The sequence below is a fragment of the Spea bombifrons genome, chromosome 2, assembly GCF_027358695.1.
Source record: "Spea bombifrons isolate aSpeBom1 chromosome 2, aSpeBom1.2.pri, whole genome shotgun sequence".
NCBI lineage: Eukaryota > Metazoa > Chordata > Amphibia > Anura > Pelobatidae > Spea > Spea bombifrons.
In genome coordinates, this window is record NC_071088.1 from 76426171 (window position 1) to 76558123 (window position 131953).

The 131953-nt window shown below is 41.2% G+C and overlaps 2 protein-coding genes and 1 non-coding gene across 3 annotated transcripts in view; all 3 read left to right on the forward strand.

Annotated features, from left to right (window-relative positions):
* Window positions 1-2116: 2116 nt before the first annotated feature.
* On the forward strand, window positions 2117-59578 carry LOC128473705 (multidrug and toxin extrusion protein 2-like). The gene is made up of 17 exons (XM_053455958.1): window positions 2117-2273; window positions 5254-5355; window positions 7900-7968; window positions 9088-9236; window positions 12015-12057; window positions 23016-23060; window positions 28106-28203; window positions 31079-31176; window positions 33310-33423; window positions 34388-34455; window positions 34831-34939; window positions 40041-40116; window positions 44644-44713; window positions 44792-44924; window positions 45382-45476; window positions 58966-59059; window positions 59335-59578. Exons 1-17 carry the CDS (start codon window positions 2121-2123, stop codon window positions 59574-59576), a joined length of 1758 nt encoding a protein of 585 aa, XP_053311933.1. The 5' UTR covers window positions 2117-2120; the 3' UTR covers window positions 59577-59578.
* Window positions 59579-80120: 20542 nt separating this feature from the next.
* LOC128481139 (small nucleolar RNA U3) lies at window positions 80121-80337 on the forward strand. Its single transcript, XR_008350897.1, has one exon. It is a non-coding gene; the product is annotated as a small nucleolar RNA U3 (small nucleolar RNA).
* A 5563-nt stretch (window positions 80338-85900) lies between these two features.
* VPS53 (VPS53 subunit of GARP complex) overlaps window positions 85901-131953 on the forward strand; it is a 79499-nt gene continuing 33446 nt past the window's right edge. Inside the window, exons 1-13 of the mRNA XM_053454860.1 lie at window positions 85901-86035; window positions 89609-89689; window positions 90641-90690; window positions 93291-93357; window positions 115387-115473; window positions 117003-117118; window positions 117255-117374; window positions 122925-123003; window positions 123447-123590; window positions 123905-124047; window positions 127187-127328; window positions 130988-131089; window positions 131318-131412. Of these exons, the coding sequence (XP_053310835.1) occupies window positions 85952-86035; window positions 89609-89689; window positions 90641-90690; window positions 93291-93357; window positions 115387-115473; window positions 117003-117118; window positions 117255-117374; window positions 122925-123003; window positions 123447-123590; window positions 123905-124047; window positions 127187-127328; window positions 130988-131089; window positions 131318-131412 (1310 nt within the window). The 5' untranslated portion in view covers window positions 85901-85951. The remainder of the gene's footprint in view (window positions 86036-89608; window positions 89690-90640; window positions 90691-93290; window positions 93358-115386; window positions 115474-117002; window positions 117119-117254; window positions 117375-122924; window positions 123004-123446; window positions 123591-123904; window positions 124048-127186; window positions 127329-130987; window positions 131090-131317; window positions 131413-131953) is intronic.

Here is a 131953-nt window from a genome sequence, read left to right on the forward strand (position 1 = left end):
CGGTATCGGAGGTCTTTAACAGACCACCGACTCCCTTGAGTGATTTTAAGCCGGTTCAAGGATTTCCCTTGAACCCGGTTTAAAATCACTCAAGGGAGCCGGAGGTCTGTTAAAGACCTCCGATACCACTCCCTTGCGATCCGCGCGGCAACAGCTGTTGTGCGCCGGGGTTTGTTGTCAGATCCCGACGCACAACACTGAAGCCACGCCCACCGCTGTCCGTGCCCTCTGACCCGGAAGAAGACAGAGAAGACAGAAGAACTGAAGAAGAAGAGGAGCGAAGAGCAGGAAAAGGAGCTGTAAGGAGAAAATAGGAAAGGTAGGAAAGCATTCAGTGAGAGTGGATTGGTGTATGTGTGTGGATTGGTGTATGTGTGTGGATTGGTGTATGTGTGTTGAGTGGTATGTGTGTGGATTGGTATGTGTGTAGATTGGTATGTGTGTGGATTGGTATGTATGTGGATTGGTATGTGTGGGGATTGGTATATGTGTGGATTGGTGTATGTGTGTGGATTGGTGTATGTGTGTGGATTGGTGTATGTGTGTTGAGTGGTATGTGTGTGGATTGGTATGTGTGTGGATTGGTATGTGTGTGGATTGGTATATGTGTGGATTGGTATGTGTGTGGATTGGTGTATATGTGTGGATTGGTGTATGTGTGTGGATTGGCATGTGTGTGAATTAGTATATGTGTGGATTGGTATGTGTGTGGATTGGTATGTGTGTGGATTGGTGTATGTGTGTGGATTGGTATATGTGGATTGGTATGTGTGTGGATTGGTGTATATGTGTGGATTGGTATGTGTGTGGATTGGTATGTGTGTGTGGATTGGTATGTGTGTGTGTGGATTGGTATGTGTGTGGATTGGTATGTGTGTGGATTAGTGTGTGGATTGGTGTATGTGTGTGGATTGGTATGTGTGTGGATTGGTAAGTGTGTGGATTGGTATGTGTTTGTGGATTGGTGTGCGTGTGGATTGGTATGTGTGTGGATTGGTATGCGTGTGGATTGGTATACGTGTGGATTGGTATATGTGTGGATTGGTATATGTGTGGATTGGTAAGTGTGGATTGGTAAGTGTGTGAGAGTGATGGGTGTTATGCTGTACCATTTCCAATGTATTTTTCATTATGCTCTAAAGTACATCATAACTCCCATCACTCTATACTGTTCCATACAGTCGCAGAGCTGGGAGACAGAGGCCCTGCACCCCCACCGCAGGACTCCTGAAAGGTAAGTGAACTTCAAAGAGGGAGAGGGTAGATAGTTAGGAAGGGTAGATAGGGAGAAGGGAGTGAGAAGGGGTAGATAGGGCAGAAGGGAGCGAGAAGGGGTAGATAGGGCAATCATACTCCTATCATGCCAAGTCTGCGAGTGCTTCCTGGAATCTGGGTATGCCTGGGCATGATAGGAATGTGATTGCTGTTAACAATTATATATATATATATATATATATATATTGTTATTTAATTGTTTTGTCCTATTTTGGTGTGTTACTTACTCGAAATAAAAGTGTTAGATTTTTTTATGGTGTGTGTGGGGGGTCATATTCAGTTTCGGCCAGGTAGTTTTAAAGTGTGTGTGTGGGGGGGTGCCACATACAGGATCCGCCCCGGGTGCCAAATACTCTAGGTACGCCCCTGCGTCCCGGTACGTCTATACCCTGTCTACCCATTGTACAGCAATGCAAAATATCACAGTGCTCTATAAAGCAATAAATAATATAAAGTAACAGACCACTAAAGAACTTCTTTGCTCCTGCACCGATCTGTGGCAAAAAAATTCAATCAAAAATATTGGAAGTAATAAACACATATGGAAGCAGGAGTGATTCTGGAAAATACCCCTCTGATTTTAATGTTCAGCAAATGTGCATTTATTTATTTAATAGTTATAGTATGTTGTGCTGGCAATTGGAATCAACTCAGTTCAAATCCGTCTCATAAGCTTTACTGTACTTAGCTAGATGTGTTACGCATAAATACCGTGACCCCCTTTGAAGACCCCCGCCCCTTAATGCTTGCGGCATCTTCCATTCCTCTAGTTTCAATGCAGTGGGCGGTGCTTCAGAGCAGATGTAACAGACGCTAACAGTACTGTGACTTCTCCCTGGGAGAAAATGAACGGACGAGAGAACAGCGGAGCGGAGCGGCCAGCGGAGGGCTTACCGTTCAACGGTAAGTCCAACTGGCTTCCTCGCGGTCTCCGCCGGCTGCTGCCTGCTGGCTTCATGAGTGAAGTGAAAGAACAGTGTGTGCTGGCCGGACCGCTGGTAAGAGGGACTTGCGACCTATAAATGTTAACGGGAATTATTTTATTCTCTGAGTTTTTTGTAAGTCTTCCCCTCCCTGGTGTTCATATAGTGGGTATAGAACAGTATTTATTCAGTGCATCATAATGATAAACCAGATACGTACACTTACTGATGAGTGAAGGTGATATATATATATATATATCACAAAAGTTCTACTCTTGGTATGAAAGGGAGTTAACAACTGCACAACAGTTGCTTTTTTTGCAAGTTATAGGGCAATTTGTACAAGTAGCGTTTTGTTGTTTCAAAACCATTTTTTCCATATCTGGTCATTCTGCCTCCATGTGCTATTTCAGGTATCTAAAGCTGGTCAATGCAATTTTTCCAATCAAACCATATATGTTTGAAGACTAGACACCAATGTTCCATCTAATTTTTCTTAGGTGGCGTGCACAGAAAATTTCTCTTGTGCAAAAATTTTCCCAGAGCCAAAATTTTGTGCGCACAATATCCGCGCCGCATAAAGTATAAAAAAAATAATATATTTTTTTTTTATTGGGAAAAACTGTTGTGCGCACAATTTTTGGACATGTGCGCTCTCTAAAAATGCTATGTGCGCGCACACGAGCGCACAGCTTAGAGGGAACACTGCTAGACACCCCAGGGTATTTCAAATGCTAATATATACCACCCATGCATGAGTTTCACTGGCTGTTTGAGGGCAAAGGGGACACATTTGGGGCATGCGCATTTTTCAGTGTTGAACTTTGACATTTTGTGAACCACAATCACACTCCTATCATGCTAAGTCAGCCAGTACATGCTGGAATCTGGGTATGCCTGGGCATGATAGTAGTATGACTGCTGTTAACAATAATATATATATATTACCGTATTTGCTCGATTATAAGATGACCCTGAATATAAGATGACCCCCCAAAATTTGAATATTAATTTAGGAAAAAAAGAAAAAGCCTGAATATAAGACTGCCCTATAAGAAAGTTTTACTAGTAAATATTACTTCACATGTAAACTATTCTTTCTTATATAATAAAAACTATGATTGATAATTTTTTTTTGTTTTTATTTCCTTGTTTTTATTCCCTTTTATTGTTATTTTTCAGAGCATTTGCTCTGAAAAAAGCCTTGTCTTATAATCGAGCAAATACAGTAATATTGCTATTGGTTTTTTTTTTTGTCAAATTTTGGTGTTACTTATGTTTAATAAAAGTGTGGTTTTTTTGTTGTTTTTTTTTAAAGGTGTGTGTGTGTGGGGGGTCATTTTCAGTTTCGGCCAAGTGAATCCTAAATTTTCAGTTTCGGTCCAGAATTTTAATTTCGGTACATCCCTATTGTAGGTACGTGTCTGTTGACACGTACCTGATTGTCACTTAAAGAGTCAAGCCCAGAAGATAAAGGGTTTCTATTCTCACAGATACTACCGTTGAGCTTAGCCTGGAGGACCGGTAGCTAATTGTGCAGTTAAGGCATTTAAATGGAAAATTTACATATATATATTTCAACAGTTTAATTTCAATTTAATTGAGTTGTTCTAAGGTTCCTAGACAGGACAGAGTGACACAGGGGTTTGGATCCCAAAAAGGAACTGTCCCTCTATCTGCTAGAGATGACAATATTTAGCAGATATTCTCCACAAATTATATTTAACCCATAAAACATGGAATTTACAGTAAATTTGGTGCACAGGGCTTGCAGACAATGCATACATTCATCATCTACCCATACCCCCCCAATGTAGTTTTGCAGCCAACCTTCATAGTTTTATGCACTTGGTACCAGTTACAACTGACACACTTATTGATTTCAAAGAGGAAGCCAGTGATGGTCAATGCTCATCATCTTATTTGCTTAGGACTGTCAGGTCTTAATGGGGTATATCTGCTAAACTGCAAATATAGATTAGATGAGATGAGAGGAAATACATTATTCTACACCATTTCCTCTGCATTATGGAGGGCTAATGCCAACAACCTTCTCCTATAGGAATGGATTAGTTGATCCTTTATTGTTCAGAAGGAACCTAAACAAATACATAGGGATTAATACTGAATGCGAATTGATCTGCTTTCTTTAGGATAATATGGAAAGCTACCTTCTTTTTAGCCATATACCGTATTGGCTCGAATATAGGCCGCACTTTTTTCCCCCACTTTAAGTTTTTAAAGTGGGGGTGCGGCCTATATTCGGGGTCTAGCGCCCGACGCCCGGGACATGCAGTCCCGGGCGCCGGGCAGGCAGCGGGGTTAAGATACAGATCCCCCGCAGCGGTGCAGGGGACCTGCATCCTTCTCCCCGATACGCTCAGACAGCCTCCCCTGCCAGCACATCCCACGGGGGGGGGTGCCGGCACGGGAGGTTATCTAAGCGTTTTACCTCTGCCCACCCCCGACGGGGCCGGCGAGGGACATCTACGCAATACGCGTATGCAACTTCCGGTACCGGTACCGGAAGTTGCATGCGCGTATTGCGTAGATGTCTCCCGCCGGCCCCGCAAGACACCCGGGAGTCTGCTCCGGTAAGTCGAGGAGGGGGGGCAGAGGAGGACAGCGGCAGCGTATCGCGGGGAGGGAGGACAGCGGCAGCGTATCGCGGGGAGGGAGGACAGCGGCAGCGTATCGCGGGGAGGGAGGACAGCGGCAGCGTATCGCGGGGAGGGAGGACAGCGGCAGCGTATCGCGGGCAGGGAGGACAGCGGCAGCGTATCGCGGGCAGGGAGGACAGCGGCAGCGTATCGCGGGCAGGGAGGACAGCGGCAGCGTATCTCGGGGAGGGAGGACAGCGGCAGCATATCTCGGGGGGGGGGACAGAGTGGCAGCATGTTTTTTTTGGTGCTTTTTTAAAGAAAAAAAACTTTTTCTTTAAAAAAGCACCAAACTTTTAGGGTGCGGCCTATATACGGGGGCGGCCTATATCCGAGCCAATACGGTATATGCATTGAAAATATACTAAACATTTTCTCCTGCTTTTGTTTTTCAGTTCCTGTCCCAGATTATGGTGTTCCTTTTGAATATTGTAAGCTCTGTTTTCTGTGGACATTTGGGAAAGATTGAGTTGGACTCTGTGGTACTTGCTATTGTTGTAGGTGTTATTCCATCCTTGTTTTCTTGCACTGTTTCTGTTTCAGAATTTATAGTTTTCGTTTGATAATGTGCTGTATGTAGCCCAATGTGTATGTAAAACTTTATATTAACATAACAGGACCCTGTCTGCACTATTTTGAATGTAAGATGCATTGTAGGAAATCTGGTGTATTTAATGATGCATTTTATAAACTGTGTGTCATGCGTTTCATATATTGGGATGTGCCTTGGGAGAAAGTAAAGGCCAGATTAACTACCGTAGTTGCTCGATTATAAAATGACCCTGATTAAAAGACGACCCCCCCAAAATCTGAATATTAATTTATGAAAAGAAGAAAAAGCCTGAATATAAGACGACCCTATAGGAAAAAAGTTTTACCAGTAAATGTAAATTCATGTAAACTATGTGAACATTTTTTTTTAATAAAAGCTATGATTGAGAAAAATATTTAGTTTTTATTTCCATCGCTTCGGGGGATCTGGATCTTAGTCTCATAGTCAGACCTAGTTGAGGTCTGATTATAAGATGACCCCGATTATAAGGCGAGGGGTATTTTTCTGGAAAAAACCTCGTCTTATAATCGAGCAAATACGGTAATATGAGATAAATTATGAGGCCTCCAACTTTGGTAGATAGGAGTGATGTATGATTTAGTCAAGGATTTCTTATATGGTATCAGTAATTTATTACTAGATTTCAGCAATAACGTGCTGTGTTTTTTTATCATTATAGGGATGGTTACTGTAGCTGAGTTACATAAGACATAAGGGTTAGAATAGTTTTAAATAGTTTTAAACTATTCTTTCTTATATAATAAAAACTATGATTGATAATTTTTTTTTGTTTTTATTTCCTTGTTTTTATTCCCTTTTATTGTTATTTTTCAGAGCATTTGCTCTGAAAAAAGCCTTGTCTTATAATCGAGCAAATACAGTAATATTGCTATTGGTTTTTTTTTTTGTCAAATTTTGGTGTTACTTATGTTTAATAAAAGTGTGGTTTTTTTGTTGTTTTTTTTTAAAGGTGTGTGTGGGGGGGGGGTCATTTTCAGTTTCGGCCAAGTGAATCCTAAATTTTCAGTTTCGGTCCAGAATTTTAATTTCGGTACATCCCTATTGTAGGTACGTGTCTGTTGACACGTACCTGATTGTCACTTAAAGAGTCAAGCCCAGAAGATAAAGGGTTTCTATTCTCACAGATACTACCGTTGAGCTTAGCCTGGAGGACCGGTAGCTAATTGTGCAGTTAAGGCATTTAAATGGAAAATTTACATATATATTTCAACAGTTTAATTTCAATTTAATTGAGTTGTTCTAAGGTTCCTAGACAGGACAGAGTGACACAGGGGTTTGGATCCCAAAAAGGAACTGTCCCTCTATCTGCTAGAGATGACAATATTTAGCAGATATTCTCCACAAATTATATTTAACCCATAAAACATGGAATTTACAGTAAATTTGGTGCACAGGGCTTGCAGACAATGCATACATTCATCATCTACCCATACCCCCCCAATGTAGTTTTGCAGCCAACCTTCATAGTTTTATGCACTTGGTACCAGTTACAACTGACACACTTATTGATTTCAAAGAGGAAGCCAGTGATGGTCAATGCTCATCATCTTATTTGCTTAGGACTGTCAGGTCTTAATGGGGTATATCTGCTAAACTGAAAAAGATTGAGTTGGACTCTGTGGTACTTGCTATTGTTGTAGGTGTTATTCCATCCTTGTTTTCTTGCACTGTTTCTGTTTCAGAATTTATAGTTTTCGTTTGATAATGTGCTGTATGTAGCCCAATGTGTATGTAAAACTTTATATTAACATAACAGGACCCTGTCTGCACTATTTTGAATGTAAGATGCATTGTAGGAAATCTGGTGTATTTAATGATGCATTTTATAAACTGTGTGTCATGCGTTTCATATATTGGGATGTGCCTTGGGAGAAAGTAAAGGCCAGATTAACTACCGTAGTTGCTCGATTATAAAATGACCCTGATTAAAAGACGACCCCCCCAAAATCTGAATATTAATTTATGAAAAGAAGAAAAAGCCTGAATATAAGACGACCCTATAGGAAAAAAGTTTTACCAGTAAATGTAAATTCATGTAAACTATGTGAACATTTTTTTTTAATAAAAGCTATGATTGAGAAAAATATTTAGTTTTTATTTCCATCGCTTCGGGGGATCTGGATCTTAGTCTCATAGTCAGACCTAGTTGAGGTCTGATTATAAGATGACCCCGATTATAAGGCGAGGGGTATTTTTCTGGAAAAAACCTCGTCTTATAATCGAGCAAATACGGTAATATGAGATAAATTATGAGGCCTCCAACTTTGGTAGATAGGAGTGATGTATGATTTAGTCAAGGATTTCTTATATGGTATCAGTAATTTATTACTAGATTTCAGCAATAACGTGCAGATAACGCTGTGTTTTTTTATCATTATAGGGATGGTTACTGTAGCTGAGTTACATAAGACATAAGGGTTAGAATAGTTTTAAATGTTTCATTTGTAATATGCCATTTGTTTTTTAGGTCATCAATGTTTCAGGAATATCTATTGGTTCAGGCTTGTCGAATGCATGCGACACCCTCATTTCTCAGGTAGAGTTACAGCAAAATCAAATCAAGATCGCTTTCTCCTCCCAAATGGAGGAGAATGTATGGCGGCTGTTGGCGCCCCGGGGAGGGGCCAGACAAGGCCCCCGATGCCGATCTCGGCGTTACTGAATGCCTCGACATCGAGGCATTACAGTAACGCCGTTTAAGCGAAGAAAGTGATCGTTGATCACTTTCTAAGCTTATTTAATTTTTTGACGGTTCAGGACCGTCAAAGGTCATTTAGTGACCTTCTTGTCATGACGGTCCTGAACCGGCAAAGGTCGCGAAGGGGTTAAAAGAAGTTTTGGAGGACATCAACAATAACCCACCTCAGGACGCACTGTGACTGCTCTGGAGATGTGATCACAAGTGCGTGAGATATTTTTCCTAAAAAATAAATAAGTTCTCTAGGGTGTCTCTCAAGACACTTGTGAGAACCCTAAGGTACTGCATTCAACCATGCGGGTCAGTGGAGCCCAGCTTACTAATCACAATGTGATTATTAAAATATATTAAAAAATGAATTAAGAATAGTTAACAGGGACAGCCTCTCTTCCTGTTCCTTTGCCCGACCCTATTGTGAAAGCGCTCCAGGAGTAAAAACTGAAAAAGCGGAATACTCTTAGCTTTCTAGTAATGTTTCTGTTAATTATATTTTCTTTAAATTAACATTAAACTTTAGGGTTGCGGCCTATAATCAGCCGCGGCCTATATTTTGGACAATTTTGTGCGTGGTGCCGTTATTCCTCCTCCGCCGTCCAGTGATGATCTGCCAGTGCCAGGTCTGCCTCCTCCGCTCCTGTTGCACTGCCGCGGCCGCGCTATGGTAGGGTGATCCCAGGCAGATTACACTCTCATAGAGTTCTCTGCCTGGTGTGGTGTTACCCCCTGTAAGGTGTCACCCGGGTGCGGTCCGCACCCCCCGCACCCGGGTTGTGATGCCACTGCCGGTGGGGACCTCTTTTTGCTGATACACTGGACATCAGGTTTTCTTCCGGCAGCATGGAGTCTCCTCTGTCAGGTATATGATGTGTCAAACACATGTTGCATATATGTAAATAAAAAAACAGATTGAATTGTTACTAAGTTGTAATTTTTCCTCTATTATTTACTTTCTTATAGACGTATGGTGGTAAAAATATGAAACGCATTGGAATAATCTTACAGAGGGGGATTCTGATCCTGTTACTGTTCTGCTTCCCTTGCTGGGGCATCTTCATTAACACTGAATACATCCTGCTGCTCTTCAGACAGAATCCGGATGTTGCCAGGTTAATATTACACGTAATATCTGACAAACACAAATGATAGCTGCTAATCTCTGTATAACAGCTGATCAAAGTACGAATAATGCATAGTTAAAAAGCAAGCTATAAGACACTTTTCAGTTATTATTACATTATTGTCATTATCAATCAGTTTATACCGAAAAGGTACTGGAAAATAGATACGTAAAACCAAGTTGGCCTATGTACAGTAGTCTTCTCCTTCCTGATGCTAAGACTCAGACCATAATCAGTCTCCGGTCTTATATTATATTCAGAATAGCAATATCGATTTGGTGATGTCTTGCTTTTTAACTAACGTACCATTTTATCCAGTAGGTAAAAACTGAAAAAAAATACATTAAAAGTTTTAATAAAAGCTGCATATTAGCCATTGGATGTTTTCTAAGCTCTGTTAACTTAGCCCATTTTACAGTGAAGGAAAACATAATTTGATTCCTGGCTGGTTTTGTATGTTTGCCCACTGACAAAGACATTATCAGTCTATAATTTTAATGGTAGGTTTATTTGAACAGTAAGAGACAGAATAACAATGCATTTCAAATAAATTATAAATTGATTTGCATTTTATTCAGTGAAATAAGTATTTGATCCCCTATCAATTAGCAAGATGTCTGTCTCCCAGGTGTCTTTTATACAGAGTGCTCCTAATCTCAGCTTGTTACCTGTATAAAAGACACCTGTCCACAGAAGCAATCAATCAGATTCCAAACTCTCCACCTTGGCCAGGAACAAAAAGCTGTCCAAAGATGTCAGGGACAAGATTGTAGACCTACACTGGAATGGGCTACAAGACCATCGCCAAGCAGCTTGGTGAGAAGGTGACAAAAGTTGGTGTGATTATTTGCAAATGGAAGAAACACAAAATAACTGTCAATCTCCCTCGGTCTGGGTCTCCATGCAAGATGTCACCTCCTGGTGTTTCAATGATCATGAGAACTGTGAGAAATCAGCCCAGAACTACACGGGACACGGGAGGACCTTGTCAATGATCTCAAGGCAGCTGGGACCATAGTCACCAGCAAAAAAAAGAAAACAATTGGTACACTACGCCGTGAAGGACTGAAATCCTGCCGCGCCCGCAAGGACCCCCTGCTCAAAAAGGCACATGTACAGGCCCATCTGAAGCCAATGAACATATGAATGATTCAGAGGAGAACTGAGTGAAAGTGTTGTGGTCAGACGAGGCCAAAATTGAGCTATTTGGCTTCAGCTCAACTCGGCGTGTTTGGAGGAGGAGGAATGCTGCCTATGACCCCAAGAACACCGTCCCAATTGTCAAACATGGAGGTGGAAACATTATGCTTTGGGGGTGTTTTTCAGCTAAGGCGACACAACAACTTCACTGCATCAAAGGGACCATGGATGGGGCCATGTACCGTCAAATCTTGGGTGAGAACCTCCTTCCTTCAGCTAGGGCATTGAAAATGGGTCGTGGATGGGTATTCCAGCATGACATTGACAAACAGATGGCCAAGGCAACAAAGGAATGGCTCAAAAAGAAGCACATTAACGTCCTGGAGTGGCTTAGCCAGTCTCCAGACCTTAATCCCATAGACAATCTGTGGAGGAATCTGCAGGTTCGAGTGTCAAAACGTCAGCCTCAAAACCTTAATGACTTGGAGAGGATCTGCAAAGAGGAGTGGGACAAAATCCTTCCTGATATGTGTGCAAACTTGGTGGCCAACTACAAGAAACGTCTGACCTCTGTGATTGCCAACAAGTACATGTTTTGCAAAGGGGTCAAATACTTACTTTACTGAGTAAAATGCAAATCAATTTATAACTTATTTGATATGTGTTATTCTGGATTTTTTGCTGTTTTCTGTCTCTCATTATTCTAATAAACCTACCATTAAAATTATAGACTGATCATGTCAGTGGGCAAACGTACAAAATCAGCAGGGAATCAAATAATTTTTTCGTTTACTGTGTAGGCAAACATCCTGACCCTTTATATAATTAAACGCTACATCAATTGTTGGCTCTATATAAATAAAAGATAATAATAATACTAATAATAATTATACTGTCTGTGGTAAACAATACAGTGGACCAACTGGACACTATAACTAATGAAGATCAAGAGAGAAATGGAGTCCATTAGCATTGTCATAAATAATCAGAATCAGCCCAGTGTTGTGGTTGAGCAGAGAAACTCTCCAAAAACATCATATGACTGACAGCAATGGTAGCCTCCAGGTCTGCAGATAATGCCTAAATGAACAAACTTAGATTTCCATCAGTACTAACATACATTAGTCTATACAACACTATATTGTATGCTCAAAGAGGAACATCGTTTTTTCTATGGCACTTAAGTTTCATCTTGTGACTCAAAAATAAAATCTGCATACTCTCAAATCTTTTTTCCAGTTGTATAGCTGTGACATCAGCTATTTGTAGTCCACTCCAATAAAATACTAAATGTTTGTATGCATTGAGGATCATTATTATTATATTTAGTTAATTTGGACTGACATATACTGTTTGACCCATTTTACTCACAGCATTCACTGAAATGGTTTTAGCACTTGGTTTGTGAATGTATTTAAATGATCAATTTGTTATACAATGCTTCATCAAAAATGGAGTATTTAAATGATCAATTTGTTATACGATGCTTCAGCAAAAAGGAGTTGAGTAAACTGTGTAAAGTATAACATCCATTACTGACAACATTCATGTAATCTGTAAAAGTAGATTGAACTGTGCATAATGCATGTTTTTGTTATGAAAAGTGACCAATTCTTTTTGTTTAAGGTTGGCACAGACATATGTGATGATTTTTATCCCAGCTGTGCCAGTAAGTTTCTTTTTTACATTTGTGACATTACCCTCTTTGGTCTACATATATGGTTTCTTGGTTAGAGAAAAGTAATGACATGTTCCTAAGAAGCATTGCTCCAGAAACATTGAACAGGTCTGTGTGGGACAAGGTAGTAAAGAAACATGGGATATCTACCAACAGAATTGGGATAATTTAAACATAACATTTTAATCATCCACTACTTAAGTGAGTCACTGATTACAAGGAAAACTAATCTTTAACAAACAAAAATTAGGGGGTAAAGAATTATGTAGATATATTCGGAAGATACAAGCAATTTTAAAAGTCATAAAGTGCAATACTCCATAGTCATCCATAGTTTGGTAGCACTACCATGTGTAATACATAGAATACAAAAAGGTACATATCATGATATGAAAGGCACGGGTTAAAATGTATATTGCATTCTGCCCTAGCGCAATGGTAGCAAGTGTATAATGTGGAGTAAGAAGGACCGTGAGTACAGCACTTGTAGGATGCCCAGCATGATGAAGCAATTTTAAAATAAGACTTATACGACAAAACTATTAACTATAACTAATAGGGCTAAAATGAGGTCTGTATCGGCTAGGAATGTTTTGTCTCTTCCCAACATTCCTTGTCATTGCAACCCTCCTATGACTGTATAAGATGCTTCACTTGTAGAGTCTTAGTATGTGGAAATGTACAAATGATCTGAGTACGGACATTAATATCCAATGTATTGATAAAGGTTTGCCATGTATTAATAACATGTTTTATTCTTAACTCCTTTTGGGTCACTGAGTTTGTCCAATCCATTTGAAACAAAATGTATATTTTTTTCTAAATAAAGATAGAAGATGAAAAATCTGGCCTCATGAAGGTATTCATATTACATTACATTTATTAATAAAGTGCCAGCAGATTCCGCAGCTCAGTCAGTAGAACAATTTAGAATCACACACAATAACAAACTGGTACAAAGGAGAAGAGGGCCCTGCTTTTGCGAGCTTACAATCTAGTTGGTGGTTGATGGGGAAGTGAGACAATAGGAGAGGACTGCTTGGATGGGGATGAGTTGACCTGGGTCCGATGATATGTGGAAGCTGTTAATTATTCAGATGGCTTGATTATGATGATGGTTGAGAGTACTGGGAAGGAATGCTGTACGCTTCCTTGAACAGGTGGGTTTCCAGAGAGGTTTTGAAAATTGTGTACAAGGTAAAAAGTCTGATGGAACGGGGAAGGGAACGCGGTGGCGCAGGTGAAATCCAGAATACCGGAGTGGAAGTGTAGAAGATAGCCGCAGGTCGTGAGAGGCGTGAAGAAGGCGGGTAGGGGTGTATTTGGATAGGAGGATAGAGATGTAAGGGGGTGCCGAGTTGTTGGGGACTCTATAGGTCAGGGTCGGAAGTTTAAATTTGATTCTGAAGGGTATGGGATGCCAATGAAGTGATTGGCATAGTGGAGCAGCCGCTGAGGAACGGCAGCATAGAAAAATTAATCTAGCTGCAATGTTGAGGATGGATTGAAGCAGGGGAAAAGCGGGACAGAGGGAGACCGGTTAGTAGGGAGTTGCAATAATCCATGTGGGATATCACAAGGGAATGGATCAGTAACTTGGCTGTGTCTTGTGTGAAGAATGGGCGGATTTGGGAGATGTTTTTCAGGTGAAGGTGTCAGGATATGGTGAGGGACTGGATGTGAGGGATGAAGGAGAGAGTAGAGTCAAGGGTGACACCAAGGCAACAAACCTGGTCTGTTGGTTGGATAGTGGAGTTTTCAACAGTAGTAGAGATGTCAGGAAAAGGGGACAGAGCAGATGGCAAGATTACCATGAGTTTGGTCTTAGAGATGTTAAACTTTAGATAATGGGAGGACATCCATGATGCAATTCCTGATAGACAGGTGAGGCGAGTAAGAAGAGAGGGGGAAAGGTCAGGAGCAGAAATATAGATTAGGGTATCATCTGCATATAGGTGGTACTGGAAGCCAAAGGAAGAAGTTTAGATGGAGAATAGCAGAGGCCCAATAAATGAGCCTTGAGGAACACCAATAGATAGCGGTAGGGGAGAGGAGCAAGCAGTGAATGAGACACTAAAAGTACAGTCAGAAAGGTAGGATTTAAGCCATGAAAGAGCCGTGTCACGAATGCCATGAGCATGGAGGGTTTGTAGGAGGAGGGGGTGGTCAACTGTGTCAAAGGCTGCGGAGAGGTCCAAGAGAATAATCGGTGAGAATTGGCCTTTTGTTTAAGATGCGAGGAGGTCATTAGTAATTTTAGTGAGTGCAGTCTCTGTTGAATGCTGTGGATGGAAACTGGATTGTAGAGGGTCAAGTAGAGAGTTTGAAGTTTGTTAGTTGATTGTAAGTTGATCGTTCCAGCAGTTTGAAAGCTAGTGGGAGAAGTGAAACTGGACGATAGCTTGATGGGGATGTGGGATCAAGGGAAGGTTTCTTTAGGATGGGGAGATGATGGCATGTTTGAAAGAGAAGAGATTAAAGATGTGGGTTAGGTTTGGGGCAAGGACACTAGAGAGGTGGTGACCTCCGGTCATTACCAAAGCCCATGCATAACATCAGCCCCTGGTTGTAAACAATTAGGGTAGTTGTCATCCTCTCAGACCCATTTTATACAGTTTGGCTGGAGAAATGTAAACATCGTGGGTATGTTTATAAACCATTTCTGCACAGAAGGGCAACAGGAGGAGTTGCTTCAGTCTAAAAAAATGCCTCCTGTAAGAAATGAGGGAATTTGAAGGCCCAGTAATTAATCTCTGATGTAAAAATAAACTGGGATGACAAGTTTTGATGAATCTGATATAATCAACGATAACGCTATCTAGGTCTTTAGCCCATTCATTGCATGTGTAATTAACCCTTAAGGACCAGGCAGTTTTGGGTTTTTTTGTAGCCAAGACTGTTAATTTTCTCTCTTTTTTAGTGTACCAACACAAGTAATATTTTGTTTTTTTCAGAATAAGAAGGGTTTTGTTTAGATACAATTTTTGATCATATCATCTAATTTCCTTCCGCCTCCATGTCCTATTTTGGACATCTTTGAAGCCGGCCAATTCAATTTCCCCCACCAAACCATATATTTTTGAAAAGTAGACAATGCTTGTATTTTAACTCTATGAACTAATTCAACCACAGCCTTTGTCAAAGTTTGGGGCAGTAATTATGTGTGTGTTCTTTGTACACATATTATACTTTAGGTTTGCATTTACAGCTCTTGGTATATGTCACTGACAAACCACACCAGTTTTGGGGCTAAAAAAAAACATATTTTGCAAGATACACATTTTTTTTCATTTTGACATCTGGTCAGTCTGCACCCATGTCCTATTTGACATAGTTAAACCTGGCCCATTTTACCCCATCAAACCATACATTTTTTTTTAAAACTTAGTCAATAACTTTGTATTGGATCATTAATGTTATCAGAAGGTAAGATGGGACCCTGGTTGGGTCCTTACTGGGGTTAGGTATCAGGACGGTCCTAGATGTACTTAAGATTTGATGTTCAAGGGTAGTATTAAAAAGATCTGCTAGCATAGGAGGCACATCTTCTTTTTAGCAGGTAGACCATCTGGGGTGAGATAGTCATTTAGGGTCTCTGGTTATTCGTAAGCATAAGGGGATTAGACTTTTGCTATAATTATCTAGCGTCCCCATAATAAGAGTGGCTGGTCCATGTGTCCTATGTTGTCATCCATGTAGTTTGCTCACACTGTTATCAAGTGTTGTTGAAAATTGTCTTAATCATAGAGATAAGATCGGAATTTCCAATGTCTGTGCAGTAAAGTTTTGTCTGAGAATGTACCTATGAGTGAAATTGGGGCATGGTGAGAGATAAGTATATTTTCAATGTTCTTTTGCAAGATCCTGTCTAGTAGGTGCGCAGAAACTATAGTTTGATCTATAAGTGAGAGGGAGGAGTGTGCTTTGGAAAGGTGAATATGATCTCTTTTACCTAGATTAGATATATGCCAAGGATCAACCAATAGAAGCTGGTGGATCAGCTGATGAAAACCGTTAAACTGGGGGCGTGAAGTGGCCGCATGTCAGGTAAGGGGGTGCGGAGCGTGGCGCAGGCACCACTATACAGAGTCCAGGAGCGAGGTACAAAAGAGGGGCAAATCCAGGAGAATAGTCGGGGTCACGGTCCAAAGGTCAAGGCAGGCAGCAGACAGCATAAACGGAATACGAAAGGTCAGGTCAGGATACCAAGGATACGAATACTCTAGAGAGGTACAAGCAACACTTGGAGCTTAACAAAGAAGCACTGGTGTAGAGGCTGGGGGAGTTTATATAGGGGCAGGTAATTAGGCTTCCACCCCCTATCACCTGTACTCCTGCCACCCACAGTGCCTGTCTCCCTCCCCTTGATACACCTGAGTGGAGGGAGACAGAGCTGAGTCTATCTCCTCCCCCTCCCTCTGGTGGCTGTTGGAGAGGGAGTTTGTATCAACGGGGTTAAGCCCCGCCCCCCTCCTCTCCGGGTGCGCGGCGCGTGCTCGGCACTTCGTGCCCGCAGACCGGGAGTCCGGGAGCGCGGTCTGCCACGGAGTAGACCTCCTGCCCGACGGTTCCCGCGACGCCGGACCCGATACTCTGCGTGGCGCACGGTTCGGGGACCATGCGGCCACGTCGCGAGGAGGTCTGCCGGTGGGGATCGCGCTCCGAGGCGACGGCCCCCGCAGCGAGGTAGGTGTTCCCGGCCGGGCCTGACATACCCCCCCTCGTACACAGGATGGGAGCGATGGAAGGATCGGATCTTAGCAGGGGCGTGAACGTTGGCCAGGGGTTCCCATGACCGTTCCTCCGGGCCGAATCCCTTCCACAAAACTAGGTACTCAAAACGGCCCCTGCGGATGCGGGAGTCAAGGATGCTCTCCACCTCGTATTCTTGGTCGTTGTCCACCAGAACCGGAGGAGGAGGAATGTTGCTTCCCCCAGTGTCCAAAGAAGGGACCCATTTCTTCACCAAGGATACGTGGAACGTTGGATGAAGACCCCAGGAGTCAGGGAGCTTGAGCTTGACGGCAGCCGGACCAACCAAATCAGTGACGAGAAAGGGTCCTAGATAGATAACTTCTTGGAGGGTGTCCGAGTGGGTATGTATTTGGAGGAGAGCCACACCTTGTCGCCCACTTGAAGAGGGGCATGCGGCCGATGGTGTTTGTCGAATTGTTTCTTGTGGTGTGCTTGGGCTTTCTGCAGTGCGGCTGTGAGGACCGGGACGGTTTGTTGTAGTAGTTGGATATGATCCCGGGCCGGAGGGACACCTTCGGTGGAGGGAAGGTCGAAGAGGAAGGACGGGTTGTACCCGTAAACTGCTTGGAAGGGAGACATCCCTATAGACCGTTGTAGGTGGTTGTTGTACGAGAACTCCGCCAATGGTAGCAAGGTGAACCAATCGTCTTGAAGATGCGAGACGTAGCAGCGCAAGTATTGTTCCAGTATTTGGTTCACCCGTTCTGTTTGGCCATTGGTACGGGGATGATAGGCGGAGGACAAACAGCGACGGACTCCCAACCCCTTACAGAACGCTTTCCAGAATCGGGACGTGAACTGGGTCCCTCGGTCCGACAATACTGTGTGGGGTGTCCCATGTAGTCTGTATATGGCTTGCAAAAACAGGTCGGCCGTCTTGGCCGCCGTGGGTAATGCAGTGGTGGGGACGAAATGAGCCATCTTTGTGAGACGATCAACCACCACCATGACTGTGTTGTGGCTTCGTGAGGGTGGTAGGTCCACGATGAAATCAACGGTGATGTCTGTCCATGGTCGCTCGGGGATGGCGAGGGGTTGTAGGAGGCCTGCTGTTTTGATGGTGGATTTCTTGGATCGGGCGCACACTGAACATGATTGGACGTACTGCTCGATGTCTTTTGACATAGTCAGCCACCAAAAATATCGTCGGGCGAGGTCTCGGGTCTGACGGTGTCCTCCATGACCGGAAGAGGGAAGGTCATGGACCGCGCGGATAACTGCGGGTCTCGCTAGGAGGGGTACATACACCACCCCGTCTTTCAGGAATAGGCCCTGAGAGGCCTTGCAAGACACTGTCTCTGGTTCGGAGTGGAGGGTTCGGCTGTGTTTACGGAGGTCATCCATGAGGGACGTCTGTATGCCCAAGAAGTGGGCTGACTGTAGGATCCCGTCTTGTGACGAGACTGGTTCTTCCACCGGGTCGTACAATCTGGATGTTCTTTGTCCCGGGTCTGTAGGTGATATGGAGTTGAAAGCGCGTGAAAAACAGAGCCCATCGGGCTTGCCGAGGGCAGAGTCTTTTGGCTGTACGAAGATATTCCAAGTTGCGATGATCGGTGAACACGGTGATGGTGTATTGTGCTCCCTCCAACAGGTGCCGCCACTCCTCCAAGGCCATCTTGATGGCGAGGAGTTCCCGGTCCCCCACGTTGTAGTTGCTCTCAGCCGGGGAGAGTCGTTTGGAGAAATAGGAGACCGGATGGAGAAGGTCTTGGGCTCCGTGGCGCTGTGAGAGAACGGCACCCACAGCGGACTCCAATGCATCCACTTCCAACCAGTAGGCCTTCAGAGGATTTGGGAGCACGAGGATGGGGGCTGTGGTGAACTGTTGTTTCAGCATGTCGAACGCCTTTTGTGCTGGTGGTGTCCACCGAAACTTGGTATGTTTCTTGGTGAGACTGGTGATGGGGAGGACCAGGCGAAAGAACCCCTTGATAAACCGCCTGTAGAAGTTGGCGAAAACGATGAATCTTTGGACGGCCTTGACCGAGTTCGGGACAGGCCATTGCTGGATCGCCATCACCTTCCTGGGGTCCATCTCTATCTTCCCAGGGGTGATTATGAACTCCAGGAACTCCACCCTGGTGGTTTCGAAGGTGCATTTGGACAGCTTGGCATATAGGTGGTTCTGGTGGAGCCGAGTCAGCACCAGGGCCATGTGCTTTCGGTGTTCTGCTAGTGAGGATGAGTAGACGAGGATGTCGTCCAAGTAGACCACAACACATGAGTCCAGCACGTCCCTGAACAAGTCGTTGAGGAAACGCTGAAACGTGGCTGGTGAATTGGAGAGACCAAACGGCATGACTCGGTACTTGTAATGTCCGTATCTGGTACGAAAGGCTGTCTTCCATTCGTCCCCCTTCCGGATGCGAACCAGGTTATAGGTGCCCAGTAGATCCAGCTTGGAGTACACTTGCGCCCCCCGTAGGCGGTCCATGAGTTCGGGAATCAGAGGCAGGGGATACTTGTTTTTGATGGTGATGTGGTTCAATTCTCTGTAGTCGACGCAAGGTCGGAGTCCTCCATCTTTCTTTCCTACGAAGAAGATCCCGGCACCGGCCGGGGAAGTGGAAGGTCGGATGAAGCCTCTCCCCAGGTTGTCCTCGATGTACTCCTTGAGGATCTTGAGTTCGGGTTCCGAGAGGGGAAAGATACGACCGAACGGTATGGGAGCCCCCGGGAGGAGATCGATAGGACAGTCGTATGGTCTGTGTGGTGGAAGACGTTCAGCTTCCTTAGGGTCAAAAACGGAGGCAAAACCACGGTATGGGGCGGGTAACATAGAATCCCCAGCTGAAGGAGTCGACGAAAGCTCGAGAAGGGAGAGCGCAGCCCCCGCAATACAATGTTGCATACAAAAGGTCGAACAAAAAGTGACTTTTCCTGAAGACCACTTTATTGCTGGATCGTGTTTACAGAGCCAGGGAAGACCCAGGATGAGAGGGTACGTGGGGGTGTGGACAAGGTTGAGGACCACTGTCTCTTGTTGTGACGTTCCGACGGTAAGGCGGAGAGGGAGAGTCTCGGAGGTAACCGGCCCTGATGATATCGGTCTCCCGTCCACCAGCCGGACTTCGAGAGGTGGGTCCCGGAGACGTGTGGGGGTGTGAAGGCGGTGGGCTAGGTCAGTGTCCAGAAAGTTCTCGCTGGCCCCGGAATCCAGGATGGCGTGTAGGGGTACGGACTTACCGCCCCACTGCAACAACACAGGAACGGAGAGATGAGAGGCAGCCCCGTTGAGACATAAAGAGGTACGTACGTGGCCTTACCTCGAGGCGGTGCTAGTGGACATACACGGACCAAGTGCCCCGGCTTCTCGCAATACATACAGAGGTTCTCGTTCCCCCGTTTGGTTCTTTCGGCTGTCGACAGGGGTCCTCTTGCCACCCCGATTTGCATGGGTTCCACAGCATCATCAGAGGAAGGACTCGGAGTCGCAGTCGGAGGACGGTTGGGGAAGCCTGAACGAGAGAGAGGAGGAGGACCCCGCTCTAGGCGACGTTCCCGGAGACGGCGGTCCAATTGGGTGACCGCGTGAATCATGGCATCCAGGGTGGCCGGAGGATCCATCCTGGCTAGTTCATCTTTCAGGGACTCCGCCAACCCGAGGCGGAACTGGTGGAGCAGAGCAGGTTCGTTCCACCGGGTCTCTGTGGCCAGGCTCCGGAACTCCGAGATGTAGTCCTCCACCGGCTTGCGACCTTGCCGGAGGTTGTGGAGGAGGTTCTCAGCAGTCCCCCTTCTGTGGGGGTCAGCATATAAACCGTCCATGGCCTGGCGGAACAGTACCCAGGTCTCTAATGCAGGGTGTTGCGTGAGCAATAGGTGATGGGCCCAGATCATGGGGCCATTGGACAGGAGGGAGATAGCTGAACGCACCTTGACATAGTCCGTGGCAGAAGTGCGAGGCTTTAACGCGAACAACAACTCACACGATGACACGAACGCCCGGTACTTGGTGCGTTCTCCGTCAAAGACAGCAGGCAACCGAACAGGGGGTTCAGGGTGGGCCCCAGCCCCTTCCACCACTGGTTCCCCAATGGGTACGGGGAGAACATCGGGGGGTGGTTGGGGTATGGCCCCTTGGACAACTTGTAACTGTTGGCGGAGCAGGAGTTGATTCTCCTGTAGGTCCATCAGGTTTTGGGCCATAGCCGTAATCTGTTGGGTCAAGGTGTGGAGCGCATCAGCAGCGCCTGCAGGCTCCATAAGGGCTTCTTTGTTTTGTCAGGTAAGGGGGTGCGGAGCGTGGCGCTGGCACCACTATACAGAGTCCAGGAGCGAGGTACAAAAGAGGGGCAAATCCAGGAGAATAGTCGGGGTCACGGTCCAAAGGTCAAGGCAGGCAGCAGACAGCATAAACGGAATACGAAAGGTCAGGTCAGGATACCAAGGATACGAATACTCTAGAGAGGTACAAGCAACACTTGGAGCTTAACAAAGAAGCACTGGTGTAGAGGCTGGGGGAGTTTATATAGGGGCAGGTAATTAGGCTTCCACCCCCTATCACCTGTACTCCTCCCACCCACAGTGCCTGTCTCCCTCCCCTTGATACACCTGAGTGGAGGGAGACAGAGCTGAGTCTATCTCCTCCCCCTCCCTCTGGTGGCTGTTGGAGAGGGAGTTTGTATCAACGGGGTTAAGCCCCGCCCCCCTCCTCTCCGGGTGCGCGGCGCATGCTCGGCACTTCGTGCCCGCAGACCGGGAGTCCGGGAGCGCGGCCTGCCACGAGGTAGTGCCGCGCCGTGATCAGGAGGTCCGATCGCGACGCCGGACCCGATACTCTGCGTGGCGCACGGTTCGGGGACCGTGCGGCCACGTCGTGAGGAGGTCTGCCGGTGGGGATCGCGCTCTGAGGCGACGGCCCCCGCAGCGAGGTAGGTGTTCCCGGCCGGGCTTGACACCGCAGCTCCACTCCTATCCAAGGAGGAATTATCAATACTATTGAAGTCACCCCCTATACGTAAAGAAGTTAAGTTAAGCAGTTGGACTAAGTAAGGAAACAAAAAAAAGGGGGGTTAGGGTAGTTCAGAGTGTAGACATTAACGAGAAGCATCCTGAGTTTATAGTTATGTCTAAAATAAATGTATCTACCATTGGGGTCACAAGAGGCCAAATATGCTGAAAAGCCAACATAGGGTATTAATAAAGAGAGGGCATCATGTGTGCACAATTTTCTTTGGTTTCCCACACTCCACATGGGCAGGTAATAGAAGACATTGCTTGGTTAAAGACTCCAGCACATAGCTTTGCTGATGTGATTAAAAAAAGCAAATTATATACAAAAGGGGAGCACGACAAATCAAACACATATAGAGTAAGATAATTCCAGCAAAAGACTACAGGCAGTGTTCTTTAACAGCAAATATAGCCTCCAGGCAGTAACAGCCACTCTGAGAACAATATGGCATTGAGCTGTCCCTTGCGCGCCAATACTGTCCCTTGTTTTCCTGCGGTGTGGAGAGATGTCAAAGTACAACTAGCCTGATATGCCCCACACAAGATCTTGTACTGTAGTGCCTAGGACCCGAATTGGGATTGTGTAGTTTCCAAACTTGAAATGTAGTTGGGAGGAAACCAACAGGCTGTGCAACATGTAAAGCTCAGGAGGATCAGATCTGGAGAGGCGAGTATCACCTAACATGCAATAAGCCACAACCTGGTTGTCTGTATTGGGCCCTCTGCCACCAGGTGGAGATGCGTGATTTACACCTCAGCTCCTCTGGAGTGAAGGTATTTCGTCATACCGTCATTATAAATGACATCTGCTGCACTAGACCCGTTTTGAGTGCTCTACTTGTAGATGGGTATTTTCAGGCAGAATAAATTATGGTATGTTAGTAATTCTGGCTTGGTTGGATTCAGATTGCCCTTGGGAAGATGGAGCTATTTCTCTATACGTTTGCCTCAGTTGGCTGCGGTCCTTGGATAACCATAAAGATTTTTAAAGATTTAGGTTGTGAAATATATCAACGGTGTATAATTGCTAGTTAACAGTTCAACTACTAAATTTGTTTACTGCCACCTGTTCTTGATTTTCTCTAAAATACAATTCTCCAGAGCATTTAAGAGAAATAAATTATCTTCCTACGGAAATAAGGAATAAACTATGAACTGTATTATGTTAATGTAACTGCATCCTATTTTATGTTGGTGTCTTTTGGTATTCAATAGTCTTTTCATTGTTATTTTAGGCTGTATTTCTTTACCAGTTGCAGACGCGGTACTTACAAAATCAGGTATGCATCAACATTGTCACATGCACATTGTTCTTATTAAGATAGGTATTAGAGCGTATACATTTTGATTGCGTATCTGATCAATGAATGCTCCGAGTCACTGCCAATGTCACTGTCAAAAACAAGCCGTGTCAGTAACAGAAGGACACAGTCGACAAGCCAAATTAGGTATCCAGGAGAATGGTCACAACCAAGCCAGATCAGAACCAAATGATCGATCAGTAGGAAACTGCTAGGAGAAATACAGGACCAGGATACAAAGCCACAGCAGAAGGCTACTTACACTACAATGTAAAGGCAGTAACTGAGGTGATGAGCAGCTATTTATGGAAAAAGGGTAAACACCAAGGGAAGCCAGTGCAGCTGGTCAGATGATATGATTCCCAGGTTCCACATACCGAAGAGTGGCCTCTGGCGTTTGCAAGGCATGCAAATAATCATCACAAAGTACAGGGTGGCAGGGTGGAACCCTGACAGCCAGTGTGGGATGTATGTGACATACTAACCTGCCTAAATACAAAAATAACACCATAGCGCTAGTCACATTGCAACCGCTCGGCGCCCCCCATTCTCCTCCGCGAGACCTCTACTTTCATGCTGAGTGCCGGAATATGACCTCATATTTTGGTGCTCAGCAGTGAAGCAGCGGGCACGGCAGCAGAGCAGGAAGACTGAAGCCTTGTGCTCCCATCGCTGGACCTAAAGGTAAGAGAACTACAAAGGGGGGAGAGGGGGTAGAAAGTGATAAGGGAGGGAGAAGGGGTAGATAGAAAGGGGGAGAGAGGGTAGAAAGTAATAAGGGAGGGAGAGGGGGTAGATAGTGAGGAAGAGGGTAGTAAGAATATTGCAATAAGTAAAGAGTGTGAATTAATGTGTGGATGCATTGTGTGAATGAGGGAGAGCATGCGTTAATATGTGGATGAATTGTGTGAATGAGGGAGAGCATGAGTTAATATGTGGATGAATTGTGTGAATGAGGGAGAGCATGAGTTAATATGTGGATGAATGGTGTGAATGAGGGAGAGCATGAGTTAATATGTGGATGAGTTGTCTGAATGAGGGAGAGCATGAGTTCATATGAAATGTCTGAATGAGGGAGAGCATGAGTTGTCTGTATGAGGGAGAGCATGAGTTAATATGTGAATGAATTGTCTGAATGAGGGAGAGCATGAGTTAATATGCGGATGTATTGTCTGAATGAGGGAGAGCATTAGTTAATATGTGGATGAGTTGTCTGAATGAGGGAGAGCATGAGTTAATATGTGGATGAAATGTCTGAATTAGGGAGAACATGAGTTAATATGTGGATGAATTGTCTGAATGAAAGTGTGAATTAGTGGGTGACTGTAAAAGTGTTTGTGTGTATCATAGATTTATAATTGTGGAAGGGCAAAAAGATGGCACTAGCAGGATGTTTGAGCCTTGGGGACCAAGATGGCACAGGCAGGGTATATATGGGACAAAGATGGCACAGGCCAGGCTGTTTGGGGACACAGTTGACTTGTGCTGGGCTATTTGGGGACAAAGATGGCAAATCTTATGTGGGTTATCTGGGTGCTGTAATGTATACAGGTAGGGAAGCGCAGGGTTAAACAATGTGAAAAAAATCGTATCCAAGACAATCTAAAATGCAGTCCTTTCCAATGATCTGTATAAAAGAATTAATACTATGGCACAGTAAAGTAAGTAAAAAGTGTGGCCCCTGTTTATTGGAGCAACTTTCAAGAGGTGATGGCTCACAAAATGGGCTACAACAGCATGAAAGCAAAGGCAGTCCACAAGGAATCCTCTGGTAAGTGGTGATATGAATGGATGAAGATAAAATCAGCCTCTCTATGCGTTTCACCAGGTGCTGTCCTGGCTTCCTCAGGAGACGAATTTGCTGACCAAAAACAAATCAACAATAGTAGTCTGGGTGCTGGTCAGGTTCTATGTGGGCAGTGTGGACGCCAGGGCTGGCTTTGGGGTGTGCAACCTGTGATCTATGCCTGTAATTTAGGGGATATTAAATATACCTTTAATGCTGTGTTTTTATGTGAATTCCAATTGATCTATACCTGCAAAGCTTGTTTTTTGTGTTATTCTGTAGATCCATATCTGCTATGCCATATTTCCATACATTATTTATGTATACCTGCAAATCAGGTAGCAGGGACTAATATTATTCTATATCGGCAGCAGGGACTAATATTAATATATATCGACAGCAGGGTCTAATATTAACGAAACTGCCAGTTCAGCTGTAATTTTGAAATCATGTTTCAATCGTAGTCTTTACTTCAACGCGATGGGGCCATCACATAAATCAATAATAAAGGGAGGGGCTTGCTGGGGGCATTAATACAAATAGTGATGGCTGGAGGCGATCATACAAGGTTGTGGGGGCACCATATTAATCTATACTAAAAGGGTACTGGCTGGGGCATCAATACACAAGGGGTAAAAACACTAAGGGGGTATAAACGACAATGCAGTGTGAAAAATCCACCCTGATGTAGATGTCTGTGATGTAGATTGTGTTCTGCTGTTTGTGGGTTTTTGGTTATCAGTGTAGCAGAGCCTGTCCTGGAGGGAGGTGTATAGGTGTTGGTGTGGCAGAGCCTGTCCTGGTATGTGTTTGGGTGTTGGTGTGGCAGAGCTTGTCCTGATGTGTGTGTTTGGGTGTCGATGTGGCAGAGCCTGTCCTGGTATGTGTTTGGGTGTAGGTGTGGCAGAGCCTGTCCTGGTGTGTGTGTTTGGGTGTCAGTGTGGCAGAGCCTGTCCTGGTGTGAGTGTCTGGATGTCGGTGTGACAGAGCCTGATGCTTTATCTAGGCTCTACGAAGACCAAGAAAAAAGCACAGAGACAAGAGACTATCCTTCCTGCTAGTCATTTCCTTGCGGTATAGACGTCTCTCCTCAGGGATATCCAGAACCACAGTGACACTTTATCTCCTTCTATACCAAACATTTCCTTCCATTCTGAGAATGAACTCCTTTTTAAAGACGATCTGATTTATGTTCCCGTTCAGGTCAGAACCGATGTTCTCAATGCGGTACATGACCACACGCTAGCCGGACATGGAGGAGTGAGAAAGACCCATGAACTCGCCAGTAGGTCTTTCTGGTGGCCTAAAATGAGACAAGACATCATCTCATACGTTAAGTCCTGTGATACCTGTGCCAGAGCAAAAACACAGACGGCCAAAACCACTGGCCATACCAACACGGCCATGGGAGGAAGTTACAGTTGATTTCATAGTCGATCTGCCTGTATCCAAACAACACAACACCATCATGGTAGTGATTGATCGTCTCACTACGATGGCCCACTTCATTCCTGTTCTCTACTTACCAACCGCTACGGAAACAGCTGATCTAGTCATACGTCATGTCTTTTGCCTTCATGGTATTCCCAGGTCCATTCTATCTGACAGAGGGGTACAATTAATCTCGATTTACAACTCAAAAGGCTGTTGTCCTCCGCTTATCATCCACAAACCAACGGGCAAATCGAGAGAACCAATCAAATCCTGGAACAGTATCTCCGTTGCTATACTTTATAAATGTTACCATTGGCGGAATTCACTCACAATAATCAGTTATAGAGTTCTATTCGGATGACTCCTTTTAAGGCCAATTACGGTTATGACCCGAAGTTTCACGTTGACTTGCCTCGTTCTTCTACGGTTCCTCTTGCTGTCATTCGGCTCCAACTCATTCAACAGGGATTCCATACCCTACAGAACCACTTACAAAAGGCACAACTGGACTATAAATGATTTGCAGACAAAAGTAGAAAACCTGCACCACGATATCTAGTAGGTGATAAGGTGTGGCTGTCTTCAGCACATATAAAACTTCCCGGACCAACAAAGAAACTCAATCCCAAGTACCTTGGTCCTTTCCCTATCATGGCTGTATACGGTACAACTGCGGTTCGTCTAGACCTCCCTGACACTTGTCGAATCCATCCGACTTTCCATGTATCCCTTCTGAAAAGATGGACTCCAGATCCTCACCATAGGAAGCCACAAACATATCCTCCTCCCATCACTGTGCAGGGATCAGACTAGTTTGAAGTAGAAGATATATTGGACTCATGTCTACGGTATGGAAGGCTGGAGTACTTGGGGAATTGGAAGGGATACAGTCCAGAAGAACGTACTTGGGAACCAGCATCTAACTTCCATGCACCCCTTAAGATACGTGCTTTTCACAGGACACACCCTAGCAAACCAGTTCCTGCACGCCCCCTGAGGTCACGTCTGATGTACCAAATAGGGCATGGGCACAGGATCACCAAAGAAAGTTCAACATTGAAAATGTTTGCCTCAATCTTTTTCCCCAGCAAGGCAAACCCATGCATGGGGGTATCACTGTACTCTGGGCATGTTGCTAAACACATATTGGGGTGTTGTGTGACAGTGGCATATACCAGGCCTGTTAATTCATGCATTAGGTAAAATGTGTGTGAAAAAAAACGCAAAACAATGACTACTACAAAGTTTGAAACAGACTGCTGGTAGAGTTAAAACACCCTGGAGTGTCTAGTCTTCAAAAATACATGGTTTGATAGGGTAAATTGTATTGACCGACTTAAAAGATACCCGAAATAGCTCATGGGGAAGAATTACCAGATTTGGAAAAATGGTTTTGAAATAACACAACGCTCCATAACGTGCAGAAAAAAAGCAAAAAAACATAAAAACATTGGGTATTTCTAAACTCAGGACAAACAGTAGAATCTATTTAGCAGGTTTTTTGATTAGCTTTTATAGATGAGTAAAAGATGTTTAAGTAAAAGTCAGAATTTTTTTTCTAAATTTTCCATAATATTTTATACCTTTTTAATGATAAATGATATGATACAATCAAAACAATGTCATCTAAATAAAGCTCTTCTTGTCCTGAAAAAAAACAATATATAACTTGTGTGGGGTAAATGAGAAAGAAGAAAAATACAGCTAAACATGAGCACCGCAGAAATGTTAAAACCGCTTTTGACACAAAGGGGTTAATGACTTTTTACTCAATTGTTTTTCTGTGTCATGTTGTGTTTTTCAGGGTATAATATGGCCTCAGGTTTTCACTGGTGCTGTTGTAAATATTTTAAATGCTTCTGCCAATGCTATCTTGCTATACACCTTAAATCTCGGAGTTGTGTAAGTCATTTTACTTTTAAATATCATATTTTTGAGTCCTGTTCATTTGCTGGGTTTTAGTTGCAAATGTGTTAATTGGGTGCCTTCAAATTGATCTCAGCTGTGAGTCTTCATAAAAGCTACTCTTTGTTAAGTTGATGCCATTGATTCAAAAACAAACTCCATCAAGCTCAACAAGCATGGGCTCTAGAACTGGGCTAGGTAATAACATTTAAAGCAGGATGTAAAAATCAAGGTATTATATTGATTGATGCTGCAGTGTTTATTTACCATCCGTTTGCCTCTTTTACATATTTTATGTATACCACACATTCTGTCACAAAAATATATATACATATACCATATTGGCTCCAATATAGGCCGCACCCGATTATGGTCCGCACCCTAAAAGTTTGGTGCTATTTTAAAGAAACTTTTTTAAAAAAAAGAAAAACTACACTAGTGGAATGGTAAAACAGTGTTTTGGTATCTATTATGCAGTTAGTCAGCATAGGTTATATATATATATATACAGAAATTTGGAAAACCAATAGCCATTTTAAGGTCCCCCTTAATTCGTAATGCACTTATAGATATTCCCCTCTGCTTCCCTGATATGACACTCTGACCCCAAGATATGCCACTCTGCCCTCCCAGATATGCTTTATGCCCCATATAAATGCCCCCCGACTTCCAATGCACCCCAGACTCCCTGGTGTATATGGCTACCGGCGCACTGACAACCTCCGATGCCGGCACTTCCGCCGAGGCTTCTTTGAGCGGAGGTTTGTAAGGTATGTACTCACGTGGTATAGCAGAGCCCAGTATGCAGAGATGGTCATACTTGCTAGGACACACTGGAAGAAATCAAGCTTGGAAACAGAGCCTTTTGTGGATAGCCGAAAGCAATCAACTTAGAAGCCAAGTCGAGTGACATGAAGCCAGAATTCATCTGTATTGGAATCCAAATGCTAGGGTCAGGGAGCCAGAGGTCAGCAGAATCTGTGTCCAAAGCCAGAGGTCAGTGTTATCGGTATCCAAAATCCAGGAATCAGAAAGACGAAGCTAGCAGCAACACAACATACACATATATGCACTAAAACACACAAATATTCACACTAACACACACTCATACTACACTCACCCCCTCTAACATAAAAGCTCATGCTAACACACACACTTACACATTCTCCCTCTTACTCGCTTACTCTTTCACTTTCTTACTCCCTTACTCCCTTTAACTTGCCTAGAGCTGCCATTCTAGCTGCCCACACACACCCCATGTGTAAACACTATAAAAAACATAATAACACAAAAAATAGTGTAGTATAAAACATACTACACTATTTTTTGTGTTACTATGTTTTTATAGTGTTTACACATGGGGTGTGTGTGGGCAGCTAGAATGGCAGCTCTAGGCAAGTTAAAGGGAGTAAGGGAGTAGGAAAGTAAAAAAAAATATGAATAAATGGATGGGGTTTTTTTTATAAGAAATTAGATGATATGATCAAAAAATGGTATCTGAAGAAATCCCTTCTTGTCCCAAAAAAAACAATATACCGTATTTGGTCAATTGTAAGATGAGTTTTTTTCCAATGCTCTGAAAAATGTCCCTCATCTTATATTCAAGGTCGTCTTATAATCAGACCTCAACTAGAGGTCTGACTACAAGACTAAGATCTAGTTCCCCCCGCAGCTCTGCAGAGGACCTGGATCCACCCCTCTGACAGCCTCTGCTGCTGCCGGCACTTCCTCTTGCGGCTTCTATGACGGAGCGCCGGCATCACGTGACCTTCCGGTTCATAGAAGCCCCAGTGGAAATACCGGCCAGCAGCATCGAACAGGCCTCCCCCACTGGCTGCCCCCACTAGACACCAGGGAGTCTGAAGCACAGGGAAGTCTAGGGATGCACTAGTAAGTTGGGGGGTATGATGGTTTTCTGGAGGCACAGTGGCATATGGTGGGTTAAAAGGCATGTCAGGGAGGCAGAGTGGCATATAGGGGTGTATATGGCATATCTGGGGGCAGAGTGGCAAATAGGGGTTAAAAGGTATATCTGAAAGGCAGAGTGGCATATCAGGAAGACAGAGTGGCATATAGGGGTATAAGGAATTTCTGGGGGGGAGATGCATAACAGAGGCAGTGTGGAAAATAAAGGAAATAAAGACAAAAAATAATTTTTCTCAGTCTATTAAATATGAAATTACAGTTTACATGTGAATTAATATTTACTAGTAAAACTTTTCTCATAGGGTATTCTTATATTGAGGCTTTTTCTTTTTTTCCTAAATTAATATTAATATTTTGGGGGGTCGTCTTATAATCAGGCTCATCTTATAATTGAGCAAATGCGGTATAACTTCTGTGGAGAAAATTATAGCTAAACACGAGCATTGTAAAAGTTTTAAAACCATCTTGAGCACGAAGGGTACAAAAAATAAAAAAACAACCTGGGGGTTAACTTAGCTAAGGAGGTGGGGCAAAATAGTGTGGTATGTAACCTATGCATGAAGGGTATTCTCCTCATAGGATGCTGTTGAGCATCCTGTGTGTTTTTTTATCAGTGGCCCCTAATTTGTGGTAGAAATCCTAAGTAAAATTGGAAACAATGGGGGGGTCATCTTTTATACTGCTAACATTTGCTTCATTCTTCTGTTTCTTTGCATCTTTTACATATCTTGAGGATATATTATTATGAGTAGTTGTTAAAGACTCACTTTTACTGACAGGATGTCCCCAAATCCTGCACAGGGTATGGAAATAAAAACTAGATTTATTTGTATGATCTATAGCTGGGAATGGTATTGAAATATTATTAGGTGCACACCTCAGATAAGTTAGAAATAATGTGTTGGCGGGTTCAGCCTAAGATTGTTTGTGGTTTGTTTTCCTTTAGGGGCTCAGCTTGGGCAAATACATTTTCTCAGATCACAATGTCTTCCCTGCTTTTCATCTATATATATGTGAGAAAACTGCATGTGGATACTTGGGGAGGTGAGTGATCATTTGTAACAATAAAAAATCATAAATAATTTACTATACACCTTCATAACTGGTTGTACAATTTGTGACCATGTCACACGCCATGTGAAGTAAAATAAATAATGTCTTAGAAACGTGCGTAAGGTAAACAACTTACCTATTAACCCATTTAGGACCAAGGTTTTTTTACTATGTTTGCATTAACAGGGCAGTTTTTGTCTTTTTGCTATGTCCTTATTCAGCTGTGATTGGTCCTTAACTCATTTAGTGCACCCCACAATATAACTGAAGTCAAGCTATCAGACAGTTTCTTATCAGTGGTCAAGCCATTATACACTTTTTGTTTCAGATTAGGATTAGTTGTATAAGAACTGCAAACATGACAATAAAGATGTAATGATACAATTTATTTTTTCTCCTTTAATGTGACCTATAACGTAAACAATTCAATTCCAAACAAACTAAAATCTTTGAGGGGGGGGGACTCACAATTATAGGGCATGGGTTTAGTGATTGCAGACTGAGGGTTATATTTAATGGTGTATATTCAGAGGGAAATCTTGTTACTTGTGGGTACCTAAAAAGTCAATATTGTGACCCATACATTTTAAATATTTTATTAGATATATTACAAAAGGTCTTAATGGTAAGGTATGTCTTTTTGCAGGTAATACAAAGGTCTGCAACACTGTAGATATTCCTTGTAGAACAAGCCAATGGCAACTCATTTAAGTAAATTCGAGTTTGGTAGCTATAGTTTAATGTTGATAACTGTAAAAAAATGCACTTAATATATAGACGGAAAAAAGCTATCCAACCCTATATCTATATGTCTGGAGAGGGTTGGAAAGCCATGTTTAAACCTCTTGGAGAGCCATTATCTGTCGTTGCCAAACTTAGGGCTTCTGCAGTCCTTGGCTCTGTTGTTGGAACTTGCACCGGCATCTATGCAGCTCAGTCCTATTCAGTGCCTAATGTCGAGAAGACCATAAAGGACTACCTTGGCTCTTTGAAGAAGGGGCCAGATTAAACAGCTCAGTCCTATTCAGTGCCTAATGTCGAGAAGACCATAAAGGACTACCTTGGCTCTTTGAAGAAGGGGCCAGATTAAACAAGAAATGTGTAATTCTTATTTGAGTGGTCTGCCTACCAAGGGCATATCAACCAGGAAGTCACAAAAGTACCCAGTGTAACATGTGAAGAACTACAGACTAGAGGACTGCATTGGGAGGCGGGTCCCGCGGGGCTGGGGCTGCGGGCGGGCGTGATTGGCCACAAATGTGGCGGGAGCGGGCGGGTTTGGCCACAAATGTGGCGGGAGCGGGCGGGAGCGGCCGGGAGCGGAACACCCACATTGCGGGAGCGGGATTCAAAACAGTGGGAGCGGGCGGAAGCGGGATTCAAAAAGCAGTCCCGCGCAGGGCTCTACTACAGACCTCACTTCCCTCAATTAAGGTCAGTGTTCACGATTTCACAAAAAGAAAGACAATGTGCAAAAACGGTATCCATGGGAGAGTTGCCCCTCACATTTACCAAAAAATATCTTGAAGACCCCCAAGGCTTATTATCTCAGGCATCTAAGCAGCTACAGACCCCCAACAAGGCGTTTAAACGTGAGCTGCAGCAAAATTCTCAAAATTGCCTTAGCACCAGGGTGGGAAATGGCATAACAGTGAAAGGGTTAAAAACTGCATTTTGTGTTTACTCATGTTGTGTTTATCTTATATTAAAGTAAGGTGGAAGATCTGAAGCATTTAAATGTTACAAATAAGCAAAAATAGAAGTTATCGAGAAGGGCAAATCTTACAGCACTGTAGATGTGCGGATTGGTTCTTTTCTGCTGTCAAATTCCGTGTTTCTATATAGAAAACGATTGTACATGTTTTTCTTTCTCCCATGCTAAAAGAGGCTTTATATGATTTTTTGGGATGTAAAGCTCAAATGAAGTATCGTTTGAATATTTGCTTATATATATATGCACAGTAGGATTTAATGCTTAGAAACATTATGTTCTTTCAAAATAAGAGTACTAGGGCAGAATGTGGGTGTATTGAGGTAATAGAACCCTAAATGATCAATACAGTGGAACAGAGGTCTATTGTGAAAGTTGTCCTTTATGGTCTTATTATGCTTCTTTCTTCTTAGGGTGGTCTAGAGATTGCCTGCAGGAGTGGGGTTCCTTCATCCGTCTAGCCATTCCCAGCATGCTCATGGTCTGTATAGAATTGTGGAGCTTTGAATTGGGAGGCTTCTTGGCAGGTTAGTTTCAAGATCTTTTGCTGTGCAAATTGACCCCAAAAGCAATATATATATATATATATATATATATATATATAATTTTATTATTTTATAATTTTAATCTTTTTTAGATAACTGGGTATGTGTCTTTTGTATCATTTTGTGTGGTATCAGCATGGGATTTAATTTCACAGCAGTGTGTCTAGTTTTTTTATTTTTGCTGGGGAAAATGTATTTATGTATTTTCTGTACTGAGTAGTGATGTCCGGATCATGAAAGAATCGTTCATTTGATCGGAATCTTTTTAGTGATCCAGATGAATCGGTTCAGTAGACTGAACGATTCATTTGTAGCAGTTCAGTCTGTGAATCATGCAGTTGTAACCTGATCCTAGAGCGAGTCATCTGCAGAGCACTCAGACACAGACTCTGGGATCAGGTTACGGCTCATTAATTCACAAAGGAAAGATGACTCATAGAGTCAGAGAGTCGTTCAATCATTCATATGATTCATATGATTCATATGATTCAAATGATTCAAATGATTCATATGATTCAAATGATGCATATGATTCAAATGAGTCATATGATTCAATGATTCAAATGATTCAATTCTTACAAGGATGCGGATCTTACAGGGATTCGAATCATTCAGAGAATATCACCATACTTTTATAAATAAATACATTAATAATCACTGCCCCCAGGATTTACATTCCCCTTTGTTGTTTTAAATATTTATCTTTTCTGTTTTTGCTACATTTTTCAAATGTGTAATTCTTATTTTGATTTTTGAAGCGGGAGAAGCTTTGAATGATCATCTGCAGTGGAATCGTTGGCATGAATCCCTGCAGTGTCATTTTGTATTTTCTGAAGTGGAAACTTAGGTCTGAGCAGTGAGCAAAACTATTTTTCAACTCCATCTAACATAATTTACTTGTGAAAGTGACACATATGATATATATACAGTTCTTCATTCCCTGTAGGTCTTATAAGTGTGGTGGAACTTGGAGCACAGGCGATAATGATGGAGTTGGCAACAGCAGTTTACATGGTGAGTAGGATAACCCAAGGGTTCAGTGAGATCATCACAAAGTTAGCTTTTAGAGATTTTGGTACTATCCTCAAAAAAAATCCTCAAACCAAACTGTCCCAAACCTTGTGAAAATGTGAAATCTTGACAGACAACCTCCACATTTAAGAATCGTACCAAGCACCAAATAAGCACATAAATCCTGAGGGGGGGGGTATCCATACTTCAGTTCCCTTCTTTTGTTTAGCTTTTTTTGTCATGGTTTTATATGTAGAATTGAAGCTGGGAGGAGCAAAATGTGGGGAATGTTAGTTTCCAGTTTAATTGATTTAATCCGATATACTGCTAATGTTAATATTTTAGCGTTACTGATAAAAATGGCTTTTTCCAACACAGATACCTATGGGTTTCTCAGTGGCTGCCTGTGTCAGGATAGGAAATGCTTTAGGTGCTGGAGATATCAGCCAGGCCAAACTCTCTACTAAAGTCTCTCTTATATGCACAGGTATGCGGTAATACAACCTTAAAATAATTATGTCTCATTTAGGTATTCATTTATTTGGTGAGTATTCATATAAAATTAGTTCTTTATAGAGACATCACAGTCATTGTATTCACTTTGATGCATATGATAAGTTCCTTTAAATTTTCTTGTGGTCCCACTTGAAAATGCATTGAGGAATTTTGCAGAGTCCGCTAAATGGATCTGTTTCTTTTCCTGCACCCTAGCTTGCAGGAGAAATATTCAGACAAACACATATCATAAATGAATTTTTACAGGTTTAATAAATGCACATTAAAGTACTAACAATGCACTTTAATGTGCATTCTTTGTTGACAAGGCAACATGTGACATTAGACAAGGATTTCCTGTAAATTAGAAGCTAATGAGATCTTGTGGCCTTCTTATCTTGGGTATATACTATCAAGTTATCTAGTAAAGATAAAAGATGACATCTTTCATGTATTCTGTACTACGTATACTGAACAGAATAACTGTACCTGAGTATGTGTCACTTTGTGAGAGTAAATTATACAGACTGATCCTGAGTTACGTAGCTGTTCTCAGACAAGAAGAGTAAAGAACCACTTTCCGGTAGGCCAAGACACTGAGTTACCAACAGCAGAGGGGTGCAACGGAACAGGATCCAACTGACAGCTAAAACTTAATATTATTGATTATTATATAAATATATAAACACAGTGCTGTACAATGGGTACATAGGACATAACAAGTAGTAAATTAGCACTGTTGGCAGGTATGTGAATGGAAGAAACTGGGTCAAAAACTCAAAATAAGCTTAGAAATAGAGTTAAAGAGTTAATGTAAGGTTAAAGATAGTAGTAGTGCACCGGTTTGGTTAAAAATCTATTTTTAATGTATCTACTTTTCAATTTAATAGGTGTTAGTAAAAATAAGGTGTTCATTACTTATTATATTTTTAAAGTTATTAAAGTTATTATATTTATTTATTTTACCTACATTTGCATACCTACTTTACCCAAATTTGACAGGTCAGGACTGGGAAAAAAACGACTGTCCTGGTTAATTCGGGACTGGTGGAAGGTATAAGGATGAAAGAAAGTGGGTCAAAAACTCAAAATAAGCTTAGACTTAGAGTTATAGGTTTCGTGTAATGTTAAGGATATTAGTAGTGCACCTGTTTGGTTAAATATCGATTATCTAATGCACAAGCCTTGTTATTAGTGTATTTTGAGGTTAGTGAGGAGATGTAAGTAGGGGAACCACTATGTAAAGCATTGAAAGCTAGAGTCAGGATTTTGAAATTAATCCTGAAGAGCACAGCCAGCCAGTGAAGATACTGACTTAGTAAAGCAATTGGTGAGGAAGATAAGTCTGGCAGCAGCGTTCCTGGTGGATTGGAGAGAGGCAAAATGGGTATGGGGAGACAAGTTAAGACACTGTTACAATAGTCAAGGCGGGCGATAAGGAGGGCATGGACAGGAGCCTTAGTGGCATCTGGAATGTGGGAAATGTTTTTGAGATAGAGACAGCAGGGTTTTGAGACTAGATGTGGGGGCTGAATGCGAGGTCTGAATCAAGGGTGACACGAAAACAAATGTGAGGGGACAAGGAGATGATTGCACCATTGACATTGAGGGAAACTGTTGAGGCAATGTTAGCATTGGAGGCATGGAAGATGAGAAGTTTGGTTTTGGAGAAATTGAGTTTAGGGAAATGCGCAGACATCCAGTTAGAGATGGAGGCAAGGCAGTTAGTTACACAATCTAAGGCAAAGGGACATAAGAAGAGGATAGGTGGAGCTGTGTGTCATTGGCATACATATGGTATTGAAAGTCAAATATTGAGATGCGATTGCAAAGATTGCAAAGGTAGTGTAAGTGAGAATTGAATGGGTCCTAGAAAGGAGCCTCGGGGTACGCCAACTGAGAGGGGAAGAGAAGTGTTAGCGGAGAGGGAGATGTTATACCGTTAGAAAGGTAGAATATGAACCAGTAGAGAGTGGTATCACAGAGACCAAGATCATGAAGAGTTTTTAGGAGAAGAGGGTGGTCCACAATGTCAAAGGCAACAGAGAGGTCAAGAAGGATTAGCATAGAGTATTGGCACTTGAACTTGGCAACGAAGAGGATTTTAGTAAGAGCGGTCTTGGTAAAAATTTGAGAGAGGAATCCAGATTGAAGAGGGTCAAGTAGGGATTTGGAGTCAAAACAATTTGGACTATAAACAATTCTTTCAAGAAGCTTGGAGATGCAAGTAAGAAGAGAGATGGGACAGTTGCTGGACAGATCAGTCGCTATGGTAGCATATTTGAAGATGGTTGAAGATATTAGTTAGTGTAGAGACAAGAGTAGATGAAAAAGACTTGGTTGGACAAGAGGAATGAAGAAGAACCTCGTCTTCAGTGATGAGAGAAACGGTTTAATGTAGAAGAGGAAGAAGAGTCCAGTGTATGGTAGGCTGCAGAGTCCCAGGGATGGCAAGGGCAGGAGGGGGGAACTGTGCAGCTATAGCACATCTGTTTCAATTTTATTATTGAACAATGTGGCAAAGCCCGAGGCGGTAAGGTCAGTGGAAGGGGTAGTTATGATAGGACGAAGAAGGGAATTGAATGTATAAGGGAGATTAAGTAGGTTGAACTGCAACAGAAGTTGGGTGCGGCAACAGGACAACATAGAAACAAAGAAAGTGATGGCAGACCATTTGGCTCAACCTTTAAATACTTTTTCTTATATTTAGCTAAGCCTTATGCCTATCCCATGCTTGCTTAAACTCCTTCACTGTATTAACCTCTATTACTTCTGCAAGAAGGCTTTTCAATGCATCCAGGACTCAGTAAAGTAATATTTCACTGACATTTTAATAAACTCTCTTGCTTTATCATGTTGATTCCCTTTATGTATTCAACATTTCTATCATATTCCCTGTCACATCTTTCTTTAAGGCTATATATGTTAAGATTCTTTATCTTTCCTGGTAAGTTTTATCCTGCAATCCATGAACCAGTTTAGTAGCTTTTATATGAACTTTTTCCAGAGTATCTACCGTATTTGCTCGATTATAAGACGACCCCCCAAAATCTGAATATTAATTTATGAAAAAAAAGAAAAAGCCTGAATATAAGACGACCCTCTATGAAAAAGTTTTACCAGTAAATGTTAATTCATGTAAACTATGTGAACTATTTTTTTTTTTCACCCCTTCGTGACAATGGCTGATTTTATTTTTTGTACCCTTCGTGACAATGGCCGTTTTAACATTTCTGCGCTGTTCATGTTTAGCTGTAATTTCCTTCTTACCCGTTTACTGAACCTACACAAGTTATATATTGTTTTTTTGTAGATGACATTGTTTTGATTGTATCATATTATTTACTATTAAAAAAAGTATAAAATATGGTGAAAATTTTAGTTGAAAAATCTTTTACTCATCTATAAAAGGTAATGAAAAAACCTGCTAAATAGATTCTACTATTCGTCCTGAGTTTAGAAATACCCAATGTTTTTATGTTTTTTGCTTTTTTCTGCACGTTACGGGGCAGTAAGTACAGGTAGCGTTTTGCTATTTCAAAACGATCTTTTTTTCCAAATCTGGTAATTCTTCCCCCCATGTGCCATTTCGGATATTTTTGAAGCCGGCCGCTGCAGCCGGAAGGGGGTTGTCTGCCCCTTACGAAAAAATTACTGCAGTTTTTCTGAAGTAATAGCATGCGTCCATCGCGCAGACCTTCCCTGGCTGTCAGAGATCACGGGGAACTCTCTACCCTTTGCCCCGGCTACGCACCGGGGACTCAGAAGCACCGGTAAGTTGGGTGGGGGGGGGTTATAAGACAGGAGGATCCAGACCCCCTGCAGCTCTGCGGGGGATCTGGATCTTAGTCTCAAAGTCAGACCTATTTGAGGTCTGATTATAAGACGACCCCGATTATATTTTTCATTTGCTCTGGAAAAAACCTTGTCTTATAATCGAGCAAATAAGGTATATCCTTCTGGAGATATTTTCTCCAGTACTGTACACAATACTCCCAATTAAGGTTTCACAGTGCTCTGTACAACAACATAAGCATATCCCTCTCTCTACTGCTAATACCTCTCCCTATGCAACCAAGCATTCAGATCGCATTTCATGCTGGTCTATTGCATTGTCCAATGCACGTCACAAAGGATGATCCCAAAAATAGGCAGAGTCCAAGCCAAAGGTCAGAAACCTGAATATCATGATCAGCGGGGTACCAAGGAACAAACACTAGAATGAGATTGGAGTGCAAAGGTCAAACACAGAAGACAGCTTAGATGCAGTAAATCAGTGGCTCGATGTACAAGGCCAGGAACACAAGGCTGTAGCTCTGAGGCGAGGATAATCCCTGTGGATCCTGACACGCATACTTACATACGTAACATAAATACATTCCCTCCCTCTTGCACCCCACAACACACCAGGAGCTTCCTCTCAGGTGCTTGCACACTGTAACCTAACCCCCCCTGCATTCCTGTGCCGTGAAAACTAAAAAACTATGGGATTCCACCTTTATGTATGTAAAACTGACCTTGGAGACACATCACTGTGCTTTTTGAATAGCCTCAAATTAATACTGTATTTGGCGTTATGTCTTTCAGTTTTTAGGGAGCTAGAAAGTGAGACTTATGCCCCATTTCCCTCTCCTATACCAACTGAAGCAGGCATTGATGTACGCTGCCCATGCATGCACTTTAATGCACTTACATATACAAGAGTTGAGAACCCTTTGAAATCAAAGGAAGCACAACTAACCTCAGTAGAAGCAGGGGAAGAGGTAAATGGGATGGAACACTATTTTCTAGCTCCCTTAAGATAAGACTAACTTACTTATGGTAAAAAAGAGATTGGACTATTTGGTTGCCTCAGGGTCTGTCAGGTGTGTATCAGTATTGACTGTACCCATCATTGTCGTGTTCACAAGATCACATAGAGGAGGTTAGTTGAATGGAGATAAATGCAGTATATGATTCGATGGGATGACATGATACTGACTTCACAGTAAGATAGTTTACAAGCTGTTGCAAACATGACTCTGTTTTGTTTTTGCCATTCTAAAGGTATCTGCTGGCAAAATAATTCTCTCTTTGTCTTTTTTTGTCCACAGTGCTTTTGGCATTGGTAACTGGGGTTTTAGTGGCCGGATTGAAAGATTATGTCGCCTACATTTTTACCTCAGACAGGTTAGTAAGTAAATAGCTTTCCCACACTGTGACACAGAGCGTTATTAACAAATTTGCAGTTGTTATAGTAACCAAGCCGCACCAACAACATCAGACTGGTAAGACCCTTTCAGGGCTTAAACAAAGCCCCCTAAAAAACTGTTCCTTTGACCTTTGCTCCCCCTTCCAACATATAACAAATGTAAACACACTGACACAAATTACACACACCCCATCTCACATCACTTACACATACATGTTGACACACACACACAAGTACACATGCATGCTCACACACACAAGTACACACCCATGCTCACACACAATAGACCTATAGTTACTCCAGTGCTGTAATGGAAGCAGCTAGAGATTAAAAATTTCCGGAAATTTTGAAGCCATGGGAAATAACAGTTTTGTTCCAGAAAAAATGAAAACTTTCAGAAAAATTGAAAACAAATGCAGAGTGGAGTAGTTTTACAAATTTAAAATTATTGTTACACATATGGAACATGAAATCCAGTGTATATGAAATTATCATGCTTGAAATAAAAGTACAGCTTATTCAGTAAATAATAAACTAAATGTGCTTTTTAAAACAGCAGGGTTTGTATATGTTATATATATATATATATATATATATATATATATATATATATATATATATATATTTCAAATATACATGCAACAAAATAATTGAAGAAACCACTGAAAAAGCAAAAGATCTCCTCTAATCCTCCTACATGAATTGGACAGGTAGAGCGATCACAATCACCCAATCAGATTTTCACCTTGGCACCGATTGCAAAAGAAAAAGTTAAGTAACTGGCATTTGTACAAGTTGGATGTGAACATATTGCACTTTTCATACTGGTCTTCATGTAATATAGTTCGAATGCCATGTTATAAACATGTTATTTAGTAGACTTGGGTGCCGGCGAAGTCTTTGTGTTTGTCTTTGTGTTCGTCTTTGTGTTCATCTTTGTGAACACAAAAAAAATCTTCGCATCTACTCCCTCCTATCTACCCCCTCTCCCCTGTATCACTCCCTTCTCCCTATCTTCTTCTCACTAACTACCCTCTCCCCCCTTTGAAGTTCACTTACCTTGTAGAAGTTCTGCGGCATGAGCACAAGGCCTCTGTCTCGCTGCTCTGGTGTGGTGCTCGCTGCTTCACTGCTGTGTGCCAGAATATGATGTCATGAAATGCCGGCACCGTGACCAGGACAGAGGCCTCGCGGAGGAGAGTGAGAAGCCCGACGGTTGCTGAGAACTTATTCCTGAGCGACCGCTCGGCACCTCTCTCCTCCATGTCTATCACGGCTGCACAAAAAAAGGGTGGTGTTTCGATTGGGGGGGCACACGGGGGCACAGCATGATGTAGGGGACCATGGCCCCCTCTCTGCCTCCCCCCTGCCGACGCCACTGAGGGCCAGGGCAAATAACAGGAAAGATCCTTGTGAATTGTGTATATGTGTGTTATATTTGGTTGGTTGTGAATCAGATGAAAAAAAAAAATAAAATGAAAGGAAGGAAAAGGCAAGATTTACAAAGAAGAAGTAGATGATTGAAAAATGGAAAGGGTGAATGAGTGGGGAATTGGTGACCCACTCACCTGTTTCACCCCCAGGGCAAAGCATCCAAACACTGTCAGTCCATGACATTTGGCAGCGGACTAACACGAATAGACGCAGTCAGGAGGGAGAAACTACCTTTATCATTTGGGAAAATTAACTTTCCAAGCTAAGACCTGGGTACCCAGACTTCGGCAGGTGCCATGCGTGAGCACTGTGCACTATATTTGCAGTCATAGAAAACACGAGCTCACTTTGAACAGTGGTTGGTGAACATGATAGTAGCTGCTGCGCAACCCATGAGAGTGCAGGCCACACACTATTCTTTTCATCCCAGTAGCCAACATTAGGCACAGCAGGAACTTCACAGAGGTAAAGTTTGACCATTTCAGCAGCACTACTATCCTTTCTGCTGCTAGCTCTGTCAGATGGTCCAACAATACTCCCAAGTGTTTCTTCCCAAAACGCAGCTGCTCCACTCAGCTGTGTTGCGCTTCTTGCGGCACTGTTGCAGATGCTGCTGCTAGGAGTAGCAGACATCATCATCTCTTCCTCCTCCTGCACCTCTCCCTCCTCAGACAGCATTCCCCTTTTACGCTGCCAGTCACGAACGTTTTAAACCAATTGCTCCCGGTAGCTACTAAGAACATGGAATTTGATTGCTAGCTTTCCCTTAATCCTTGGATCACAAAGGCACGCTAGCATCATTTTGGGACTTTCCTCCATGCGTTTGCAAAGGCATACTTTTAGCAGATCCTTCAGCTTCCTGACTATGGCTGTTAGGTCAGGATGTAGAGTGCCACCTTGAACAGCTTCACGGTTCTCAATGAACACATCCATCTAGCTGCCAAGATGAGATGGGCCAGACTGGCAGTGTTTCAGCTTAAATTTTCTTTGGCATCCCTGAATGGTTTAAGGACGGCCACTAGCTGGGCGATCACTGTCCAATCCTCCCTATTCAATGAAGATGTAATCCCAATATTGTGCTCTGAGGCAAGATTATGGATTGCCCTTTGCTGCTCCAAAAACCTCTCCAGCATATCTAAAGTGGAGTTCCACCGCGTACTGACATCTTGTCATAGACAGTGGACAGGAAGACCTGCCCTCTCTTGGTCTTCCCCCAAAAGTTGGCTAGCCTTAACACGGTGGTGGAGTGTCCAGCGATCTTTCTGCAGCTTGACAGAACTACTGCTGCTAAATGACTTCCTCTTTCTGATATTGCTGCCAAGACTACGAGATGGATGATGTGGGCTGCGCAGCGCTTTCACCCATCTTGCAGCGCTTTCACCATGTTTGCACCTCCATCAGTTACCACAAAACCCACTTCAACATTGGAGCCCGCCTCTGCTCCCACCCAAAGGCAAACGATTTTTCTTATTGCATGCAGAATATTTTCAGAAGTGTGCTTTTCATCCATCACTTCTGCATGGAGAAGGAATGATCAGTAGCCTGCTGCAGCAGCTTTCTTAGACACACCGGGCTGCCACCAGTGTGCTGTCAAGGAAATAAAGACATGCTGCCCACTAGATGCGCTCCACAAATCTGTTGTGAACTGAACACACTGACCAGCAGCCTCGGAAAGCTCCTCTTTCACTGCTGAAACACAGGACTGATACAGTGAGGGGACAATATTCCTACTGAAAGTGGAACATGAGGGAACTGTGTATTGTGGAGCCACAGCCGCCATCAATTGTTTGAAAGGCTCGCCTTCAATCATGGAGAAGGATGCCCCTCCAACTAAAAGGAACTGCTCAATAAATCGGGTTATTTTATTGGCCTGCTGCTTGGCCATTGACCTCCTGGACTGGAATGCCCCAAATTCTTCCAGGGTGGGCTGGACATGTTGCAGTGCTCCAACCTGCCTTGGTCTTTGGCTGCCAACTAGCTGTAGCTGCTATTGGCTCAGAAGCAGCTGTTGGAGTTTTTATTATTATTATTTTTATTATTCATTTATATTATTTATTATAATATTAGTATATTATAAATTCTAATTATTATATTATGGGATTAAACAACTTTCACTGCTTATGCGGATGGATTTAGGTGAGCAAAACACTGAGGCGTTTTTAATAAAATAAAATAGAAATGTGAAAATAATAATATTTATCAAAACAGCGTCACTGCTTGCTGAACAAAAAAAAACACGGCAGTTATATGGCTGGAATGACTAGCCCAACAAGTTCACTTCACTGATGGACTGAGGTGTGCAAAACAAATTAAAAAATCAAAATATTTAATATTTGTATACTGCAGCACCAGTACTAGAAAGATTAGCTTAACTTAAATAATTAACCAAATTATTAACTAAGTAAGTAATAAATTATTAGAGATTTCTTATATTAATTTAATAATTAAATTAATCAACTTCTAGCTTAAGCTTAAGGGTAGTAGTGGACTGCTTAATCTTTATGTGGGATAAATTAACTCTTCTACCTGGCAGAATCTCAAGCACACCAAGCTAATATAATATTAGCTAGCTAAAATGATTATTATAATGTTATTATTAAATGTTAACGATTATAACACACTAGTAGTCATCTTTACTAGTATACTATATGACAATATTAAAAAAAAGGACTTTGGTAATGGAAAAAAACAGTTTCCCCCCCAATTCTTCTGGGTTTTTTTTCCAGACCTTCCCATCTATAGTAGCAGTCTTGAAATGATAGTGTGTATAATGCCACTTGAATGGTGAAATAGGCAGAGAAATGAAACGAGATGAAGTGAACAAAGAGTGATCATAAGTTTATTTAAGTAATACACATGTGGTCACTGCTATACATACTCTCTGTGGGCTTCTGCTGGGCACCTTGGTTAGTGGGGCACCTTGATGCTGTGTCCCCATGGCACCCACCTTTGCACTCCTCCGAGTTAAGGACTAGAATTAGATCTCATTTTGGTTTAACTGATGTCATCTTTATTCTTCATTATTACGATGTATGAATTTTACTTAGGTAGTGTTCTTTTTTTATTTGCAGTGACATTGTACTCCTGGTTTCACATATTTTGATTATCTTTGCTCCATTTCATGTACTTGATGCGATTTCTGTAAGTATTGAAACATGTTACTGAATTTCTGATATTATGTACACTTTAAACCATAACCTATTTAATAATCGCTTTTAGTGTACCTGTGGGGGAGTGTTGCGGGGAACTGGAAAGCAAAAGATTGGTGCCATTTTGAATGCAGTTGGATATTACGTCATTGGCTTACCTGTAGGAATATCCCTGATGTTTGCTCTGAAACTTGGAGTAATGGGTAAGAATTTTACAACTTAGTGTAAAATCTGACAGAAGGAGGCAGAGGAAAGTTGTATTCTATATTAAAAGTATAATATGTATTTTTTAAGAACGTATTCTTTTTAGATGGACATATTCAAGACTTATTCAAAACACAAAACTCTTTCTTGGCTTTGGGTATCGAATTGTCATACCATGGTTAATAAAAACCAATGCAAACAAGTGAAAAGTCAGAAAAGGTCTGTACATATACTGATCTTAACTCTTAAGTACAAGAGTACAAGAGCATCTTACTACTTTCCGGGACCTTATAGACTCCTGAGCCACAATAGTTTCGCTAGAGGCCACTGCACTAGCCTCTGAGGAACCAATCAGGGCATCAATTTGTGATTTCGTCCAAATTATGGTATTTTGGATTGTTTGGCTTGTAATCTTGTACTTTAGTATGTGTTCTCAGTATATGCTCTTTTCTCAAGGTTTGTGGTCTGGAACGCTTATTTGTCTCTTCCTACAAGCCACCTTTTTTGTCACATTCGTTATAAGACTGGATTGGAACAAAGCTTGTGAAGAGGTAATGTTTATAATGTATATAGAGGTTATATGCAACATTTCCTGCAATACCCTATTATATGTAGTGTTAAATATAATAAGCAGGTCCTACTCCAGAGTCCTACTCCAGACAGTTCAATGTCCCATGTAGCCTTACCAAGAAAGGATTAATTACCTTTAGTATGGTGGAGAGCCACTTACTGCAACAGCAATGGCAACAGCATTCATATTGGATTAATTAAGACAGAAGTCAAGAGACAGCATCGGGCACGAACAAGAACTTTAGTTGCATCTTGCGTTAGGAATGGACAAATGCACATTTTTACTTTTCTTTTTTACTTCAGATCAGTTTTGTTAGTGACTTTTTTCACCATATTCAATTTGCTTTAATTTGCAATTTGCATATTTAATTTGCAACTTCAATTCTACCAGTCTATTACAGATTAACACATGTAGTGTATATGTGTATGATATTTTGATTTCAGCCCTTACTTGGTGCAAGGGAAAGTTTACAAGTTCCACCTTGTACCACTTAGCAGATTGAATATGTTTGGCACATATCTTATTTAGAACTAACTTAAAACAAACAAAAAAGTCTAGCTAGACCAAAAAACTAACCAGATGAAAATAATGTAACCTGTTGTATCCAATGTTATCCTTGCCAATTGCTTATTAGGAAAAATAGTGCATAGCTCAGGTCTCACCCTGTTGTCATGTAGTCCCAGTCCTGCCTGTCCCTGTAGTATTGAAATAAAATCTAATGATTGTGGACTAATTGTAAGCTGTACCATGAGGCATATTGAAAGGGTGTCTTTATTAATCTACATAAATCAAGGTCTAAGGTATTAATGTAACTTCCCCGAAGTTAAAACGTTTTTTGTTTCTTTTAATCGTTCATGAGGGTAGCCTCTACCCAGTCCATGCAAATTAACAGATATACATTGGTTGTGAAAATATTTAGCATTGGCAGTTTGGTCTTTAGCCAATACTACATGATACCTTTTTGTGCTATTGCTGTAATTATATAAACCGTTTTTTTTGTCATTTTTGTAGACACCTTTTGTTGCCGTTCCCTGGAGTTACTGTGAGATTTGCTATTTTTTTTGTAGTGACATAATAGCGTATCTGTGACAAGAAGGTTTGTATACAGTGGATATAAAAAGTCTATACACCCCTGTTAAAATGCCTGGTTCTTGAGATGTTAAAGAATGAGACAAATACAAATCACGTCAGAGCTTTTTCCACCTTTAATGTGACCTGTAATGTAAAAATTCTAGGGCTGCAACTAACGATTATTTTAATAATCGATTAGTTGGCCGATTATTTTTTCGGTTAATCGATTAAAGCAATTTTTTTAAAATGTAAAATAATGTAATAAAAACAATTTACACTTTCATCTCTTTATTACTATGGCATTTCTCTATTCACTTTCTTATTTTACTGGCATAATAATAAAAGCTACAAGAACCCAAACAGTGTTTCTTAAACTAGGTTTTAATACAAAGTTATTAGTAAATATTAATTCATATGTTAACTATTTTTCATATTTAATAAAAACTATGAGAAAAAAGCCTTGTTTATATTTTCTTTTATTTACCAAACTGCCCCCAGTTCTGCACATCTGACTCCCAGTTTGCCACTCTGCCCTCAGATATGCCTTATACCTCCTGTATGCCAGAGATTCCACTGTGCCCCCTGATATGCCTTATACTCCTTATATGCCAGTGATATGCAACTGAGCCCCCTGATATACCTTTTTCCCTCAGATATGTCTTATGCCCCCCTGATATGCCTAATATGGATATGCCTTATACCCCCTATATGTCACTGTGCCCCTGATATGCCTTATAACTTCCAATATGCCACTCGCCCCCATTTATGCCTTATACCTCCCTATATGCCACTGTGTACCCTGATATGCCGCTCTGCCCCCCAAAAATGCCCTGCACCACCCTGAAATTCATTATACTCCCTGATTCACCACTCTGCCTCCCCCAGATATGCCACTCTGAAATTCATTATACCCCCATACACCACTCTACCTCCCCCTATACACCACTCTAACTCCCCCAGATATGCCACTCTGCCTCCCTGAAATTCATTATACCCCCCATACACCACTATAACTCACCCATACACCACTCTGCCTCCTCCCCCTCCCATACACCACTCTGCCTCCTCCCCCCTCCCATACACCACTCTGCCTCCTGTCAGCAACGGAGGTTCACAAGACACCAGGGAGTCGGGTAGAGAGGCAGAGTGGTGTATGGACATCTCCTGTGCACAGCCCTCTTCAGATCAACCCACAGATGTTCAATTGGATTCAGGTCTGGGCTCTGGCTGGGCCATTCCAAAATGTTAATCTTCTTCAGGTGAAGACATGCTTTTGTGGATTTAGATGTGTGCTTTGGGGTGTTGTCGTGCTGAAAGGGGAACTTCCTCTTCATCTTCCTAACAGACGCCTGAAGGTTTTGTGCCATAATTGCCTAGAGTCACTTTAAGTGATGGCAGATGTTTAATGACTTCTATTTAACATGAGTTTGAATGTGATTGGTTAATTCTGAATACAGTCACAGCCCCAGTTATAAGAGGGTGTGCACACTAAAGATTTCAGTTTATTTCGCAATTGAATTGTTCACGTTATAGGTCACATTAAAGGTGGAAAAAGGTCTGACATGATTTATCTTTATCTCATCCTTAAACATCACAAACCTGTCATTTTAACAGGGGTGTGTAGACTTTTTATATCCACTGTAAGTGGACAAAGCAGAAAAATATTGTGGAGTTTCTACGTGCTATTAACCCCTTAACAACCAGTGATGTGCAAGGCAACATTAATTAGTCAGTTAACAACCAATGACAACCAATGACGTGCTTTCAGCAACACCAAGATTGGTAGCAGGGCACATGTGACCTTTCCCTAGGGTGTCAACATCCATCATACAGTGTATCTCGCAAAACATGTATGCAAGAGGTTCTCTCCAGATCCCTCTTGAGAACTCAATGTGATTAATAAAATATAAAAAAAAGTCCTAAAATCTATATTAAAAAAAAAAATTATTTTTATTTTTATTAGCATTGTATCTTTCCAAAAATCCTGGCATTGAAAGAGTTAAAATACTAGCATTTCAAATATCCATGGGGTAAATATGGTTATGGGATAAATTGAATAGGCCAGGTTCAAAAATGTCCCAAATAGGGCATATACTGACCAGATGCCAAAATGAAAAACAATAAGTGCACCTCTCAAATGTGGCCTTTTAGCCCCCAAACAACCTGACAAATTCATGCATGGGTGTTCTAACTGTACTCAGGAGATGTTGCTGAATACATATTGTGGTGCTGTTTGACAATGAGAAATACCAGGAACTTTAAATTCATACCTGAAGTACAATCTGTGTGAATCCAGTGGTATAATTTGTGAATGGAAAGGGTTACAATACCAGCACTTGAAATACCTTGGGGTATATAGTTTGATGGGGTAAATATACCGTATTTGCTCGATTATAAGACAAGGTTTTTTTCAGAGCAAATGCTCTGAAAAATACCCCTCGTCTTCTAATCGGGGTCGTCTTCTAATCAGACCTCAAATAGAGGTCTGATTGGGAGACTAAGATCCAGATCCCCCGCACCGCTGCAGGGGACCTGGATCCTCCTGTCTCACCCCCCCCCCCATCATACACACACTTACCGGTGCTTCCTGCTGTGTTGCCGGGGCAGCGGGTTGACGTCTACGCGATCCGCGTAGACAACGTCCGCTGCAGCCGGAAGGAGGTGTGGCTAGCAGCGGGGGTTGTCTGCGTCCCTCGCGTAGACCTTCCCCGACTGTCAGAGATCAGAGCTCGCAGCACCGGTGCGGGGAACTCTGATCTCTGACAGCCGGGGAAAGTAAACGCGACGGACGCATACAAATCCCCGCTGCCAACTCCACCTCCTTCCGGCTGCAGCGGAAGGCGACGTCAACCCGCTGCCCCGGCTGGAAGCACCGGTAAGAGAGGGCTGAGAGGGGAGAGAGAGGGGAGAGAGGGGTGAGAGAGAGAGTGTGTGTGTTAGTTAAATGGGGGTATAGGGTGTGTGTGTGTGTTAAATGGGGGCATAGGGCATTTCTGGAGTGGCGTTAAGGGGGGCATTTAATAGAGCACTCTGCCTCCTGAAATGCCTTATACCTCCCTATATGCCACTCTGCCCCATAATATGCATTTTAACCCCCTAAATGCCAGAATGGGATATAGGGGTATAAGGCATTTCTGGAGGCAGAGTGGCACATAGGGGGTCAAAAGGCATACCATGGAGCACAGTGGCATATAGAGGGTTAAAAGGCATATCATGTGCCACAGTGCCATATTGGAGTGGCAAGCCTGGGGGCAGATGTGCGTAACTGGGGGACAGGTTGGAAAATACAAGAAATAAAAACAAAAAAAATATTTTTCTCAATCATAGCTTTTATTAAAAAAAAAATAGTTTACATGAATTAACATTTACTGGTAAAACTTTTTTCCTTTGGGGTCGTCTTATATTCATGCTTTTTCTTTTTTTCCTAAGTTAATATTCAGATTTTGGGGGGTCGTCTTATAATCAGGGTCGTCTTATAATCGAGCAAATACGGTAATTGTCCGGCTTCAAAGATGTCCTAAATAGCACATGGAGCAGAATGACCAAAGGCAAAAATGGTTTTGAAATAGCAATACACCTATTATACTTATTGCCCTATAAAAAAAAAACAATAAAAACATTGGGTATTTCTTAATTGGGACAAATAGTTGAATCTATTTAGCAGATTTTTACATTAGCTTTTAGAGATCAGTAAAATATTTTTCAAATAAAGTGAGAGAAAGTAATTCTATACATTTTCACCATTTTAATATTTATTTATTTCTTTGGGAAATTAGATCATATGGTCAAAAATGGTATTTGAAGAAAGGCCTTCTTGTTCTGAAAAAACAATGCATATCTTGTGTGGGTACACTGATTGAAAGAGAAGGAAATTACAGCTAAACAGGAGCACCACAAAAGTGTTAAAACATCTGTGACATGCTTAACATGCTTGCTAGACATGGAACACGCAAATGGAGGGTTGAAGATGATAACAGGACACTCTTGTGGGTTGCCATAAGCACGGATGGTCGTACAATAACCCAGGCTCAGGATACCAGAGGTCACAGGTGGCCCTACAATAAGCCAGGGTTAGGATACCAGAGGTCAATTTGGGGGAATAGTAAAACACTGGGTGAAGTTTTTGTTTCTCACCGTGTCTTTGAGACAGAACAGCTCCCACAGCAATATCTGAAGCGTCCATTTGAAAGGGTTTCTGCAACATTAGGTTGGATAAGGATGGGGGCTGTAGTGAAGCAGTGTTTCAGGGTCTCGAACACTGTCTGGGCCTCTGGAGTCCACACAAATCAAGAGGATTGATGAGTTAATATGGTTATGGGAGCCATGATGTGAGAAAAATTCAGAATACACTTCCGGTAGTAATTTGCAAATCCAATAAAGCGTTGTACAGCTTTTTTGCAGAGGGCACCGACTATTCTAATACTGCAAATAGTTTCTTTGGGTCAATCTGTATGTTCCCAGCAGTGATTATGAACCCCAGAAATTCCACTTGATATGCGTCAAATTGGCATTTCTCTAGTTTAGTGTAGAGATGCTGGGTGTCAGGACCGGAGACCGCCACCTACCTCACGGCGAGGATCGCTGTCGCGGGGGCCAGGTTCTGGAAGCCGGCTCCCTCGTGGTGCGATCGCTCGTCTGCGGGGAAGGCCATATACCCGGCCTCGATTATGACGCACGCCGTGCTTGGCAAAAGCGTGCGCTTTCCTCGTGGCGGGGGGGCGTTGCTTCGTTTCGGAGGACGGAGGGAGGCATGAGGGAGCTGCCAATCAAGGGAGGAGCCAGAATCCTTTACCCCTATCCTTCTCACACCAAGGGGAGGGCACCAGGTGTGTGGAGGAGGGGAACAGGTGTGCAGAAGAGGTAATCAGGTGTGAAGGGGAGAAGACCTCTAATCAGAGACCCTATAAAAACCCAATAACCCCTTCACAATTTGCTTGCTAGTTGAGCTGCTTTTCCTGTGGATTCCCTATCATCTGCTTCCAGAAGATTTTGAACATTCTACTTGACTTTCCGATATTTGACCCTTGGCTCCCATTTCTTGGATTCCTCTACTTGCCTTTGCGTTTTATATTGGAACTGTGACTTCGTTTATGAACCTACGTTGCCTGCCTTTGACCTTGGAACTGTTTTTGGCTACGCTATTTGCCTTTTTCCTTTATATTGGACCTGTGACTTTGTTTATGAATCTATGCTGCCTGCCTTTGACCTTGGAACTGTTTTGACTATGCTGCCTGGCTTTGTCCTTGGAACTGTTTGATTAACTACACTGCCGTGTTCCTTTTGTTGGGACTGTATGCTTATTATTTGTTGCTTATTAAAACCTTGCTTATCCAACCTGCGCTACGCTCCGTTCCTGATTCTGACACTGGGCTTGTAGGCGTTCTAAAGTTTCTTTGACATGAGTTAGATGTTCTGGCAGAGTTGGAGAAACTATTTAAACGTCATCCAGGTAGATTACTAGAAAGATGTCCAAATAATCCTGGAACACATCATTCAAAAAATGTTGGAAGGTTGATGGGACGTTGCACAGTCCGCACGGCATTACAAGATATTCAAAGTGCCCGTAACAGCTTCGGAAAGCTGTTTTTCACTTGTTCCCTTTAAGTATACGGACTAGATTATAGGCCCCTCAGAGATTAATTTTAGAAGATATGAGTGGTTTTAAGTCTGTCCAACAATTCGGGGATAAGACGTAGAGGATATCTGTTTTTTATAGTTATTTTATAAAATGCATGGTAATCTACACAGAGTTGTAGACTTCCATCTTTCTTTTCCATAAAGAAAATCCCCGCACTGGCTGGAGATGTGTTTTGGCGGATGAAGCCTTTAGCCAGATTTCCCTGAATATATTCCTTAAGGTGACAGAGTTCAGGTTCAGATAATGGTAATATTCTCCCAAATGGAATAGGAGCCCCAGGAAGGAGGTCAATTGGACAATCATATGTTCTTCAGGGAAGTAGCGTGTCAGCTCCTTTTTTTGTCGAAGACATCACTGTATTACATATTCTACATAAGGAGCTGATTGTTAGTGTGAGAGAATGGGGTGTAAGGAAGTAGCAGGACCGATGGCACTGATTGCAAAAGAGTGACAAGGGTACCTTAAGACCACTCTATCGTGGGATTATGTACTCTTAGCCATGGCAGTCTGATGATAATTGAAAAAAATGGGTGATACAATTAAGCAGAAGCTCAATTGTTAAATATGATTATCGCCCAGGAGAACTTGAAGTGGTTGTGTTTCTTTTGAGACGGGGCTAGAGGACAAAGGACTGCCTGAATCTACTATCTGAATATACAATCTGAATATGTATAGGAGTAGACTTGACAAGTGAAGGTATATGAAGGTCCTGATCCATAAAACAGCTGCTGGCCCCAGCATCAATTATGGCAGAGAAGAAAGTCAAATTACTGGTCCGCTATAAAAATAAGGATACTGGTAAATGATGGAAGCCACTTAGGAGACAAACTCAAGCATACTTTAGTGTGTTCATTCTTACCTCCAGTGACAGGAGGGCGCTGAGGACAGGAACGGATCAGGTGCCCAGGTTTACTGCAGTAGAGGCACATTCTCGACTTCAGATAATTGGCCACATGCCAAACTGATCTACATCGGTTCTTCCATAGATGGAATGGCTGAGGGGTTGTTGACAGGTACTACAAGTGGTATGTATCGTCTGGGTGATGGAGAGGGTATGGCTGCACGTTCAATGCATCTTTCACACAACCTGCGATCTAACTAGATGACCAGTAAAATGAGATTATGCAAGGAGGCTAGGTTATACACATTGAGCAGTGAAAATCTGCTCTATTAAAAGTGAGTGTGATACCTATTGGGGACAGCGATATAGATTATTTATATTATATGAAAAACACTTTTTATTGTTCTTTTATGTGAAAACATGCGATTCAGAAGAAATGTACTTCATATATATATATATATATATATACTCCAACTGACTGCACATTTTTATTATTTAAATTTAAAGTGAAAACACTCAATTGTTTTCCGCTTTCAAAAATATTGAACCAACTTATATACAATTTCAAGACAAGATAATTTATGAACATGCATTTAAGTAAATATATTTATAAATAAATAAAAAAAAACATTTCCATTTGGAAACAGATATACTGTTATATAAAACAAAGCACATCAATTTTTTAGTTTAAACCCATGGGCTTCCTAGTTTGAAGCTAAAATATACATTTGTTTTGTATAACAAAAGAAGCCTTGAAGTGAAAGAGCGTTTGGGGACACAGGTTTTAGGCAGTGGTCATTCTCCCTCAGGCCCAGCCAAAACATTCTGTTGGTTGTTACATAGTATAGTATACATAGTATAGAATGCTATTGGAAGTACATTGCCTGTCTTACAGACAGCTTTGCAGATGTCTGTTTTGTCTATATTATGTAAAAGAGTTGGTCACCATTCCAGTCCCCCGATGTGTTCCAGTGAGGCGCTTGAGAATCTAATGTTTTTACACAGGACACTAATTGAATGGGTGCCTCCCCTATCCCTATGCAGATAGGCATCACAATAATTATGCCATTCTGAGTGAAATACTTTATTATGGACATAGTGTAGCTTTAGATCTGTAGGTAAGCAAACAACACTATGTGTAGATTCTGAGATTTGTTTCTGCATTAGTGCATTGATAATATTGAGTGGTTTAAGGTATCAAAAAATAATGTATTGATATGAGACCCATGGTGTAACACTCACTGAAAGGATGTGTTGCTTTACTTTCTTGAAAGTCAACATTTTCCCAGTAATGGTAGGTGTAGTGTATATTGCCATTGTAAATTGAGAATAATTCTAACATTTTTCCACGCGTTAATTGTGGTCAATAGTAAGGGATCTACTCTGACCACATACGTAGGCTGTATGGTGTGTGGAAGAGTGCGGATAGAGGTAGAAGGAAAAAATTGGCTCTCAAAATATGTGTCTGTAGATTTGTTGGTTTGCGTAATCCAGTCAATTGCATGACATGGCTGTGCTGCCAGACTGTAGTCTCTCAAATTTGGTATATTCAGTCCCAACCTGACTTTTGTTTTTTGCAGTTTGTGGACAATCTGGCAAACCCTTTGGACCAGAGGAAACTGTATTTGTCAGGGGCACGACTAGGAGCTTAGGGCAAGCGTAGGGCGTAGGGAATGGCCATGAGGGCCAAGCAGAACAGGGGCAGTAAAAGCTAGATGGTAGAGCACACACGTAGCCTGACAGTCCAAGGTTTGAGGAATGCAGCACGGATCACTGATGTCAAACAAACCAAGGTTATGAGACAGGAGATAAATAGTGACTAAACCAAGACAGATACTGCAACTTGGAACACACAAGCACCAACTGAGGTGAGAATAGAGGTTTTATATGGTCAGAGGCTGAGGCTTCAACCCCTCATGTGAAGTCCCCTCCTTCCCTTGCTGAATCCACGTCCACATCATCCAGCAATAATCAACCAAGCCAGAGTCTACATCAAGAAAGAGGGGGAACTTCTTCTAGTGATGAGAAGTTCGGATCATTAAAGTGAATCGGATCATTTCAACTCGTTCACTGAAATGATCCGATTCATGATCCGAATCTTCGGATCACTCAGTGTGACTCACAGGAGTTACTGTTTTCCAGTAACTCCGTGCAGGCACACTAACGATTGGCCCCGCCCCTTTCATTACTCAATGAATCCTCCCCCCTGCCTACTCCAGTGATGTCAATGAAGGCAGAGAGTCGTTCAAAGATTCGGATCTCTGCCTTCATTGGGATTCAAATCAGTCAGATAATATCACCATACTGTTATAAATAAATACATTAATAATCACTGCCCCCAGGATTTACATTTCCCTTTACCTGCAACTGCACCTTAAGCTAACTTTATTAAATTAATTAAATTAACCCTAAACACCCCATCAACCATGACTGCCCCTAAAATTAACCCTAAACACCCCATTAAGCATAACTGCCCCCAAATTAACCCTAAACACCCCATTAAGCATAACTGCCCCCAAATTAACCCTAAACACCTCATTAAGCATAACTGCCCCTAAATTAACACTAAAGACCCCATCAACCATACCAATTTATTAGGTAATTTTTCTGGAGTACATGCAATTAATTTAGGGGCAGTTATGGTTAATGGAGTATTTAGGGTTAATTTCAGGGGCCGTTATGGTTAATGGGGTCTTTAGGGTTAATTTCAGGGGCCGTTATGGTTAATGGGATCTTTACGGTTAATTTCAGGGGCAGTTATGGTTGATGGGATATAGGGGTTAATTTTATGCTGATGACTGAGGGTTAATTTAATTAATTTAATAAAGTTAACTGTAGGTGCAGTTATAGGTAAAGGGGGGCAAACTCAGGGGAATCTAAATCCTGGGGGCAGTGTGAACATTATTAATGTATTTATTTATAAAAGTATGGTATCAGTAATATTCTCTGAATGATTCGAATCTCTGTAAGATTCGGATCCTTGTAAGATCCGGATCCCTGTAAGATTCGAATCATTTGAATCATTCGAATCTTCGGATCATTCGAATCTTCGGATCATTCGAATCTTTGAACGACTCTCTGACTCTATGAGTCATGGTTCCTCTGTGAATTAATGAGCTGTAACCTGACCCCAGAGTCTGTGTCTGAGTGCTCTGCAGATGACTCACAGCTCTAGGATCAGGTTACAGCTGCATGATTCACAGACTGAACCGCTACAAATGAATTGTTCAGTCTACTGAACCGATTCATCCCGATCACTAAAAAGAATAGGATGAAATGAACGATTCGTTCATGATCCGGACATCACTAACTCCTTCACCAACCATACCCTTGTCACACTGCTTGACGTGGCTGGAAGCAAGTAGGGGAGACCTACTTCGAGTGAGAGCAGGCTTTGTGGTCTGAGAATATTACAGCTGCTATTGCTATTCATATTTCTTTGACAGATTTTAAAAAACACAATTGTTGCTGTACTCACACCTGTAACAGGAAGTTTTGTATCTTGGTATCTTGTGATCATTAACCCATTCAGTCCCAGGGGTTTTTGGTACCCGGTGAAATTTTGCCATTTTTTGCGGTATGTCGGTTCAGCTATGAATAATGTAAACCTTATAGTATGTTCCCTATAGGTGCTGGGAAAGTATGGAAAATCTATATAAATTAGGTATTTCTGAAATCAGGACACCTACATTGATAAACTTGGAGGGGATTTTTCATCACTTTACCTAATTTTGTGAGGATTCAGAGGGAAAATATATTAAAAACTTACTTTTTTCTGATTTTCACTAGTTTTTACTAAGTTTCTCATCATAAATTTTCAGCTAATCTATGTTATCAAAAACTAGTGAAAATTTGAAAAAAACACCTAATTTTTTATAAATTTTCCCTGTGAATCCTTACAAAATTAGGTAAGGTGATGAAAAATCCCCTCCAAGTTTATCAATGTAGTTGTCCTGATTTCAAAAATACCTAATTTATATAGATTATAGATTATATAGAACTTACTATAAAGTGTACATTATTCATAGAATTTTTATGCTTATGGATTAAAGGGTTTGGTGGTTGTGAATGAGGGAAGGAGAGTTATACTGTTTAGATGTTGTGTTAGGGCAATGGGATGTAAGGGTTTCTTTTTTTTATTCTCTTTATATATTCCCCATCCCCCTGCACCAATCATTCTGTGATCTCTATGCAAGTCCCCACAGCCTTGTATAAAGATCACAGTGTCTGTGTCTCATCGGAGCGATCGGATATCCCTGCAGGGGATATCCTGTCCTCCGATGACCTTCCGGGTGATGTCAGCAGTGACGCGACCCCGGAAGAGAATGCCTGATCTTGCGATCTGCGTTTAAAATTTTTACAGTTTTCCGGCATTTGTGCCAGAAGCTGTTACATGAGATCAGGCAGCAGAAAGCCAGCGATGCTGGCTTCTGCTGTCAGGTGGAGTCCAGGCTGTCAAACAACAGCCTGATCTCCCGTGTAGCAACACAAATGTGTCCCTGCCGCTTCGAGAAGGGCAGGACATACTGGTAAGTCCATAGGGGATTCTTGAGATGCATTTTTGGGACGGACCAGTACGTCCATAAGGGACTGAAGGGGTTAATTTGGTTAACATTTTTAAATTTAGGTGGATGAATGTTTTATGGTCTTTATTTGGTTTGGTTTATAGGATGGTGTTAGCCTGATTCAGGGTGTCAGCAGGTCACTTATTCAAAAATATATAATAATTTGTAATATTTCACCAGGAATGCACCTTGGCCGGGGTTCCTGCCATTTGAGAGGACTTTTATTGTTTGTTTAGCTTCTTCCTCTGTGTTTTCAGAATTCAGTAATTCTCATTGTTCCATAGTGAGTAGTTTGATCCCCTGGCCTTTACCATCCTGCTCTGTGACATACAGTGTCTCAGAAAGCATGTGGTGAAAGCTTTGTTAATGTTGTTGCTTAAGAATCTCTCCCCTTTCTGAGATGAGCTTTGATATGTGAGGGTCTAAGAGGATAGGGGAACGATTGTCACTGCTTGGCAAGGAGTCCTGACCGTGACAAGGGGCCACATTAAAGATGTCAGTTAGTGTCATGTGGCTTGGTTAGAAGCATGAGCATTGTAAAGACCAAGAGGTGGTTGGGTGGTTAGAGCATGACAAGTTTGAGATGGGAGAGAGTAGGGAGCAACATGAGAGAACAGGGTAGAAGGCTGTGGTAAGAGAAGGGGAAAGGGGAGTTAGAGAAGTTGGTCAGTGAGCATATAGTAGAAAAAATAAGGTCCAGGTTGTGAACATCATTGTGAGTAGGGGAGTATGTTGTTTAAGATCAAAGGGGGGGGGTTAATAGACAGGAATTTAGAGACTATGAGACTCCCAGTGTCTACTGGAATGTTAAAGTCTCCAAGGATGAAATGAGGACATCAGAAGAGAGGAAGTTGGAAACCCATGACCAGAAGTGGTCAAAAAGGATAGTAGCAGGACCGGGGGGAATACAACAACTGTGTGTAGACAGAGTATGGAATATCTGGGTGGCATAAACCTCAAAGGAGGAAGAGGAGAGGGATGCAGCAGGGGAATAGGTTGAAAAGTTCGGGACCACTCTTTTATCAGGTGTGCAAGTGTGAGTGAAGTAGAGGCAATCATAGGAGAGAGCAGCTGAAGAATGTTAAATGAGGTTAGCCAAATAAAGCTCAACCGCTGTTAAGAAGACCAAAGATGATGATGATGGCCAAACTTTTACTTTCTTTTATGAACCTAACCAGATAAAAATGGTATGCTTACTGTGCATTAAGGAAGCATTTTATGTGACTGTATCAGTTTTCTTTGAAGCTGTGTGCCTAGTATATCAAATATATTATTTGTTAGTCTAAACAAAGATCTGCACTCCTGCGGCTGTCAGCAGCACCAAAAATGAATCATGCATTGTATGTTTTATCAGGCTCAGGTTCGAGCAGGAATAAAACAGAAGATGAAGGATGTTGTCTCTGCAGCTTTACAGACAGAGAGGCCCGGTGACAGTTTGGCTAACAATGGTAGGTGGATTAAAATTAAAAATTATATATTCAGCATTCAATCAAGTTACCAAAATACGATAGATGCTGCACCTCTGTCCTCATTCCTGGCATCAGGTTGTGTCTGGAATGGTGTCGGCTTCTGTGTGTGACTGGTTTGTCCTCAACATGTTATATCAAGCTGCACACCATAAAAGCCAAAAAAGCTACATAAATAACAAATATTTAGATAGAGAGGCAGAGAGGACACAACTTCTGCTGACTGATTTTATTTTTTATTTTCTGTTTTACCACAGGAGACATGCAGACTTCATATGGTTCACAGGATCAACATTCCAGATATATTATCTTGTCAGATGTTGGTGCTGGTAATAGACGCACAGACCATTTGGTGAAGAAAGATGATTTTGTTGCTGAAACTTCTAACGTCATAGGAGAAGTCCTCTCACTAAAGAAGCTAATTATTTGGCGTGGCCTGGCAGTGATTTCAGCCGTGGCTACTCTTGTTATTGCAGTAATAGTTAAAGTACTGTCTTGAAACAGGTAGAACACTTGATTTTGGGCTTCAGAGATTTTGGGCCCTATTTTACTCTTACAACTACTTTGATTATCTAATAATTTTCTCCTGGCTCACTGAAAATTTATGGTGATTGCCTAATTTGATGAAAGTTCTTTTTCCCTCCACTTAATTTTTCCACTGAACCTGCAGACCACCGCAGCCACCCCAAGCCGTCTCCCCAGAGCCTTTGATCACTCCCATACAGTGGTGTCGGTAGAGGGGGGCCCCCCTAGGTTATTCCTTGCCCTCCCTGTTGCCTCCCACTCCGACGAATTTGGAACCACCCAACAGACACTGTATGTCCGGATTTCCCGGGACAGTCCGGCAATGGGACTTTAAATCCCGGGCAGCCTAATTGAAAGTGCTGTCTCTTTTATATATATATATATATATATATATTTATTTTTTTTGACGCAGAGGAGAGGGGCGCCAAGCAACCGCTCAGCGCCCCGCTTCTTCCTCTGCGAGTCCTCTACCTCCGTTGCGGTGCCGGCATTTCATGCCAAGCACCAGAATATGATGTCATATACTGGCGCTCAGCAGTGAAGCAGAGCACCCCGCGGCAGAGCAGGAAGCAGAAGCCTTGTGCTCCTGCCACAGGACTTAAGGGTGAGTGATAAGGGAGGGAGAGGGGGTAGATAATGAGAAAGGGGGAGATGGGGTAGATAGTGAGAAAGAGAGTAGTAAGAATATTGAAATAAGTAAGTCAAGGTTGCTTCCAGGTTAATTGCTGTGAGTTGTGGGCTGACAGGAGTGATCTGATCATTAAAAAGTTTTAAAATTGAAGTGCGCATGTCCCGGTTTTGACTCCACAATATCTGAGAAACATGACTTACCTATGCATGTGGGGTATTGCTGTACTCGGGTGGTGTTACTGAACACAAATCAAGACCTATTTTGTTCTTTCACATATCCACTCATAAAAATAAACATGGTGAAACTGCAAGGTGGATGTGAAAAATGTTTTCTTTTTCTTGTTAGACAAACTGTGGAAGGCGCTGGAAAATACCAGGCATATGAGGTGTTTCCAAAAACCAGGACAAATACTTAAATACACTTACATATATAATTTTTATAGGTGAAACTGTGAAAATATTTCCCCACATTTTAGATATTTTTCATCCCCTCAGTGTAGGGTAAAACCAAATGAAGACTGATTTATTTTAGACACACAGGGCTGGATATATCCAGCAAAACAGACATTAACATAATCAAGATATTGGGATACAAACCGCACCCTTAATCTTCCTCCCAGAGACAACAGGGGCAGTAACGGGATTAACAATACCATAGGGGGGGGAGACTGAGTTATACAACATTAAACTGAAACAATGGTGGTCACTGGTTGCAGATCCTGGCTGTCTGCTAGAGATAATCCCCTCAGCCAGTGATGACATGATATGCTGCTGGGGTAGCCACACAAGTCTTTACAAAGTCAGTCAATAGGGAGGAGGCTGGCAGACGAGCCTCTCTGGTGGCCCCAGTGATGGATGGTTCCGTCACATTTCTCCCCCTTCCGAATGGGACTGACCCAGGAGGAGACCCCAAACGGGTTGACTCCGTAGTCAGTCAGTTCATTTTGGCCATCAATGCCCTCCCAATACTGGTGCCCCAAACAATCTGCCCCTCCAAGAGCAGTACTCACCCGCCTGACCTCTGCCTCTCCCGAAAAATATAACTGCCGCTGGAGAGAATTGCCAACTGCACCTTCTCTCTGGAGTCTTCTCTGCCGCTGGGGAAACAGGGTGGCGGGGGCCCCTTCAATCCAGGGTTGGGGATCTGAGTCAGCTGCTCAGCATTTCTGGAGACCACAGGTGTCGACCACAGTCTCATCCACCTGTATGGGGTACATACATCCTCTGGTGAAGGGACGTCTGGTGAGGGAGGGTAGAGGCCAGCAGCACTCTGACCTGGAGAAAGCTCTTCTATAGAGTTTGCAGGGACCCCCAGTGCTGGTAGAGAGGAGTCGTCCTGCCTCTCGCCTGTTGCCAGTATTTCGGCTGGGGTGGTCTGAGCGGGCACTGTGGGAGCGTCATGGTCAGACTTGGGAACAAGGGGGAGGGGTGGGCAGAGACCAGCATCACTCTGCCCTGATGCCATCGCTTCTGCTGGGGAGTGGGGATCTGGGCCAACTGCCCAACTTTGCAGGGACCCAGGTGTGGAGACCATAGTCCCATCCACTACCACAGTCTCTGGTGCTGCCTGATTGGACCTTACAAGGTTGCTGTGTTCAGGCTCAGGGAACAGGGAAGGGAGCAGGCAGAGGTCAGGGGCACTCTGATGGCAGCTCTTCTGCTGCGTGGGTGCCACACAAGTCTTTACAAAGTCAGGGCCCATAGTCAATAGGGAGGAGTCTGGCAGTCAGGCCTCTCTGGTGGCCCCAGTGATGGATGGTTCCGTCACAGGGGGTATAAGGCACATCAGGGAGGCAGAGTGGCAAATGGGGATATAAGGCATATCAGGGAGGCAGAGTGGCACATAGGGAGTATAAAGTATATCTTTGTCTTACAATCTATCAAATACAGTATAATATAATTATTATTTCAAAATAAAGTCCAACTTGTGCTGGAAAAAAACAACATAAAATGTGTAGGGGTACACTAAATTAGTGGGCAATCACAGTTGAAGAAAGTCATAGCATCTGGTTATTTAGTGCAAACATGATACAAAAAAAACCCCGGTCCTGAAGGGGTTAAATTGTTGTGTTAGTACCATTGCTACAGACTAATATAGTGAGATATAGTGATCTTTTTGTTACCATCCTGAGTATTGCCATTTCTTTTATTTGTGGTTGCTGAGTGGACCGGAAATTAACTGCTTTGATATTATACTATCATATAAAATGGCATCATTCATATAAGGCTAGGTTTCCACTTGGGTTTTTGTCCTGCGTTTTTTTCTTGATGAAAAACGCCAGGAAAAACGCCAAGAAAACTGCCACTGCATTTACCTGCGTTTTGGCGTTTTTTCTGGAGTTTTTTCTGGCGTTTTAGCCTTTCTGTGGAAATTGCTTTTTTTGACCATAGGCAGTTTTTCCAGCCTTTACAAGTTAGAAGTTTCACCCAGCTAAAAGGGATTGGGATAAATGGCAAGTATCTGCCCCCTCCTGATGTAATTTACTTGGTAGAGTTCTACTTAAACACAGCCCGGCGGACCCTTTTGTCTCTTTTCTGTGGTTTGTAGGACAAAAACCCAAAAACCCAAGTGGAAAAAAAAGCAGGACAAAAACCCAAGTGGAAACCTAGCCGAAACCTAGCCTAAATCTGAGATGTTTATGCAATGGTTTGCTTCACCTGTCATACATTTTTGTATGAGTTTAATAAGCCAGTGATTCATACCTGATAACCGATCCATACTATGCTGTATTTTATGTCATGATTTACTGCTACATGTTTTGAAGGTAATTTTTCTGTTTTATCTTTGGCATCGCACAGATTATATAGATATTTTGTAGATTGTGTTTTGATAAAAAATTATATCTTGATTAAACTATTGTGCTAATATAATATCTCATTATGAATTATAAATGTTGGTGTGATTTGAAAGGATTTAGGATAAGTGATAAAATATAGGGTATCGCTTTAAATTCATATTATAGGTGTGATCCTACAATAATTAAAGCGCCAGAATTATGTGCTAGAATATTGGTTTTGCCTATTTTATCTCATGAATAACCCTAACAATATCTGGTGATCCCATTACAGGAAATCAGATAGTTAATCAGTCTCTATCAATGAGTCTTCTCATTGTTAACCCCTTGACATCAGTTAATGACAACAGACGAGCCTGGCACATCATGGGGTTTAACGAGCTTGCAAAGTAATTAAAGATTGATTTCTTCTCCCAAACGGTGTTGCTGTAATGCCTCAATATCAAGGTGTTGTTTGTGACAAGTACCAGGAGCTCTACATTTGGCAAGGGCTGGTGGTAGAATTTGCGCATGGAAAGTGTTAAAATACCAACATTTGAAATATTTTGGAATGTCTTCAAAAATATATTGTTTTTATGTCCTTAAGGGGTTAATGGTGGGCAGAAGCTGCTTTCAGTAAACAAAATATGTCATGAAACACAGAATATGATGTAATCTACAAATTCTTATACAAATAATATAAGGTTTAGCAAACAATAACCTCAATAACAATCACTAGTATACATAAATTACAAGCTAGTGGCTTGTATGGGATTGTTATCTATTATTCAGACTAGGGTTATAGCATTGCTTATGTTTTATCACAAGATTTTTTTAACAGATAGACAGCATTGTCCATTGGTAGAAAGTGTGAGTGATGTTTATATAGTTTATAACATATACAATATTTTATGTTATATATATTTTATATAGGGTATATAATATGTAGATATAGTCACGCAAAGAATTACATTGATTGAGAACCTAAGAAATGGTTACACATATTTACTTTACTATTTAATGTTGCAGATAACCCTTAAAGTGGCCCCTCCTCAGAATCCCCACATATGCATTTGTCCAGCTATTTTCCATACAGCACATGTGGAGTACCATTGTTTTTGCCGTAGGTGGTTTTGAATGGCATTTGTGTTTTTTGGATATTATTTTGAACTGTCTACTGTTTTCTTGCTGTTTTAGTACAAAATAATCAAAATTAGCACAATAATAAAATATTAACATTCATTAAAGCATTTGTCTGCTGCCTTCAAATGCTGCGTTGTATTGCAAGTTATTCTAGATGGTTGTAATGTCATCAAATCTCATATTAGCTTCATTTGGATTTTTGAGAACTCATTTTGCAGACAATCATCCCACTAGACCCCCTGTAAAGTATAGTTAATACAGAGATACTGCTTTGCAGTACACTTATAGACAAATTAATATAGACCCCCTATAAAGTATAGTTAATACAGACATACTGCTTTGCAGTACACTTATAGACAAATTAATATTAAAAAAAATTGTAAAGCAATACAACATATTAAAAATTCAGGTTTATTTAAAAAGTGGTAACATTTCTTGCAATGTCTTCCAAGTATAAAGTTTACCTCTGAGCCTGCACAATATGTAAAAAGCTGTCTGGGATTTTTACCTTTAGGTAAATGGAAGAAGCATCTGTATCTAGACCAAGTGCTTTCACCTTGATAAAGGACCATGATGTGGTCCGAAACTTGATTTGATTCATGCTGCTGGCTGAATAAAGTATTATTTGCAGACATGTGAGTGGACAATTTTCTTGGGACACCTGACAATTACACTGAGCATTTGTGAGGTCAGGCACTGATGTTGGACAAGAAGCTGTGGCTTGCAATCTCCATTCCAGTTCATGACAAAGACTTTCGATGGAGTTGAGGTCTTGAAGAAGACGTTTGAAGGGGTTGAGGTCTTGGCTTTGTGCGGACCAGTCAAGTTCTCCCATACCAAACACATCCAATCATGTGCTTATGGACGTTGCTTTGTGCACTGAGGCATAGTCATGCTGGAATCTGCTGGAATCTACACCATTTGGATTGATTTTTGTTGAATAAATCACGGTGTAAAATGTTATGTGTTGCTGAGGTTGTATTTATCTAATATTTGGACCGGCTAAGGATGGTGCCGGTGCTCCATCATAGAAGCCCTGGTGGAAGTGTTGTAGCAGCAGAGGTTGTCTGCACATATCACACAGACGTCCAATGGCTGCCAGAGAGGAAGATCCAGGTCTCCTGCAGCGCTGCAGGGGATCTGGATCTTAGTCTTGTAGTCATACCTCTATTTGAGGTCTGATTACAAGACGACTTTGAATATAAGACAAGGAGTATTTTTCAGAGCATTTGCTCATTTGCGTCATAATCTGGTGCACTGCAGCAGTGCAGGGAGCTCCCACCGCAGGACTGGAAGGTAAGGGAACTACGAAGGACTGAGAGGGTAGATTATGAGAAGGGGAGGAGAGGGGGTAGATAGTGAGAAGGGGAGGGAGAAAGGATAGATAGTGAGAAAGGAGGAAGAGGGGATACAAAGTGAAAAGAGAGAGAGATGGGGTTGATAGTGAGAAGGGAGGGAGAGCGGGTACAAAGTGAGAAGGGAGGGAGAGGGTGTACAAAGTGAGAAGGGAGGAAGAGGGGGTAGATGGTGAGAAGGGAGGGAGAGGGGGTAGATAGTGAGGAAAGGGGGTAGTAATTATATTGAAATAAAGAGTAAGAATGAGTGAGAATTAATGAATTAGTGTGTGGATGGATTGTGGGAATGAGTGAGAGAATGACATAATGTGTGGATAAATAGTGAATGAGAGAATGAAATAATGTGTGGATAAGTTGAGAGTATGAATTAATGTGTGGATGAATTGCCTGAATGAGAGAGGGAATGAATTTGTGAGAATGCATTAATGAATATGTGTAAATAATTTGTGTGAATGAGTGAGAGAATAAATTATTGTGTGAATTAATTATGTGAAAAAAATAGTGAGTGACTGTAAAAGTACCTGCGTGTATCATAGATGTATAATTGATTTGTGGAAAGGCAAAGATGGGACAAGCATGGTGTTTGAGCCTTGGGGAGCAAGATGGCACAGGCAGGGTGTTTATGGTACAAAGATGGCATAGGACGGGCTATTTGGGGACGAAGTTGATTCATGCCGGTCTGTTTGGGGACAAAGATGGCAAGTTCTATGTGTGTTATCTGGTTGCTGGTCAGGTTCTATGTGGGCAGTGTGGATGTCGGGGCTGGCCTTGGGTTGTACAACCTGTGATATAAGCCTGTAATTTAGGGGATTTTAACAATACCTTAATGTTGAATTTTTATGTGAATTCAAATTGATCTATACCTGCAAAGCTGGGTTTGTGTGTTATTCTGTTGATCCATGTATGCTATGCTATGTTTCCATACATGCAAAGCTGTTTCCATGTGCTTATCTGATCAATACCCTCGGTGCTGAGTTTACAAGAGATTTCAAATGGATCTATACCTGCAATGCTGGGCTTGTGTGTTCTGTTGACCTGTACCTGCAATGCTATGTTTCCATACATTGTTATTGTATACCTGCAAATACAGTGTTTGTATGTCTTATTCAGTTGATCAATACCTGCAATGCTGTTTCCATTTGTTTATTTGATCTATACCCTCAGTGCTGAGTTCACATGTGAATTTCAAAGTTAGGTTTGTGTTAACGTGTTGATCTATATCTTTCCATACATTATTTATGTATACCTGCAAATATGATTTTTGTATGTCTTATTCAGTTGATCTATTCATGCAAGTGCTGTTTTAGGTGTTGTTTATTTGATCTATACCTTTTTTTGGTGCAATAGCAGAGGGAGTGATTGAGTGCTAGGGAGCTTGGAGCAGGACCCAAGGAAGTGCTTGCATAGGGTACCATTTTTGGCAGAAGGGTGTAATATTTATATATCTATTGGCAGCAGGGGCTATTATTAAAGAGATGAGTACATATGTAGATAAAAATGCATGTCTAATGCATATATATACAGTATCTCACAAAAGTGAGTACATCCCTGTCACGTCCTACCCGGGCTGCGGAGCTGCATATCTCGCTCTTTCTTCAGTTTCCTGTTTTGCTTTGATCCATTCCTGGATTTCCTTTTGCTCTGTTCTGATCTTCCATTCCTTGCTTCTGCTTCAGCTCTGTTTCCTTTATAAGGTGTGCCCCGCCTGTGTGTTCTGTTTGTCTCAGTCTGTGGTCTAAAGGTATGTCTCAGTGCTATGTGTTTGGTTTACATGTTTGGTTTGTTTCGTACCACTGTCAGCAGGGATTAGCGTTAGGACCCACTGTCGTTGGAGTACTTTGGCGTAGTGGTGGGCTAAGCATACTATGGCCATATGATGTGACGGAATCTCCAATTGTTATCACATAGTTCTAGGCTAGTTTCTGTATTCATGTTTGTCTGTCTCTTATGTACCTTTGCCCTTCTTCCTAACATCTGAGGATTCTGGTTCCTCTCTCCTCTCCCCATGCCCTAGTTAATATGGCCTATCCTTGCTTAAAGGAGAAGCGTCTGAGGATTCCGGCTCCTCTCTCCTTCCCCTGTGTTCCTTGCCTTGTTCCCTGTCCTTTGTTGTGCCCTGTATCATGTATGTCTTGTATGGTTATGTTTCGTGCCTGGTCTCCCTGTCCCTTGCTTGTTATGTTTCTGCTATATCCTTTGCTTAGCTTCCATACTCCCAGCCCCCAGCATCCTGCACGTGATTCTAGTGATATGTTTCATGCCTGCTCCAGGGTGCCTGCAGGATATCACTTTGTTTCCTTTTGGACTACATCTGCTGCTATGTCAGGGTGCTGGTATGTGGCTGCACAACCCTAGGTGCTCAACACCTGGGTGAGTGTGGTCGCCCTGCAACCAGGCCCTGTCCAACTCCACTACTGCACTGTGACTCCTGCACACAATCTTTGGGCACGCTGGGTCAACGCAGTCATCTGTTTGGACCCAGTTCGTGACAATCCCTCACATTTTTGTAAATAGTTTATTATATCTTTTCATGTGACAACACTGAAGAAGTGACACTCTGCTATAATGTAAAGTAGTGAGTGTGCAGCCTGTATAACAGTGTAAATGTGCTGTCCCCTCAAATATAATTCAACACACAGCCATTACGTGGCAACAAAAGTAAGTACACCCCTAAGTGGAAATGTCTAAATTGGGCCCAAAGTGTCAATATTTTGCGTGGCCAACATTATTTTCCAGGACTACCTTAACCCACTTGGGCATGGAGTTCACCAGACCGTCACATGTTGCCACTGCAGTCCTGTTCCACTCCTCTATGATATCATCACGGAGCTGGTGGATGTTAGAGACCTTACGCTCCCCCACCTTCTGTTTGAGGATACCCCACAGAGGCTCAATAGGGTTTAGGTCTGGAGACATGCTTGGCCAGTCCATCACCTCTACCCTCGGCTTCTTTAGCGAGGCAGTGGTTGTCTTGGAGGTGCGCTTGGGGTCGTTATCATGTTGGAATACCCAGTCTCGAAAGGGAGGGGATCATGCTCTGCTTCAGTATGTCACAGTACATGTTGGCATTCATGGTTTCCTCAATGAACTGTAGCAGACCATGACCATGACACTCTCACCACCATGCTTTTCTGGTTTATTTTGAAAAAACATTTTTAAATGTGCCGGGGGGGGTCATTTCCTTTGTTTGTTTTCCTTTTCTGTTTCAGTGCATCCCTAGTGTCTTGGTGTGCATGTTTGGGTGTCAGTGCGGCAGAGCCTGTCCTGTTGTTTGTGTCTGGGTGTTGGTGTGACAGAGCCTGTCCTGGTGTGTGTATGTTTGGGTGTCGGTGTGGTAGAGCCTGTCCTGGTGTGTGTGTGTTTGGGTGTCGGTGTGACAGAGCCTGTCCTGGTATGTGTGTGTTTGCGTGTTGGTGTGGCAGAGCCTGTCCAGGTGTGTGTGTTTGGGTGTTGATGTGGCAGGGCCTGTCCTGGTATGTGTTTCGGTGTTGATGTGGCGGAGCCTGTCGTGGTGTGTGTGTTTGGGTATCAGTGTGGCAGAGCCCGTCCTGTTGTGCAGGGCCGGCCCAAGACATAATGCCGCCTGGGGCAAAGTTTAAAATGGTGCCCCCCCCCCGCTGACGCCAGGGGTCATTATGTACCATTCCTCCCCCTCCCTATTACCTACCCTATCCCCCCCATTTGTACTTCACTTACCTTTCAGCAGTCCTGCGGTAAAGTAAACGATTCTAAGAAGTATTTTTTTATCTCATGGACAAAATGTCAGAAATAACAAGAGTGATGGGAGTTTGAGCACAGGGCTTTCTTCTGTGTGTTTGAATCACTTCATAAACATATACAAAATACCATATATAAATAAGTGAGTTTAGGTGAAGCGCTAAACATAAGTGCTGCTGAATCAATGGGAGCAAAACTCCACAGTTATCCCAAAAGTGAAATAGCAAAGGTAATTAGTGGCAGCACTCAAAAAATAAATAGTTGTGGGGAAAATAAAACAGTATGTAGAATGCACAATAACAAATGGTATATGTGATAGAGCAGGGGTCCCCAACCACCGGGCCACGGACCAGTACCGGTCCGTGGCCTATAAGCAACCGGGCCGCACGATAGGGTGACCACATGTCCCAGAATCAGTGGCTTCAAACGCGGAGGAGAGAGAGGGGTGCGTTTTCATATTCATATTTCATATTCCAGCGCTCAGCAGTGAAGCAGCTAACACCGTGGCAGAGCAGGGAGACAGAGGCCTTTCGCTCCCACGGTAGGACTCCTGGACGATAAGTGAAGTTTAAAAAGGGGAGAGGGAAGATAGTGAATAAAGAGTGAGAATGATTGAGAGAATGAAAGTGTTATGAATAATAGCAAATACCGTATTTGCTCGATTATAAGACAAGGTTTTTTTCAGAGCAAATGCTCTGAAAAATACCCCTTGTCTTATAAATGGGGGTCGTCTTATAATCAGCCCTCAAATAGGACTAAGATCCAGATCCCCCGCAGCTGCAGGGGACCTGGATCCTCCTGCCCCCCCCCGCCCCACTTACCGGTACTTCTGAGTCCCCGGTGTGTAGCTAGGGCAGCGTGTAGATGTCTACGCGATTCGAGTAGACAACTTCCGCTGAACAGGAAGGAGGCATGGCTAGCAGGGGGGTTGTCTGCGTCCATCGCGCAGACCTTCCCCGGCTGTCAGAGATCAGAGTTCCCCGCACCGGAGCGGGGAACTCTGATCTATGACAGTCAGGGAAGGTCTGCGCGATGGACGCAGACAACCCCCGCTGCTAGCCACGCCTCCTTCCGGCTGCAGCGTAAGTGCGTGGGATCTACACGCTGCCCCGGCTACATGACAGGGAAGTTAGAAGCACCGGTAAGTTGGGAGGGGGGGCCGGGGGAGTGTTAAATGGGGGCATAAGGCATGCCTGGAGGCAGAGTGCTCTGTGAAATGCCTTTTAACCCCCTTAATGCCACTCTGCCTCCAGAAATGCCTTTTTAACCCTCTATACGCCACTCTGCCTCCTGAATGCCTTAACCCCTTAAGGACCGGGCTCATTTTTCGTTTTGTACCCTGTGGGACCGCAGCTGTTTTGACACTTTTGTGGTGCTTGTGTTCAGCTGTAATTTTCTCCTCACCCATTTAGTGTACCCACATAAGTTATATATTGTTTTTTTCAGGACAAGATGGGCTTTCTTCGGATACCATTATTTTGATCGTATCATCTTATTTACTATAAAAAAAATAAAAAAAACATGGTGAAAAATTGAAAAAAAACACATTTTATGACTTTTATTTGAAAAATCTTTTACTCACCTAAAAAAGCAAGTAAAAAAACTAGCTAAATAGATTCTACTACTTGTCCTGAGTTTAGAAATACCCAATGTTTTTATGTTTTTTTGCTGTTTTTTGTAAGTTATAGGGCAATAAGTACAAGCAGCGTTTTATGATTTCCAAATCTTTTTTAACAAATCTGGTCATTCTGCCTCCATCTCCTCTTTGGAAGATCTTTGAAGCCAGTAAACTCAATTTAACCCCCTCAAACCATATATTTTTGAAAACTAGACACCCCAGGGTATTCCAAATGCTGTTATTTTAACCCTTTCCATGCACCAATTATAGAACTACACTTTGTCAAACTTTGTAATAGTCATTTTTTTTATTTTTTTTTTCACACAAATTGTACTTTAGCTATAGATATACAGGTCCTGATATATGTCACTGTAAAACAACCACCCAATATGTGTTCAGGAACATCTCCTGAGTACAGCGATACCCCACATGCATGGGTTTGTCAGATTGTTTGGCTGGTAAAAGGCTACTTTTGGGGCATGCGTAATCCAGGTGGTCATTTGGTCATTCTGCCTCCATCTCCTCTTTGGAATATCTTTGAAGCGGGTTAACTCAATTTAACCCATTCAAACCATATATTTTTGAAAACTAGACACCCCAGGGTATTCCAAATGCTGTTATTTTAACCCTTTCCATGCACAAATTATAGAACTACACTTTGTCAAACTTTGTAATAGTATTTTTTTTCCACACAAATTGTACTTTAGTTATAGATATACAGGTTCTGGTATATGCCACTGTCAAACAACACCCCAATGTGTGTTCAGGAACATCTCCTGAGTGCAGTGATACCCGACATGCATGGGTTTGTCGGGTTGTTTGAGATTTAAAATGCCACATTTGGGAAGTGCGCTTTTTTTCTCCATTTTGGTCAGTCTGTACCTATGCCCTATCTTTGAGCTTGGCCACTCCAATTTACCCCATCAGCCATTTTTTTTATATATTAGACACCCCTTGGGTATTTGAAGTGCTTTTATTTTAACTCTTTGTTGAGATTTTTGAGAAATTTTAGCACTTGCTCAAAATAATAAACTTTATTTTTTTATTTTATTTTATTTTTTTAATACTTTTTTTATATTTTTTTTTTACACATTTTGCAATGTACTGGATGGTTCATCTAGTGACATCAGTGCATAATTATTTTTAAATGTTAGCACATTTTTTTTTCATTTTTTATTTTTTTTTGAATATTTTACTAATCACATAGTGATTAGAAAGCTGGGCTCCATTGACTTGCATGGTTGAATGCAGTACCTGTATTCAACCTGCAAGTGGAGCCAGAGTTCTCTAGAGGGTCTGGAGACCGTCTAGCTAACTCTATCATCTTTATTGTTTATTTTCCCGGGCCGCCGCCATCTTGCTTGATGGCGAAGATCACCGGCAGCTGCGGCTGTGACCGCTCTCCGGAGCGGTCACAGCCCATCCAAAGGTAAGTGTTTGGTGTCGCTGGATGCCTCCTGATCGAGGCATTCCAGCGACACCATTTAAGTTTAGGAGGCGATCGTCGATCGCCTCCTAAACGCTTTTAAAACGGGCGTCCGCCGCCATACATGTATGGCGGCTGTTGACGCCCCGGGGAGGGGCCAGACATGGCCCCCGATGCCGATCTCGGCGTTACTGAATGCCTCGACATCGAGGCATTACAGTAACGCCGTTTAAGCGAAGAAAGTGATCGTTGATCACTTTCTAAGCTTATTTTATTTTATGACGGTTCAGGACCGTCAAAGGTCATTTAGCGACCTTCATGTCATGACGGTCCTGAACCGGCAAAGGTCGCGAAGGGGTTAAACCTCCCTATATGCCACTCTTCCCCATAATATGCCTTTTAACCCTCTAAATGCCAGAGTGGCATATAGGGGTATAAGGCATTTCTGGAGGCAGAGTGGCACATAGGGGGTCAACAGCCATATCATGGGGCACAGTGGCATTTAGAGGGTTAAAAGGCATTTCATGGGGCACAGTGGCATTTAGGGGGTATAAGGCATTTCTGGGGCAGATGTGCATAACTGGGGGGCAGGTTGGAAAATAGAAGGAAATAAAACCAAAATATTTTTCTCAATCATAGCTTTTATTAAAAATAAATAGTTTAGATGAATTAACATTTACTGGTAAAACTTTTTTCCTATAGGTTCGTCTTATATTCAGGCTTTTTCTTTTTTTCCTAAATTAATATTCAGATTTGGGGGGTCGTCTTATAATCAGTATACGGTATATTATTAACAATAGATAATAAATATATTAATAATAATAATAGAAGTAAAATGCACAATAAATGTATTCCAGTTGAATCAAACCCAAAACACTCCGCCCCCGGTCAGTGGAAAAATTGTCTTCCACAAAACCGGTCCCTGGTGCCAAAAAGGTTGGGGGACCGCTGTGATAGAGCATAGGAGAGACTTACAATTCCAGGCCTCTTTGTATTTTGTTTCTTTACAATGCAACTTTCAGGTGTGCATGAAACCAGATTTCTCAAAAAAATCAGAAGGTGGATACCAGGAGGTTAAAAAGTATATATATATTTTTAATCTTGAATAAAATCTGGTAGCTTACATTAAAAAGTGGTACAAAACGTCCCGTAACTTCCGCTTGATGTTGCGGTAGCCTTGCTACAATCCTATTGCATATAGTTTGTATGGACTTGTGAGTGAACATCATCAGCCCACTTACTAAACTCACAGCATTTGACCTGGAAGCACCCTGGACTTTCAGCTCAGAGCTGTTTTTTTTAAAAAAAGCTTTTGATAAATTATTTTTCTCTTTCAATGCTGATGTTCCATTGGAGCACAGCATTGACTGATATTTAGTCCCCACAAGCTTTGCGGGACAAATATTAACCCCTGCAATGCCACGAATGTGTCATACACAACTGTGGCATTGAAGGGGTTAATGCTGCACTGTCCCTCTCATGGAGCAATCAGGCAGCAGGGAAGGGTTGGGGCTGGTCTCCACACTCATGTGGAGACTGAAGAACCCTCTCCACCTGTCCCTGAAGCTGCCTCTGGCAGCTGGGACACAGAAGGTAGACCGGCCTCTGGTGGGAGGAGTCTCTTTGATCACTCCTGTGCACCACCAGCTGGCAAAAGCCTCATGGTGGTGGACGTAATAACGCTAGAGCTGCCCTGGTCAAATTCTGGATAAAAAACAGATAGATGGATGACCATATTGTGAGGTTCTACATTATGATTATAGAAACATAGAAAGTGACAGCAGCTAAGAACCATTAGGTCCATCCAGTCTGCCCAACCTCTGAGTACTTTCCTTATCCTATATCTAGCTTGGCCCTATGCCTATCCCATGCTTGCTTAAATGTCTTTACTGTATCAACATCTACCACTTCTAATGGAAGGCTATTCCATGTGTCCACTACCCTTTCCGTAAAGTAATATTAAACCTTTGCCCCTCCAGCTTATGACTTTGTCCTCTTATTGTGGTAGTATTTCTCCTTTTAAATAAACTACCGTATTTGCTCGATTGTAAGACGACCCCCCAAAATCTGAATATTAATTTAAAAAAAAGAAAAAGCCTGATTATAAGACCACCCTAAAGGAAAAAAGTTTAATTCATGCAAACTTTTTTTGTTTGTTTTTATTTGCCAACCTGCCCCCAGAAATGCCTTATACCCCCTAAGTGCCACTTTGCCTCTCTGATATGCCTTTTATCCACCTATATGCCACTCTGCCCATGTTATGCCTTTTAACCCCCTATATGCCACTCTGCCTCCAGAAATGCCTTATACCCCTATATGCCACTCTGGGGTTAAAAGGCATAACATGGGGCAGAGTGGCATATAGGGGACACTTACACACCAAGACACTTATATACCCACTGACCTACCCACTCTGACACTGACCTACCCACTCTGACACTTAGATACCCAGACACTAATATACACTCAAGCACCTAAGGCGCTTCACTCACTGTGATGCCTCAGCAGGCGCTTACTGCAGCTCCCACGGGATCACACACAATGACGCTGTGTGACCCTGCTAGGCCCCGCCTCCTCTAGAAAATTACCGGATCCGCCGATGACTTTGGGATGGCACAGTGCCGCCGGCCGGCTCTGCTTCCCCGGCAGTGGGCGGGCTATCCCGGCAGTGAGAAGGTACGCACATATGCAACCTCCGCTGCTGTCCGCACTTTCGTCGGCGCTTGGTGATAAACCCCGGTGAAAGTGCTGGCAGCAGCTGAGGTTATCAGACAGGAGGATCCAGGTCCCCTGCAGGGCTGCAGAAGATCTGGATCTTAGTCTCATAGCCAGACCTCTATCTGAGGTCTGATTAGAAGACGACCCCATTTATAAGACGAGGGGTATTTTTCAGAGCATTTGCTCTGAAAAAACCTTGTCTTATAATCGAGCAAATACGGTATCTTGCTTTATCTTTTTGGGTAGGAGTCTATTAGCAATATTTGCCCAATCGTCAAAAGCGCTCCAAATCTGTCAGATTGCAAGGACATCTCCTGTGCACAGCCCTCTTCAGATCACCCCACAGATGTTCAATTGGATTCAGGTCTAGGTTATGGCTGGGCCATTCCAAAACATTAATGTCCTTCTGGTGAAGCCATGCTTTTGTGGATTTGGATGTGTGCTTTGGGTCATTGTCATAGTGAAAGGTGAACTTCCTCTTCATCTTTCTAATGGACGCCTGAAGGTTTTGTGCCAAAATTGCCTGGTATTTGGAACTGTTCATATTTCCCTCCACCATGACTAAGGCCCCGGTTCCAGCTGAAGAAAAACAGCCCCAAAGCATTATGCTGCCACCACCATGCTTCGCTGTGGGTATGGTGTTCTTTGGGTGATGTGTTGCTTTTGCACAAAAAATACCTTTTGGAATTATGGCCAAAAAGTTCAACCTTTTGGGGGACTTGGATGTTTTTCTTTGTAAGAAAAGGCCTCCGTCTTGCCAACCTACCCCATAGCCCATTCATATAAATATGGGAGATTGTTGTCACATGTAGCACACAGCCAGTACTTGCCAGAAATACCTGCAGTTCCCTTAATGCTGCAGTAGGCCTATCGTAAGCCACCCTGACCTGTTTTCTTCTCGTCTTTTCATAAATTTTGGAGGAACGTCCAGTTCTTGGTAATGCCCTCACTGTGTTCCGTGGTATATATAACGCTTCGGAAATTCTTTTGTACCCTTCTCCTGACTGATATCTTTCAACAATGAGATCCCTCTGGCGCTTTGGAAGTTCTCTGTGGCTTCTGATTTGAGACACAACAAAGCAAATGTCAGGTAAATCCTACCAGAACAGCTGAACTTTATTTGTGATTAATCAGAGTCACTTTAAATGATGGCGTGTTATGACTTCTATTTAACCCCTTCGCAACAAGGACGTACCTGATACTTCATGGTCACATGGTATCCGTGGACTGGGACAAGTCCACAGATACCGCAAGTCTTCGATCACTCCCACGGAGCGATCCTGTAGGCTCAAAGCGCAGCTTCGGGGATGGGGGTTGTTTGTTGACTGGGTCTCCACATGGGGACCTGCCACAACATTCCCTTGTTGCCTGATCGCTCCATAAGAGCGACAGTGCAGTGTTAACCCCTTCAATGATTAAGGCTAATAACCGTTTTGTATGGGGCACTGCTGGGGGGGTGGCTGGGAGTATTATATGGGGGGCATAAGTCTTTTCTGGAGGCAGAATGCCCCATGATATGCCTTTTAACCTCCTTTATGCCACTCTGCCTCCAGAAATGCCTTTTAACTAACTATATGCCACTCTGCCTTCAGAAATGCCTTATACCCCCCTAAATGCCACTCTGTCCCATGATATGCCTTTTAACCCCCTATATGCCCAAAGTGGTATATAGGGGTATACGGAATTTCTGGAGGCAGAGTGGCATATAGGAGGGTAAAAGGCTTATCAGGAAGGCAGAGTGGCATATAGGGGGTATAAGGCATTTCTGGGGGCAGAGTGGCAAGCCTGTGGGAATATTTTTCTCAATCATAGCTTTTATTAACTATGAAAAATAGTTTACATGAATTACCGTATTTGCTCGATTATAAGACGAGGTTTTTTTCAGAGCAAATGCTCTGAAAAATACCCCTCGTCTTATAATCGGGGTCGTCTTCTAATCAGACCTCAAATAGAGGTCTGATTAGGAGACTAAGATCCAGATCCCCCGCACCGCTGCAGGGGACCTGGATCCTCCTGTCGTCGCCCCCCCCCACACACTTACCGGTGCTTCCGGAGGTGAAGTTGGCAGCGGGGGTTTGTATGCGTCCGTCGCAAATACCTTCCCCGACTGTCAGAGATCAGAGTTCCAGAGTTCCTGATCCCTGACAGCCGGGGAAGGTATTTGCGACGGACGCATACAAACCCCCGCTGCCAACTCCACCTCCTTCCGGCTGCCGCGGAATGAGACGTCAACCCGCTGCCCTGGCAATACAGCAGGAAATTGGAAGCACCGGTAAGTAAGTGTGTGTGTGTGTGTGTGTGTGTGTGTGTAGGGCATTTCTGGAATGCCTTACACCCCTATATGCCACTCTGGCACTTAGGGGGTTAAAAGGCATATTATGGGGCAGAGTGGCATATAGGGAGGTATAAGGCATTTCAGGAGGCAGAGTGGCGTTAAGGGGGCATTTAATAGTGCACTCTGCCTCCTGAAATGCCTTATACCTCCCTATATGCCACTCTGCCCCATAATATGCCTTTTAACCCCCTAAATGCCAGAGTGACATATAGGGGTATAAGGCATTTCTGGAGGCAGAGTGCTCTATATAATGCCTTTTAACTCCCTTAATGCCACTCTGCCTCCTTGAATGCCTTATACCTCCCTATATGCCACTCTGCCCCATAATATGCATTTTAACCCCCTAAATGCCAGAATGGGATATAGGGGTATAAGGCATTTCTGGAGGCAGAGTGGCACATAGGGGGTCAAAAGGCATACCATGGGGCACAGTGGCATATAGAGGGTTAAAAGGCATATCATGGGCCACAGTGCCATATTGGTGTGGCAAGCCTGGGGGCAGATGTGTGTAACTGGGGGACAGGTTGGAAAATACAAGAAATAAAAACAAAAAAAAAATATTTTTCTCAATCATAGCTTTTATTAAAAAAAATAGTTTACATGAATTAACATTTACTGGTAAAACTTTTTTCCTTTAGGGTCGTCTTATATTCAGGCTTTTTCTTTTTTTCCTAAGTTAATATTCAGATTTTGGGGGGTCGTCTTATAATCAGGGTCGTCTTATAATCGAGCAAATACGGTAATATTTACTAGTAAATCTTTTTTTCCTATAGGGTCACCTAATATTCAGGCTTTTTCTTTTTTTCTTAGATTAATATTCAGATTTGGGGGGGGTCGTCTTATAATTAAGCAAATGCGGTAATTATTACCTCATCACTTGTCAGTGACATTTTAAGTCACTGATTATTGATCGGTCTCCCTGATCGATGTCAGTGGCCTAAACTTGTCACTTACAAGTGATCTGATAAAAAGGTGCCCATCATTCATATTTAACCCTGTAAGTGCAAAAATAAATGAAAATATCAGGCATATGAGGTGTTTCCAAAAACAGGACAAATACCTAAATACACTTTTGGAGGTTTTTTTCCATTTGCACTGGTTATATATAGTTTTTATTGGTGACACTGTGAAAATATTTCCTTTTTTCCCCAACATTTTTAGATATTTTTCATACTTAATGGTAGTGTATATGTATGTATGTATGTATATATATATATATATATATATATATATATATATATATATATATATATATATATATATATATAAAGAAAGACATAGCAAAAAAACCACAAAAACTGCTCTGGTTTTTTAGTGCAAACATGATAAAAAAAAAAAAAAAAAACCCTGGTCCTGAAGGGGTTAGCATAAGTTTGAATGTGATTGGTTATTTCCTAACACAGCCACAGCCCCAGTTATAAGAAGGTGTGCACACTTATGCAGCCAGGGTATTGTGAGTTGTTTTTTTTTCTCCCCCTCAAAAATTTCAGTTTCTTTTGCAATTGAATTATTTACGTTATAGGTCCCATTAAACCCTTCAGGACCGACGTTGGCAAACTGCATCTTCCCTTGAAAACCTTTTTTTTTTAAATATTTAAATTCCGTGCAGTAGCAGCCGCCCCTCGCGATCCCAGCGCTCATAGGGACGCTGGATCGCGCATCATCGATAACGTACCTGGTACGTCCCGGTCTGCCGGTGACCTTTGACCAGGAAGTACCAGGTATGTCCCCGTCTTGAAGGGGTTAAAGCTGAAAAAAGTTCTGACCTGATTTATCTTTGTCTGATTCTTCTTCTTAACATCACAAGTACCTGGCATTTTAACAGGGGAGTGCAGACTTTTTATATCCACTGTAGGGGTTATAAGGCATATCAGAGGGGCAGAGTGGTGTATAGGGGGTATAAGGCATATCTTGGGGACAGAGTAACAAGTCTTGGGGCAGATGTGCATAACTACAGGGGGCAGGTTGGCAAATAAAAGGAAATTAAAACAAAAACATGCGCTTTTCTCAAGCAAAGTTTTAGGACATATTTAAAAAATTGTTTACATGTGAATGAATATTTACCAATAAAACTTTTTTCCTACAGGGTAGTCTTATTTTCTGGCTTTTTTTCTAAATTAATATTCACATTTTGGGGGGCTGTCTTATAATTAAGCAAATACGACATGTTCAGTTCTTGAATGAACTCAACTCTTATTAACCACTTGCTGCTGAGGTTGGAACATCTCAATTTTCATTTCTATATCATTTACAAACTGATTCTTATATATTAATTAATGTATTTATATTTGCATTGTTAGTTCCTAAAAGTTTTGTCTTCTCATGTCTAAAACAGTCATTCTACAGACTGGTTATATTTAAATTGTTATCCTACATCCCAACTATAAAACCGTACAACCGTAACATTAGTTTTTGTTTTCCGTCACAACGCACTCGCATGTAAAGCAACACGTGTATCCACGTCCTACCTAAGAAGCTCCGCTACGTGGATTTTACTTCGCACGATGTGACGGCGACAACGTAACGCGGCTTGGAAAACACACAGAAAGCTGGGAAGCAAGCTGCGATTGAACGGTAGGCGTGTTGTATGCAAATTAGCCATGTTCGCATAGTCTTACCAAACCGCTCAACAATATGAAAGTTATATTAATGTTTGAAGCTTGAAATACTCAAGATCCTGTAAAATAATGTATTAATAATCTATGTGTGCGTTTGTATCGTATATTAGAAGTAATAAGAAGTCACCACAACATTAGCCAGGTACCGCTACTGTGTGTCGATTCACTGTAGCATGGTTTAAGTAAGACTATACTTTCAGGGATCATTTCTATAGTTTTTAACTGGAGAAATGTGCTCGAAAGTGGTCAAACTCAGTAACCACGTTGAGGACTTTTAGTATTCTCTTCTGAGCGTGAAGTGGGTAGCTAATGCTGTAATTTTACAGCTGTTGGTTGCCTTTGATGATCGTTCTTCTCTCTGTTTATGGAGGGTTAGAGGGAGAGAATACGAGCTGAGTGGTTTCTCTAATGTAATGAAAAAAGTAGATAAGAAATTGCGTGGAATTAATTGCTAAATATATGTTTGAAAGGGTTTAGTGTTTCATCGTTGCTGTTCATTGCTATGGTTTGTATGGTGTTGTTTGTTAGAGGGTTTAAAAAGGATTTGGCAAGTAAATAATTCTGCTAGTTAGTGTGTGCTTCCAAAAGCTACCAATAGATGTCTCACACAAGTTCAGTCCCTTAAACTATGGCTGGCTTTTCTGTTCTTACACTGAAGCAAGTTGAGCTATCTCAATTGTGATGGTAACTTTCTGTTAATGTGAGTTTTTACTGTAAAAACTAGACATAGCAAGTGTGAGTATAAAAAAAAATTTACCTCCTGATTTGGAAGTAGCTAATTTCTGTGCCGAATGTTACAGTAATTTTTATTTCCAATTTTGAACAAATGTAATATATACAAACGGTATATTTCAGTAGATTTCGTTCCCAGGGTATGTGCAAATTCAGGATCATCTCTGACTTTCCCAAATACCGCAATACCCCATGTTGTGGGGTCAAAATTGGAATTTTGACGGATCACTTTGCTAGGTCCATTTGAGGTACAGTAGAGTTCTGATAATTTTAATTTACCCCATATAACTATAATTTTCAAACATGAGACAGCACAGGGACTCAGACAATCGCATTATTTGAGGATTTGAAGGACATTGGACTTCAAAAACAGAATTTGTTCCATCTGTTCACATGTTATGCACATTTTGGGATGTATGCTTCACATTGGGCCACCTGGAACAAGAACGAAAACACACAAAAAATAATCTCATGCTTCTCCTGAGCATGATTGCTTGAGGGAGGGGGGTTGTTAACCTCAACAATAACCTTATGAATGAACATCACCTGGGGTTTTCAAAGACAACCTGCTTTGTTTTTTCTGTACCTTTTCACATGTTAGGCACATTTTGGGACGGATGCTGAATACTGGCCTACCTGAAACAAGAACAGAAAACAAATCTCCTACTTCTCCTAAACATAGACACCACATTTGTGTTTTATTCATGCTGCAAAGTCTGTATTTCTGTGCATCTAGAACTGTTACATTTTTTTATTGTATGACATGATAACTTTATTTCTCTGTATCTTGGATTACTTTTCCTTTTTACAGATGTACTGTTGGTTATCACTGTATGCATTTGGCTCAACTTCTGCTGTTTGTGTTCTGCTCCGCATTGCAGTTTACCTTGTATATGACGTATGCTAGGTTTTTGAATAAATTCAATCAAGTAAGGGATGAAGCTGTGCCACTTGTTCCATTTCAGGATCCTCCAAGTAACAGAGCATCATGGAGTTCCCAGCAGAGCCATTTGTAGTGTCTTTCAAGTTCCTACCCAAATACCGTATTTGCTCGATTATAAGACTAGGTTTTTTCCAGAGTAAATGCTCTGAAAAATACCCCTCGTTTTATAATCCGGTTCGTCTTATAATCAGACCTCAACTAGGTCTGAGTATGAGACTAAGATCCAGATCCCCCGCAGCGATGCAGGGGACCTGGATCCTCCTGTCCCCCCCCCCCCAACTTACCGGTACTTCTGACCACCGGGGAGGTGCTTAGTCCGGGCAGCGTGTAGAGCTGTACTCGATTCGCGAGAGAATATGAGCTGAGTGGTTTCTCTAATGTAAAGAAAAAAGCAGATAAGAAGTTGTGCGGAATTAAATGTTTAACATATGTTTGAAAGGTTTGTGTGTTTAATCGTAGTTGTTCATTGCTATGGTTTGCCACTCTGCCCCATAATATGCCTTTTAACCCCCTAAATGCCAGAGTGGCATATAGGGGTATAAGCCAATTCTGGAGGCAGAGTGGCACATAGGGGGTCAAAGGCATATCATGGGGCACAGTGGCATTTAGAGGGGTATAAGGCATTTCTTGGGCAGAGTGGCAGGCCAGGGGGCAGATGTGCAGGTTGAAAAAAAAAGAAATAAAAACAAAATATTTTTTTCAATCATAGCTTTTATTAAAAAAAATTGTTCACATAGTTTACATGAATTAACATTTACTGGTAAAACTTTTTTTCCTATAGGGTCGTCTTATGTTCAGGCTTTTTCTTTTTTTCATAAATTCAGATTTTGGGGGGTTGTCTTATAATCAGGGTCGTCTTATAATTGTTAAACTCCAACAGTGCTCTCAGCAAGGGTGGTATATTAGGCACAGTGATGACTTGACTGGCTGTTGCTAAGGGAGGATATGCTTGAGGCTGAGTCATGTACTGCAGCATGAGAAGAATCTTTTTGCGCAGAACCAGGGCTTTCCCCTCAACGGTAATGTCTCCAAGGCTCCATTGTCCAGCCTAGGATCTTGATGCAATGGATTATTTATCTGATAAGAGCTAGGCCGTCCGCTATCATACTGGTTGGGGTGGACAATCTGTCTGATGGAACTTGCGACCTGCTTGCTAATATCTTAGCTAGGATTGTGTATTCCCTATTCTTTATCCTCATTCATATTAATTCCATTCATCTGTCTTTAGTTTAATTATTCCTGGTTTATATTTTCTCCTCTCACCTATATATCTAAAGGTTTTATCACCTTTTTGTAACCTGGCATCATCCAGTGTGTCCTTTTTATCCTTTCTTTAGTCGCTGTCCAGCTGGGTGATTGAGACTGAACAATGTACTGAACAGTGTAACAAGCTGCCTCAAAGCATTATAATGTGTAGAAAGTGTTAGTGTTGGAAAAAGGAGCACAAAACATTTTAAATCATTTTTATCCGACAAAGTTTTTTTGTGCCAAGATACCCAAGAATGGTTTGATGGGGTAAATTGGAGTGGCCGGGTTCAAAGATGTCCCAAAATAGGGCATAGGCACAGACTGACCAAAATGGAAAAACATGCACTTCCCAAATATGACCTTTTAGCCCCAAACAACAAGACAAACCCATGCAGTGATGGTATCACTGTGACACTCTGCCCTGTTTTCCTGACACTTGTTTTTTGCATTCAAGTTGTTTGGGCTGTTCCTAGTTCAGCCTCTAGTGGCTGTTTCTGCTCTCCTCCTATTGTTGCTTGTGGGCTTCCAGTTGTGTGCCCTGCCTGTGGGCTAGAGGACTGCATTGGGATGCGGGTCCCGCGAGACCTGTAAAAAAAACTTGTGGTTTTTTGGGTGTTGCGGGCGGGAGCGGGCAGTCAGATAATGTACCGGTAATCCCGTGCACTCCCGCAAGGCTGCCTTCACGCTGCTCCCACAAGCACCTCTTCTCTTGTTTCGCCCAGGAACCCAGCGGAGTCAGAAGTGACGTAAACTCACGTGACTTTTCTGGATTCTTGGGCGGAATAAGAGAAGAGACGCTGTGCGGGAGCAAAGTGAAGGCAGCCTTGCGGGAATGCATGGGAAATCTGCAGATCAGGTAAGGGGGTGGGCGGAATTGGACACACATGTTGCGGGAGCAGAACACACATTGCGGGAGTGGGCGGTAATGGTCCGAAATTCAGCGGGAGTAGACGGCAGTGGGATTAAAAAAACAGTCCCACGCAGGGCTCTACTGTGGGCTTCCAGTTTTGTGTCCTGCCAGTGGGCTTCTATTTCAGCATGAGCCTTGCCAGTCCCAGTCCTGCTCTTCTGTCTACCTTGCACCATGAATCACAGTGTACAGACAATACTATCCCTGTACCGATGCCCCTTGCTAACCTGCTTACCCATTGTGTGACAATCACTGTACTGAAGAGATGTTGATGAACACATATTGGGGTGTTGTTTGACAGTGATGGAGTAAACTGAATTAATCTGGCCCATTTAGGACATGGGGTAGTAGGACCAGATGTTAAAGTACCAAGTTGAAAAATGCGTACTTCACAAATGGTGCATTTTACCTCCCAAACAACCCGACAAACCCATGCATAGGGTGATACTGTACTCAGGAGATGTTGCTGAACACATATTGGGGTGTTGTTTGATAGTGATGGACACCAGGAGCTGTAAATCCATACCTGAAGTGCAATTTTAGTGATTAAAAAAAACACAAAATAAATTATTACCACAAAGTTTGACAAAAGGGTAGTGATAGAATTAGTGCATAGAAACGGTTAAAATACCAGCATTTGAAATACCATTTTCAAAAATATATGGTTTGATGGGGTAAATTGCATTAGCCAGCTTCAAAGATACCCTAATTGGCACATGGGGCAGAATGACCAGCTTTGGGGAAAAAAATGGTTTTGAAATAGTAAAACGCTATTTAACTGCCCAATAACTTGCAGAAAAAAAGCAACAAAACATAAAAACATTTGGTATTTCCAAACTCAGGACAAATAGAATCTATTTAGCAGGTTTTTTTCATTAGCTTTTTTTGAATGAGTAAAAGATTTTTAGGGTAAAAGTCAGAAAATGTTTTTTTTTTTTTACATTTTTCATCATATTTTATTATTTTTTATGGGAAATTAGATAATATGATAAAAACATTGGTAGCTGAATGTTTATATCTAAACACGAGCACCCCAAAAGTGTTAAAACAGCCTCGGTCCCAAAGGGTACAAAAGCCTGGTCCTTTACGGGTTAAGAGAGTGGAAGATAAGTAGAACATTATTCATGCATAAGCGATAGATGTTGATTCTAGTAAATGTAGTTTGTGTGAAAAATATGTATACTGCTACTATAATATTGGGTATTAACCCCTTCGTTCCACTATAGACGTACCGGGACGTCCAAAAAACGCCCACAAAGAAACCCCTATGGACGTCCCGGTACGTCCAGCCCTTCGTGCAGCGTCAGGGACACATCCCTGCCGCTGCACGGGAGACCAGGCTGTCGTTTGACAGCCTGGACTCCCCACTGACAGCAGAAGCCGGCTTTCAAATCTTCGCTAGTTTTTACTAAATTTCTCATTCTAAATTTTCAGCTAATCATCCAACTATGGTATCAAATGAAAGCTCTATCTCTCCTTGAAAAAAACAATATATAGTTTACATGGGTACACTATTCACAGGAACAGAGAATAATCGCTAAACCGACATACCCCAAAAATGGCAAAATTGCTCTGGGCTTTGAGGTACCAAAAACCCCTGGGATTGAAGGGGTTAACGTTTGACAAGTGACACTTGCACCGTGAAAATCCTGCCGGTACGTTTCTGGAACCCCCGACTCCCTGTCTCAACGAGTTCTAAATACCAGAGATCTCCCACGGTTAAGCATAAAGTATGTCGCAGTGAACAGGAACCAGGATTCATTTAGATCTATGCTCGCGGGCTCACATATAATACATCTACAGACACAATATGATTGCTGTACTTAATAACTTGCATTTATAGCTGTAGCACACACACACACACACACACACGTCATATTTTGAGGTCAGAGAATTCAGTAGCCATCTTTGACTAGGGTAGGAGTATCCTCGCTTGAAAATATTTCTAAAGCTAAAGGCACGGGATTAAAACTATAGACAAATCGCTCATTTTATAGATATATATATATATATGTCATATATAAAAACAAATTATTCCATTGTAACGTGCTATCCCTTCCGCCATGCGTGGCCTGGCTGGCACTGTCTCCATAGTAACCACCCTTCCTCCTATATGTCCCAGGGTGCAACGCGGAGCAGGAAGTAGCCTGTGCTGTCCAAGCCGGAGCATCTGGTAGGGAGAATGGATGAAGATGAGCTTGAGGTGTTGGAGGAGCTGGAGGCCGTGTTACACCTGTCCCCAGAGGTGCAACAAGCCATAGAGCAGGTGCGTGTTCATGCGGGCCACAAAGTTAATAGCCACCCTGTTTGAAGGAGACCTCTTAGTCATTAAACCCATTGAGTGCAAGGTGTCAAGCTTCCCTGTCAAAGGGTTAAAAATGTATCAACTTGTAAGTACCCTTCAGAGACAGCTGGATATAATAATATTAATTAATGGCTTATGTTCATTTTAGAGATCTTTTGTGGTTTTACACTGTAGGTGCATGTCCCTCCTGGATAAATCATTCAGCATTGTTCACCTGAGTTTACTAGCATTTCTCAGGTTGTCATTTGTTTGCACACTCAAAAAAAGAAAAGAAAGTAAACACTGATGTGGTTTTGATTTGTGTTGCAGTTTTGTGTGTTTGAAAGTAAGCTGCACAAAATCGTATAAACTCCTTTCTTACACCATGTCATTTATCAATGTACTTGTATGTAATATTCTTTGTAGTATATATAATCCTTATAGGTCTGTAGGTGCTGTTTCTCATTTTTCCCCCCCCCCCCCCCCTAATTGTACATATATGACTTTCGTGAATAATAAATCTATGGGATAGCTTGGCTATAAAATCCTGCTTTATCTGTGTACCAGGTGCACACTGCTCATAGGATTCGCATGATTACTCATCCCCACCACATACTCCTTTGTTGGCCCTACATAGTAGGGGAACTAATGTAAAAGATGTTGTTATTATTAATGTGTGTTTTCGCCATACTTTCTGTTGGCCTTTTGGATATGGATATAAAGAAATGGGTCCCTACCTTCCTTCGAGCAGGGCCACAGAGACTGGGGAAAAGTGTACATGAAAAAGGTTTTTCTAACCTGACTTTTTTTTTTAGGCTGAGTAACTAAGTTGTCCTTAAGCCCAAAATTACCAAACATTACCAAAATTATTTTCTAATATTTCAGAGAACATTCCACCTACTGGCCTTGTTTTGGTGTCTGTAACGCAATACCATCAGCTAGAAAGCATAGGGATGTCAACATATACAACAAGTACATTTTCTAATACAAAGTATAGATGAGGCCTCCCCTTATACTTAGTGTCACATCTAATTATGCAAAACCAGCAGACTTGTTAAAAACCAATTGCTAAAACCAATGAACAGAGCATTTTTTTTAAAACATTAACATTATGTTAAGGGGACAGTTTAATCCCCCTCACACCCCTACCGTAGAATAATGCATATTAACCCCTTATTAAGACCTTCATGCCATCATAAAAAAAAATGGACCAAAAATCTATCCTGTCAGCATGGAACATCATGAAGAAATTACCGGTGTGCGCTCCTCTACATACTACTATCTGCCACCAATTTAGAACCCGATTTGTAAATCAGCTGGCTGGCACACTGAAACAACTGTCTGATCCCTGCGGTCATGCAAGGGATCAGACATTATGGCACAGTCAGTCCCCCTTGACCTGAAGATAAAATCAATAAAATACATCACAAATGAAACACGTATTTTTTTTTTGTTGCTTTTTGGAAATGGGCTGATGACTGTGGATGGCTGAGAGTGATGGCAGTTGTGTCCCACAAAAGCAGGGGCACAATAAAAGGCTTGCATACTTGTGATACTTGTAAATGCTGGACTATACATCTAAAAATGGTGTCAAAGGAAAGCTTCCTCTGTCCTTAAAACATATAATTTGTTTGAGTGCACAAAACATGAAAGACAAAAACCCCTGTGTAAAAAAAAAAAAAAACAAAAAAAAACAAAAAACAAAGTTAAAACACCCTGTGAGCACTTTAATATGCATTCTTTCAAAACGAAAAAATTCTAGCCATGCTGCAAAATCTTCCTTGTTTCTCTAAGAGCCAAAATCTTATGCCGCTGATTGGCTTCTTAACCTGTCAATCAGTGGCAGAAAGTACTTCCAATGAAGTCAGTGGGAGTATGTCCTGGCAGCTTAAGCAGCCAATCAGTGGCAGGAAGGTGATCCAGTTGGCATCATTGAGAAGACTCAAAGTGCATTACTGCATTTACAACATAGACTGAGGCTGTGAGTAATTGGAGACATAGTCACGCACAGTGTCCTGTAAGCGGATGCATTAATTTAATTCCTTCGGTTTATGTATTACCGTATTTGCTCCATTATAAGACGACCCCCTGAAATTTTAATATCGGTTTAGGAAAAAAGCCTATATATACGACTACCCTATAGGAAAAGGTTTTACTAGTACATATTAATTCACATGTAAACAATTTTTCATGTTTAATAAAACTGATTGAGAATTTTTTTTTTATTTTATTTGCCAATCTGCCCCCACAGCTTGCTACTCTGCCCCCCAGATATGCCTTATACTCCCCTATATGCCACTCTACCCCCCCTTATACCTGCCTATATGCCACTCTGCCCCCCCTTATACCTGCCAATATGCCACTCTGCCTCCATGATACACCTTTTAACCCCCATTTTGCCACTCTGCCCCCCAAAAAATGCCTTTTCACCCCTATATGCTACTCTGCCTACAGGATTGCCTTATATCCCCCCCCCCCGACTTACCAATGCCTCCCTAGACTCGTTCCTCGTACTTCAGACTCCCTGGTGTCTATTGATGGCAGCCAGGCAATAGAAGCCCACAGAGGCAGCAGAGGAGGTTACCAGAGAGGAGGCATCCAGGTCCCCTGCAGCACAGTGGGGAATCTGGATCTTAGTCTTATAGTCAGACCTCAATTAAGACAAGGGGTATTTTTCAGAGCATTTTCTCTGAAAAAACCCTCATCTTTTATAATCAAGCAAATACGGTAATTCACATGTAAACTATTTTTTCATATTTAATAAAAACAACAAATGCTTTTTCTCAATCATAGTTTTTATTTGCCAACCTGCCCCCCAGTTATGCACATCTCGCCCTCTGATATGCCACTCTGCCCTGCCAATAAACCCCCCGACTTGTCCCCCATGCTCCAGACTCCCTGGTGTCTAGTGGGGGCAGCTGGTGGACGTCTACGCCATATGCGTAGACAACCTCTGCTTCTGCTGCCCGGCACTTCTGCCAGAGCTTCTATGATGTCCACCGGCTGTCAGAGAAGAGCATCCAGGTCCCCTGCAGCGCTGCAGGGCATCTGGATCGTATAGTCAGATCTCTGATTGAGGTTGGATTATAAGACTACCTTGAATATAAGACAAGGGATATTTTTGTCTTATATTCGAGCATATACAGTACTTGACTACATTTACCAAAATATGGATTCCATTTGACACCAGTGTACTGTGTAAGCTTCCCCTCTGGCTCATTTAGCACTTTTCTATAGTGCAGTGATTTTTAGTAAGTAGGATAGAACTTTCTTACGTTTTTGTTTTTATATATAATTAAGCAGGTTGTGCTATGTGATGGTGTGATAATTTTTCATGTAAGAAGACAACTAATTCCATATAAATATATATTTTCCTCTTGTATACTTGGGTGGTGGAGTGGACACTGTCACTTACAGAAATAGTTTGCTTACTCACTTTCACTTTATTGATTTTAGATTTAAGTAATGTATGTTTATTAACCCAATAGTTATGGGCCTTTATTTAAGGTTATCTGCATTCCTTCATGAAATGTAAGCCAAGTTTTTCCATTGTAGGTTTTTCCAAGTCAGGATCCTCTGGATCGTGCAGATTTCAATGCTGTGGAATATATCAATACACTATTTCCAACTGAACAGGTGAGCTACAAAAACAGTGTTTGTATTTGTCCTTGTCTAGTGTGATGATGGACACAAACAAAAACAGATCCAAATAAATGATTGCTCCTGATTCCCTTGTTAAGATTGTAAATATTTCTTATAACTAGTAAACAAATGAACAGAATTATTTTTCCTTGAGGTCATACATGAAAGAAGAGTTTTCATAACGAAACCTAACAATATCAACGCAGCTCCAAGCTATGTATATTTTAATGCTTTTGCTCATGAGTAATACTGAAGCCCCTCTTAAGCCCTATTTTTGTGTGTATATGGCCAGAAGACCCAGCAAAATGCTGTCTAACTGAAGTTAGGAAGCAGATATCTGAAAAATAAATGAATGACTATTAACCAAATACCATTTTTTTCCCCAATAAACTAAAAATTTACCTTCAGGTTACATGCTTTTTAATTGTTTCCACTAGATGTCACTGTTTGCATATTAATCCTTGTGATCTGTGGCTAAGGTCCTGTAGCCAAGTAATAATATTTCTTACTTGGGTATTTCAAAATATGATTGTTCTCAATTTATATAATAACATAATATTCTACAGCTCTGTTCAGTAGTTTGTCTTGGGTATCTCAAAAACTGTTAACATGCATAGTTTCATCACATACTTTGATACGTGAGAATAGAACTAAATTGAAGTTGGACTTGTTTATCCATAGCAAACCAGTAGCTTAAGTGTAGGCCTGATCAGATTCCCTGCGGTCCCATACAGCAATACAGAAATATTCTGTAGCAGGACCAGATGCCTGCAACTTAAGTTAAAGGGGAGTTCCAACACTTATTTATAAAATAGATGAAGTTTTCTTGTGTATTTGTAATTTACCTTATGATTTGGAAAACAAATGTTCTTTCAGATCTTAATACTAAAATACACTGTGGTTTGTATTGTATTTATAATCTATTCCTACATTTTTCCCCTACAGTCTTTGTCCAACATTGATGATGTAGTTAGCAAAATTCGCTTGAAAATAAGGTAAATACTTCTTTGATTTGGCTTTACGTTAGTGCGGAATAGATATGCTAGCTTTTCAAAGCTCTGCTTCAAACCCAATTGGGAAAGATGTTGTCATAAGGAGTCATCACAGTGTAGTATTTGTGGGAGGGAAAGTCACGTGTCACAAATATCACATGTCCGACAATTATGGCATCCTTCAGATCTGCAGAACTATGTTTTAATAAAACAAAACGGGAAAAAACATATTTTTGTCAATACCAACCTATGTTACTGTAAACAACACTGTATTTATGCCCCAAGAGAAAAATGTCCCTTTTTTTTCTCCCCATGTCGCTCTCAGTAGCAATAGCTCCGTCTAGACAGGTACGGCAGGAAATTACAAAATCCCCAGAATCTATCCCTAGCCTTCAGTGTTTTATCCTAGGTAGACTCAGCACCCCTTTTATTATTTTTTCTCTGAGCTTGTGGCAGACCTCCGGTGTCCAGGCTCTTTCCCAAGCAATGAGAAGTAGGAGAGCCGCCTGCTTACCTGACCTAGGGAGGAACACTGTTACCCGGGGCAAAATTGCGATCCCTACTTAGCGCTAGTCCTTGGGCGGGCGTTGCAGTCGTTTTGTTTAAGGCTCCAGCAGTGTTGTCACCTGGGGGAGAGAAGCATTAAATATTTTCTTCCGGAAAGCTTACTCTGCTGCTGTCATGTGACACGCATTAGTTGTGAACATAAAGTCTCTTCTGCTTCCAAGTCTGCGGTAGGAATCTGGTGTTCCTAAGACAAGATGCTGGGTACTGTATATCTCATTTTTATGTGACCTGTGTGTCCTGCCTGCTGAAAGCCTGGATATACCGTATTGGCCCGAGTATAGGCCGCACTTTTTTCCCCCACTTTAAGTCTTTAAAGTGGGGGTGCGGCCTATATTCGGGGTCTAGCGCCCGGGGCAGGCAGCGGGGTTAGGATACAGATCCCCCGCAGCGGTGCAGGGGACCTGCATCCTACTGTCTGATACGCTCAGACAGCCTCCCCTCCCGGCACTTTCCACGGGGGGAGTACCGGCACGGGAGGTTGTCTAAGCGCATCGCACGGACGTTCACCGGCAGCGGCGATGCGCCGTTGCCGGTGAACATCCGCACGATGCATTTTAACCCCCCCGACTTACCAGAGCAGACTCCCGGGTGTCTTGCAGGGCCGGCGGAAGACATCTACGCAATACGCGTATACAACTTCCGGTGCCGGCACTTCCGCTGAGTGCCGGCACCGGGAGTTGTATACACGATGTGCATAGATGTCCCCCTTTTTCTTTAAAAACTTAAAAACTTTTTCTTTAAAAAAGCACCAAACTTTTAGGGTGCGGCCTATATACGGGGGCGGCCTATATCCGAGCCAATACGGTATATGTTTTGCCTTTGCCCAATATGTCCTCAGAAAAGCCAGAATTACCTGTTTTCCTAAGAAGCTGCCCTGGAGTAGGCGCACGACAAGCCTCAGGACAGGCCTGATCATTTTTTCCAGGGGTCCTTTAGAATAGTGCTCCTCAAGGCACACCTAACACTCCAGGATTTAGGTATTACTCAGGTGTGTTTAAGGTGTCATACCTAAATCCTGGACTATTAGGTGTGCCTTGAGGAGAGGGTTGAGGAGCACTGCTTTAGAAGACTTTCCCTGTACACAAGACTCTACAAGCAATCATTTCAAATAGGTGGAATGAGTGCCTGGCGATCCCTATAGCTCCAGATTGACCCACAATTATAAGGTACTGTGAGTTAGTCTGTCTGTCAGTGACAAGTCTGAGATCGGAAGTCACACCAGACTTGCTGCAGCAAGGGCCTGTCCTTCACCTGAACAAATCTGACGTTGATTGCTTGGCTTTTAAAAGAGAGAGATTAATTAGGTCCGGTCTCTCTGACGTAGTTGCGTATACACCAGGGAGCAGGTTACAGCAAGATATGATTTCTGTCCCTGGTGTTGTCTCAGACACCTTCAGTCAGATAACCTCTCTCTCGGCCAGATCCTAGACTTCCTACAGCTGGAATTTCATGGTTGACTTTCACCAGTTACTCTGAAGGCTCAAGTTGTAGCGCTAAGCAACTTCATAGAGCTCTTTCCACTCAACATCTTGGGCAGAGGCAGTTGGGGGTTTCCATTTATCAAATCTGCAGAGTAGCAGATTGGAAGAGTGTGCACACCTTATGTCTATCAATTTCGGCTAGAGTCATTCCGTAGTTTGGTAGAAGAGTGTGCAAGCTGTGGTTTCCGAGCCTGCTCGTTAGCTTCATGTTACCAGGTACCAGGAATGAAAATTCATGGAAACTTTTTAAATTTGTACCTGAGAATTTCTTTTCCTTGTCACTTCTCGGTTGCAATTTTCCTTCACTAAGATTTTTTTTTTTCTTTTATTTGCTTGAGCTAAGGGGAAGGTTCTAGGGATTTTGCAATTTCCTGTCCTACCTTCATATGAAACTATCTATATGCTACAAATTTACTGATTCTATGGGACTTCCTTTTGAACAAATACCCTTTCCCACTTACTGGTTCATTCCCCAGTCATGACACTACACCTACAAACAGTTCTATACATCCAATTTTATTTTACATGATTATATTGTTAAATGTGTTTCTTCAGGCGCTTGGATGACAACATTAGAACAGTTGTACGAGGGCAAACAAATGTGGGACAGGATGGAAGACAGGTATGTGCATGTTCTGTCAATGTTTATGTTATAGACTACAAACAATGTTATAGCTGACACTTTGAAATGATAATCATCATAACATTTGCGATGGTTGAAAATTTAATTGCTCTTGTTAGGTGTTTTTGTTGAGCTATCAAGTTTTTTTTTAATTTGGTTTAACACTTTCGTGACCAAGGACAAAGGGGATACATCACAAAAAATAGCCTATATGACCAAGGACATCACTCTAAATGAGCGGTACATTCTTGGGGATTTAAAACAAAATTCACTGACATCATTGAGGAATCCCTGTGAAGTGGCAGGGATTCACATGGTTTGCAGAGGCCCTGATCAGGTCTTCTGCCACAATAACTCACTGACTGATCGCATAGTGTCAGTGAGTGTGCTTGCATGTATGCTAGAATCCTAAGACTTTGCAGGGATGTGCACAGCAATCAGAGGGGTCCTGTAGGATTAACGTGACTGCTGTAAAGGGGATCCCCACAAGAGAGCCCTCTGTGCATAGGAGAACCCCCCTGATTGTTGTGCAAGGGTACCGTAACAGGTAATGTTAACAGTTCCCCTGTGCTAATAGAGATCCCTGGGGTTGTGAAAGACCCCAAACTGGATCTTTATGCATTGTGCAATACAGTAAAAAATCCATCCATTACAAACTAGTTTTTATTGAGTCGGAAGTGAAAAAATACACTTTTCCCATCTTTGGCTTTATTTTGCAAACCTGATGAGACATACACATATTTGGAATCTGCTGGGTGTGCTTGAAAAAAACCAATATATGTCTCGCACACTGTGAGGTTGGAGACACTGATGCAGGTAGGACACAAGGAATGGAAGTTCAAGGTCAAGATCAAGCCGAGGTCAGGGTACCAGAGGTCACGATATACGAAGTACAAGCCGAGGTCAGGAATCCAGAAGTCAGGAGTAACGATAAACAAGCTAAGGTCAAACACGGAAGACACGAACCAGAACGCGCACTGAGGAGTAACACTATAGGAATAGGTACAATAGGGCAAGGTCTAAATGTCCACTGAGGGTTATAAAGGATGAGGAAGTGACTAGGCACCAATTGGAGCTATTGGCGCCAAAATTTGAACAGTCTGATGTCACTTCCTGTTTGGTGGAATCCGGCAACCATCTTGAGTGTGGCTAGACCGTAGCCTATAAGTAAAGGTACCTGCGGTTCTGGGTCTAACCACCAGAGGGCGTGTGGAGGTAGATGGAGGTCTTCCTCTCCTCCGTGGAGGTTGCTGTGGCTGCAGGCTGGCAGAGGTGCGGTCTCCCTCTCCTTCATACCAGCGGCTGCTGATCCTGGTTGGTGACAATAGGGTTTGTATAGTTCATTCCCAAGAAATTTACTTCTAAACACGTTTAAACATGAGCTGCAGAAAAATGCTCAAAATTGCCTTAGCACCAGGGTGGGAAATGGCTTAGCAGCGAAAGGGTTACATTTGGTTGCAATTACTGAACATAAATCTGGCCAAAGAATTACAAAGAATACGTTTTAATTCCAATACCAATTTTGGAATTGGTCAATTTTAGTCAAGGGTCATCTTAATTACCCCTGCTTGCTTACCCTTGAGTCTGTCCCAGGTCTCGGAGGATCTTCAGATCCCATGGATGGTCGAACCCAAGAGGCTCAACCTGAGGGGGAACCGGTTGGATAGGCAAAGAACTCTTTTGAGACAGCCTTTTCTTTGTGGGGACACTGCGTCCTACTATGCAGCAGTCGTCCCTGGGTCAATTTCGACACAAAAACTTTCAAAGGGCCCTTGACAAAATAGCCCAGGTTGTTTTCTTTTCATTAACGTTTGGTTTTAAGGGATAGTTTTGATATCGATGACCACTATTGAAGTGATGGTCCCACCAAGCTAAATTTGAAAAACAAAGCAATTTCCAATCTTGGGGCACGCTTATCCATATGGTCCAAATTACATAACAGCCAAAATATGCTGGGTATGCGCTCCACTTAAGCCCATTCATGTTGTTCTCAAAAATGCGTTTTAAAGGGATTGCTAAAATTCTGTGGTTTTTTCTATTAGCTGATGTCTCATTTCAGTCTTCTGAGTGTTTATAATTTGCCTAAACCCATGTAAAAGCCTTGAGGACTTCATTTTTCAAGTTCAAAAGAGAATAACACTACATTAGACAAGACCCATAGACTGGCACTAACGATTCCATCCCAATTTTTTTTTGTAATGTAAATTTTTGTCCAAAAAAGTTAAATGCTTGCCTGTAATCCTCTTCAGAGCAGTCTTAAGCACACATATTGTTATTTGCACAGATTCATGCCATAAGTGTACACATGTAGATCATGTTAAAAAGTAACGTCATGTCTGTCTGCTTTTATTATGGAAACTGTGTTTTTTGTTTTGTGGTAGACTTATTTTAGATTTTTAATTTTACATGTAAGTTGACGTTACGTGATGAGTTTAAGTTGATCATATGGTGTTTCTTTATATATGTAAGCAGCTGGATTTTGCAAATTAAAGCTCTAACGCGGAGCTACATAAAAAACAATCCATAACATAGCACAAACACACTCAGAAGCAAAACTGCAGATCTGCAAAGCTGTATCATGTTTCCATAAGGACGTTGTCACCATTATTGCTGTGTAAAGCACCAATCCCTTCTGTCCCTGCCTGAACTTTACATACCAAGGCCAGCGAACAGCTCCACACTGAAATGGAATAAGATAAATGGTTTCCTTTAACAACTACTCATTTTGGAAGATAATACTATAAGTGTAAGAGACAAACTGAACACATTATGTAATGGCTTTACTTAATCAGCAAAAAAACAAGACTATGACTTTACAATTGTCTATTGTCTAATCATGTTAACAGAACAGTCAGGGGGTATTGGTATATTGTGTTTCCTGATTCAGCAACTTTCAGTATTCAATAGGGTGCTATGAATAGATTTTGTGTACTATAGACTTTTTTTTTACTTGAAAGAGAACTGGCAAATTCCATCTTATCTTTAAACGTAATTCTTACATGATTCATATATTGCATACCGATGTGTTTTATTTTCTTGTAAGCAATTGTGCTTTTTTTGCTTTTGTACAGTCTTTTGTGTTGACAGCTTTACTGAAAAATTGCATGGATTTAAAACCTCTGGTCCAATGCAGGTAGAGTCCAGGATGTGTGCAGCAATCTCTCACTTGGGTTAATACTAGAATCCTGGTGAAAGCTTCGTTAACGGTTACATTAGTGCATATATTTCTTTGGTGAATGTTGGAGCTGACATGTAGAAATCTGAATGACACATTGTAGATGATTTCCAGTGCTGTGTTCCATTATGATTTGGTTGAAATGTACAGTAGCTCCCCTTTAACTGTAAACTAATTAAGGCAGAGCTCATTAAATTGGCTTTCTGGGTGTGTGAGTTAATCTGTGGAGACCATTATTTAAAATGTATTTCTTGACTTGACCATACAGCCATAATTAAGAAAATACTGTATCATTATTTTATCATGGGTCATCTGACCTAGCTAAATTATTCCAAAGAGGGAGATATGTGAGGGGTTCCTTTACCACTAAACCTGCTAAGTACCGTATTTGCTCGATTATAAGACGACCCTGATTATAAGACGACCCCCCAAATCTTAATATTAATTTAGGAAAAAAACAAAAAGCCTGAATATAAGACGACCCTATAGGAAAAAAAGTTTTACTAGTAAATATTCATTCATGTAAACAATATTTTCATATTTAATAAAAGCTATGATTGAGAAAAATATATATTTTTTGTTTCCTTTTATTTGCCAACCTGCCCCCCCAGTTATGCACATCTGCCCCCAGGGTTGCCACTCTGCCCCCAGAAATGCCTTATACCCCCTATTTGCCACTCTTCCCCATGATGTGCCTTTTAATCCCCTATATGCCAGAGTGGCATATAGGGGGTTAAAAGGCATTTCTGGAGGTATATATATATATATATATATATATATATATATATATATATATATATATATATATATATATATATATATATATATATATATATATATATATATATATATATATATATATATATATATATATATATAACTGCTAACAGCAATCACACTCCTATCGAGCCAAGGCAGCCAGTACATGCTGGAACCTGGGGATGATAGGAGTCTGATTACAGCCTCCCTATGCCATGCTACCACCCCCACTCCCCTTACACATCCATGCTATCACACACACACTCATTCACAAACATTTAAATACTCATTCATTCCATTAATCACACATACTTCACACATTAATCACAAAAACCCTCCCCACCCCCTTACCTGAACTGCAGATCTCTCACTCCAAGACTTCTGCAGGGGTCCGGCTGTGCGAGCAACTTCTCTGGCCCCGCCCCCAGAGGAAGGAGGGGGGAGGCAGAGTTATGTGACACTCTGCTAGCTTCCTGTTCTCCTGCTGCTCGCGACCGAAGCCCGGTAAGCAGCATGGCCCCAGCAGACATTTTGAGGTCTGATTAGAAGACGACCTCGATTATAAGACGAGGGGTATTTTTCAGAGCATTTGCTCTGAAAAAAACCTTGTCTTATAATCGAGCAAATACGGTAGTTATGTCTTCTATAGAAAATAAAGTGTAAATATGGAGAGTCCAGACAATCAGGGACTGCATTATTTTTATACATCTTTGTGATGTTCTTTGTAGTGGTAGCTGTCTTGGCCCTACAGTGAGTGTGAGGTGAGAACTATTGATTAGCAGTGGTGTGTTTTGGTTGGGCAATTATCCAGCCATCTCCCATGTCTTCACTGCTGCTGACATCTCTTTAAAGTACCAAGGTATGAGATAATGTGTCTGTGTTATGCCATAGAATGGCGTGCTGTACTAGGTAGGCTTGCTAGGCACATACCTCTATTGTGTAACTAGGCCAGTTAAGAGGGAGAGAAGTCCGTTGAGCAGCAGTAGGTTTGGGGCAGAGGGGCTGCTACCATCTGGCCTAGTCTGTCTAGGCTAGAATGTTGTTACTATCTAGGACCCTTTTTAAAAGAAAAAATCATAAGTCAAATAATAACACACTAAACCTTGCCTTCTGATGGCCATACCTGTGCTTGCCATAGTGTAGTGTGTTCCATAGTGGTGGTCCTGTATTTGACCCACCTTGATCCTGACTGTTCTGAACTCTGGCTTCCTGACCAAGGCTCATCTTGACTACTCTGCTTGTGTACCTTTGAGTCTGTCCCTGGTCTCGGAGAATCCTCAGTCCCTGGTCTCGGAGAATCCTCAGTCCCTGGTCTCGGAGAATCCTCAGTCCCTGGTCTCGGAGAATCCTCAGTCCCTGGTCTCGGAGAATCCTCAGTCCCTGGTCTCGGAGAATCCTCAGTCCCTTGGCTGCTCAAACCAAAAGGCTCTACCCGAGGGGGAGCTGGTTGGAGGTGCAAAGAACTCTTCTGAGATTTTCTCTTGTGGGAACACCGCGTCTTACCCTGCAGCAGCATCTCCCCTGGTATGCTGAGCGTGACAAGAACTTTACAATAATTATTCAGATAGCTACTTCAATGCGGTGTTTCCAACTTGCGTGTATTCATAACTACATATAATATGCCATATTTTGTAATGAATTCCCTTTAAACTGGCATTTCACATAAAACATCACAAGTGTGGCTGCATTTTTTTTCTTTTTGATATTTTACCTTGAATTGCATTATTTTATTTATGAAGTGCCAACAAATTACCCAGCGCTTATTACAATACATATTTGTAAGAGGTATGACAACTAGAATTCACTTAGTCAAACTGATTCATTATGTAAAGATTTATTTGCATCTTTCTGTATGTATATTTCATTGTATAGCCTAAACTAAGCTCAACTTGATGTAGCAGTTCATTTGACTCAATAAGGTGCTAATTCGAGCAAACAGGCAGTGGTGTTTTGTGTTTCCTGTGGAAGTTTGTGTGATGCTCAGATGTTTTTTGTGTTTTTAATGGCGTAACAAAATGCTTAATGCTCTAACATACAGGCGCAAACCTCATATTGAAGCTGTTTGGCAATACCAATACTCACTTGACAACTAATGTGCGAAATGTCTTCCTGTCACTGAAACTGAGCTGTAAATCCCACAGAATGTCATCAGTTGTTAACTGCTTGTATTAAGAGGCCATAGGCAGAACTGATGTCTCAGGTCATCTTTCAGCAAGGAAGGCCTCATATTCCAGAATACTTAAATAGTAGGATTTTTTTTTAACAAAACATGGAGAATTCAAGCCTTAAAGAAATACATGCCCTGACAACTTCTTATTTTTGGCTGTCTGAGTCTGACAGCTCTCAAGGGTGTTGATGTTTTTAGTGGCCGTCTATCAACACTGCTTTTCTTTCCAAAAAATACTACATGCCAGAAAATACTATAATAACATTCAAACTTCCTCTAACCCTTTCTTCTTATATATATACGCGATCAACAGTTAATCCCCCTTTCAAGTCTTGGTGGGTGTATATACAAGTGTTAGCATTCATTTTTTTTCTGTCGGAATCAGAACCCTGCATATAATTACACTAAAATGAATGCTAACATTCGAACACTTTAATTCACTGACTTCAGTATGCATTGTGAAGCACCAACTCTAGTCAGCTTCTCCCACCAGGAGGGCTGAGTTGGCCCTGTATAATGCATAGATAAAGTGGGGAGAATATGTGACAGTTTATAACCGATTTAACTATACATTATGTTGGACCAATTCTGCCTTTCTTGCAACAGAAGCATTACTTTGAGAAGTCAGGGAGGTGAAGTGTTCTTGTAAGCATAGAGTGGTATTGCATGAGTAGAGTTGAGTTTAAGCTTTTTAAGAAGTTGTTTTGAAAGATTGCACTCTAACTCGCCAATAAAGGTATCGCCTTCAGAGTTTTTTTTTAATTTTTTTATAAACTCCTGATTTAGTAAATAGACCCACTGAAGTTTTTTCCTTATGTAATTTAGTGGCAGAAGGTCTGTTTCAGCCCAAGAAAGTTTTTGAAAATCAGTTTCTCGCAGGCAGAAATATTTGTGCACAAGTTGGGGAAGCTGTGAATGTTACGATCCTATATGGACTGCCGCTTTCTCAAATCCTACATTTTACCATTCTACACCATAAATAAACCTAAGTAGCAATGCTTAAAAAAGTGATTGAGTAACTCATCTTATGTATATACCATGGGTGCAACCTTCCTAATTTCTTGTCCTGTTGATCTCAGCTTCTATGACATATAACAATTATATCTCACATTTTGTTTAGTGATCGAGAAAACACAAAATGTATGTTATAATTTTGGATTAAAGTATAGTTAAAATGATACCATTTATTGGCTAACTGAGAGTTTAATTGCGAGCTTTCGAGACCAAGTTTTTAGGTCCCTTCCTCAGGCATTAATGAAGCTAACACAGACTTTTCTAAATACAAAAGCACAATTCACAAGTTAACATTAGATAAACACAGAGGTATTGGGGAATTTGTTCAGGAGTAAATTAGCTGGACTAGCAGAGATCCAATGGTTCAATCAAAGCATCCTTGGTCAGTTTACCCCTGGTTAGAGGGGCCATAAAACCATTCGACAGATGCCAGATCCATGAAGGTGTCAAATGTTCCCAGGAATAAGTTGTTTGTAGTTAATTCGAATTGTGAGAGGATTAGTGGTTCGTAATGTTATAATGGGAGATGAATTTTCTGTTTCTGTTGAGGCCAATTAGTAGGGTATTAAAATGGTATATTAGTTTGATCTCCCATATTTGTCTCTCCCTCTGGGTCCGGAACGATCCAATCAGTACTGACAGCTTCACATCCTGAATGCTGTGTCCAGGCTGACAGATGTTCTCCAACAGGTGTATCTATTTTTTTCTGGTTGATGGTATGTATGTGGGAATTAAACCGTTTGTGTAATGCTTGGCCTGTTTCCCCCACGTACATCGCTGTTGGGCATCTAGCACACATGATGAGGTACACCACGTTAGATGATTTGCACGTAAAGCAGTCATTGATTTTGTGGCGTAAGTGTGAGCCTGGTATCTGTATTTCATCTGTGGGAAGGATGTGTGCATAGGTTTCGCTTCTCTTTTGTTGGCAGGGAGAGGTACCATTTGCTGTTCGCCTGTGAAGGGTGCTCCTCACTATACATTGTTTGAGATTGGGAGGCTGTTTGATTGTAGGAATACCGTCCAAAGTCTTTCATCAGTGTGCAAGATTTCTTGTAGTTCCTTTGAGATCTTGCACAGAGTTCCATTTGTAGATTATAGGTGACCACCAATGGTACTCTTTTTTGTGGCTGCTGGTATCTCAGGAGGTTTTCTTTGGAGATATTGATAGCTTTCTGTATTTGGGAGTCTGTGATTTTTATAATGTACCCATGGTTGATGAATTCCTCCCTGAGATTCTGGAGGTGTTTATCTCTGTCCATAGGATCCGAACAGATGCGGTTATATCGAATAGCTTGACTGTATATGATTGAGTTTTTGGTATGTCTGGGATGGAACCTGTTGTGTTTCAGATAGGTTGGTCTATCTGTTGGTTTGCGGTAGAGTGAAGTCTGAATGGACTTGTTCTTTATGCAGATGGTAGTGTCCAGGAACTGGATGTTAGTGCGGGAGTAGCTCAGTTTCAGGTTTATATTGGGATGAAAGGCATTATAGCCTTCATGAAATCTGAGGAGTTCCTCTTCGCTACTAGTCCAGATGATTAGTATATCGTCGATGTAGCGGAGATATACCAGCGGTTTGTTGTAGCAGGTGGAGATGTAGTCCTCCAGTTTGGCCATGAATAAATTGGCATGTTGTGGTGCCATTTGTGTGCCCATTGCAGTCCCCATTTTTTGGAGCTAAAAGTCCTGTCCAAATGTGAAGTAGTTGTGGTTGAGGATAAACTGTATTAGCTGTGTTATGGGTTCCATTCCTAGGTTCTCCTGTTCTAGGTGTTTCCGTCAAGCTGCTATACCGTCACAATGGGGAATGTTGGTGTAGAGGGATTCTACATCCATGGTAGCAAGAATGGTGCCCTCAGGAACTGTGCCAATGTTGGTAAGTTTGTTGAGAAGATCGGTGGTGTCTTGGAGGGAACTGGGCAATCCCTTTACTAAGGGTTTAAGGATTTGTTCAACCCAGCCAGAAATAATTTTGAAAGTGACAGATCTTCTTTGAAACCTCTCTTAAAAAGTATTACTCTATTCTCAGGCATACACATGGATCTTTAAATACTACACAGTTGTTTTCCCCCACAATCTTCACTTCTTCTAGGTCTAGGTGGTTTCCTTTTGGTCACACAGAAAGAAAATTGTAAGTGGCAGATGTTGGCCAATAGATACAACTACATACGATTATATTTAGAATGACCTGTCATTTCATTACCAGGCACTAGGTGGCTAAACAGGCTACATTTACAAAAGTAGTTGTTCGAAAAATTAATTTTAAAGACATTGATCACGATCTTCACTTTTGATCTAAATTAGTGTTGACGTTTTGAGTAGCAAAGCAATGGGACACTTATTGGATTAATTCCCAGTTAGGTATGTAAATAAGCAAGTAAAGCCTTTTGTTCTAGAGCACTTTATACTGTAAACAATGACAATTGGGATACATTTCATGCCTCCAGTATCTTTAAAAACAAAATGCCATTTGACAAATTGTGGCATTTTGTTTCTTTCCTGGCTTTTGAGTGAAATCACCAATTAGTCTTATAGGTGTGAGAACAGCATAGATTGGAAGGCAATGTAAAGCCTAATTTGAAAAAAACCCATACAAAATACAGATTTCAACTTTAAAGTATACCTCACCATGCATGTATCTGATCCATTGTCAAACTGCCTTTGAATGTTAGCAGAAAAATTTTGTATTTGTCCTATGCAAAAAGGCGGTAATATAGACATGTCCAAATGTTTTTCCTAGTCTTAAGCAAATTGTAGACCACCTGCAATTAAGAGTCAGGACCTTTATGTTGTTAACTCAGATGTCCATATCTGTAGCTTTGTGTTTCACTGCTCTTAAGGGTCTAAAGTATGAAGCATTATTTTATCTTGCCCCCAGCTCCCCTGTATTTATATGTAATCTTCTGACAGCAATATTGTAAATTATTGGCACAGTGATGTAGTTTTGACTAATGCAGTAAATACTTGATGTGTTGTTTTTTTTTTTCCCCTCGTCATACTTTTCTCTGTGTACCACCAATATTATATCACTTTTGGACCCAGGCTTTTGTGAAGTGAAACTACATCTGACACGTGAATATTGTGTCAAATTTGCTCAGTGCTATATAAAGGCAAATATTTGAGGGTATGTTTCCTTAGTAGAAAGCCCTTTAACCTGTATTATTATTACACTTACTGGACAAGAGACCCTTCTCTTATTTTATACTTTTACCTATGCCGATATCCCGAAGCTTGAAATGAAAAAACCTGCTGACACGTTGATCATAATGTGATTTGGTGTTTGATGAGCCCCTGCCATCTGCTCTCTTTTGTTAGCGCAATTACAAAAATAATACAAAATCACACACGGTGTACACTGGTTTTTTTTTGATTTTTTTTTTTGCAATAATTGAGAATTACTGTATACAAAATGAAAAATCGGGTCAGTATTGTTTTCAACACTTCAATACATGTGGACAACTGTTCTTGTTTATTACAAGGACTTATATATGGTCCCTATAGCTGCTGGTGTGCTTTATGGATAGGAGTGAATTAGGGTTTCTTCAGCATAGAGGTTGTAATTAAATCCAAAAGCAGAGAGTTGTTGGAGAGCGAAGGTGAGGCACACCAACAGAAAGTGATAGGGAAGGTGGACAAGTGCCAGGGAAGAAAACACTTAAGGTACTCTCAGAGAGGTAGCGTCTAAGCAAACCATGAAATGTATTTGGTCAACAGTGTAAAAGGTTAAGGGGGCTAAGGCAAGGAGAAAGTAACCTTTTGTTTAAGCGATGAGGAAGTCGTGGGTTCTCTTAATAGCTTGAGCAAATGTATTTGGTCAACAGTGTAAAAGGTTAAGGGGGCTAAGGCAAGGAGAAAGTAACCTTTTGTTTAAGCGATGAGGAAGTCGTGGGTTCTCTTAATAGCTTGAGTTCTTGTATTGTTATATCTGTTTGACACCGAAGGTTATTAGATCTAATATGAGATTAAATTCCATTTTATTTGCAACGTGCAGATTCCATAGCATTATTACAATAAAAGGAGACTATAGATGTAACAACAATATTAAGATTAGCAATAACATACATAATACACGCTGGTACAGAAAGAGAAAACAGCCCTACTCGTGCCAGTTTATAATCTAAGAGGAAGAATAGGGGGAATGAGACATAAGGTTGATGACTTCTAGTACAAGGGTGATTTTAATGTAGCAGCCTGAGTTAAGAAACACATTTTGATGCATAATTCATTTATTAAAGAAATATATGCAACTGATGATCCCCTTGAGAAAAAATAATCATCCAGTGAGGCTCATAACAAGGTAATGCCTGCCTGTTCCTCCCTGGTGGAAGGGCTTTAAAGACCCTGGGATCGAAAGCCTTTGAGAAGCACTCTGCTTGACTTATAGGATTCTCTGGCCAGAGTTAAACAGGAAAAAGATTGGGGCTCAATTTACCATGGATAGTCCTTGAACACATTCAGGACACCTTAGTTTTTTTGAGTACAGCATCTCAGGCTTCAATCCAGTTTCTAATGCAGCAGAGGTTCCCCAAAGTATGACACTTCCACTACCATGCTTGACTGTTGGTATGAGGTTCCTAATGTGGAATGAAATATTTTTTTTGTCAGACACTAGTAGATCCCATGTCCCCTAAAAAGGTTAGTTTTTGACTCATCTATCCATTTAACCTTGTTCCAGCACTCCAGAAAGTTAGACAGGTGCTTTTTTGGCAAATTTTAGTAGTGGTGTCAACCTTGCTACTCTGATGCCTGTGTAACCCTTTTCAGACAAATATGCATCGACTTTTCTGTGGTGGTGTTAAGAAATGTCTTTTTAATGTGGTATAATGTGACTTGGAACCTTGTGTGTTGACAACCTCAGATCGTTAGGACCATGTTGGATTTATATTGGGCAGTGCTGGTCTAGTCAGGCCTGACTGTTTACCAAGTCTTCAAACACCTGACCTTAAGAATCGCTTTCATTGGATTGCATTTACATTTATATATACCGCACCTGCAGACTCGGGGGTCACTAAAATTAGCAGTAATGTTAAAATAGGCAAATACAATTTGACAATATAATTAACAAACACTAAGACATACTTTTACAGATGACGGAGAGGTGGAGGAAGGATGAGAAGAAAAGAGATGGATTGCTTGGTTAAGGATGAATTGACTTTAGTGAGAGTGATGGGGTCAATAGATCAGTAGGGTATAGGTCTGCAAAGGTAAATGGTTTCTTCAGGATGCAGGTAGACAAAACTATAGAGCCAGTGAAGAAACTGGGACAGTAAATGAGTAGCAATAAACTAAGAAAATGAACCTGCAGATATGTTCAGGATGAATTGGAGTGGTAAAAAGGCTGGATTGAATAGATTCGTATTTTAGTAGTCTCTTGTAAGGAAATTACAATTGTGGCATGACACCAAGATTGAGGCGTTATCAACAGTGACGGGAGGTATCAGGAATTGAGGATGGTGGTCATTGGGGAATTTGTCTGGAAGATGTTAAGCTTCAGGTAATAAGATACCATCCAGGATGCTAGGAGTTAGGAGAGATGGTTGAGGGGTCAAAAGAATAGGAGTGAATTAGGGTTTCTTCAGCATAGAGGTTGTAATTAAATCCAAAAGCAGAGAGTTGTTGGAGAGCGAAGGTGAGGCACACCAACAGAAAGTGATAGGGAAGGTGGACAAGTGCCAGGGAAGAAAACACTTAAGGTACTCTCAGAGAGGTAGCGTCTAAGCAAACCATGAAATGTATTTGGTCAACAGTGTAAAAGGTTAAGGGGGCTAAGGCAAGGAGAAAGTAACCTTTTGTTTAAGCGATGAGGAAGTCGTTAGTAATTGGGGTGAGGGCTGTCAGGTGGATGGAGACTGGATTGTAAAAGGTTGAACAGAGGGTGAGAAAAAAAGAAATGGGTTAAACAATTGTAGGTTTGGAGACAGGCTAGTAGTTAGATGGGGACATGGGATTTAGGGAAGGCTTCATTAGAATCTAAGCAATAATGGTGCGTTTAAAGGTGAATGGGAACAGTGGAAAGAGAGATGACATTAAATCTAACTTCTTGCACTGCATGTGTGATTAGCTGGCACAAAACTTTGGTAAAATGTTTTATCTTATACTTCATTTATATATGGTCAAAAATTATCTAAACAAAATTACAGCAGTGTAGAACATCAGACACTGGACAAAGCCTGTTCTCACAAAACTGTAATAAATGCATGTAATAATGCTTAACATACATCAAATACCTGTTGGCATAGGAGAGGGGTAAAAATCTATTAACATAGTTTTTCAATAAAATTAAGACTCTGAACAATTGGTGTGATGCTGCCACATTTTATAAACTGTGCAAACCCCCCCCCCCCCAAAACTGAAGGTCAGGCTTTGTATCTTTTGTGAAATCCAAGTTTGTGTTTTATTTCCTGCCCAGTCTGTGCTAACGATGGTGTGAACAGACTTGAAACTAATCCTGATAATGACCCCTTTTTATAGAAGGAAGTGGTTCATGCTGGGTGTGGAAATTCCTGCACTGGGTGTAGAAGATTTCTTTGAAATTGCCTGCATTGCATTTTTTTTGTTAAAATACTAGCAATTCAGAGCCTGAACATGTTAATTTGTTATTTTGTAACTATTTAATAGTTTAATATTGCTGTTTTCTCATGCTTATCCAGTTTCATGTGGGTGCTGCCCTTTATCCCCTAGAGTGCCAGCTGCATATGAGATACAGTAAGCAAACTGGAGTCAGGATGGCAACTAAATTACTCCTCTGTAGTGACGATCTCTTGTGAATAACTGAGAGTGATTACCAAAAAGACCAATTTAAAGCCTGTTCACCACTAGAAGTTTTGTGTGTGTATAGGACTTCCTTTGAGAAGAATGAATCATATGTAGTACACCTTTAATCCGAGACTCCATTTGATGAGGAGAGACGACAGTTGTTCTGTGAATAATGGCCATAATAAGAAATTATGTGTAATAAAGGAGTGGTACAACAGGTACAGTCACAAAAGTAAAGTAGTCAGACATTATGAATGGGGGGGGTACACTAGGTATGACTGCATTAGGAATGTAGGTCCATGTCTCGTAGAGATTACAGTCCGTCTGTTTCAATTTTGAATTAAATACCTGTAGTAAATGAACTAAATCAATAGAATACCCTATGTAAAAACACTAAACCCGCAATACAATACTTTTTATAGTTCACGTTAAAGGTGAGAAAAGTTCTGACATGATTTATCTTTGTCTCATTCTTTAAAATCACAAGAACCTGGCATTTTAACAGGGGTGTGTAGACTCTTTATATCTGCTGTACACTTTAATGTATAGATTTTACTCTCTCCTTTTTTTCTGGTTTGTTGACAGCATGGTACCCTTAGATTTCCACAGATGATGTTAGTTAATGAAAATGGTAGCTACTTTTTCTTTTATTCTTTTTTTTTGTTGTTTTAGATAAAACGTAGCTGAAAAATATGTAGCTGCCAGTTCCAGCGATTTTTATTTTCTGGCATTAAAGCAATTTTCTGTAGGGGAGGGGGAAGCTACATATATCTACCAAAAGTACAGATCATCTCTTCAAGTCTCACTTTCCTGAAACATATATTTTTGGTGATTTCCTGCCAGTTTCCATTCTTGAAGCACAAAACCAATAGGACCTCAGAGATGTATAAATGACTACCAAGAACATAGATACAACAGAAGCTAGGGGAAAATTGTCTGATTCTTCACGTTTACTGTTTTTAAAGTAATTTAAGGGACATGTTTTTTGAAAATGTGGTAAATTTACTTGTAAAAAGTTTCCTCTGGCTGATGCCATTGAATGCAGGTAAGTAAAATCACCCAGACAAGTCATTTAACGTCGTTGGCCTTGCATTACTAATCACAGATGGTGATTAAGCAGTTAATATTTTCTATTATATAATTACTTGCAAAGTGTGGTATACACAACAAATTATTAATAATCTGCTAAATTATTATTTATAAGCACGTTATCTTTTTCCCTATGAAACATTAAAGCATAAACAAAACGGGTGAATAAATTTTGTGTTTAATTCGTTTGGCATCAACCTGCCAACAGGACCTCTTTTTAGGGGCTTTGTACAAATCACCAAATTTGGTAAATTTGTAATGTGTACAAATCTGAATGCACAACTCTAGTATTTAGCTATAACAGTGTTCATTCTGCAGAATAGGTGAAACACAACACTTATGTGTACACACCTTTTTACACTATTGTTAAGAACAGATTCATTTTCAAACCCTCTGTGTGAGATCTGGATAGCTACTATTTATTAGCTCCAAATTAAAAACAACTAATTTCTCTTGAAAAAAGACAAATTAATAAACACAAAATGCAGTTATTTGTCTCTTGGTATTTTATTTTATATATGCCATGCTGTGTTTAACATTGTTGCTTTTATGTCACATTTTAACGAGTCTTATTTCTACCTTGCATTCTTGCCCAATGCCAGAGGACGTTTAGTGGTGTTTCTGTCTGCATTTCTGCCTCGTATTAACTGCAACCGCATCCTGAAGCTACATACTTCCCTTGCTGGAGAAAACATTCTGAAGCTAATAAGTTAGGCAGATGTGTTTTTCTTTTCCCTTAAACCACAGAAGGGGCACAATGGGATGCAGAAATTTAAGAAAAGAAAAATGAGGTGGTTTTCGCTACTGTCAGGCAATTGTCTTCCAAAAGCTCTGTAGGAATGTAGTTGTGCTCTTTTATACATAAAATTGTAATAACGTGGTGATATCTCTGGTCATGAACTTCTTATGTTAGTAAATTGTGCGAATAATTTCTATGTAAGAGACGGTAAAAGAGCAAGAATACAATTCAGAAGGGGGGCAATATTTATATTTCTCGTTGTATTTCTCTGCACCAGACCATCCATAAAACACGACCATTATTTGTTATTCTGGGTGATTGAAAATCAAGCCAATTATCCCAGTGTGGTGTTAAAGAATGAGCAGCCTCCAAATGGTCAGATTTTTATGCAACTGTAAACAGTTATTCCTTGGATTTTATTGATATCAAATCTTTAAAAGCATTATTCAAAAATGAAAAAAATTTGAGCTGCCTCAAGCTCAAAACGTCAAATGTATATCATTTTATGTGTGTAAAATGCCTAAAAATAGAGCTTTTTTGAAGACATCTAAAGTTTTTAACTTTTTCATATTGTCAGATGCAAAACCACTGAACTGTTAACCTGAAAAAAATCTAGTTTATTCCCTTTTTGTTTTACAGTGCAAAATGTTTTATTTTCTTAATTACCTTAACTTATCTCATTTTGCATTTGCTATCCCATCAAATATAAGGTGCATTACAGTTATAATTATAATAGTAGCATTTCCTTAATATAACCGGTACAAAGAACCACGTCATTGTATAGATATGCTTTCACATACTGGGTTTTAATTCAATGTTTGAAGGTGGAAGCAGATTCAGCATACTGCTCATGGTCAGTGGTAAACAAGAAGAAATGGATTTGTAATATACTGACATTGCGCTAATAAACCCGCTGGAATGTAATACTCTTCTAATTCCCTGTCCTGCTCATTTTCTTATGTGAAGTATTCCCTTGTTAAACTGTACCTCCTCTGCATGACTTGTTTTTTTCTTTTTTAATTCTTGCAATGTAGATCCTATACATAATGTTCACATTGTTCTTAATAGTCTGTGTTCTCACATAGTACTTACATGGCATTGCTTCCTGAGTGGATGATGAAAAAGTAGGACAGGAATTCAATCAGACGCCATGTATTATTGTGCTTTTTCCCAGCCATATCATCTTTCGTTCATGCATACCCTGTTGAATATTTGGCCTTTTGTTTTAGTTTTTCTACTTCATATGATGTTAAATATTGACACTATGTGAACATGGATCTGTGATTGGATGTGTAATTCTGGGAGAGCACTTGTGTGTTTGTATGTATGTGTGTTTGTATGTGTGTTTGTGAGCAAGGATGTATATGTATGTGAGCATGGATGTGTAGATCAGCTGTTTGGGGGCACTGACACCTTTGCTTTCTGGCATTTTAATACAAATAATGTGTTAAAAAGAACGCTAGTTATTTGTATGGCAAATAGTGTGAGTCGGGTATGTATAAGAGGTGCGTGTGGGTATAAGAGCTCGACTGCGAGATAAACTATATGGGGCTGCTCTCCAAATGTTTCCAGGGCTGCTTTTCATTCCCAGTCTGGCCCTGCTTGGGGGCAAAGGTGGCACTGTGACTGTGGGACCATGTTGCATGGGGAAGTTGGGGCCCCCGGGGAATTTTCACACTAAATCTTCACCTGTGGTTTCTTGTTACAGCCTGGTCTGGAGTCACTGTGTCACGTGATCAACATTTTGCACCTTGCAACAAATCTATATCCTGTCATCTCTTCATTACCCATGTAGTGAGCTGTTTTTGGTTGCACCATGTTTCAGTATTGTCTTTGTAGTTTTGTTCGTAGCTTAGCTACTGACCTTGATTGAACTCAATCTACTTTGACCTGTATTTTGATTCCAAGTTAGATATCCTTACAGCTTTGGTTATGGAGTGATGCAGAAGAAGTACTATTCAGAAGATGACTCTCAGGTCATTCCCTAGCTGCTCAGACCAATGGTCTATCTATAGGGGCAGTTACAAGTTCCTTTTATCGTGACCTGTATGATTATTCCTCCCCATGAACTTATATCTGCCCTGTTATTGTATTACACGTTGTTATTGATTGGTTCAGACAGCCTTTGTAGGGGAAAGAGAAGATATAACTTCAGGATAAGAAATTGATTAGATAATGGTACCTTTTTTACTACAGATTTTGTTCTCAACTAAATATCTCTGAAATAATCATACTGATTTCCAAACAAGGGTGCAACATAATTAATTTAAAGCTGAAACATGCTTCTGGCATAGATGTTTTGTTTGGTTTTTATACCACTGTAAATGGGATCATCCAAGTCTGTCTCTTCACACCATGTCAGCAGGAAATTGCAAATTAAATAAACCTTCAAAAGCGACGTAGTCCTGAGTTGTCTAAGCTTGACTTCCAAGGAGGTCCTGAACCTTTTAAAGCTGTAAGATGCCAAAAGCAGATGGCAGCGGCTGTCAACATTCCACCGGTTTACTTTAAGTACAAAAGACAAGTTCCCGTTTACTGAAGGCAGTAAAAATACAAAAAAAACATCAATGAAAACCATTCTACTTTCCAGATTAATTTATTGCTGGCAAATGCCATAATGTGTTGTTGAATTCTAACTTCTATCGATAAAATCTGATTACATTTTTCAATCAGGTGGGAGGGCAGTAATGAACAGATATCTATTTTTTTTTTAAATGTTCTGGAATGCTTAAATATTTGTGCATCTTTTAAGTTGGGCCTACTTCTAAGAATACCCGTGCGATTACATACCGCTTTTCTTGTTCCTAAAAAGATCCTGTATGTCAGTGCTTTATATTTGAAGCACATTTGGCATTGTCTATTTTACCGTCTAGATGACTTGCATTAGTTTTTAACATTTTAAGCTATTTTGAGTTCAATGTCTGTCTTGTGGCAATTGACTGGTTGGGTTGCATGTGGGTATATACTTGTTTGTGTTGCCTAAACTTATATATTGAGCCCCTGTGGTCAGGATTCTAAATAGTACTCCCTACTCCGTCATGACCTGCATCTTAGTGAATGTACATATATGGCTTAGTTTTACGCAACTGTGTGTGTCTGTCAGTGTTTCTGTTATATATATTTATTTATTTATTAATTATACACACACTTAGCTTCCTGAGACACTTGGTTCTCACCTCTAGGTCTTTCTTATGCCTCCTAAGTGATGTTTTTTTGAAGGGACTTGTGCTACTTATCCCATGTGTCACCTAAAACAAGTACCTCTGGCCCTTAGAAATGTTGGGACAAAAAGTAGCCTCTGCAGCACTCTTAGAATAGTGAAAGTATTTAACAAAACAACTTAAAAGTGAAAATATATTGAACACTTAGTTATTTTATGCATTATAAAGATATACTTAATGCATATAACAGCAATGCATGGCCTTTGGTTTCACCCCTGTTTGTAAGGTATACTGGCTCATTAGTTAGATCTATTTGTAATGTATTTGAATGGTTCTTAGCAGTGAAAAATCTAGAATTAAACAGTAGAACATTTTGATTGATTTGATTTGATCCAGATTCTGGAGTACCCAAAATACACATTCTAATTATGCTAATGAATTATAATCTGTCTTCTGTATGTATGGTGTACATTTTTACAAATTCAGATGTCAAAAAAGCTTAGCGTTGTAAGTATGTAAATTTAGATGTCTCCTCGCTATCTGTTGTTATTGGCTAAGGTGGTAAGCTTTCCGACTTAAGAAAAAAAGCTTTTCAGAGATTTCCTTTTGTTCTGGTCTGGGAAATGAATTATGGATTATTCTCAAGGCAAATCATATTACAGAGAGGTGAAGAAAAAAAAGGCAGCAGTATAGTTTCTTGTTTTTCCTTAGATAACCTCCAGATGATTTGTGGAAGAAGGTGTAAAAAGCGAGACTAGTGTATTTTTTATTTGGACCATAAAATAGTGGTAAAAGTAATTTGCACGTTAATTGATGTTTACTGGATATGTTTGTAAACGTCCCTAAAATGTAAACTAACCGGTACAAGGTAGTTCTGGCTGATGAATTTGAGACCCACATTACACGGCCAACGTTTCGGAGGTGGTCCGAAACGTTGGCCGTGCTGATTTAACTAAATTGGTTTTAAACGCACTTTACTACAAAGACCTGTGAGTGCCCATTTGGTTACATATATCTGGCTATTTTTTTTGAGCACCCAGGCAAATAAAATCCTGTGTATACTAATAGTATTTTTTAGTGTGCAGCCGCTCCCTTTGGTTTGTGTGTATATATATATTTATATGTATATTTATTTCTGATCTGGTTGCAAATGTAGTTCCTTGGAATGTAACATAACAAACATAGTTGCAGAGCCGCTGATGAGTGTTATAGGACCATATTAAAACTTTGCCGGTTGCTGGTTTTTAGATGAAACCCTGGGATGCTTGTGCATGATTGATCAGCATCATACTCTGTTTTAGCACGGCATGAAAAATTATAATAAACTTGAACCAGCAGATCAGGCTCTGTTAAAGGAGTAGACTCCTTTCATGTGAGTTTTGACCAAATGTCAAGGCCCTGTTCTGTCAGATTACATATACTCGTTCTCAGTAGGAACGCTGATGGTTTTTCTTATTGTAATGCTCCCTGCATATTTCCCTACCATGGGACTTTGGTTAGACCAGCAAGGACTCGGTAGGCATTAATGTAAAATCATTGCGCAATGATGGGCACAGCAGGTAAAATTCTCTAATGAAATCCTGTGATCATGTCATATTACAAGGCATATCCTTAAGCTAGATTGACGTTTAGATGACTGTAGTCACAAGGGTATCTCATGCTGTAAATGGGTACGACTAAAAGTGCAGAGCCTTTCCTTTTTTTTTTTTTTTTTTTTTAAATACTCAAGGTACCTGATGTTTCTGACTCTGATCTTCTAATTTTCCTGCATAAATGACTTCAGTGACCATAGATTATAGTTGTACTGCATAGATACTAATCTATCCCTTTCAAAATGCCTTAATCAAATTGCTCAGGAGGCGAAATGCTGCTCCTGATTTAAACCACAAACACTTACACTTGTACGCTCGGACATTTGTTATAGATTTTAGTACAGATGCCCGGGATACATCAGGGTACCTGCTTTGGCCTGTTAAGCTTACAACGTAAGCAAAGTGAGGCACTTCGCTGTCTTTTGCTGGTAAGGACGAAGCAAGTTCCCCAGTCTTTCATTATTGACCTATATTTTCCACCTCAGACTTGCCCGGTACACAGCTGTGTTGTTCTTTCACCCTTATAGCCAACAAGATTTGTGGTTATCCCTTAGAGCACTGTTTCTTCATGACCATCTTGGGTAAAATAAAACATGTCTGAAAATGGTATATTTTAGTTCTAAACACTGGTTCATGATTGATTCATGAATAATGATATTTTGAGCCATCTTTAAATATTATAGTGGTGAAGGTAACTGTTTAGACTGCAATGGGTTACAAACCATATATGGAATACTTGCAAAGTTTAAAGCATTTACTGTGTTTTAAACTATTTTTCCTGTACCGATTTCCATTCCTATTGTTTTTAATAACTGTGTTAGTCATGGTGTGCCAATATTTTTTTTTTTTTTTATACCTAGGGCCTTCAAATACCAAGGTCCCCCACTAATCTCTGTACTTAAAGGGACAGTTTAGTGTCCCTGATGACCCTACGATAGAAGAATGCAAGATAAAGTACTCTGAGTACTTTAATATGCATTCTTCAGAGATGTTAGTATATTATATGCACGCAGATATGTTCGGCCAACAACATCTACTGCATGGAAAATAGATGAGGGGTAAAGAAATGGGCAAATGCATCTACAAGGGAAACGCCACAAAAATAAAAAGACACCACGGCTATTAAAGTACTTATGATGACTGGGGTGTCCCTTTAAATTAGAAGAAAAAAAGTATCTTTTGCAAGACTATCAGTTTTTTAATTTAAAGTGATTAAACAAAAGGAGTCTAAATTGTGATCCTATTTACTTTAAAAATATTAAGTAAGAATCAGAGGGTATTTGGCAAGTAGAATTGGCACTGCTTTCTTCAAATGTTTATTTTTGTAGATTATAGATTAAAATGTGTTTAGTTAAAAAGCGACTGTATATATAATGTTTATGTTAAATTCTATATACTCAGAGTTTATTTACATTCATACAATCTCTTTGTAACATGATTTAATGGCATTGTGGTCTAGATGAATATATTGTTAGGAATTTGCATGTTGAATAATAAATACTGTCATCTTTATGCAGAATTGATAAATTGCTATGGACTTTTTCATTCTGTTTTTTGTGTTTTTTATCTAACTAGGCTCTTGAAGAGGCTCAGAAAGCCATACAGCAACTATTTGGCAAGATCAAAGACATCAAAGATAAAGCAGAGAAATCTGAACAAATGGTATTTAGTGGAAGGGTTTTTTTTTCTGTGCTAAATATATATTTTACACAATATAATCTATGGGTAAAATTGTGTTAACCACAAGCTCGGAGTCATGCGGTCCATTAATACTTTCTTTTCAAAAACAATTTGGGGCTGATGTATAAAAAGTGATTCTGGTGCAAAATTTAAAAATCGGTTTCAAATTATTCTGTAGAAATAAGTGAAAGACTCTTGTGTTAATAAGGATCTTGTTCATCAAACTTTACATATACCGTATTGGCTCGAATATAGGCCGCACTTTTTCCCCCCACTTTAAGACTTTAAAGTGGGGGTGCGGCCTATATTCGGGGTCTAGTGCCCGACGCCCGGGACATGCAGTCCCGGGCGCCGGGCAGGCAGCGGGGTTAGGATACAGATCCCCCGCAACGGTGCAGGGGACCTGCATCCTACTCTCGGATGTCCTCAGACAGCCTCCCCCGCCAGCACTTTCCACGGGGGGGGGTGCCGGCACGGGAGGTTGTCTAAGCGCATCGTCTGGACGGTCACCGGCTGCAGCGATGCGGGTAAACGGCCTCCGGGTTGTTTACCCGCATCGCCGCAGCCGGTGACCGTCCACACGATGCGTTTTACCTCTGCCCCCAAGACTTACCGGAGCAGACTCCTGGGTGTCTTGCGGGGCGCCGGCGGGGGACATCTACGCAATACGCGTATACGCGTATTGCGTAGATGCCCCCCGCCGGCCCCGCAAGACACCCGGGAGTCTGCTCCGGTAAGTCGGGGGGGGAGGAGGAGGACAGTGGCAGCATATCTAGGGGGGGGGGCAGTGGCAGCATATCTCGGGGGGGGGCAGTGGCAGCATATCTCGGGGGGGGGCAGTGGCAGCATATCTCGGGGGGAGGAGGACAGTGGCAGTATATCTCTGGGAGGGAGGACAGTGGTAGCATATCTCGGGGGGGGGGGAGACAGAGTGGCAGCATGTTTTTTTTTTTTTTTTTGGTGCTTTTTAAAGAAAAAAACTTTTTCTTTAAAAAAGCACCAAACTTTTAGGGTGCGGCCTATATACGGGGGCGGCCTATATCCGAGCCAATACGGTAATCACTTTTTGCCTTAGTATATGATGAAGAGCTATATGTTGTATGTATTCACACTAAGGGGTCCCTGTTACTGCATCTCTTGACCCCACATCTCTGTTTACCTCAGTTATCGACCACAAGGGAAAACAGTATAGGTAGTACATGGAGTACAGGAACTCCACCAGACTTGGACCCTGGCTGCATCTATGTGCCCTGCTTTTCATACAGTTATGCTGATGCACATAGAAAATACGATAATGTTAATGTCTGTTATTGTTTGCGTAGAAGAACAGAAGAAGCACTTGTCTGCCAGGTTATTTGTAGTGTATCAAATTCACCTGGGAGAAATTATGCAATTTCGAAAGGAATATAGTGCTAATTCATTTTTGGCACACGCAGGATTTTGGGGTGAACACAGAACTTTGTTTTTAGCTGAACCTTCTATTACTAACCTACCCTTAATATCATTCTAAGGTTAAAGAAATCACTAGGGATATTAAGCAACTGGACCATGCAAAGCGTCATTTGACCACCTCGATAACAACCCTAAACCACCTGCACATGCTGGCTGGAGGAGTGGACTCATTGGAGTAAGCCTTTAAAAAAAAAACCAAAAAAAAAACAATTATACACACACTCATTTTACCACTTCTAATGGTGTATATCATGATACAGGTGATATGAGCATTTACCAGCTTATAAGCAGTTTTATATTGTGACCCCCAGGGCCATGACTAGGAAAAGACAATATGGGGAAGTTGCCAACCTTCTCCAAGGAGTGGTGAATGTGCTGGAGCATTTTCAGAAGTACATGGGCATCCCACAAATTCGCCAGCTCTCAGAAAGGTAATAAAGCAAAAGAAAAAGAGTCTCATATTTTATGTATTTGTACACTTAAAGACTCACCTGTCACTTATTTAGTTTACATAAACAAATTATATACACTATATCTGATTTGGTGCTAAGTGCATCATCAGAGACCCTAGCTAGATCTCTCTGGTTTTGTTTAGTCTCTCTCACATTGAAGGGTCTCTCCTGAGGCGTCAGAGCTGATACCACAGGAAAGGTGAATGTTTTACGATGTTAGTTTTGCCCGATCCCTGTGCTGTCATATTGCTTGCAGTACTTGCTCCTGCTGATCCCATAGAAGCAAGACCAGATTGTAGTCAGATTATACATTAGCTGGGAGATCTCCCTAACAATGCAAAGCAATGATGGATGCAATATTATGTTCTTGGAGTGGGAAGCTCCAGGTCTCGGTACAAACCCAAACTTCATTCTAATTAATGACCAAACTGAATTAATATCACCTGGACAAGACTGTTGCTTTTGTTGGTTTTTTTGGTTGCTTTTGCGTGCACTTACAATTTTAAATTTTGTGTGATAAAACCATTTACCCCACTACTTTGCAGATGCCAACAGAAGGTGCAAAAGGATGGGAAATTGCATGAAATCAGTATTTAAATATGCATATACAACTTCTTATATTTTTCTGCTAGTTTTGGTTTGTGAATTCCATTTAATCTACAGCTTAGTTTACATTTCCCTTCCACCAAAACAAACAGCCAGCTAATCACTTAATGGTTGTAAAGCTGTTCATTTTCCAGACAAGTAAATATCCTTTGGTTGTTGCATGAGAATCTCCTAGTAGGGAGTCTGAGCATTGTCTGTTAGCACAGAACATGACCCTGTCTGCAACCGGCATTTCAGCATTAGTTGTGGGACAGCATCACAATATAAAAGTATTTTTAAAATTCAATTAAACCAGAACTTGGTAATGAAATTACAGTTACGGTTGCTAAATTGAATTCATGTTTCCCCTTTAAGAAATAAATTTTTCAGTGTTTTTTGAGTTTTTGACTACTGTATTCTTTGACTCATTTCCTCCATATGGCACTTGCAATTGCAAGACTTGCAGAATAACAATCTCTCTGGAGAGGGATATCACTAATGAGCTTCTGTAACTGAGTCACTCAGTGACTCAGCCTTCCATTGGAAGTACCGTGATTACCATTGCCATTATTTATTTAAAAAGTGTTCCAAGAGGACCAGGTAGAAATATGCCACTTCTTATTCAAAATATTTCTTTATAGTTGCTCACGTGTTGAACTTAACATTTATAAAGAAATGAAGCCTTAGAAACACAATGCCTAGTATTCCTGAATGCCCAAACTCTCACAAGAAGTAATTCTTTAATAGTGTAACATGTTGCCTCATTAAAAATTTTTTTTTTACTACAAATTGTATTTACGTGTAACACAATAACAGCTAAACTGAAAATGCTCCTTAAACATTTACATTTGGCATTGATATTATTAAACCTTTAACTGAAAGCATCAAAGATGGATCTGCTAAGGTTTATTATTAAAGGTTCTCAAGTAATGTCTTGTCAGGGCTCAACCTACCCAAGACACCAAGTCACCATGGAATCGCTTTCAGGCACCTAGGGTTTCACCTGCTGGACACATCAGCACTAGCTCTTTGTGTTCTTGGGACATGATGTCCCATGACCCCCAGTAGTTGCACTGAAGCTTCTGGGTTTTGTAGCCCGCCCCTACGTGTTCGGGAAATGTGCAATTGTTGGTCTAAGTTGTACAGTATGCTTAAAATGTGATAATCTCTAGTAGAGAGTCATAGTTTTAAGCTTGATGTTGCAATCAGTAGTTGACATGCCGCTAAACTAGTGGTCTGTTGGCCTTTCCATTACGGCAAATCATAATTAATGAGTGGAAATATTTTGGACACAGAAAGCAGTCTACTTTAGAACAGACTTTGATCACCCAAAGATAACTTGTGTTCCGGTGCCGTCCTTTCCATGGCTTTTTTAAAACAGCAGTGTGGAGAATATAGCTCCTGGTTAAAAGTGTATATATTGTAGTTGTATCTGTCCTGTGCCTCTCTTTCCTGGTGTTTACTTTTTGATAACTGTTCCATCTGGTTGCGATATGATTTCTAATTTGTTCAGAAATGAGAGGCACACCCAACATGCTCCTTTTCATCCTTAGATCTCCAGAGTTCAGAGTAAGGAAACACATCTTGCAAAAGCCAGAATAAACAGAACTGGGGATAGTTACTTTTCATAGCTAACCTACTGGCAACATCCGTGCTGAGTATTTTTATGTGTGTACTGTTTATAGATCGCAGGTCACAGGCATGGATGTGTTCCATACAAAATATTAACCCATTTACTTGCCAGATGAGATCTTATAGAATCCCCAAACAGTGGCAGGTTTCTGTGCTGCCAGTTGATGTCAACATTTATAATTAAAAAAAACCCTCCCAACTTTCCCTAAATCCCAGATTTTTATTTTTTATTTAAATATAACACTATAAATGAATAATATATTTGAGTGCAGTGGCATTTGGCATACCCTTAACCATTGTGTGCCAGATGTATATAACATTTGTGTTACGTTAATTCAGAATATCTGTTGCCTTGATGCTTGAGAATAGTTATATTGGATTAAAATTTTTAGCAAAGATGTCTTACTATAGTTTTCATACTGTGAAAAAAATGAGCTCATTTCAGTCAAGATGTTTGTAAGACATTTAGTGAACAACAAGGGTGTCTTATTGATATACTTTAATTCACTAGTAGTACATTAGAGAACAGTTGAGCTGTAAGGCAATGCTTAAGTCTGAGGTACCGTATTGGCTCGGATATAGGCCGCCCCCGTATATAGGCCGCACCCTAAAAGTTTGGTGCTTTTTTAAAGAAAGTTTTTTTTCTTTAAAAAAGCACCAAAAAAAACATGCTGCCACTCTGCCCCCCCCCGAGATACGCTGCCGCTGTCCTCCCTCCCCGCGATACGCTGCCGCTGTCCTCCCTCCCCGAGATCCGCTGCCGCTGTCCTCCCTCCCCGAGATCCGCTGCCGCTGTCCTCCCTCCCCGAGATCCGCTGCCGCTGTCCTCCCTCCCCGAGATCCGCTGCCGCTGTCCTCCCTCCCCGCGATACGCTGCCGCTGTCCTCCCTCCCCGCGATACGCTGCCGCTGTCCTCCCTCCCCGCGATACGCTGCCGCTGTCCTCCCTCCCCGCGATACGCTGCCGCTGTCCTCCCTCCCCGCGATACGCTGCCGCTGTCCTCCCTCCCCGCGATACGCTGCCGCTGTCCTCCTCTGCCCCCCCCCCCCCTCCTCGACTTACCGGAGCAGACTCCCGGGTGTCTTGCGGGGCCGGCGAGGGACATCTACGCAATACGCGCATGCAACTTCCGGTACCGGAAGTTGCATGCGCGTATTGCGTAAATGTCTCCCGCCGGCCCCGCAAGACACCCGGGAGTCTGCTCCGGTAAGTCGGGGGTGGGGGGGGCAGAGGAGGACAGCGGCAGCGTATCGCGGGGAGGGAGGACAGCGGCAGCTTAGATAACCTCCCGTGCCGGCACCCCCCCCCCCCCGTGGGAAGTGCTGGCAGGGGAGGCTGTCTGAGCGTATCGGGGAGTAGGATGCAGGTCCCCTGCACCGCTGCGGGGGATCTGTATCTTAACCCCGCTGCCTGCCCGGCGCCCGGGACTGCATGTCCCGGGCGTCGGGCGCTAGAGCCCGAATATAGGCCGCACCCCCACTTTAAAAACTTAAAGTGGGGGAAAAAAGTGCGGCCTATATTCGAGCCAATACGGTAATTACATAAATGTAGATTGTTTTCTTCGTTTAATGTTCTGTTTTTTACATTATTATACACGCATGGTTTTGTTCATTGCTGCAGCAAAAATTCCAAAGCAATTCTACCGTCAGCTCAAGTAGGAAGTTGTAACTTTCCTGGACGGCGTTGATTGATTTTAGACTATGAAAATAAACATGATTAATGTGTTTTATATAGGTATAATAATCAGGGTTGAGGATCATCTGCAGTGTCACCGTTACTGTAATATTTTTAAGGAAGAATATCCTCTATTTTAGAATATGAGGCCATGTGTGCATATGTTTGAGAAAGCGACTGAGATCAAACTAGATGCGCTTTGCTAATGATGTGACTTTGTGAACAAGGTAGGCTATTTGTTTATAGGTGTCAACCACTGTTTCGTCTTTGTGTCGGGTGCGCACACACCTATGGATGAAAGGTCTACTATAAAAGAAGATATGTATTTGATATAGTAAGAGAGAGATGTTTTTTTATAAAACGTATTTCGCAATTGTGGAGCAGTGATACAGCCAAAGAGTTTAGGAAGGATTTTGTGTCCTTTTTGAGAAAGAACCACACTTCTGTTCTCCAGCTGATCCTTAGTGCCCTGAATAGGTTAAAGGGGCTTTAGAATAATTGGAATCGGCTGGAAAGTATTTTAACTGAGACATAACAATTGTACCACAAGACAAAAAAAGACAGGCTGCTTCAGCCTTTTTTTATCAGCACATCGCCAGTCAATGTCTAACATTTCTAACAGGCTAAGCAAAAACAACAAAGAAAAACACTTGTGGTTAACTGAGACTTACTGGTATTTAAAAACTCTAACAGTACATGGCAGGAAAGCAAAAATATATTTCTCCATAGTTGACAGTTTTCTATATTTTCCTTCTTTGTGAGCAGTGATATTCATTATTGAAGTATATTTAGCGAGAATCAATTAATGACATATTACGGGTTACCATCTTGTTTGTTTGTGCAATATCTATAAATCTATCTATCTATCTATAGATATAGATATATATAGATATAGATATAGATATATATATATATATATATATCTATAGATATAGATATATAGATATATATATATATATATATCTATATATATATATATATATATATATATATTTATATTTTAGTTATGTGAGCAGTTAAGATTTTAGGAGAGATGACACGTTGTTTTTATGCCTTATTCCAAATCTCCCAGTTTCCATAAGTAAACAAGATTTCTCCAAAGTAATCACTCTGAATCACAACGTTTTAGGTAGTTTTAATAGGTATTTTTAAAAAAGTTATGCTGAAAGCTATAAATATAAGACTATTCTGCTTTAGGTTAAAAAATGCTACAACTTTTACGGTATTTTGTCAAAATATTGATGCTACTATTTTAGTTCGTCCAGTAGAACCAATAATGAATATCAGATTCCTTTTTAGGTTTGTTATACTAAACTAGGTGTTTGGAACAACGGTTTTATGTAGTGCACAGTGTAATAATTCTAATCTAGCTGGCAAGAAAATGTGTTTTAAGAAAAAAACATTTCACTATGCATGCATCTTCTGATCTAATGAATTGCAGCTGACATGAAGTTTGCTTGCATATGGTGTTGGAATTAGGCTTACGAATCTAAGGATTAATTTCTCTGCATCCTGATTGTCCATGCCGGCTCCTCTAGTAAGCCCAGGATGGCTAAAAATATAAGATTTACTGTGAAATACTTGCATATTTAAGAATTCTCAACCTTAAATGTACATTAACATGTTCATCCCATTCAGGGTTAAAGCAGCCCAAACGGAGTTAGGCCAACAGATTCTAGCTGATTTTGAGGAAGCTTTTCCATCACAAGGCACAAAGGTAAAATATTTACATGTATGAAGATATAATGATGATGATAATGTCAAAAACCCTTAAATGACACTCCAGCCATTGTATACACTTTAATACATATAGTAGGTCCCTTTAAGTTTTCATTCAGCCACTTTTGCAAATGCATGGGGGATTTTGCTCCTTTACCCACTCAAGAATAAGTACCATGCAGGAAAAATATTTAGCCGTACACATGATGTATTTACCATCAGCTGACTGCAGTGCTGGCTCGGCAAACTTTGCAGTGGCAAGAGTCATACTAATACACCCCGTACTTTTTTTTTTACCCCCTCCCTTTTTTTATTTTTTATTTAAAGAATCCATTTTAAAGGACTAATATACATTCTTTTTTTCACTGGTGCTTTTAAAACTAGTTAATTGGTCGTTGCTTAATACAACATAACACAATGGTTTTTGATGTTTTTTTACAGAGAACTGGTGGGCCCAGTAATGTCCTGCGCGATGCCTGCTTGGTTGCCAATGTTTTGGATCCTCGGATTAAACAGGAGATCATCAAGAAATTCATCAGGCAACATCTCTCTGAATACCTGGTGCTCTTCCAGGAAAACCAAGATGTATGTGTGTAATTAATTCCACTATAGCACCTCTTGTCGAGTAAACGTAAAGCTTAAAAGTTGATATGTCCTTAAAACCTTATGTTCCAAAAGGGCATGTGTGTTTGTTTACACACCACCCCTTAGTCACTGAATGGGTTATGAAGCATACTGAGCTACTAAGAGAAATATTCCTAAAAACAAATATCTATAATGAGAATCGGGTTGAATGTTTCCCCTCGGTTCCAATCCAAGGGTAAAATGCAGCTTATAAATAATTAGGTCTTTAATGTGAAGTGAGCTTTAATCACATATACAATTTCTTTGGGTGGTAGGTTGCCTGGCTTGATAAAATTGATAGACGGTATGCTTGGATAAAGCGACAACTGGTCGATTATGAAGAAAAGTATGGTCGCATGTTCCCAGTCGACTGGTGCATGACTGAACGCATTGCTGTGGAATTTTGCCATATCACAAGGTAAACTGAGAATACTGCCTATAATGTTTCATAAGGGCACCTGCAACTCCTTGAGTTCCTGTCTATGATATAAGATGTACAGTTGTATTTGCTCATTGATAAATACACACACATAGATATACAAATTGTGTGTGGATATATGTATATGTGTGTGTGTATATATAGATATATAGATAGATATATGTATGTGTGTGTGTATATGTATATATATGTATAATCTTTAAGGGCCCCCCTATCACAGTAAATGCAACCCAAGTTAAGGGTTTATTAGGTTCGGTGAAAGTTTGAGACAACAGTAAATCTTCCCAGGAATGGCCATTCTTTCAAAACCTCACAAACAACAACAGCATAAAATCATCCTTAGAGCAGGTGGCTCTAGGGTCAGAAAGGAACCTGGAGCTAACCCCTCTGTCACCTCAGCTACAGTCAGTTCTATCTAAAGACATTGAGCGAACCTAGATTCAAGATTAACCACTAATGAAAGCATGAGTGTTTGTGTACAGTTTGCCAAATACACTTTGTTGATCCTGAAGAGTCATGGAAAAAAAGTTCTATAGATAGTCAGAAGTGACTTTGTATTGATGTATTGTACAGGAGAATGTCAAGCCATCTGTCCATTAGCCTCTGGGTCATGTAGCGCAACAATATTCTAAAACCTAAAAGGATGTCTACCTCAGAATAGTTAGAGAATTGAGTTTTTGGTCTTGTCAGAGTCTAGACCTAAATCCCATTGTGATTGTGTGTTTGGACCTGAAACAAGCAATTAATGCTCAAAAATCCATGCTTTTCACAGCATTAAAGAAGCTGTGCAAGGAGGAGTGGGACTAAATTTGTTCCAAGCACTGTGAGAGGTATTGCAGCTAAATGTAGTGTATCCATGTTTTAAGTATAAGTGGTTATTTACTGTTTCACTTGGGCATAGGTCTTGGTTAAAGATCAGATAAATGTCATGACCAAAAATATGCAACCACGCAAACTTTTTCCTATAGTGAAAGGATTAGAAAGTGGAAGGCCTTGAGCTGCTTGCTTCTTTTATGCAGTAATCTAGCTGTACGTTTTGTGCTGAGCAGACTCCAGGAAAAAGGAAAAATCCCCTTGAGAAAAAGTGTATCCACAGTACCAAATCATTTTAAATACCCTTTATACCTGTCATTGTTCTTTCTTTAATGAGAACTCTGTTTGCTGCCAATGCTTTGTTCTTGTAATACATATTCTGGCTTAAAATACCATCACAAGTTTTATCCTGAACTCCTCACCTTTCCACAAGCATAACTCTTGCCCGGTTCTAACAATAAAACGGATAAGGCTGAAAACAATTCATAGTCCTTACTATTTGAAATTGTGACTGGTATGCGGTTGTAGGAAAAAAAATGGCCTACCACTGATATTTTATATTACATAAAGCATAATAATCATTCTAAACTATTTTAACTAATACGTGAGGGTAATTAAATTTGAGCTGTGTAAAATAAAAGATAAAATAATAAAACAAAAGATAAAATAACCCAAGAATGTCACTGAGTTGTTTTGTGTATCTTAAATCTCCATAAAGACCTAAATTATGTGGGCACACACATGTATAAAGTCAAGCAAACATAGGATGCCACCTTTGCCATAAATCAATTTGGGAAATTTCTGTACCACTAGACCTGCCCCAGTTCACTGTAAGTGCTATTATGGTGAAATAGAAGAATCTAAAAGTTACAACAGTTAAGCCACGAAGCAGTAGACCATATACACTCAGAGTGGGGTTGATGAGTGCTGAAGCACATAACACTCCTCTGTAGCCTCATTCGCCACAGAGTCCCAGACTGCCTCTGGAAGCAATATCAACACAAACGTTGTATGTCAGGAGCTTCATGAAATGGATTTTCATGGCTGAGCAGCTGCAAATCACTATATGCAATTCCAAGTGTCGGCTGGAGTGGTGTAAAGTAGAGCCCTGCGCGGGACTGCTTTTTTAATCCCGCTCCCGCAATGTGAGTGTTCCGCTCCCGCCACATTTGTGGCCAATCCCGCCCGCTCCCGCCACATTTGTGGCCAATCAAGCCCGCCTCCAGGAACAAGGCGGAGTCACAGGAAGTGACATCACATCACGTGACTCTGCCTTGTTCCTGGGCGGAGCAAGATAGGAGACACTGTTATGGAGCAGCGAGAAGACAGCCTTGCGGGACTGCGCGGGATTACCGGGACCCGCAGGTACAGTGCCTGACCTCCCGCCCGCAGCCCCAGCAAGACCGCCCGCGCCCGCAAGTTTTTTGGCGGGTCCCGCGGGACCCGCCTCACAATGCAGTCCTCTAGTGTAAAGCACACCACCGCTGGACATTGAAGCAGTGGAAAATCTGACGGACAAATATTGGTTTGGCAGATGCCAGGAAATCGCTACCTGCTGGAATTCATAGTGCCTACTGTAAAGTTATGTTAGTGGTTTTTCAGAGTTTCGGCTAGGCCTCTTGTTCCAGGGAAGGGTGAGTTAATGCTATAGTGTACAAAGACATTTTAAGCAATTGAATGCTTCCAGCTTTGTGGCACCAGTTTGGAGAAGGCGATTTTCTGTTCCAGCATGACATTGTACCTGTGTACTAAGCAAAGTCCATAAACACATGGCTTGACAAGTTTGCTGTGGAAGGACTTGAGTTGACTGCACATAACCCTGACCTTAACCCCATTGAACATATTTTGGAAGAATTCGAAAGCCAATTGCGAGCCAGTTCCAACATCAATGCCTGACCTCACAAATGCTTTTTTGGCTCAAATTGCAACAAATAAACTCCAAAATATTGTGGAAAACCTTTCCAGAAGAGTGTCAGCAGTTATAACTGCAAGGGGAGGAGGGGTCACTCCATATTAATGCCATGGCAATGGAATGTCCAGTAAGCTCATATAGGTGTGATGGTTGGTTATATGTTGCAGTTATGATTTTATTGTACTTAAGCAGAAAAAAAGAACTTAGTGGGGTTTTTTCTGGAAATGTCACAATTCTGTTGTTTTTTTCTAAACTTGAAAATTAACCATTTTCTGTAAGGTATCTTAGTGGTATTTGGATAAATTAGGTTAGTCATTAATTTTATTTCTTGCTAACTTAATAAATTTTTTTTTATAGATTATTGTTACTGACCTTTTTCCCACTTTGCTTCAGAAACGATCTTTCTAAAATTATGAGGACAAGAGCCAAGGAAATTGAGGTGAAGCTGTTGCTTTTTGCTATTCAGAGGACAACTAATTTCGAAGGACTCCTTGCAAAACGATTTTCTGGCAGCACCCTAAGTGACACTGTTGTGGTAAGGAGCTTAACACTAGTCAAGGAAAAATGAAACACATGACACGTGGCTGTATAGATTTATTTTATGACTTATATGAATTTTATAACTGTAAAGCTATAAATAATATCTAAGTTTGGTGTTTTTCAAGTTCTGCCAGATTCTGTTCCTTAAAGAAAAGGACACTTTAGCAAGGAAAGGTGGAGTTTGGCACTTCAGTCCTGTGGGTTTCATAACCAAAGGATCAAAATTTATTTTTTTCTCATTTTACCATATGTTTGTTAAAGTATGATTCCCCTTTTCCATATTTGATGAATTTGCAAAAATTATACATTTTGTTAAGGATAAGTATGGTCTTCTTTTAAAATAGAAATGCATAATACATACTAATCAGTGATAATAGATAAAAGAAAGCTCAGGAGAGGGGTCACAAGCGCCACTGCGAGAGATTCTGCCTCTCGCAAGATGGCGGCGGTACGTTTTCCATAAGGGTCTCTCTAGACCCTGCTGAGAACTCTGGGCTTCCCCTGCAGATTGAATACAGGTTCTGCATTCAACCATGAAATACAGTGGCACTCCGCTTTCTACTCAGAATGTGTAAAAATAAATAAATGTGGGAAATCTCACCATCAGGGGAACCATCCAGTTTCAACAAAATGTAAAGTGATAAAATTAGTACTGCATCTTCCCAAAAACCTGGCATTGAAAGAGTTTAAATACTAGCATTTGTAATACTCATGGGATGTCTAGTTTTAAAAAAAAAATGGATGATTGAATTGGCTGGCTCCAAAGATGTCCCAAATAAGATATGGAGACAGAATTACCAGATTTGGGGAAAAAAATTGAAATACTAAAATGCTATTTGTACTTATTGCCCTATAGCTTGCTATAAAAACATTGGGTATTTTTAAACTCGAGACAAATAGTAGGATGTGTTTGGCAGGTTTTTTTTATTAGATTTTATAGATGAGTAAAAGATTTTTCAAATAAAAGTGTAAAAAAAAATAAAAAAAAGACGAAAATTACAGCTAAACACGAGTACGGCAAAAATTTTAAAGCAGTCTTGTACACAAAGGGTACAAAAAGAAAAAGAAAGCCTAAAGGGGTTAAAGCAATTTCTAGTTCTGTATTCAACCATTATGGCTTATGGCTGATATCTGTTAAGCAGGCACCAGTCCTTTCCAGTCTTGTATATATCAAAGTTGACAAAGCCAATTTGTTCCCTGTAAAACAAAAGGTCACACTGATAAGGTCACCATTTTGGGCTATTGAAGGGAAAAGCTGATTGTGTTGGCATTTCAGTAATTTCTTTGGGGATATTGGGTTAGTTTTAGATCTAGATTAAATCCTTTAAACGAAAATTTCCAGGTTCACCATACAGGCTCAGGTTGTTTCATTTCTATAAAAACTGAGCCATACTACAAAATAAAACAAAACAATTTCCTGGGATAATATTTTGTTAAATGGAGCCTGCTGGTTTTTTTAACTCAGTTGATGTGTCTCAGTGCCACAGGAATTGGAATTAGGAATTTTGACATTTAGAAGAAAACATGTGGATACAAATCACCCCATAAAATGTTTAGTTTTATTTTTTATTTTTGCTATTACATAGCTTTACATGAACAATGTAACATTTATTTTATTATATGGCATAGTTTTTCTTTCATTTAATGCTTTATTCAGATTTGCTGTATTGCAGCCGAACCACTGTAAACTGATATTACTACACCTGGTCCCAGCTAATGCATGTGATATGGCTACAAAGGGTGGATTCTGAAGGATTTCAACATACAAACTTTTTGAAACTATTTCTCTACTACAGGGCTTGACAAAAAATGGCGCCTAGGTGTTTGTCAGCCTGTTACATGCCCCCACGTCGCCACAATCGTGGTGATCGTGGAGCCGCTGCCGCTGTCTGCCCAGGTGTCTGGGCAGACCAGCACAGCCACCCTGAGCCCGCCCCCGAGCCTTTGATCGAGTGATTCTGTAGGCTGAAAACACAATTGCCGGCAAACCAGCAATTGCGTTTACAGCTGCCACAGACAGCTTCAGGGAAGGGGGTTGTGTGTGGATTGTGTTGATTGGGTCCCCCCCCACACAACATCCCCCCTGCTGCCTGATCCCTCCATGAGAGCGAAAGTGCAGCGTTAACCCCTTAAATGCCTCAATGCGGCATTTTAGGGGTTAATTCCCGTTTTGGACGGGGCTCTGCTGCAACAGCAAAAATGAGCTCTTAAGGTTGTAGAACGCTGGAGTACACTCACACCCAGCAAACATTCTGAGCTTGAAGAAAAGATGGATATCATGGTTGGAAAGGACATGGCAATTTATGTGCTGGTAGCCCTTTAAGCATTGCAGGACACATTTTCTTCAGCTTATGCTATCCTTGAGAAGTTGAATGGATTCTAGCAACTCTCTAGATCACTTGGTGACAAGCATTGAGAAAGCAGCTTCCCTGAAACATTTGCACAATTTGTAATATGTAACAAAAAAGGTTTGGTAGCGCAAGTGCTCCATTTAAAAAAAAAAAAAAAAAAAATACTTATTTCTAAAGTCCCTTTTCTGAATGAGATTTTACAGTTTCTACACTCGGCGAAGGACATTCAGTTTTTTAAAGTTTAAAACAATAGTAATTAGTGCCCCTGGGTTAAATGTTTTAGATTCAATCATTCTATTCCCTTTAAGCCCAAAATAGCAATAATGATGAATAAACTGAAAATACACACGCGTACTCTGGCCTTACAAATGACTGCCCATACACACGGACAATTTACGCTTGCACGCAAACATCCTGGCTTACACTTGCCGCCACAGATATTACTGTACCTTAAATGTGTCTGTGGCATGTTCCCTCCAAGTCTGATTACCTTGTTAAAGCATGTAGATCCCAATATCTATCACAACTTTCAGCCTCAGTGAACACTGGATTTACGTTCAATAGGTATTGGTATTCTCAGTTTCTCAGTAGATGTCTCTGCAATATGCAAGAAGGCAAGAAGCTTGAAGAAAACTGCTTTCTACATAGACCACTTAAAAGATAAATAGTTTCACTAATGCTGCTTTCAAGTGGGAGACAGTTTGCATTAAGCTATAGTTTCTCTTTGCAAACTTGCCAAGTAAATGTTTTTTATGCCTTTTAAATAGCCCATTCATAGTCAATATATTTGGTGAATTGTGAACAGCGATTGTTATATACTAATACGCCAGCAAAAGTATGTTTTTAATTTATATTGTGTGCCATGTTCACATGTGCTTTCAATTATTCCACTTAAAGATAGGACATTGGGTCAAGTAAGGACATTACAAAGGGTCGGGACCCTGCAGTCTAATTGTTGAAGAATTGGAATTCACAACTGAAAAAATGCCTATTGCTTGCTTACATAAAACTGTAACTGTGTTCATGTAATGACTGTTTACAAGTATGGATTAGAATTACCTTTCAGCCACAGGCATGTTCTGCATCAAGATCATTGCTTGAAGATAAATTAATTAGCGTATCGCATCGCTGTCCCTCAGCTTCTGCCTGTGCAATGCTGCTAAAACCCAGTACAACTTACTATGCTAGGAATACTTTGTTCTATTGATGTCCTTCAGTTTACAAGCCATATCCTTCTGCCTACTGAGGCTTGCAAGTGATGAAAAAGATTGTCAGAAACTGAGCAATATTTTTTTTTTCTTAGAAAAAGCCAGAACCGCAGCCACTGGCCTCCACCAATCCTTTCCTGGACGATGATGGAACAGCTGACGAATCTCCCCTGGACAAAGAAGGCGACTTGGATAAAGTGAGTTCTGATTTTTGATTAAACTAAAACCTTCAGCTGAGCTGGCCTTTTTTGATGCATAAATTATGTGACTTTCAAGAAATGTCCCCACATTATCTGTGCAATATGACAAACTCTTATCTTCCAGATTAAACGCACTTCATAATGATTAGTCAAGGCAGGGATTTGTAAGAGCGCTGAAACATCTAAATTAAATTTTATGTTTCAACAAGTGTTTTCCTTTTACAGCCAAAGAAACCCAAAGCGCCAGAGAACCCATTTCATGGAATTATTTCCAAATGTTTTGAGCCTCATCTATATGTGTATATAGAGTCCCAGGACAAGTGAGTGATGTTTTTGACACTTGATAAGCTGTTTTTCATTATATTGGAGTTAGCGGCACTATTATTTTCATCTATTGCCTTTAATCATTTGCTAAATAAATCATTTTCAACACCCTCCAGAAATAAAATGTAATATCCTGGGATTAAGATTTTAATTCTCCACAACCAAGTGTCCTCTTTCATGCCTGCCACCGAAACTTCTGAGTAGTCTGCTAATAGTTGCTGCACTGTAATATTTATACCATGCTGTCGTTCTTTCAATATTTCCTATGCAAAGCAACATATTTTTCCTCCCTAATTTAACCTCAGATCTCAGAGGACCCAATTTAAAACAAATTTGCATCTTTAGTCTGTGCTTTGTCTTCACGTGTTGCCACTTTAATTCCTATGATAACAAAGTGTTAGCCATGGGGACTGAATTACCCCGTCAAATTAATAACAAATAGGTGCAACAATAAATGGAGAACATTGTACAATCTTTAACACAAAATAAAAGCAAAATATTAGTTAGACAAACATTAAAAGATAGACTTAATAATTC

Bases quoted from the DNA above. Each gene is read 5' to 3' on its own strand.
- LOC128473705 (XM_053455958.1), top strand. From the start codon at position 2,121: ATGAACGGACGAGAGAACAGCGGAGCGGAGCGGCCAGCGGAGGGCTTA. The intron at 12,058-23,015 runs GTAAGTTTCTTT...TTGTTATTTTAG, and splicing joins TTTTTATCCCAGCTGTGCCA to GCTGTATTTCTTTACCAGTT. The intron at 33,424-34,387 runs GTTAGTTTCAAG...CATTCCCTGTAG, and splicing joins ATTGGGAGGCTTCTTGGCAG to GTCTTATAAGTGTGGTGGAA.